This window comes from Plectropomus leopardus, chromosome 17 (assembly GCF_008729295.1).
Source record: "Plectropomus leopardus isolate mb chromosome 17, YSFRI_Pleo_2.0, whole genome shotgun sequence".
Lineage (NCBI taxonomy): Eukaryota > Metazoa > Chordata > Actinopteri > Perciformes > Serranidae > Plectropomus > Plectropomus leopardus.
In genome coordinates, this window is record NC_056479.1 from 20,870,343 (window position 1) to 21,014,521 (window position 144,179).

The window sequence follows — 144,179 nt, forward strand, 5'->3', positions numbered from 1 at the left end:
AGCTTGCAGGTCCACCCACAGCTGTCACTGTTGATGTTTATCTTTTAGATTGACATTGTGTAACTCATCAACAAGTTCTGTTTTCTTAGTTAATGAAGCTACTGACAAGCACTCTCTGAAAAACAGGTTTTTTTTCCCCACAGAGTGATTTCAAAGCGTAGTTTTAGTGAGATTGGACAATCCCAGAACTGCTATGGTGATTTCCCTTTTGTAAAACACAAATCAGCTCTTCTATGCACCAAATGAGTAATGCACTCATGAAGTTGGTAAGTGTGCAGGATTTAGTGGCTTCTAGTGGTAAGGTTGCAGACTGCAACCAACTGAAACTTGTGCCATTTGCCAAAGTGTGTGGTGACTGACACAAAAACAGGACCTATCTAGAGCGAGCAAGTGTTTGGTTTGGCCTTTCTAAGCTACTGTAGAAACAACATGGTGGAGTCTGTGAGGCATCACTACAGTCTGAGTAAGATCCAACCATCGCTCCTCTGCAGTTTCACACTCTTGATCACTTCCAGCTCAAAAAAAAAAAAAACAAAACAAGATAGTGAAGCTGAAATGTGAACACAAGGCTTCAAATCAGCAGTCTTTAAACCAATGGTTGATGTCACGATGTCGACATATAGAGTCCAAGATAAAAAGCTGCTTATTCTAAGGTAACAAAAACACAATAAATCTTAGTTCAAGGTGATTCTATGCCATTGAAAACATAGTTATGAATGTCATATTCCGTTTCTGATAATATACCCCCCTGAATCCTACACACTGGGCCTTTAAATTTGAATGCATGCATGGTTAAGTAAATCTATACCCATGGATAACACCCCAAAAAAAGTTGGGATGTTAGACACAACCTAACATGCTAGATAAGAAAGACATCTGCTGTGTCAAAGCTGTTGTTGAGCTGCTGAGCACAAACTGCTGCTGAGAGGCAGAGGACAGGACCAGGCAGCAGCCACAGGAGGTCTCCACTGTCTCCACTGCAGCTGTGTGTGGCAGGATGTGAATCCAGGTCTTATGAACAAGAAGCAGGTTACCACAGTTTGACGTGTGGAATCTAAAAGAGGTTAAAGGCCGTGGGCACAGCTGAATATTTGTATACATGTGGGCTATCGCTCAACACTTGGCTCCATCCAACCACAAAGTTTATACTACAAACACATTGCCCCACACACAAACACACACAAATGACCCACATTATACAACTGTGGTGGTGTGTGGGCGATGGCATGAGCTCCTTTAGAAATTATAAGCACACACATAATGAGAGGGGGGCATTTTTTTAATGTATCTATTTTTAAAACATGTTTTATAATCTGTTAGATGATATATATATCACTCACATGCCCGCTTAATTTAAGGATTACTGAGCTGTGCAATTTATTAATGTGCTTCAGACTTCTTCTCAAACCACAAACCCACAGCAGCTATTATTTAAACGCCTTTATTCCACCTCTGATTCATGCAAAGCCCCCACAGTTACAGTTAAACCACTCCCGCTCCTGGACTGGGCATGCGTCAGGAGCGCAGGTGTGATTGTATCCATTCCCAGCAGACTGTCTCCCAAGTGGCTCGCGGTGGGAATTAATACGGGATTAAGTCCAGGAAGTTCGATAAGAAGTAAATTTACCTGCACCCAGGTGCGTCTGGAAAAGCTGAGCGTGCAGGAGTGGCAGTGGGAAGAGAGGAGCGCGCGAAAAGAAACAACCTGGAAAAGTTACGGATGCAAACGTCCCGTTGACAAAAACTGAGAAACCGGAGCGAGTCATCAGCTGTTGAGATTTGCAAATTTAGACATCACCAAGCGGGGGAAACAGCTAAAATCATGAAGAAATATTCATATCCAGGTAAGTGTGTTGTTCAAACGTGTGTTTCTGAAGATATAAGAGTTGTGGTGTGCGCGTGCATGTGTGCCCGTGTGACAGAGGGGCGAGGAACAGAGAGGGAGAGAAATGATTGACGTAATTCTTGGTGAATGTTTAACAGCAATACTGCTTTCCACACGTGGACATTTCTAATTTCTCTTTTGTTTAATTTAACCTTTGTAACATAAAAAAGCTCCACTCCTGAATCTGTGGGTGTGGTTCTAAATCCTCCTCCAAGATCATCTCGGATTGTAGCCCTACACACACGACATCATGACGGATAGGTGGCACAGAGAGCTGAGCTGATTCTTCCAAAAGACTTCAGGCAAAATGTTTCTTTGGCCTGAAGGACATAACAAGGAAGTACAGTGCACCGCTTGACTTGTGTCCTGAGTGACACTAAAACATAGGAAACATGGAGTGCAGGATTCATTTGCAGAAAGAAAAAAGGTCAAATATTACAATGCCAGACTGTGTACTCAAATCGTGAGACAGTTAGGTTGTAAATCTGTTTTGACTGGCAGTTTTATGGTGCAGTTCATTCACTCCTCCCCACTAAACCCCTAAGAGTGACTTGATTTATGCAACAAATCTTTGCAAGCTTTATTCTGGGACTGTCTGGATCCGATTGTGGTTGTTAAGTCTCATAAGATGCGGAAGTTATCATAACTTGGTGTTAGCTTGTAGGTTTTCAAAGATCTCTATGTTATGATTTTACTGATTGTGCAGGGAATGTCAAATGCTGAAACCAGTGGTTGGAAAAAAATGTATTGTATGTTGCATGTATATGTTAGCTTTTTACATTATTATTTTGTAGCGGATACATTGAAAATGTTCTTTTTTCAGTAAGGTTGTGTTGATGATGTGGTTTGGTTTAGGCACAAAAGTTTCTTTATTATGGCGAGGAAAAGATCATGTTATGGCTTAAAACACCCAGGTTCAGAAGCTCAAATAATAGGGATTATGGGGATAATTTCATTTAATCACATTTAAAATGTTATTTGACCAAATGGATGCAATTCTTGGGGATTGTGATTCTCAAAAATGTATCCACTGATTTACAAACATCTTTGTCCATATGCAAGTCTATGGGAAAAAGTATTTTTGGGCCGCATAGCATCACACGACAGTGCTGGAAGTTGTAATTCAAATGTTTGGCCACAGTGAAAATTGACTTCAAACCTGGCGTGCTTCCTCGGGGCCTGCGTCTGCAGCTTGGCAGGCGTCTCGTCTCAGTGAAACACCATCCACAAACCCCTGACAAAAGTTAGTCTAGAACTGTGATATGATCTGTATGAACCTTGAAAATGTAACGTATTTGTGTTTTGCAGAAACGTATAACGTGAACATTTTCATCCAGCGACAGGGCTCTGCTCAAAGACCCCTCAGACACAATCAGTCCATCATTACTGTCTATGTCCTGACTGATACTTCTGACATAATTCTATCTCTTTTTTCGTTATTCTCTTCCAATTCTTCCTTTTTGTCCCCCTTTTTCTCCAGCACTGCTCAATATTACTTCCATTATCTTCTGCGCCTCCTTACCCTCCTCCCCCGTCCCTCACCCTGTAAGCTCTGACTCAGTCCAGTGTACACAACGCTTTCCCGCGGAATGCCGGCTTTCCCGGCTCCTCTTCCCAGAGTCTTTGTGCGATTGAGCGTCCGACGGTTTTCCATCGGAGCCAAGTGCATGTTGGGTCATGCCACCTCTCCTCCTCCTGTGTGTGTGTGTGTGTTCTCCCTCTGCGGTGCGCTGTGTGTGGAGCTGTCACATTCTTTGTCAGAGCTCTGCTCGGAGAATTGTCTAATAACAAAGTGTTTGTGCAGCCTGATGTGTTGTGAAAGGCCGTCCTCTCTAACGTGTAGGGGTGTTTAGACAAGCATCAGAGATGTGGAGGGGTGACTTTAAGCGAGGAAGGTCAGCCTGTGTGTGTCAGCATGTGTGTGTTTTGTACGCAAACACCCGTACACACACACACACAGAATGATTGCTGGCACATCTGAGTTTTAGTTTTAGAACTTATGTATAGAAATGTGTACATGCCGTTTTTTAGGGAGGTTGTATATGTGTGTGTGTCTGCATTCACTCATGCAGCTGCTCATGGAGTCGATCCCCGCCTTGTACACCACTCCCTTGAGTCGTCTGGATCAATGAGTAACCTGTATGAATAACAGCCCACTCCAACACACACACAGAGTCATTATTTTCCAAGTACACTCCTCCTGGTATGTGCTTTTATGTGCTACTCAAAACACACACATGCACACCTAATTCCACTACTCGTACCTGTGTGACAAATGCCTCACTCCGCGCTGCATTACGGCTTTTAGCCTGTTTATACTGGAGAGGCAGCGAGGCTTTGATTCAGAGCCTAAAGCTATTGTTAGATGGTAACATGAAAGTCAAGCTATAAACTGTGTTGAGACATATTTGCCCTGTCATCTAGCAGAGCATGCCGAGGATGGTCTAACCCTCAATTTGGCTTCCTAGAAGCTGGTGAATAATGGACTAATAAGGTATTTGAACACGTGGACATGCACATACAGTAATGTAGTGTGATCTGTAATGGTTGTGTCATGGAGCTACAGATTTGACTGTGGGACGTAACTTTGAAAATAGCATCAGAAACTAGACAGTGTGAGGATGCAGAATTAAGTGACTGATTGGAGATGCAATAAATTGATGATAAAGAAAACACCAAAATGTGTGTATGTTTTCTATTATATCAGTAAAAGTAGCTGTTACTTTTTCTCCTTTAGCATTAACCTGTAAAGACTGAATCACTTGTCCCTTTTACACTGCCTTCAAGGCGGGAATATTGCACCGTTATGCTGCCTCGCTGTTCAAAAAGTACAATCGCAGAATGGTGGGGTAGAGTTTTCTTGCCGTTGAGACGGCAAGGAAGGTCGTAAGAGCATCGAAACTGTGTTTATGTGAAAGGGACAAGACAGGATAATGGGCGGGACGGGTGTGACATTTTGATGGTGTGTTTAAAAAGAAACGCTGTTTTCAGTTAGCAGCTAACTCACAGATGAAGAACAGTCACAGTATATGTCTGCAAATTGGCAAAACCATGATGTCCGGAGGCTCCTTATACTTTCAAAGCAGAGGACGAGATCAGTCGTTATGTAACATGATGGTAAATTATTGTTCGTGTCTCGTTAATGCCATTGTTGTGTTTTATGTAGCGCTGCCGATGTGTGTGTTATATGTCATATAGACGCTGTTGTGTTGCATGTCAAGCCCATCAAGCCTTGTTAGCTTCCACGATCCTGGCATTATATCTAAAATCCCAAACTAGAACGGCTTAAAAAACGTGAAATTGCTCAGTGTTACATCGCACAGTTTTTTTCCCCCTGAAGTTATTGTAAACAATTGAGATTTGGTATGTATAAATTAACAGGTGTAAGAGGTAACTAAGGGGGTGTGGCTTAGTGAAGTTTGGTCATTTGTCTTACAAATATTTCAGCATTAATCACAAACCTATCTAGCTGTACAAGCTTAAATGCATTCATCCATTATTTCCACTTTGCACAACACTATACTCTGTAGTGTTTGCACCACATTGTCACTGATATACTCAGGAATGTGGAGTTCCCCTGATTGCAGGAGACCTACAGTCTATGTCTTGTCTCTGCTTTGTATGGTCCTCCCCTCTCAGCCGTGTGGAGCCTGCTCTGAAGTGTCCACTCTGCTGTGTGTTTATTATCTGCAGCCAAGAATGCAGCTCTGTGATGCTGGCTGCTGCTGCTGCTGCTGGGGGTGTCAACTGATACAACAGACTGCCTGTACTGTAGGCCTGAGGCCAGGAGAGAGCCTGTAAAAAGATAATGGCAGGCTCAGAGAGGTTCTGATGTGTGGTGGAACATGTGCACTGACAGATAGACATTGGTACTAGAATGATAAAGTGCATTTATTTTCCCATTTTTAGCTGTATTAATACAAATACCATAAACTTTTTAAATTACCTTAAATTTAGCTTCATTATACTGGCTTCTGATTCACTTCTAGACTTGATTACAGAGAGTTTACCACTAATCTTGAAGGAAAAAGTCCATAAGAAGATGTGGAAATTGCTTCACTTTAGTAGGCCAAAGAGCCAGAGCCCACACTAAAGATAGTAACTCCTCTATTTGGCAGGAGCAGCCTTGTCCTGTCATGACATGAATGGATATTTTATTGCAAACAGTTAAAGCGTTATTGATTTATATCTGTTCAGAGAGCGTTCTGGAGCAGAGAAGAAGCAAGATAATATGTGTATTAAGTGCGTGTGAGTTTTGTTGTTGGCAGCATACAAACTCCACACTGAAAGGAAAGTAGCGTCCAAGGTAATCACTCATCGTATCGAGGAGTGGGACGCATATTATTTGTTTTGGCTAGACTCAACTGATTATGCTTTATTTTCAGTTTCAGTTTGATCAACTTTATTAAAGCCAATAAACATACAATTCAGAAGATTCACTTATTGATCATCTGGTGACCAGAATCAGACAGTTTTCTGCTTGATGACCAGTGAGGGGCAGGCCAGTCTCAGATGTAATCGATCCTGTGCCGATCAAATATACATGCACAGCAACACAGACAGTAACTAGCAGACTTGGGCAAACCACCCAAATCTGGATAAATCAGGGTTGATAAGTGTCGCATGCAAGGCTAATGCTAACAGTTTCTTGTAAGTGAGTGGAAAATGAACAATTAGTGCCATATTCTAGGAAGTACAGTTAAATAAAAACACAGATTCGTGTGGTCTTTTTTAATTTATTTATTATTTATTTTTATTTTTGGGCTTTTGCCTTCATTTGAGACAGGACAGACATAGCAAGAAAGGTGGAGAGAAAGTGGGGATTACATGCAGGAAAGGGCCGAGGCTGGAATCGAACGCACGGCTGCTGCGGTGAGGACACAGCCTCATGGGGCGCCCGCCCTACCAGCTACTGGGCGAACCAGATTTGGGTGGTCTTATCTAGTTTACTAGTTAGCTCTCCCATCAAGTTGGATCCATTTAATGGATTTTATAGTTTCTTCTGAGGCAGAAAATATTTTGCAGATGTGATAGAAAGGAAAATAAAAATCAAAATTAAAAAATAAAATAAAAATAAAACTCTAGCTGAAAGAAGCTGTCAGAAATGGTTTTAGCAACCAAATGAGCTGTTTCAGAATGAGGTTTTCTAATATATCTGAACAATAATTTTCACGTAGATTTTGATAGATGCTTAATGAAACAATTGTCTTTGAGATCATATATGCATTTTTACTATTTCGAGCCAAGTGTCCAGTGGCTTTAAAGTTACAAAAATTTACAAAAGTTACAAAAATCCCACTCTGTGCTGTTAATTCAAGTAAAAGAAAGAAATCGGAATCTGCCAAAATTGGAATCAGTTGGACAGACTTGTAAAATATTGGAAATCAGCATTGGCCAAGAAAATTCGCAATTGGTGCATGTCTACAATTTAGATCATGACATGCACACGCACTATGTACAAACATATGCATCATACTGTGCTTGTTGCTTCAGTGTTAAGTAAAGAGTCAGCATGACATTTGTTTATCCTCTCTCACATTTCTCAACATGCACATACACACATCCGCTCACTCCCTCAGTCGCTCACCTATGACATACACTAACTACATGTTTCCTGGGGGAGTTTCGAGCCATAAAGCTCTATGGACTATTTAACTGACTCCGTAGGTTTTAACAGCCTCGCAAGAAGGAAGCCGATCCTTATCTTCCACACCAGTATTGTTTTATAGACTGCCGCGGTATCCTGTCTCAGCCGGGTTTAAAAACACTTTTATATTACATGATTTGGGCTTGTGTTTGCGTTGCGAGGAGTACAAAAAGGTGACTGTGTGTTTGTCAAAGCTGTGTTGGTTTTCAATGAGCGCGGTGAGTGAGGAATAGGTTCGTGTTGAAAGTGCAGAGGTAGGAAAAGGTGTTGTCAGTTCATACCTTTGGCGCCAGAACAACAGCTATTCATTTGGGAGGAGTGCAGTTCAGGGTCACGGCCAATGTCTTTCCTCCGCTATGTGTGACCGCATGTGAGTCGGTTTGTGTGTGTATGTGTGTGTGTTGGTTGCGGCCCTTACTCATTAAGTATGCATCCAGGTGAAGGTGTTATCTGGGCTGTGAAAACAATCTTGACAAATGTCTATCTAGCCATTCAGTCTGTCTTGCTTTCCTTCTTTTTTTTTTTACTCATTCTCTTTCTCTCTGCCCGTCCGTCCACTCCCGCCTCTTTCACAGGCAGAGTTGTGAAACGGTGCGTTTGCAGCGTACTCTTAACATGTGTAATGAGGGCCATAAAAACACAAATGAACAGATGGGTGAGCAGACAGATTGAGGAGGGAGGGAATTAAGCAGTGATATTTTCACATTGTGATTTTGACGAAACAAAAATTGAGATATTTGATTTTCATAGTTAGAGCACCCTTAGCTGTTGTTACATGAGTTATTTCTAAATGAAGCTAAATAGAAATACACATTTTTGAATGAAAAACCTGACGTTCTCCACTTTCTGTCAAATTGCACACCATAAGAATTTTGCAGTGTCGCACATGACTTCATATTTTGTTGCAGAATGTGACCTGTAGTGTTACTATCCTCGCCACGGAGATAGTTTTTTTAAATCCACACAGACTCTGACCTGCATTCAGCGTCTCAGTCTACAGATGCAGCTGTTTGTTAGCAGCAGCTCTAGGGAGCTGAGAGGAAAGCAGGCGGACGGACTGTCTTCACCAGACTGACTGACAGCAAACATTTAATAAACCAGAATATTTTCCATGTCAGCTCATTCTAGACCAATGCATCCACCTGAATTTAACGCCATTTTATGTGGAGGTAAAAGGGGGCGGAGATGCAAAGAAGGCAGGTAAAAGATCCTTCACCTCCTACTCAAATAAGACATGACGTGACCTCCTTTTGCAAACACAAAAATCTCAGGTAGTTGTGCACTATAGTGCATGTTTTGTAAGTCACTCCTCCCCTGAATGTGTGTGTGTTTGCAGGCCTTCAGTCATGCGTGTGTGTGATAGCTCTTGTGTTTCAAGTGTGTTAAAGTGCTGCACCCTCTGCCCTCTGTTTACCTTCTCTAGTCATCTGAGACCAATAACTAATCACTTGACATGTTTGTCCAAGCATAGCCGTGCACTTGACCGGTCATGTTTCACACACACAGACGTGCACACACACAAAGCAGTGCAACTGACATCAATCAGTTGAGCATTATAGTATATAACACAGGCAGCAATGCATTTACTTTGGTCCACAAAATGACTAACAGTACCGCTTAAAACAGGTTTTTTAAACACTAGTTTCATTCTTTTCATGTATCATGTGCGTGTAACAACCTCTATTGTACATAGCAGTGTCATACGGCAAATATGACCTCAGAAGATTACAAATCCGCTCGAGGGGAAAAAGACATGGATCATAGTGTCGGCTGATTTTTATGGAACTTGTTCAAGCAGCGATATGTACTCTCTGTGTTTGTGTGTGTCTGTGTGTGTGTTTGTGTGTGTGTGTGTGTTTGTAGGCCCAGACAAGACTGAGCAGGTGAGCTCAGCCACACACACATACACGCTTTAATGCCAACACACAGTTTAACTTTTCAGGTGTCACTCCTTCAGTTTGTGTTTAAGCTCGCTGCGATTGGCTAATGCATATTTGCTCGCTTTATGTCTGTCAGTACTTTGCCCTCGCTTTAAACCGCACAGCGACTGGCAGCGTTGGATTATATCACCTCAATGCCAAATATCACCTTATCAACACAACTTTGTGGTGTTTTTACGGCTTCTGTGGCGCAGTACTTTGTTTCAATAGTAAACGTTCTGTTTCAAGCACTGTGTTGTAAGTGTGTGTGTGTGTGTACGTTCACCTCACCTCTCTCAAGCTGTATTCCAAGCTAAAACAGTAAATAGGTATGGGCATGCTTTTTGGCTGCAAGGCTAAAAAAGATTTGGCTGGCTTTTATTTGTTTCCAAAGCTCTAAAACACATGCAGATGTGTACACACTCGCATTACAGACTGATGGTGTTATCACATGGCTCACGGCAGATTAAAGATTTGCACTGAAAGCAGAAAAAAGGGTCGACTGTTTGCACCTGCGACAGCCTGAACACCCAGTTAGTGAAAAGTACAAAAAAATGAATTAAATGCTTCCTCTCTGAATCCACAATGATGCCAGAAGCTGCTCTGTTACTGACATTTATGCCAATTATAGATTAATGCACTCTGTGAAACAGTTAAATTTGTAGTCATAGCTACTTTGCTTTGAGATATTTTATGATGCTCTACACATTACTTTAGAGTAAAAGGCATCTTTCATCTCTAAAAGTCTCAGTCAGAAGTTGTCAGATGCAGCCTGATACAGTTAAATATGTTTTATTTGCTGCAAAGTTGTTTGAAAACTAATCTCAACCTGTTTTACACAAGCTCAAACATTCTCACCATTTCCCATAACGGGCCATTATTATTATTATTATTTCTTGTCATCACAGCAGGCGGAGCTCTCCATGAGTTATTTTTTTCCTCTGCAGCAGTTTTTCACTTGTGGGGTGGATAATTGATCCTACAATCCATTCACAGCTGATCAGATCAGATCGATAGATGAGAGATGCAGCTGTTTGAATGGTTAAGTTTCACTTTAAACGCGCCTGACGTTCTGCTGCACCGTTTCTGCTCCAAGTACGCTACAAAAAAACAATGGCATATATGTTCCAGTATTGCTCCTGATTAACAGTCTAACTCTAAAAATGTATTTGTGGTGGCCTGCAACACATAAATGAATGTGTGGCAAATACTGGGATTTTTTTAACAGAAAAACCAACAAGAGCAGAGGAACATTTCATCATCTTTTACAGTAGTTTCCTTAATTTCCTTATCTCCCTCAAAAAGTTAACAACCTCAAGCTCTCTCACTCTCTAACTCTCTCTCTCACACACACACACGCACACATACATACACGCACTCAAAGAGACACGTTACAGAAGCTTTACTCATGTCTTCCAGTGAAACAGCAGCACATTCACTCCCTATCACTCGAACCAGCTGCCTTTGTGTTGAAACCAGTGACAGCACAGGCAGAAAACCACCGTGTTTGCTGGCATTATTGGCAGAAAATGAATGCCATGTCATACACTGATTTGCGGTAGGAAGTACTTCTAATAACTTAAAAACAGGACGGGATGACTGAGTCACCAGCCAGCCACCGGATGAATTTACCTCATTTAAACAGCACTGACTGGGTCGATGCAGGGGCGACAGGGGAAGTGGAGAGAAGAAAAGAGCGAATGTGTGGTTGATGTGAAAGAGACTCAGCATTGTTATCATGCCATCACCTGTCCCAGGAACACAAAACTGAATGTGAACCTCATGGTGGCGCTAGAGGAGAAGTCAAGGGGATCACCAAGGGGTTAAGTGTGAGTGGGCTACAAATGTCTGTACAAAATTTTATGAAATCCATCCAATAATTGCAGAAATATTTCAGTTAGCAGACAGAAACACCACACAATATGATGGAGCTGAATCACCCGTCTGAACATAAAACAACAGTTGTGTCCTTGTTTGGCTCATCCTCCCCTTATGCAGCGGCTGGTGATTCAGCAGAATTGAACACACACACACACACACACACACACACACACACACACACCAGAGTCAATCAATGAGAGATTACCCGCAACATTCCACCAAAGAGAGCAGACTGTGAGCCGAGAGGAAAAGGCATGCCTCTGAACACTAAATCTGTATCATATAGGACCTGACTGTTGGTGCTGATAGATGAGCATGAAAAAGAATGTAGACCATTTTGTGTTTGAAAAAAAATATTTAACTGGACCCGGACTTGTGTCGCTGTAACAGCAGCAGGTAGCTCAGTTCATCACGCTGCGTTTCTTCTGCATAGTGCGACATGGTTTGACTCAACTCCACTGGCTCTTTTTCATTTTTCCATTTGCAAAAGTTGTGGATAGTTCATGGTTCTTTTTTTGGGATCACCTCATTCAAGGTTCGAAGCGAGGTGAGCAGATACTAGAAGTTAAACGGGCACTTTTCGTACGATACCTAAGATCAGTATTGCCCTGTAAGTTGTAAATAACCCTAACCCTAACCCTAATTATGAGTTTTTATGTGATAATAACCACCTGACAAAGCCTTATTCTGATATTTAAGGGTTCTTCATCAGGGCGTTTTTTCTTTATTTATGTTCAAATGATGGCTCAGTGTTTGCAGTTCTGTTTCATGCATTTTGTCCCACTTGCATGTTTGGTCTGAGTTACTTCCACACCGCACAGTTTTAAAAATACAAACAGACCACAAATGAAACTTAGAAATATATCTGTCTTTCCTTAAGTGACCAAATGTCAGTTTCTGGGCAGTGAAGCAATAACAGCGATCTTTTAAATATTGTCTGACTTTGTTTTTCCACATGACAACTGTAGATTATTTGGCCTCAAGGAGAATCTGAAGTAACTGTTTTCCACTTGGTGCTACATGTTTTGTTGTACTGTGAAGTCCAGAGTGTTTGCTAAAACAATCTTGTTTATGGCACAGTCAAAAACCAAACCTGCCTCTCAGGCTGGTCCTCTGTAAGTCTTAATATCATTTAACAGTATAGAAATACTATATGTTCCCTGCGGTTATTCATTGCACCACAGTCTCAGAGCGCCAAGCATACTGTCGTCACCTTCAGAGCAAAGTTTGCTTTCACCTACTCTGCACTCTGCTTCTCCTCTCATCTGTCGATTGTGTCAGCCTTGACCAGATCAAATGATCAATTATCCACATCACGAGTCAAATAAATCAGAATGAGTTTTGTCTGCGCTGCTCTCACGGACCAGCAAAAACCAAAACATTTAGAGATGTGGCACAGAATGAAAGAAAAGGACACACACAGGATTAACAAAAACAAACAAAAAAAAGTGAAGTTTTCTGGGAATGAGAACACACTGTTTTGGGTTTTTTTTTTTGACTTTACAGGAGATTTTAGTCATTTGTCTCCCTGTCTTTGTCCCCCCTTACCAGCCAGATCAGCCAGTGCCCGGACAAGGAGAACGGAAAGAGAGGCGTCTGGCATCACCAGTCCCAGTAAGTAGACTGCATCCATCTATCTGTCCATTTATCCTTTCATCCACGCATTCAGCACCAGCAGTACAAACATACATCTGATGCATATCAGAAGGACTGTCCACTGATGGATCCACGTCCATGTATCTATCCTACATCCAGAACTAGTCCATTCAATCACTCTCTTAACCTGTCAAGTATTATGTAAGTCACTGTCATTGACCCTCAGCAGAAGAGTTTGTTAACACTGAGGGCAGAGCAGGTACTGTTTCCTGTTCAGATAACAGCTGATAACAGCAGGTAAACAGCAGATCACAGACGCAGTGATAAAGAGTTATAGAGGCAGAGGGATGTCAGAGTACCCTGCGAGGAACAGAAGGTATTTGTGTCTTGGTGCACGAATGCTGATGTCTGAGTGACTGTGTTCATGTCTGCATGTCTGTGCGTGCAGAAATGTGTGTTTCTTTCTTATCTTATCTATCTTTTCAGAGGAAATTTTAAATAAATTCCTTTGTATTGTTGGAAAATTGGAGAATTTGGGTTTTTTGTTTTTGTTTTTGTTGATGTTGCTGTCCACTAGAACATAAGACCTAACAGGATAACATGATTAACCATTGGAAACCTGGAGATCACCTTTTTTGTGCAGCTTTCAAATGCCTTTCACAATATTTAACTTTTGAACCCTGACAATTGGTGCAATATCTTACAAAAACATAGGATAAGAGGTAATGAGCAACTTGAAAAGAAATGTTCCACGAACTGCAAGTAATTAGCAGATTTAGTGTGTGTTTTTGCATGTAGTTCGTACACAGTGTTCGCATGCAGGCTAAAGTTGTGGCTGTGGCTCACCACTGAGGCATCTCCTACCAGTGGGAAGAGCAAACGCCTTCTGCAGCATCAGCACATACAGAGGAGGGACAGAGAAGAGAGCAGGCGGACTGAATCATGCACACACAGATTGTGGGCTGTATGTGAAGGCACACTCTCGCCATGTGAAGGGTCATGTGTCGTTCAGCGACCCATACTTTGCAACATGCAAGCTGCGACTTGCAACATGAGATCATTTCCTCTCTTTGACACGTTCAAGTAAAATTCATGAAGATCACCGTTTGTGATCTGTGTCTGCTCGCAAATTGCTTTTGTGAAACGGGGCCCCAGGATGTGTATTCTTCCCTCTGACAGCTGACAGACGATGAGACAGCAGACACATTCTGACCATGCGTGGTGGTTTTGTGTGTTTCTGAGTTTGTGTGTCCACACAAGATGAGTATCTGGAGGTCATTAAATATAAAAAAATAAGCAAGCACAAAAGGTTTTGGGAGCAAATGAGGACAGCACCACGAGGGTCATAAATGTTCTGAGAACACAAGAGGAATCTGATTGTTAAATTTGAGTGAGCATCCAAAAATAGTTTAAATGCCAGTCTGGACTGTAGAGACAGCTGTGAAATAAATTTGACCTCAAATACAAAAATTTGGGTGCGTGCATTTTGGGCAGGGACGTTTTTTGTTTTCGGAAACTGCTTAAAGTGTGAGGAAACATTATAATACTGACATTACACAACATCCATAAGTGTATTTTTTCAGCTTCTTGAGTTCTTGAGCTGCTTTCTTTTACTGTCTGTGAACCAAAGTGATGAAGCAAGCAGAGTCACACAAACGAAAGCCGACAGACAGGAACATAGATAAGTGTATGCATACGCAGATACACACACACACACACACACACACACACACACACACACACACACATACACACACACACACACACACACAGGTTGTTGGGAAGTGCTTAAGGGCGAGGATAAGGCCCTGCTTGTCAGCAGACCTCCCTGGCGTTGATGCAGTCACCACAGGGCATGTGTGTGTTTTTGTATTTCGTGTGTGTGTGTGTGTGTGTGTGTGTGTGTGTGTGTGCATTAGTATTTGGAGGGAGATGCCCCATGCAAAACATCTGCCAACAGGGCAGATTAACGAGCAGGAAGGCGGGTGTTTGGGAGGATGCTTTAATGTAACATCAACTCATGACACAACACACACAGGTCTATCTGTGTGTAGTTAATTCCCATCTGGCAGTCAGCAGATCCTGCTGTACTGGACACACACTATAAGTGCTGATCACAGTCAGAGGTGTGCATGTCCACAAGATGAAATAACATCCGCTTGTTTCAAGTTGTTTTTTTTTTTTTACACAATTTTTATTTATTTCTTCAAATGACAGCAAATAGATTCTAATTCTAATGGAAATATTAATGGGCTCAAAATCTGTCACAACATTGCAACTATTTTTGCAGTTTTCCCAAAAAAACCCCACCTAAAATATCATAGTATTCCCCCAAACAGCCTTGGACAGAGTGGATGTCCCTGAGACACAATTCATAAACGACTATAACATTAAGTCAAAACTGTTACTTCTTATTTTCTTTTATTATTTCAAACTACAATTCTGGCCATACAATGCACTTTAAATGAAAAAAAAGATATCACTAGATACAGACATATGAAAGAGAAAAACACACACTAAATGCTAACATGACAAGTACATTGTCCACACAGGTCAGCATGCAATACGCGAGGGCACTGCAGTGATGTCAGACGTCAAACTGACATGTCTGAGTGTGTTTGATCTCTCTATCAGCGCTCAGACGCTTGCCATGTGACCTCTGACCCCTGGCGTAGTCTGAGGGACATGCCAAAGGTTGGAGGTCATCTGAGTTTCCTGAACGCAGACATGGGTGTACACACCAAGCAAAATTTCAGAGCGAAAGCTAAGGTTTCACATATCTTCACAAAACACAAATACTTTCTTCTCTGTATTAAATATTTACTCTTGCCATCAGTTTTCCTCACTCTGCCTCTCCTGTATTAACCTTAACAGCCCCCCCCTCCCTCCACACACACACACACACTTTCCCTCCTGTATTGTTTTTGCATGTCAGTATTATTTCCACAGGCTGTCATCCTTGCACACATTTGCAAAAGCAGAGCTCTCATCATGAGAAAGTCTAGATCTAGATCAGTGAATGTCCATCACTTCAGCTCGACCAGATTTTTGCTCGTATCAAATGAATCAAGGCTATGTGCACCCCCTCCTCTCTCTCTCTCACACACACACACACACACACACACACACACACACACACAAGGAACATTATAAGCAAGCTGACGGATGAGTTTGCAAGTCCAGCGAGTTATTTTAGTCTGTAAGGAGCCTGTCCATGTCACATGGCGGAGCTAATGGTTTCTATTTTCAAGATACAATGCTGCTTCAGTCTTTTGGTCTCATCAGAAAAAAAGAGGGAAAGAGGGAGAGAGAATGCAACATATGATAAGCACATGGGGATGTCGTAATTCTGAATTCATTAGCAAGACACACTGAAGGAATCAAACTGGGAGAGAGGGAGGGAGAACAGAGAGCCCGAAAGGAAAGAGAGAGTAAGAAGAGGAGGAAGAGGAACAGAGGGAGGGAGGGAGAGAGAAAGGGAAGTCCAAAAAAAGACAGAGAGGGAGAGAGAGAGAGAGAGAGAGAGAGAGTGGAGTCAAAGAGCAGACACTACATGTGGCTGTGGAGGGAGTGATCTGGTTATGGAGGGGGACAAATTCTCAGGTAAGACAAACTCTCCGGAAACTCTCTGTTCTGAATGGAAAGTGAAGTTAATGGTTCTTCAATCAGTGTTTTTTTGCTGTGATCGGGTGTCTATTCTGTAAGAGCCTGCCTCTATTTTCCCCTCTATGGTATTTTCCACTCTCTCATTCTGTCCTGTTTGCTGACTGCATGTTTTCTTTGGGGTTTGGAGCTGGAAGCTGTGCAGCGGTTTGTGTAGCAGCAGCTCAGCGGACCTTGTTTTGGGTTTATCTGTCTTTATCTGTTGTGTTTGCAGGCTTTTTTTTCTGTCACTGTTTGTACCCAGCATGTCCACCCCCTCTCTGTCCCATTGTTTCCACTTAAATGTTTTTGTCTTAACAGGTTGTCGCTCAGTCGCCACTTCTTTTCCATTCCCGTCTGCTTGTCTCTTATTTACATTTTCACAAGACAAGAGAAGAAAAATGTTGTAAATGGCTGAATCTGTGCTGTAGTGACACAAAGACCACTTCGTTCTTAGACATTTCTTTTTTTGTTCTGCATCTGCATTCTCCCATTCTTCTTTGGTGTGAAAACAGGAAAGAGCTCTGTTTGAACAGTACTACTCTTGTCCCTTGTGGCTCTGATCCCGAGTCGGCCATCAGTCAGTCCCTCCTTTAGCCAACAGGAGAGAGAAAGCTTTGCTTCAGTCCACTATATTAGACTAAACTGGCACATAAAAATCCTTAAACTGTCCATCTGACAATGTTTTCCCAGTTGGATGCTGTAAACAAAATGCACATTGAACCAGTATGTGTGTGTGTTGTACATGATGCTTAAGTTATTTGCGAGGCAGAGCTGTCTGCTTCTTAATGGTATTTTTATGGCCGTTAGTGTGTTGTTAAAAAGCTCGTTGGCATGAAAAAAAAGGTGGAAATGGTGAAGTGGCTGCGGCAGCATGTGTGTGTATGGTTTGTGACCTAGCATAGCTTGTAGCACCTACACGGTGTGTGAAATCTGGATGTAGGTGAGGTCATTGACAAGAGTGTGATGGAGGTATCGCCCTCCCTTCTCGCTCGCTCTTTCTCGTTGCGGCCCCTTGTCTCCAGGTGCTTCCTCCAGGGAGCTGTAACAGCTTCAGCAGGACATACTTTGTGTATGTTTCTGTTTCTTAAGTGAATGTTCGCAGGAGTATTTATGCATTCTTATTCTCTAGTGTGCTTGTATATGCGTGTGTGTGTGTGTTTGTGTGTGTTTGTGTACTTTTGGGTCAGTGTGATGCTAGTGCGTGTATGTACACATATAGGGAGGTATCAGAGGTGGGACCAAGTTGTTGTTTTGCAAATTACAAGTAAGTCTTAAGTGTTTGCACTCAAGTCCTAAACTTTGCATTTCGAATCCAAAACAATTTATAATGCACTCTTGCCAAATATCATGCCATTTTTGCAATAGAGGAATAATATATCAAATTTACAAAAATCATGGATGGTTTTTAAGATTTGTATTTATTTGTTAAAACAAGTTTTTTAAAAAAAAAGTTTCTCAGCAGGTAAGCTATAACATTAGCCAACCATAGCCGTTTTTCCCCAGAAATTGTGCTATATGCTGCTACTAAGTTTCGTCTTTACGGTGCCTTTGCATTTTTAAATGATGTTAACATCATGCCACTCCAGTGTATGATTTTAGACAGCATGCCAGCATCGTGGAAGCAAAAGAGGCATTATGGGTGTGACATATAACACACAGCAACAGCTGCTAGTGTGACATATAACCTACATGTCAGCAGGGCTTTATAAATAATAACATGGCAATTACAATGATTTACCATCCCTGTTATATTGAAGCTGATTTCATTGTCTGCACGGAGGGTAAGGAGCTACTGAATCTCATTGTTTTCCCAATTTGTGGATATTTGCAGCTGCTGTTCTTCTCCTGTTAGTAAGCCACTAACTTCTGCTACCTGCTTTTTTAATCTAGTACTACCTCACTTGGCAGCTTAAAGGTGAGACAACTCTGCAACATACTTTTTAGTTTTGGGGCTTGTGGGTGAAAGGAATCAGATATTTTCAAGTTGAAAGACTCAAGTCCAAGTGAAGTCACAAGACATTTTCAGTTAAGGTCAAGTTGTAAATCTTTGGTTTTTTTTCAAGTCCACTCAAGTGTAAATACATCAATTGTGTGACTTAGAGTAGAGTCCATGTCATGTGACTTGGGTCCACACCTGTGGCTGTGTGCTCTATGTGTGAGTGTGTGAGGCATCAGCCACTTGTGGTGTCACTATCTGGTCATGTATCATGAGTCCCTCTCATCTCCCTCGACCAAATCAATTCACTTCACTTCTTGCTAATGTTCCTCCCACTCTGCTCTTGATGCTGATGTGCAAGGCCCCCTTTGTTTCCTGTGTTTTCTTCCCACATGAATCAACAGTGACGACGCTCTCAACGGAAACTGTCCATCAGCCACACAGAGGCTGAGAATGGAGCAGAAAGAGGCTGACGAGTCCCATTCATTCCAGTCACAGCGCGGTCATCTGATGATGTTTGAGGAAAGTCTGTGCGGCACAGCCACAGTCAGCTCATGACTTATAGAGCAGCCTTGAAGCTTTTAATGAATTCAGTGGAAGATGTCAACTTGAATCTATGCTGAAAAATCTGTTTGATATGTTTTATACGCCTCTGCCACCAGGTGGAGTTGCAGAGTTGAGTAAGTCAAGAATACTCTTTATGTCCCTATCTCAGCTGTGAACACTCACAAGACAACAAGTGTTGTTTTGAGTGTTTTCAGTGTTGCTTATTTTAAATGTATCACTCATCATGGGTTTACAGAGAAGTTTTATTAAAGGAAATTGTGGCCATCCTGTCTGACCGATTGGTGTTGTTAGGGGAGTTGCCATGGCAGCGTGTTGAGCAGAACAATATGTCAGTGCAGTGAGGATGGCGATCAACAATGCTGGCTTGTTGACGTACTAAACAGTGTTATTACCCGGTGGTGGAGAGATGGAGCAGAGGTGTGAGAGAGAGAGAGAGAGAGAGAGAGCGAGGAAGAGAGAGGGAGAGAGAGAGAGAGAGAGAGAGGCCTGTTGAGAGTCATCTGTGATGGAGGACAGCTGCTCTCTCTATTTACCAAGCCATCCCATGCGTGAGGGAACACACACACACACATGCAGGCAGCAGCACGTATGCAGACAGTCGATACACTCACACACACACACACACACGCACACACACACACACACACACACTCACACACACACACACAGGGGGTATGCCAGCGTGTGTGTGTGCGTGCGTTTGCACTGCAGTGCAATGGAGCCATGTTTCCAACAGGTGCTGTATTTGATTAAAGTTAGCAGTGCCTGGCCGGGTGCTGCTGTTTAACATTTGGTTAAGGGCAGCTGCTGTCACTACAGCTGTGCATATACTTTGGGCGAAGCTACTTCAACATGTGGGCTCTGGGGCCACACGAGGGGGTTTTCATATGCGAGTGTGTTGGTAATACTGACGTGTTAATGTATGGAACCATTGATCCTTTTTGCAGAATATGGTGTCATTTTCTTAGTGACACTTCGTTATAGTTCATGCATGTCAGACTTTTAGTGATGCCCACCCCACAAAACTTCTCTTCAGTGGATTTCCAGTCATCATGTATAATTAATAAAGATGAAATATTCATTTTAATGCATTTGATTCAGCATCCCACTAGTATGCAACTTGAGCGTAATACGATGTTACAGAAATGTCACTGAACAATGATCAGTGGAAAAAGTCATGGATTTATAAGCTCTCCGACATTTGACAGGTTGAACCGGACGCTAAAAAGAGTTCAAAAGATTCATTCCTTTTTGCCCATCACTAAACACTGTCTGACCCACTGCCCCAAATCTTTACGACATTTACAATACACCAAATAATGCAGACTCGTGCGTTGTGCTAGTAACCACAGTATTTATATGCATTGTTCAGCTTCAGCTTTGCAAATCCTTTCTTTTGTTTTCAAACATTTTTGAACATACTGGACAGTCAGCGATCCTCTCTGCAGCGCTCTCCCTTTCATTCCCACGTTTAGCTGAGAGTACAGTGCTGCACTGTACTGAAAGCCAGGCAGTCTTCTGGTTATGTTTACACTGCCAGTGCTGCTGATTCCATTAGTCATGCTAACGCTGCTCTCCTTCTGTATCCTTCTTTTTTCTCTCTTTCCTTCCTGAATCTTCCTGCTTTCTAGTTTCCATTAACGCCTTTGAGGTTCACTGTCACTTCTCTCCATCGTTCCCTCTCTGCCTGCAGAGAACTGGCACACCTTTCCCCTCCTTGTCTAGTCCATCTTCTCTCCCCTCTCCCTCCTGAAATCCCGAGCCAGGTAAAGCTGCATATTATGGGGGTTGCCATGTAAACAGAGCTGCCGTAACTAGCCAGTCACATCCAAAATATACACACGTACAAATGAACACATGCGATCAATGCAAGCAATACACGCACTCACCAACGCAGATTTTAGCTTTTTCCAGATGGCTGACATGCACAGCCTGACTCATGGGTGAGTCGTCTGCATCGAGGCCAACAAAGCATTTGTTGTTTTAGGATGAACTCAGCAGGAAGCTGAGGTTTCCTCTGTAGCTGATATTGGTCATGTTTAAAATAACACTGACTGTCTAAACCTGACACAACCTGAAATGAAACATGGATCGTTATTCACACTATAAGACCAGCATGTGCTGGTTATACTTAGATTTCCTGTAACAGATATAATGTCACTAAATTGTTTATTTTCTTCATGATAACATATATTTTTAATAAGACCTTTACATCAATTCAGGTTTTGAAATCACCTCCTTCCATTGTTTTCCATTCTCTGTAACCACTTGTCATTTATACAACAGCTTTCATGCTGACGCTGTCCTATACGATAAAGACAAAAGACAAAAAAATCCTAAATAAAGGGGGAGAACATGCAAACTCCACACAGAAGGGACCAAAGCCCGGTTTTAAGCCATAACCCTCTTGTGACAGCTCTAACCACTACTCCACCATGCCGCCTAAATCAACTCCTGAAAACCTGCTTTTATGACTCTGCATCAATGATAGTCATGGCCAGAGGCATTATGTTTTCGGGTTGTCTGTCCCTCCCATTATTGTGAACTCAAGAGAGCAAATTGCCACAAATGTCCACTTGAACTCATGGATGAACTGATTAGAGTTTGATACTCATAAAACATGTATTTGGTCATAACTCAAGAGCTCACATAACGATACTATGACAATATTTCACACAAATGTCTCTTAGGATTAAGTCATGAAGTGATGCCATTTTATATGCAAAGGGTCAAAGATCAACTTTAATGTGACATCATAATATTCTGCAAAAACAGTTTTCTGCTCAGCCCCGTAACTCAGGAACAGAAGGGGGGAATATTTGGTCAGATACTGAATTGGTGACACTAATCTTGGTTGCCCATCTTGAAACTGTCTGTAATATTTAGCTTCTATGCAGGAACATCTGTCTTTGAAGCTTTGTCTCCTGTCATGGCTATATGTGGACAGACATGGACGCAAACTGCAACTTCACTTTGACTGGTTTCAAGTTGAAATTTTTGAAGTTTTTCCTTGATGTTTCGCCCTTTTTAATCTGCTACATAACTTGTGAGTAAATCTGATTTATTAAATCAATTTAGGCAGATATAGGTAGATTTTGACAGTGAATCAGAATCTTGTTTTTCTAAAAGTTGGAAGTTGACTTTGCTGTAGTCATGAATAAAATAGTCCAGGTGTTTCCTTGCATCCCACTGCCCAGTTCAGATTTGGTTACCATGAAATCATCTCTTGGAGATCTCAGATTCCTGAGATCGGCAGGACGTCCGTCCACCAGCACAGGCCTGACCCTAGGAGAGGATGCACACCAGTACTGAGGTGTGTGGACCTGTTGGTGTCTTTGTCTCTGTGTGTTTGTGCATGCGCAGATCAATCTCCACAACCTGCTGTTGCCCTGGCATCGCCATAACAACTGCCTTGCCGACCCAGCATCTGTTTATAGAAGTTGTCCTCTCCTCCTCCCACTCTGCTCCTCTCATTTTTCAGCTCTTGGGAGGACCCACTTCAGCGTGGTGGTGGTCTGGGTGTCTTTAAGCAGCAGGCGGCTGTCCCTGTCTCTCTTCATGTGTATGCTGCAGTGCAACATAACACCAGCAGCTGCCTATTCAGTACATTACAATACACTAATGTACAGGACGCCTGGGGCCCTGAGAGAGTCATTATTTACTGACATTAGTTACCGTTTTTTAAACAACTGTTACACACTATTGTCAAAACCAAGCTGCAGACTCTCAAGCCCACAGTTCCAAACACTGCAGTTCTTTGTATGGCCACTAGAGGCTGACTGCAGCCAGTCAGTCCCCTCAACTCCTATGTTAAAATGTCCAATTTCAAAATAGAAACATGTTTACAGTCTAGTACAGGAAATAATTTTGGTCTCTATAGTTAATTTCCCCCTTTAGACAACTGTATGGAGTATTTTTTATATTTATTTCATTTTTTTCAATAACTCACCCGTTTATGTTTTATTAATACTTCAAGTTATGCATAATTAAGAGCTGGCCACTTTGATTTACAGGCTGTCTGCTGATAGTGTTCCCTGCTTCTTTGTCAAATCCGTCCCTCGCTCCTCCACAGCGTCGGCCTCTCAACCAAATATGGTCACTTCTGAACCCCCAAAAAACAAGACGGCGACATGCAGAACTCAAATCAGGAGCCCACAAACCAGTGGGTTATGTTACAGTAGCTACGTCGATTATTTTTACAGTCTGTGGTCAAACCTAATTTTAAAAACAGGTTCAAAAGAATCTCCCAATGATGAATTAATTATTGGCATAATAATGTGGTTACTGTTAAATCCACTGCGTTACCTTTTTATCTCACGGTTCATCATTAGTGATGACAAAGAAAACATCTAGACGCAGCAATTAAGTTTCCCGGAAAGAAGAGTCAGTGTGGTGGATTTCACACCATTAGAGGCTAAAGATATCAGCGCTGGCATATACCGGGAATCAACATGACCCTGCATAACCTTTCACAATCATGCAGACAATTAGGTTATAACATACTGTATCTATGGCAGATGGCAAATTAAAACTATATTAATAGCAGTGACAGTTGTTACAGCAGATTGGATTAGTGCTGTCTGGGCTTGCTGGGGCTTGCAAGGATATGCAGTGGAAGGAAGTGTGCTTTTTTGTGTGTGTGTGTTTCAGTGAAAGGGTTGGGTGTTGGGTGCATGCATGTTTGTATTTTTGCATGCAACAACTGCGCACAAATCTGTTGCTTGTGTGTGCATCTTAGTGTGTGTGTGAATATGAGTGTGTGCCAGGGAGCGGGGGAATCTGACACACATGTGTTGGGCCGGACACACACTGTGTGGGTCGAGGGTGTGTCTGGAACAGGATTCTCCTCGTGTCTCCATCTTTATCTGTTTCCAGATCACATTACTGTATACTGGCGACACTGCTGCTACTAACAATGTTGCCCATGGCGACAGGTTATATTTATAGGAGCAACGCTGACCCCTGCTGGAGAAGGTGACACAGTGTCAGATATTGTCGGGTAAATAACCAAGTATGCTCTTGTATAGATGTGCGTATACATCTGGATGGGGCAATTGGACGAGTAGAGAGACCACAAACACCAGCCAGCTACTTAAAAGGTTTTCACCTTTTCTGCCTTTTGAAAATTCTAGTCACAGCTCCAGTTTTCATGTCACCCTGAAACATTTAGTGACGATTAGAGAGCTTTCTCACACATATTTTTGGTTACATACTTTGCATGGTTGACTAGCGTATAAATACGGTGTAAGATTAGCTCAGATTGCAGTTTTTGGTACAGTAAATCCTCCTATTTGTTTTGAAAATCTGTGAGTTAGTGTGTGTTTGTGCACTCGGGCAAATCTGTGTTTATAATCGGTAAACATCCCTAAATCAACAGATTAAAGCAAACTTTGATTCCAGCGTAAGCAACAAATTGGCGCTGAGATTGCCAGACATGCAAGATTTCAGTTTCAAACACTTTATGATAGATCGCACAACCACTATTTTTTTTTTCTGTCGCATTATAGCCGTAACAATTTACTAAGCCTAAAATCCAAATTTTATACAATATCTCTCTGCTTTCATCTCTTCAAATACATTTTTCATTTCATGTTTCTTCTTATATCTTCCTTTTCATCTCTCATACCCTCATGTATTCTTGCCTGAGTTGTTGGGCCAACTTATTTTGGAATCAGTATCTTGCAGTTTGAAAAGGGAGCTTTGTTTAGAGGAGAGTCTCCTACACACATGTTACTGTTACTACTGTCAGAGTTTACTGTCCCATCACTGCTAAATTATTTAAGGGATACTTGTGTTTTTTCACTAAGCTTTTGATTATAACAATGTGAGTAGTATGAGAAAATGAACTGTGAACTCCATTTTACCTGTGCCCATTCTCCCTGCTCATTTGTCAGTAAAAACTCATATTGTATGCTCACCACCATGGAAACAAAGAGTAACAGCAGTTTGGGAGAGAGAGAGAGAGAGACGCCCTTCTCTCTTACCGCTTTTTCACCAAAATTATTCATTATAAAGGTTTTTTTAAATGTGGGTAAACCCACTAAATATGACCTTTCACATTAGCAATAGACCAGAGCTGTGTATACAGCTCTACAGTAGATAAGTATGCCCTTATGTGTATTTTTATTTATTCAGTCTCTCTTTGATACTTAGTGCAGACTAATTTGGATCGATGTTTGAGTGCTGCCTGGGCAGAGATGAACGGTATTTAGTGGTGGCGTGTCATTGCATCTGGCCAGCAAGGAGGCTAAAATTAGTGTGTTCACCTGGATGTGGTGTAAAATAAATACCTGCGACTACTGCAGATTTGAGCCAGGTGTGAATGCCAATTGTATCCTTTCCCATAACATTAAAAAGTCAGATGTTAGCATGTTCATCAGTGCTGATGAAATATAAACCAGGATTCTGTTGCTGTGTTGCTTTTTTCTCACCTCAGATATTCTCAGAAACATATTTTAGTGCACTGTTTGACTGTAATATGAGATTGTTTCTTACCAGCAGGCTGCTAAAATGTTTTTGGACAAGCCGTAACCAACTTGGACTACCCATCAGTGGGATTGTTTGTTGGTCTGATGTAGCGCAGTGCATTCTAGTATATGTAGGTTTTCTATAAGCGTCGACAGATTATTGGCCTGGCCGATTATTCGGGCCAATATTTGGCAATTTGCCTATTTTCTGTATCAGCGTTTTATTTTAATGATGAGAGATAAAATTAATTAATCAAAAAGTGCAAAGAAAATGTCAGCATTTAAGGGACTTTGTAAAACCTCAGGGAGCTATTTTTATTTATTTATTTTTTATTAAAATTTTCACTTGACTTTATAAAAAACTTGTATTTAACGTTGAAAGTCTCAGTTTTGATTAAACATTTACTGAAGGCATTTAAACAAAGTTTTGTGTTGGAGTTTGTTATATTCCAAGTTCTAAATATTGACAGAAAGATTTTAATTTTTATTGTAAATACATATAGATTCCAAATATCAATTATCAGTGTCATTAACTACTAATAATCGACTCTGAAAAAACAATATCGGTTGACCCCGATTTTCTACCTCTTATGCAAAAGCAAATTTTGCAGCCTTTTTTTCTGTTTTCTCTGGTCATGTAGCAACAGTTTTACAAGTATTTGCGACTCTACTGCATAGATGGCCTAGTTTTATGAAAAGACCCAGCAGTTAAATACTTATTGCATTTTTGAGCCCAGCAGCAGTGGTTTATCGCCGCTGGCCTGTAGCTGCTGAAGGTTGAATATGCGTCAGCCTCCTCTGGGCAACTTTTCACTTTCCGTCAGACTGCTGTGTGGCTCCATGTTTTGCAGAAGGTGAGACTAAAAGTGACTTTACACCAACAGCTGCTGTGAGACAGCAGTTATTATGTTTTTATTCTGTTTCAGAAGAAAGACGTCTTTGTGCGTCATCATTTTTACGAAGACAATCCAGAGGACAAATTAATCTTGCAATACTACATTACAAATACCCCGAGACATAAATACACACAAACAGATACAAACATCCCCCAAATGCCACATCCTTCTTTACTCTTTTTCCCAAGCACACTCACACACACTGACCAACGCCCCTGTCCTCCCTCTGCAGCCCCCGCCCCTCCTCGCCACACACACACACACACACGCACACACACAGAGGCTCATTCACATGGTCATTAAGTCATTAGGCTACTTATTTATTGATGTCTGCCTCCAGAGCGACTGAGCACGTCAGACGCTCTACTAACCGCCAGCGTGAGCCCGTCCTGACCATATTAGTCCAGAGTTTGATTCTGTCTCCACTCTGGATTTATTTATCTGTCTTCTGTGACTTTTCACTCCGTCCACTGTAAAATATGTTTAAACGGAGACTTAATTCTATGTGGTTTTAAGCGAGTGCGCTTATTCATGTGCTTATGGGATGCTGATGTTGAGCACTTAAAAAAACAAAACAAATCTCAATAAAATCTATCAGTGAGTTTCATCAGTTGAGTGTCATGTGATAGAGGCTACAGGAAGTGTGTTAGAATGTAGCACGCGTATAATTTGACCAGGCCGGTGAAAAAATGAGAGCTTTCACAGAGAGGAAGAGAGGACGGCTGCAGAAGGGGAGGGAGGGAAGGAGAAAGAGGGGTGCGGGGAAACGAGAGAGAGGGAGGGAGAGAGAGAGAGGGAGGGTGGGTGGGGGGTTGTCATCGCTGGCTCATTCCTCGCTCTGGAAGTTGAGAAGGAGGAGAAGAGAAAAATAAGTTGCTGCTTTAAGAAAGAGAGGAGAGATAGGGAGAGGGTTTGGATCAGTGAGCTGCTCAACTTTTTTTTTTTTTCCCTTCTTCCTCCCCTCCTCTCTCTCTCTTGCACGGGCTCCTAATTTGGGATTTGTTTAAAAGCGGGACTGCGCCTCAGGAAGACTTTTCCTTTGCTGGGGAAAGGGAACCCTCGCTCCCTCTCTCGTACACACCCGCACATACACAATTGCTCCCCAAAAATGTCTGACTCCACTGTCAACGCTCACTTGGAAGGGATCATATCAGACTTTGAAGGTTAGTTTCTGTCTCTCTCAAGCTCTGCTGCTCCAACGCTTTTTCTTCTTGTTGTCACTCTGTGGAGCTCTTTAACCCCGCCATGAGGACACTAAAGATGGTTTCCACATGTTTGATTGGAACTGAGCAGATCTGGGAAAAAAAAGGAGTGTAAACGTCTGCGGTGAGCTGTGTGGTTTTGAAAGGGAAATCGTGCTAAAAGTGTTGCTTTTTGCTGCTTGTTAACTTTTGTTGAGAAGCGTGAGAATGTGTCGGTGTCCGAGTCTGAGATGTAAACTGTGAAAGTGTGCGACTGATTTGGCGTCTTTGAAAAGCAACCTGCATGATAGAGAAGTCAAACTGTACGCTGAGCTCTCAGGAGACAGCAACTGACCATACGGCTGTGAGGGGAACACCTGGCACACCTCCCCCCTCTTCTCCCTCTTCCTTTTCATCTGTCTTCCCCCAGCCCACAGATTCTCCCTGTCATCCCTCTCCTCCCACTCTTTCTCCTCCTCCACCTCTTCTTCTGTGCTTCCCTGTTCCCTCTCTCAGCAGCTCGTCCATCCTCAACCCCTCTCCCCTCTGCTTGGCTGCTGGTGGATGGCGACGAGGTTGGGTGGATTGACATGCCGACACCTCTCCCCCCAACCTGTCTGTCTGTCTGACTATCTGTCTCCTGTCTCTGACAAACACATAGCCATTAGGGACGCATCCGCACTTGTCCAGAGCTTCTCCCCTGTCAACACCAGTTTTCTTGTGGTATGTATTGTGAATCTCTCTCCATGCTGTTAGGTCTTTACACTGCTGGCTTACACAGTGTAGCAGAGCAGAAAGATAAGTGGCATTCAGAAAAGAGAGGCATCAGGGGCGAAAAAGAGCGCTTTAACCATGTGGCTCCAAGTCATGCTTTTGGACGTCCCTCACTCATGTGTAACGCCAACATAATGGGTCACTGTTGTGATTGTCAGTGGTGTGTGTGGCTCTTGGATGGGCTGAGTGTGCGGTAATACCTTTGTGTCACCACCGTGCACCGTGATGTATGGCCCTGTGTGGCTCGGTGAGCACAGTGTGGCACAGATGCAGCAGTGTGTGAGTCGATAAGAGTCAGGGGTGGAAAGTTTTGCCTTGCATTAATAGAGTAGCTCAATCATGTGATTTTTTTATTCAGCCCCTTCTAAAATCAAAAACTCCACTTTCACAATATTAGACTTTTATAATAACTATTTAAAATTCAAAAATACATATTTTTCCTCTTACCTGTGGTGTTATTTATTAGTGTCTGGTGTGACTTGCAGAGTGTTGGAGATACGGGCCGTATCAAGGCTGCCTTCTGTATAATAACCAACAGTATCACAGCGCAGAAGGAGGCGTGCATCTTGTCCTTTTGTCCATGAGTTGATACACACTTCCATCTGCCCAGTTCAAAAAAAAAAGTTATGTTAAACTGCTCATAACAAGGTCTGTGGATTATCTCAAGTAACCGGGTCCTGGTTTCAGAAAAAAGACGTTGTTTTTGAGCTTTTCAAATTTATTCTTTTGGTGCTTCAAGCACCACAAGCCGAGTGCCATCTAGTTTGATTATATTACAGAGAGGGCAGACATCTCTACAGCAGATATCTCCAACACTCTGTATCTCACACAAAAGCAATTTAGATGAATATACAGCACTACAGGTAAAGATAAAAATATGTATTTGCAATTTGGGGATGAACCGTCACTTTAAACTACTTTTGAGAATCACGGGGTGGTATATTCAAAATGTGCTCTGAAACTCTTTCCCGATAAAAACAACCTATTAAAAAGAACGATGTAAATAAAACACGGACACCACCTTCACTCCTACAAAAACCGCAACTATTATAATGCCACAACAGCTTATTCACTGTGTCGATATCATAGTAAATGTCACTCAGAGGCATCCTCCAAAATAGACTTTGTTTGTAGTTTTAGTTTACTTTTTAGTCAGCTACCTTTCACGGCAGCTTATCTTAGGAGTTGAATTCAGGAGCAATAAAACACAGCCCTCTTCATGCAGTACACTGAGGGTTTTTTGCAGCTACAGCCTTACTTGGTCTGGTATGACTAGAAGCTTATGATGGCTAATGTTAGCAAATTTTTGACTGGTATTACTGAGTCAGTTCACTGATTTACTGATTCCTCTCTACGTGTGCTACTACTTTTTGCACTACTTGTGAAAGAGGAAGATTTGCAAAAAGCCCACAATATGCCTACAATATGCAGTATATGACTGAAAGTATTGTTGATAATTTTCCATAGCTGCTTTTTGTTATACTCTTTTACTTTGATAAACACAGGAAAGTTCTGTGTGCAAGCCATTTTCAGTACATTTTTAGAGTAGAGTGAGTAAATTCGGATTTAGATGAACAATGTAAAGTTTTATGCTATCATGTTATGTTATTTAACATTAAAATAATATATAGAATTATTGTTTGCACATAAAATGACGAATATATAACAAATCATTTTGCTTGTTTTTAATACACATTAAAAAAAAACATTTAGCTGAATTTATTACTCAATAAACAAAACGAACTGTGTTGAACTGACGTAAATATTCAGTCTGAAAAGAATCATGTGGCTCATTTATTTTGTGTCTGGTGTACTCTTAACTTTCATGTTACTGTGTTGTGCTAAACTTTAATTTTGAGTGTTTCCAATTAATTTTTAAGTAGAGTAAATGAAGTGCACAGTATAAATATTTGCTGTTTTTCAAAATAAAGGGTAATCAATATGCCAACAAACCTCACAAATGTGTGCATGTAAGCATGTTTATATGCGCAGTTAATTTTTAGAGCTCTTCAAAAGCACCACAGGAAACATGGATTATTTTAGTTAAAGCATGTGACACACATCTTTAACATCAATCTCTGTAGTCAGTTTGTGAATGAAAGAAGGAAGAGTGCGTTTTTCATGTAACAGTGCGTAGCCGTTTCAGTTTGCCGTGCCAGTGTGGTTCTCTCTGTCATACCGGCAGTTGATGACGTCAGTGAGAGGCTGGGGGAAACAGAGGACAGGATTTTCTTGCCCAGGAGGCTGATGACCTCAGCTGTGACTTCAGCCTCACAAACGGACTGGGATCATTGACCGGGTCACTGGGCCTTCCGCTCAGCAGAATGAACACAAACACATTCATACAGTGTCACTTTTTTAAAAAAAATGTTTACAGCTCTTTAACACAAGTCTGTTGTCTTGCAAACAGCCTCTTATGTTTTTCTCTAATATTGAAATATCTACATTAATGACCCACTAGAAGTGTGTGGTGGTGTATTTTTCTGCCAAAACTGCCCTCCACCGGTATTTTCTTGTTTTCTTCTTATTGTCTACGTTCGGGACATTTATGGGCATGTACCTCCACAGGGCTTAGGTAAGATCTGCAATTTATAAAAAACTAGAGACCAGGCCCGACAAAATGTAGCATAACATTTATTTAAACGAAATGGTGTGTGTTGAGCACCTTGTGTTTCGCAGGCACACTGTCTTTTAATATGGCAGGGATCAAAACAAAGATCTACTAGACATTAATTTATATACATATTGAGACAAAGGCTTTTTAACACTATTTTAAGAAATCCCCGGGTGCCACACTGTTGTCAGCAGGCATCAGAGGGACACAGCACCAGCAAAACGCACAGTAATCAACAAAACCTGCATACGTATTAGAGCAATAAGTGTGGCAGCAACCTGGCTGCAAACTGGAATGACACATTTTGTAAGTGTTTAACATTCATGTGGCCTTTTCAAATGATCATTTAAAAGCACCTCTGAGAAATAAAAATACATACAAATGCACACTCTATAAAAAAACCAACAGTAGCTCTAAACTGGGGTCATGAAGGTGTTCTGTCTGCAATCTTTTAAACTTTGTATTTTATTTATCTATCAACACCTCAGAGCGTCACCTGGTGATTAACTTTACCAGATCACTGTCAGAACTTGTGTTATACTGTGTTAGGTTGGTGAGTGCCATGCAGATCTGTGAAGAGAGGCCCAGCTGCGCTCAGATCCACTCCTCCACTGCCTACCCCGACATTTTCACCCACCACAGAAATCTACTCTGTGGAATTTCCTCTCACTGGACCAGTGAATGCTCTTACCATGCAGCTTAGAGATACAGAGAGAAAGAGAGGGAAAGCGATCAGCTAAAAGAAAAGAGACTGGTAGCAGATGTAGTAGTAGTCTAGATGTCGTCTAATAACAGATTCCAGTGCTAGAAATAGAAATCCATATAAGCTAGTTATCTGGTTTATGGGAAATAAACATAAAGGAGACATTCGCCACATTTCATGTGGATGTCAAATCAGTGTTAAGAGTAAATGTAGTTGACTGAAGCAGAAAAATCCTTAGTGCGTGCTATATTGACCGAGAAAGCTGAGTTTGCAGCTGCATAATCTGCTGTTCTTCCTGCATCCATCATGAGACGTGACAGTGACGTAGTTAGAGGCAAGGAAGAACAACGGGCTGGATTTTGCCTCTGGATAGCCAGGGGGCGGGCTCTAGATGCCACTCAAAAACAGAGTCTCCTTGTTCTCTTTGCTTGTAGATATGTTACGATATGTTTTTAACAACTAAAATGGCACTCCAAAATAAAAGTGCAGAGGATGTTCTGGACGAAGATTTAATATACAGTGTTTTTTTTTGTTTGTTTGTTTTTTTTACAATGTTCTGACTAACTCTGATATTCAGACAAGTTTATTCAAGCCAGCGTATATATTTCAAGAAATGCAGCAGACAGAGGCCAAGGTTTCATCTGGATTTGGGGTTTGGGCGTCAGAAGTTTGCATGCAATGCATCCTGGTACATGTAGGCACTGTCAGCATGGCTCTGCGATCAGGAGAATGAGGCTGTCTTGGTCAAAATGGCACGCACTGAGGAATCAACACGTTCTCATCCTGACTCCTCAAATAACGCCACTTTGTCGGTGGACATATGTGTCAAAGCTGGCACTGGGTACTCTCCTGCATTCATTTAGGATGTTCAGGGACGGCGTGTCTTCTATGTTGTTATTAAAATATCCTGATTGACTTTTGATTTCACACAGAAAATGAAAAGCAGACTTCCGGGTGAAAGTCTGGTATTTTTTTGGGCCAATCCACCTTCCCTCCCACCCACCGCATGCAGACATTCTCGCTCTTTCTACTACAATAGTTGTACGCAGCCTCATAAACAGCCGCCGTCCAGTGCATATCATACCGCCGCTAAGGGTGCCTCTCTGTAAACATCTGCCACTGAGTTGGGAGTGAGACTGGCCAGGAGGAATTTATTGCTTTAATCAACTGTATTGGCCATCGACACTGACTGGATAACCACATGAAAAGTGGGGATTTTTCCTTTTACTGTCTCATAAATGATGATTAAGAGAGATTACCTCTGTATGAGTCTATAAATTGTTTTCCATCTTAGATTATCTTTAACCATATGCAGGACAATTTTAACAATCTCCTCTAAAAAAGGGAACCCACTTTGTTTTGTAGGACATAATCCTCCATGGTGACAGTGAGAAATTTGAGGCAGGATCATCAACATCTTTCAAAATAAAAACTCATTATAAGCCAGCTACCACTTACTGCAGCTTGTTTTGTTTTGTTTTTTTTTTAGTAATTCTGTTAACTTGGTTGGTGCTCTGTGACCCATAATACACTGGAACTGGAGCATTAAATTATTTATTTTTGAAAAGGAACAGAGGGGTTACTGTTCTTCTGATCTTAAACCATTAAAGTTTGAGGTCAGTCTTGTGACAAAACGCCATGAGGAGCCTTATGTGTTAGGGGGAGGAAGTGTCCTCTGACAGAGGCTGATGATAGCCGTCCTCAGGGGTCTCCATCTTCATCTGCATTATCAGGGCACTCTAAACTCACCAGTTAGGACAGGTTTCCTGCTAATGACGCCAACAGCTTGGGGCTGCTGGGAAGCACCAAGGGTCAATCTGAGGTGGAGCGAACACAGCAGGTCTTTGTTAGGCTTTAAAGCAACTCCTTGCTGTTTTTTCCCCCGTTGGACACGTGGAGTGAAACCTGCACCGATGCCAACCCCAGGCAAGACCCCAGAGTTATCAACAGGCTCCATGCTACGGCTAAAAACAAATAGCCTGTGATGAAAGATTTTCTTTTGTACATTGAGTAGAAAGTGTTTTTTTCTGCAGGGAACGGAAAGTGTGTTTGACAACCGAAATAGACACCTCCAGGAAAGAGAATTGGACTATTCCAGCAGTCAAAAGTACATTTTGAGATTTTAGGCTACTGTGGTAAACTGCAGAACCTTTTTTCAGAGAAAAAAATGTAAACATTTTAACCTAGATCCTAGTTGTGGTTGATTTTGGAACATTTTTTGAAACACTGTACTGTAACAGAAAAGCTAGTGTATCTGTTTACAGTGCAGCCAAACAATCTAGTTTGTGGAATATTGTTTTGAAGCCTCAAGTCTGGTATTTTGGCTATTGCCATCGTATTTTTTGTGGAGCCATAAGTGACAATATTTGGACGAGATAGTGTATCTGTGGAGGGTATGAACTGTTATGCATTATCTTGACTGACTCGTCACCATGGTAGCAACTTGTCAATCACAAGGTTTCCATGCACTAAAGCAGAGGTTCCCAGCCTTTCTTCTTTTCTATCATGTACTAAACAGACAACCCCTGACTAAGTGAAATATTTTTTGATATTTTTGAGTTTTGTTCAATGCATGACAATAACAAAACAGAACAACTGATAAAATGTTCAATCAAATGGTGATTTAATAACTGCAGAAAAAATTTGAATGAAGTGAAAGACTGAATATATCTTGTGTTCAGGTCTTCACCATGCTCATGTTTATCTTGAATGCAAATCTCAAGTGCAATATACCCAAATATTGAGTATTTGTTGTTTTGTGGCTGCTTGTGACAGTAGTCAGTAAGTTTAGCTATAAGTGTGACAGAATCCCTGCTCGTACTGTCCTGATCCTCAGAGTTTCCTTCGACATCCAAAGACAAAAGGTGGTACTACGTCTCTTTGACCCGTCCAGCTCATCTACTGTCATGCTCAGGGAGGCATGGAGAATGTCCATGTGGTCCTCATCCAGTACATGCTACAGTGGAGAACAGAGTAGCATCATCATGTGATTTTCTGGCAGTTTAATCACGTTTCAGTGCGTGAAAAACATCATGCTCGGCCAACGTCTTCCTTATTTGGCAGTTCTTGCGAGTTTACAGTATATCGTTCAGAGTGGAGTCTGAGATTTTTAATGGGGCTTTCAAATCCAGGTTAAATGGGAGGTAAAGAAAGGGAAAATGGACTAATGTTGACGTTTGGTTCACATTGTTGCTCATTAGTATTATCTTAGCTTGGTTAGAAAGGCTGTGATCACTGCTATCGCCTCAGAGCAGCAGCAGTTTGGAGACATCAAATAGTTTTTATCCTTGATATCACTCACACACACACACACACACACACACACACATACAGCTATGACCCAGAGGGAAAAAAAGGCAAGTAAGAGTGCCGCCATGATCACATAAATACACAAAGATTTATGCGGGACATCCCCGTCTACCTTCATTGATACACAGATCTCAGGACAGTGCATAGTTTGGCTGTGTTTGATGTACTCTACAGCCGTGTTTAAACACACACACATACAGAGAGGGAGAGATGGAAACATAACTGACAGGGACTCTGTCTCCACTGTGTCTGTGAGGACCTCACTGTGTCGGCCTCTTCTGTCACCACAGAGCAGGCACACACCGCACAGTTAGAGGTCATTATATCAAAATCACAGTCAGTTTTAAGTGGTCTGTGGCACTTTAAATATGCTTTTGCGTATTATATTGGAGACTTTCGCTACTCAAGTTATTGCCCTTAAAAGCTGTCTTTGTTTAAGACTAAGGATATTATTAAAGGAGATCCTTGTTTTTCGTGTTGCTGAGCATGAGCAAAAACATTTAATACAATCAAAAATAGGGGTCGACCGATATTGATTCTTCAGGTTCTTCCCATACCGATTATTAGTACTTAATGAGACCAGTAATCGATATTTGGAACTGATATGCATTTACAATAAGAATGAAAATATTTCTGTCAAACTTTGTTTAAATGTCTTTTTGCAAATGTTTAATAAAAATTTAAACTTTCCCCATCATATACAGCAAGTACCTCTCCCATGCTGATGCTTTCTTTGCGTGTATTGCAGACGGCCTTCTCTGGTTTTGTTTGAGTGTTATACGCACACGAGTATAAAGATTATGTGAGTACAGAGTTAAAAGGGATGCATCGTAGGGTGGAAACATCTGTATCAAAGCTTTAAAAACGAATAAAAACCAATGCTAGTCCCGCCTCACGGCCAAATGTGGCCAGCTAACCTTTTAGTAAAGATGGCTGTGGTGGGTTTTCTAAATAATCTTCACTAAAAGCTGGACGGAAGAAGAGCTACGCTGAATAAGCTGCTGTATTTGCGGTTTATTTCCTGTTTATAGTGACGCTTTTTTTAAAAAATTCATGTCTTAAGATATTACAAGCTTTCAGCACTGCATCCAAATGAATTTTCCATATAATTTACTGTCAGAGCACACTGACAACCTTGTCTTCCGGGAAAATTTCAAGGCAAGTTTCCTCAAATGAAATGAGATTATACCATGTGAGCAACAAAAAGAGCTTATTGTCAGATAGATAAAGTGATGTTGGAGATGCATGTACGTACAACAGAGTTTGAATTGCAGTCACAATGTTTTTTTTGTCAGTGCCTCTCTTTCTGTTTCTTTTTTCCTGTCGTTCTTTGTGGTGTAATGAAGAAGTGCCTAAAATGCCACATGCAGTTAACGAACAGGAATTTACAACAACAAACATTTTAGGACACATTTCACTAGAGCTTAACATACAAAGTGCAAAAGTGCAATAGATGCCATATACAGCTCTGATTCTTCAGTATGCTGTTAAAGTTAAATGCATATTAAGGCACCGAGTATGGCTCCAGATATGGATGGAGTTATTGTGAGAGACTTATTATCTGCTCAGTCAGGGTACATACGAGTCAGAATTGGATTTTAGATGTCAAAAAAGGAATTTTCACCAGTCAGAAATGTCATTGTAGATATCTTCAATCACGCACACACACTTATCTAAAATGAACATGCTAATTTGGGCTTTATCCGAAGTGATTATAATGATTTAAAAGGTGACTAGTGGCTTTGTGTTACTTTAATGATTTGACACCCACATATCTGAAATGGTTTGTTGATATTGTCAGACAATGATCAAAAATTGCAATTGTCGATATCTGAAATGGGTTTTTTTATTACATTCCCTTTAGTTACAGACTTTTTTCAACATGTGTAAATTCAGCCATAGATATCTGTAATTGTTATCTTTACTGGTTAAAAAGGGAATTACTTATATCTGTAACTGAATTGAAGATATCTACAAATCAGTTTTGATTACTTGAAATGTAATTTCTACATGTGAAAATATATTTGTAACGTCAAAATTGTTTTACAGATATCTCAAATGAACATTTCAACATGATGAAATGTCATTTTGACATGTGGAAGTGTCATTTCCACCAGTAAAATCTAAATCGCTTCTTGTTATCCCAATTAATACATTTTTAAAAGGGCTTGCCATAGGTTCTGCACAAGCATTGGAGAGTGCACAGTTGTGTAGGTAATACTGATTAGGAGTTCAATTCTTGACCTGTCATTCAAAATTGTTATTAACTGCTGTCCTGTAATTGTCACAATGACACTAAAGGTGAGAATAGTCAACAGTAAGTAAAGTGGACAGGGACTGACTCAGTATTGTCTACATTTATAGTCAAAGTTTTACGAAGGGAAATTGGACAGGTTCACCTCACTGAGTCAGACACCCAGTTGAACCAGTGCCTTCTTCTCAGCAGACCCTCTGATACCAGACACACAAACCTGCTGAAACATATCAAGGATGTGAAAACAGTGAGTTCCAGGAAGAGGGTCTTCTCTCATGCTGATGCTTGGCCCGTCAGCCTTGAAGCAGGCCAGATGCCTGCGCAGCCTCGGGTGTTTATCTGGGACAGAGGCCGTGTTGCTGCAGGGTTTTTAGCTGCTCCGGTCTCTGGGCCGAACTGAGGTGAGCCTGGTGTCACCCTCACATCTGACATGGAGCTGAAGAGACAGAGCATTTATCAAACAAAGTGAAACAAAGGGCTGGTGGTGGAATAATGGCACGTTAAACTGATATGGAGATAGAAGGTGGGTAAATGTGGGAATAGTTTTGATAAAATGTTTGGTGTAGGCCCACATTTTTAGACACTTAATATGAAAAACATATTCACGTACACTAAATAAAGCACTTTCACATGACAAATCAATGTTTCTCCCACGCTGTTTGGCTTGTTGGAAATTGGCTGCAAGCCTACACCTGCTTATTTGTGCTCACCCTTTTTTCCCTGATAACTTAAGATCCAGACATTTAGAAGGTTTGAACCTGCATTATCTGGTTGTTCATTTACTGTATTTGTTTTAGGGTTGAGCAATATATTATTATATATCAATATCATGATATGAGACTAGATATTGAGCTAGACTTTGGATATTGTTATATCATTAGTTTTGTCTTCCTGGTTTTAAAATCTAGATTAGAGTAGAGTGTATTAGCTGTTCTATTATTGACCTTTAACCTGCTCAGTCATTTTATCCACATTACTGATGATTATCTATCAAATACTTTGTGAGAGCACCAATAGTCAACTCTACAATATATTCACAATATTGATAGGATATTTGGTCAAGAATATTGTGTCCATATTTCCCAACCCTAATGTGTTGCAGTTTAAATCGAATACTAAGAAAACACATCGCACATACTGTCTTAACAAGACGGTACATTTTGATAGAACATAACAGAACTTTCCCAAAATGTCATATTGGTAACTCAAAGGAATTATGATGAGTTGTTCCCTGGTTAGTCCATAAGCCAGACCCCCACAATTTGGTTGTCTTGCCAATTTTTGACTATAATGATTTTATCTGTGTCCTTTAGTGTTAAAAAATGCATGATATCATTGTAGCAATGATAGTGTTCTATTTGCTATTACAACTTTTTTCAGCCCTCCATCATAAATTTTCAGTTTTTTGCCATTTTAGATGCTAATTTATCTACTAGTCACATTTTCACAAAACCTTGGGATAACATAATTTGACCTTTGACCACTAATGCTGCTGCAAATGCCTATTTAACTAACTCCATATTTATCTGATGTGCCCATAGATAGTTGCATCATGAAGACCAAAAAAAGACGCTTTAAAATGATGACAAAATAACAGCATTTATTATCAGAATAAACTTAATGTTGTGCATTTGTTTCTAATAAACAGTTCTCTCTGGGTCACGTGATCAATTTGAACGCTCGCGAGACCTTGTCAGTCGCCATGTCAACAGGTGCGCGCGATACCGAAGCAAAGGGAAGTTAACTATCCAGAAAAGATGTCCGTGTAACGTCGTAAAACTTAAGCCAGAAGTTTAAAAAGGCTCTTTCTTTTTGCTCGGTGGAAGGCTAAATGTGTGTTCGTACCACGCATTGTAATTAAAAGCGACTCACTGAAACAGAGGAGTACTTTTCATCACGTGAAAGAGAAATGACACACGCTATGTTAACGAGCTACATAAAGCGTGTCAAATCCGGTAAGATTAGCATCATTAAATAAGTTTATTTCGGGTGGTTTATTGACTTCTGCAGTGTGTGAAATGATGATACTGTGTTTTCCCACTGACCTACCGTGCGTACTTATTGTGTTTTGTTCGATGTGGTAATGTTTGTAGATAGCACGTTGTTAACTTAGCTAACTGCAACCTTTCAGTAAACCAATTTTTCGGCATTAGCTAACATGCCATATGTTCATAGCCTGTTATTGATACTGGCTGTGGCGGTGATTGTTTCTCAGCTTTAGTTGTATTTTATGTTTGCTCCTACATGGCAAACCATCAGTAAAGTGATTATATTTTACTCTGTTTAATCAAGCAGGTTTGATCTCTAACGAAATGATTGCATCTACCTTATTAGAGTGAAATTCCTGGCCTGTAAATATACTGGTGCTACTTTGAGATGCTGTACTATTGTTTTTAGGGAATATCAATGACTTTCAGCCTTTGAAACCTGGAGCGACATCACTTTTCTTGTGCTGCTTTCATACGCTTTTCTCAAATATTTAAACCATGAAACGCTGAGCAAATTGTTGTGTACAGATTTAAAAACGAAAACGAAACGAAACGAAAAAAAAACGTAGCGAAAAGTCAATAAGTAACTTGGTAAGATGCAAGAAATTTGTAGATTTAGAAAATTATTTTCGAAAAACTAGAAAAAAAGATGTAGGTAGAAAAGAGAAAAAATAGAAAAATTCTTTCTCTCTCTCTCTCTCATATATATATATATATATATATATATATATATATATATATATATATATATATATATATATATATATAAACACAGTTTGTTGAAAAATATATCTTTTTAAGCATATTTTCCAGGTCTTTTTTAACTTTGCATTTTTTTAAATACAAATTTCAGGTAAATTTCTCATACTTTTTTTTACCTTGTTTTATTGTATTCCTTTTTAAGGTAGGGGGAAATTGTAGTAGTAGGGGTATAAGAAAGCTAGGATAAAACTACGTTTATTGCTAAATATTATAATACATACATACGTACGTATATATATATATATATATATATATATATATATAATAATGCAGAATGATTCGAATTTTTAAGTCGTTTTTTAACCATTTTATAAAATCAAGCCAATTTGCCCAGGTTTCAAACTGTTAAGTCCTAAACAAAGGATTTATGTTTCTGCAATGTGTTCCTAAAACCACCGAATGAAAAAGTTTTAACTGCGTTGTTTCACCAGAAATCATGAGAAAATCCACTGCTTCAAGCCCCCATTTTCTGTGATTTGTTGATATTTTTGTTTTGCATAATAAAATCGTGCAATGCTTTCATAATAAATACAGTAAAATATCATATAGATGCTGGTGTTGCAACTCAAGCCAGTACCAGAACCTGCCAGGGCTGAGAGATTCTTCTGTTTCTTGTCTAACCACAAATGCTCTGTGTTTTTCAGCGCTCAAACGGTCATTTGAGGTGGAGGAGACAGATTCATCTTCACCCCTGTCTCGTCGGAACACCAACCCCCTCCGCTCATCCACCTCCTCCACATCCAGCCAGCGGAGCTACGACCTGAGCTCCCGCAACTCTGACTACTCCTCTTCCAGATCCTCCCCCTCTGAATCCTCCAATCCACGTTCCCCAAAGTCCGGCATGAGACGCATTGAGTTATCAGGGGGTCGTAACCCTGACACAGCCTCATCCCGCCGCACAGAAATGTCCATTGAGGTTTCCTCAAAGCAGATTGACAACTCACCCAGTGCTGGCATCGCCCGCTTTGGCCTCAAACGACCCGAGGTCAGTCTGAGCAATCGAAGTACTCCCCTGGACAGCTCCTCCAACTCCACTTCCAGCTCCACAAACAGGCGGGCAGAGCTCAGCATTACACGGCCCCATGAGCCTCCCGCCCCTCCCAAGAGGATGGATGCCCAGCTGTCCTCAGCCCCAGTTTCAAGGATCCCCGAGCCCCCTCAGAGAAGAGCAGAGCCTGCATCCCCCGTCATAAGCCCAGTTGAGGGGGCCTCCAGGAGGCCAGAAATGCCTGTCTTCAGACAGCCGGATGGTTCGGTGCCAAGCAGTGCAGTGGAGAACAACAACCACCCGCCTCCTGCACCCAGTGCTCCCCTGCCTTCCCTGGCAGAGCCAAGGGTGGAGAGGGTGCAGTCACCGGTCACAGAGCCACCCACAGCCCGACCAACAGACAGTGAGTACCTGCTCAGTTCACTATGTTCTCTAAACTGACTCGTGTTTGAAATAGTTGCCAAGTGTAAGCTGTGTTTGTCAAAGTAAACTGCTCAAGGAGGCATTTTATCCTGTTGAATCAAGTGCCGTTTGACTGTCCTCATTTTGTTTGTAACCGGTTTCAGCATGACCTGTCTTTCTAAATCCAGTGACTTGCAGCAGTTTGGCAGCAACTAAGCTGTGATGAAATCATCCGATCATTGCTTTTCCATGATGCTGATCAATTTTCTGTTTACGACTGCTTCATTTGAATCTCATCTTGCAACGCACTCATGCGGTCTTGCTGAGGCACTTAATGATTCAGGCATATGTTTGCAAGCACACATACACAGAGTTGTACATCAAATTTAAATGTATTTCTGCCATGATTCGCATACACTTAATTTCCCCCTTTTCTAAAACAGTTTCATCACATCCACACTGTGAAATTTTCCAGTGCATGTTGAATTCGATTTTTTTAAACAGAGATCTGCAATTCAGTATTACTCAAACTTTTACTGACTTTATTTTGTATCTATTCAGGCTTTCTGCACTTTTTGTTCTGCTTAGGAGGCAGTTGCAGAGTAACAATATCAACCATAAAGAGCACAAGCCTGGGTCCTTGTGAGCTTGTCAGTGTAGACTAACTGTGAATGTAGGTCAGCGAGGGTGATGATGAGAATCCCAGGGCTGCTCCCAGGACGGCACTTAAAAAAAGATCTCATGCAGGCAAGAAACTGAACAGTGTAGCTCACTTGAACTTGAATCAGTCACTGGTTAAAATCACTGTAAATTCAGATTGCGTGAGGTAGACACTTGCAGCATGACGTTTTTTCCCTTGTGTTTTGATTATGTAGTTGGAGAGGTTTCATTTAGTTGATGTTTAGTTATTGAGATGCTAGTGATAGCAAGTTTGGTAGCTTGAGATCTTTTGACCTTTTACTTGTGTGTATTTCATGCATTTTGTCTCTTCATTGTTTGCTGGACATTTGTAACATAAAAAGCTGTAACTCATGTATATATTTATTTACATGGTCTAAATGAATGTATAATCTATACAAAATTTAAACAGTCCCGAGGTGGCAAGTTGGTCCATCCAGTGTGTTTGTCAAGACCAAACTCTGACCAAAATGCCATGACATTTAGTATGGATATATTTCCAAGAAAGTGATTTCTATTACAATTACTCACACCCTGCACTTTGTTCAGGGCAGCTTAAGGCTAGATGAATTTGAGATATTTTGAGACTTTTTAATGCCACTTTGGAGGAAATTTAAAAACATTTAACAATAATCAAAATGAAAAAAACAACAACATGAATTACTTGGGGTTAAGGACAATTTGCCTCGAAGAATGCTTGTACGTTTGTCATTTGATTGGTTGTGATAAATGTATGTGAGTGTTGTTGATTCCTCTATCCTGTGATAGAGGACGTGACGTTAATGCGAGAAACATTTATTAAATAAAAAATAAATAATTTTAAAAATAGATACTATATTACCATTTACTTTAAAATTTTTCAATGCAATATCAGAGAAAAGTTATTCATAATATGCTTTTTAAGACATTTGAAAGATTGATCTATGGTGTTTGAGTACCAAATTTCTTTAGATGAATGAATTAAAAGACTTTTTAAGATTTTAAAGGATCTGCAGGAACCCTATTTTCATAGTACCACTATCTGTGCAATCTTAGCTCTGGAGCAACACCATTGCACACTAAAAGGTATCTTGAAAACTGATAGCTGGATATCCATGAAATATGCGGTGGATATTCCTAAGCATGAAATCTAATACCCATGACTTCTTTTAGCGCCACTCTCAGGACAAACTTTGCGTTTTCATTTGAAAGACTGGCAAAGTTCCATAAAATTGTCTGTATGTTTATTTCATCTGTTTCTTTGTTACTGTGGGATGTAATGAACTGTAGTCTCTAGGGACCATTAACAGCCCTCTAAAGCGTTCAGGCTTGTTTTCATTTTTGGTTAATAGAACTACATGTGTAAGGCTGGGAGTCATGGAGCATTGGTTGTGTTTCAGTTTCTGTGGCATGCTTTATCTTTTCATTATGTCAATTCACAAGTAGGCTTCAATTGAGTGTGAGTTTGGAACTGGTTCTTGTTATGGTGGGAAAACATTTGTGTGTTTATTTGCTGCTGGTTTGTATGCCGTGGCTTCAAAACATCCACTCTCCTTGCAGGTTGTTTGTGCTATTTTCTTCCCTAACTTATAGTGTGTGTGTGTGTGTGTGTGTGTGTGTGTGTGTGTGTGTGTGTGTTGCACTGTTATCTGTAGACAGCTGTGCTCAAGGGTTGCTCTCACTGGTTGAGTAGTATCCAGGCGTAGGCGGCTGGGAGGTGATACATTCCAAATCTGGAGGTCATAAAACATTCAACATAAAAATAGAAAGCCTCCAATTTCCACTTTTTATGCTGCATGTTGCCTGTCTGTGTCTCTCTTTATTCACTCTGCTTCCTTTGCAGCCAGCCGGGGATTTAATTTTATTTCTGCCTCATGCTGAAGATATTTCTCTCATATAGTTTTTTTAGTTACTAGAGAATTGGTGAATCAGTCAGCAAATATGCGTGCTAACAATCTGAAATGTGGTCTTGTGTTAGTTGATGGTGAAATAAGCAAGGAAAAGTGAGAGGATTAAGTCTCAACTTCTGCCACATTTGGCTCAGGTTACCACCCTCCTGCTCAGCCATGCATTTGGAGGGAGGGAGGCGGTGCTAGGAAGAAGCTTGGAAAGAAAGGAGGAGTAGATATGAGGTGGAGACAGAGAGAAACAGATGAGGTTCAGTGGGCAGAAGGAAAGAGGGAGGAAAAATGTATAAAGACATAAAGCATATGAGAGAGAGTGTGATTTCCTGTTAAGTCCATCTGCAGGAAGAAAACAAAAGAGAGGAGTCAATTTCAACCTCCAGTCATTTTGGAGTCAAACTAAACCGACAGACCACAGTGCTTTGACAACATGCCCAAAACTACAATTTACTTTCCATTTTCTTCACAACTGCACACAATAGAGATTCTGTTAAATTCAAGAATATTTTCAGTTTATGTCTCTGTTGTTACCTTTGCTGCTTGTCTCAGCACAGCATCCAGAGAGATGCTGGAGGTGTGTTTTTGTGTGTCCCATCTGGCCTCTTGAACTGTTGCTTGAGGGCAACCTACCTAGTTACATGCCTCTGGGCTCCTAGTGTGTGTGTGTTTGTGCCCATGTACATACACAGATTCAATGTAGACAGTCATCCTGACAAAGATGACAAGGTTAAGTATGTCTTGTCCAGGGGAGAGTGCTTGATTAAATAAGCAGAAAAGCTGTAAGCTGGTTGTTTTTATGGCAGCTCTTGTGAAGTACAAGGTGCTTTTATGACATGCTCTGTTTCAGGTAATTTGTCGGCTATAATAATGAGCAGCTGTATCCCGCCTTGTTGTGCTTCAACAGGATGTGATCGCATGTTTACAGACGCACGCATGCATTCATTTTGTACACTGCTTTTCATAGTTTCCTGTCCCATGATTTGACCTTGGTTTACTTTGTGTCAGCCACTGCTGTTCATATTATGGAGCATCTAGCATTATGCAGATTCCACTGTAAACATTGCAACTGTGGAGCAAATTATGGCTGATGTTTTTTTAAGCAGTGTCTTTGCATTTAATAACCCTTAAAACTGATTTTTTTTTTCATGACATGTTGTAGACAACATACCAATGCAGCCCTGTGTAGTGCCTAAGGCCTGTGTCAGAATAAACATGGTAATAAACAACCTTAAGTGACCAAAACTACTCAAACATAAAGCAAAACACACACAATGTTTTAAATGGCTGGTTTATGGATAATGACCTTTTTTTTTAATATCAGATCTCTTTATACTTTTGGACTATTTTATTTGTTGAAGAAGGCCAGCATTTACATGCATATTGCACCAAATACTATAAAGTGGTTTTTAATACAGTTTTTTATTTGCTCTAATATTTGATTGCTGCAGAAAGTGATGTGGTGTTGAATAAGAAAAATGTAAAAAGAGAAACTTATGTCATGTCGTCAGAGTATTTAATAATAGATTAATGGTAGATTTTGTGTAAATAAGCCCAAATGCACATGAATAGCTTCTGGTTCTGAGTCAGACATAACAAGTTTAAAGATCTCAAAAACTTATTCAATTTGATTTGATTAGTATTTATTGACTTTATCATTGTTCAATTAGATATATATTTAAGACGTAATTATAAGATAAATCAGTTACAGATAAAATGGTTAGTTGCACTCATGTGTTATATTTGTAAATATCATGTACAAAGTTAAAGAGTTACCTTAGTAGCATTAAAGTTGGAGCTGGAGTAAGCATAACCAAATAAACCAATGTTTTTTTGGTTCAGTGCTTCTCCCAGAATACTCAGAGAATAAACTGGAAGTGAGAGAGTGAACAACACACATTTCACAAGTTTAATTCAGTGTTGAATAAGTAAATCCCCACAAAACCCATTTTATGGCAGCAATAAGATGTTTTCTGCAGACTGCCATTCTTCCTCATACAGACCTGGTAAGCAAACGAAACATGTATGGGAAATTTTATGAATAGATTATTAGATGTGTCAGTCTTTACACTTCCCCTTTTCCCTAACAAACAGCAGCGCCTGTTTGTCATTAACAGTTGGCTCTGGACTCTATCACTCTTGAGAGGAACCTTTGATTAGTATTTTCTTGAAAGCTGAGCCTACAACAGTTTTTAATAGTGAGTCATTATCTTATGATCTGTTGGGTCTTGTGCTGGCCTGCTGAGTGCTATCCTAGATTCACCACATCAAAACAGCATTCATCTCTTCCACGCAAACATAAGGGCTTTTTGATAGGCCTGCCTCGGACTTGGCTTGAAACAAGAACTTGTGCATGTCACAAGGGATGGAAATGGTCTTGCTGATAAAGCGTTAATCTGTTTTTGTGTGTGTGTTGTATTAGATGTTCACGCAGTCATTTAGCTCTAGGTTTTGATGTCTTGTGACATTTTGTTTTTTTGTATTTTTTTTTTCCGACCAGTGAAGTTAATTACAGTAAATGCCCAAATGGAGCTCAAAGTTTGCATGATTCCAGTCCAAGCAAATATCAAATCATCTTAATTAATTGAAAAGAACCTCATCTTTTGGTGAGGAAGATGTACTCGTTACTGAGTCTAGCGTGAAATAAAGTTGAATGAGGTAAGACTGAAACCCTAAAGACTCTCAGCCCTTCCTACCACACAGTTTAATATCTTCGACTTAAAGTTTTAGGCCTGTCATCACTACCATGTCATACAAAGCCTCTCTCAATCTTAAACACCATTTACAAAATACAGAACACAATGTAATCTAAAAATGGATGTAAATAAAGCATACAACTCAACAAAACAACAAGGTACCCCTGACCTCAGGGGTACAGAGGTGTCATTAAGGCTCGATTCTTTGTCCCCAGTCAAAATTGAGTCCTGCTGGCTTTGTGATCCTCATCATCCTTGAGAAGCACTACAACCTCACCGTGATTCAGCCAATATCTATCTACTTCTCTGTCATTTCCTGTCATCTACTTCCCAGATTGATTTAAAAATGCCAAAACAAATAGAAATAAAAGACCCAAAAGAATGCAGGCCATCAAATTATTATTCCGTTGATTTTGCCTGTTGTGTTGGTTAGAGGTGTACCTTTCTTGGATCACGATAAACAAAAGCAGTCCAAGGCCAGAAAGGTCTCCCCATGTGTTTCTGATGTGGGAAACATCAGCGTTACTTCCATAGCGGTTTCTGAGGTGCAGCAGTTGCTGTTGGTTTTGTCCCACAGAAAACTCTCTGATCTGTCTCAAGAGGTTAATAGTGATCTGGTAGGTGTGTTCTGGATCATAACTTCCCTGATGATGTTGATGCTGTGTGATATACACCCGGTCTATCCTCGCCATACGTCCTCTGTTCTGCTCCCTGACACGAATGATGATCCGGTCCCTGTTTCTTCCCACATACTCCCTCTGGGAACGGACAACATAAGGTGGAAGTTCCAGGGGTGCGTCTTGATAGAGATTGCCTACAGTGTAGTACCGGTATCTGTTTCCCTGAGGCAGTGGGTCCAGCAGCCCCTCAAAGTTGCCATAATGATGTGCACCATAATCTCCTCTGTTTGGGTCGAAGTTCAACCATATGTCATCATTACCGTCAATGTCCACTGTGTCGGCAAACCAGTAGAGCAGCAAAAGGATGTGCCTGGGGACAGCTTGGCCAAAGTTGATTTCCTTCAAGTCATTGATTGAATTGAGCCTTTGTACAGCGGACACAGAGGTCAGGGCGAAGAGCAGAGCTACACAGCAACTCTGGACTCCTCCTGTCATCTTCATCCTGTATACAAATTTAAAAAGTTATTTCTCACATTATTCATCTGTACTGTACATATTCAATATGTATGTATTTGTAACCAGAGATGCAGAAAGTAATTATTTTCATTTATTTGTTAGCCTCAACCGCTTATCATAAACAGGGTCGTGGAGGGGCCAGAGACTGTCCCAGCTGATATTTGGCGAGAAGCAGGGCACAGTGTGGACAAGTCACCAGACTATTACAGGACTGTCACATTAGCCGCCTGTTCAAGGCGGGAATATCACGCTGTTTTGGACAAAACCATTCACACTCACATTCACACCTACGGGCAACTAAGAGTCACCATTTAATCTGATCTGCATATCTTTGCTATGTGTGAGGGAGCTGGAGAACCCAGAGAAAACTTGTGCTGTAACAAGGACAAAATGCAAACTTCTCACAGAGGGGGCCCAGCCTGCCAGTGGGTTCAAACCCATAACCCTCTTACTGTAAGGTGACAGTGCCACCCTGAAAATTCATGATTTTACAAATCTTTTTTACATTAACTGTCTTTATCTTGATGACTAGCTCTATTGACTATTAATGTTTTTCTTAAAACAGTACTGAGCAGTAAGAGTTAGGCTATTAATACAGGAATCTATAGTCCTCATTCTGTGCAAAAATTGCATTTTTAAGTTCATCTGAAATTATTATGAGACTACAGCATGCTGAAGTCACCAAATGAAGTGAGTGTACTCACGAAGACGACTTGATTCAAAATGCTTCGCCAGTCATTTGGAATAGTAATACTAGTGATCTGAAAATAAGAGAGCTCACCTGTGTTGGTCTGCTGATATTGGGTATCTGATCTCTATGTTTGTGTGAGAGCAAGCACAACTCCTTTTAGGTTACTGTTTCGCTGTAAATGAAAGTAACAAAAAAGCTTTGCTTGTGGTGACAGGAAGTTGCATAATACAGCTGTGAGGAGGAAACGTCCTCCTGTATTAAAAAAGTGGAACAACCTTTCAGTGTTTTGTTTGGATTTGTGCCTGTAGAAATTCAAACAGCTCGTTATTTTTATTTGCAGTTTTTAAAGGATTGATTCTGTAAAGAGAGGAGTCATTCTGTGAGTAATGACAGTGAGTGTGTCTTTTGAACTGCAGGATGAGAAAAATGTGATGAATTTGGCATTTTGCCTTTTTTGGACAGTATGTGCCAAAAAATTCTGGATTGAGAGAGACGATTATGACCTATAACAAGACATCTCTAGCAGGATTAAAACCAATGATGTGGTGGTTTTGTTCAACTGAGTCAACAGGGCAGACAGTTTTTTGTCTCTCTGTCTTTCTTTCTCTCTCTACTTTAAAAAAAACAAAAACAAAACTCTTCATACTAACTCATCTATTAAGGGTGATATTGGTAGTACCAGTTCCGATTCAAAATGCTTCTTTGTTACACTCTTCTCAAGACAGTTAAGGTAATTACTACTCAATTTAATTAACAACAACTGCAGATTAACAGTTGAAATTTCGTGAATAAATGACTGAAATCCTAAAGGCTCTCAGCCCTTTATAGCATATAGTTATGAAGGAAAAAAAACTTGAGATGGCCATTAAAAAAACAACACATCAGACTCAAAAAACAACCAAAGTAAAAATAAAGTAGAGTAAATTAGTGAACAATGCATTATTTAATGATTTTTTATTATTGTATAGTGGGATGTTTATTTCAGTGCAAATACAGCTTTAAAAAGTGCAATGTTCTCTTATTTAGCGCTGGTTTTGTTTACAATGGAAAACTTGATTTTCAATGCCAAAAATATAAAAAGTCACAGTTCTAGCTCCACACACAATTGCCTGATTCACTGTTACCAATCAATTTTATCAGTCTGGCTTTGTGGGCCTCATAAAAAAAAAAGTCACATTGTTTATTGGGTTTTACAGTAACATACAATTGTATTGTCACAGCTTTAATCAGATGTGAAAAGGTGTACTATATATTCACGTTGTAAAAAAGACATTAGAGTAAAGATTGGCATATTTCAACTTACAAAAACTAACAAGTTTTTCAAGTCCGTAAAAATAAAAAAAAAAAGAAACACGCACACAAACAAACACACAAAACACACACACACACACACACACACACACAAAGTCCTATCAGTCAGCTAATAATTAACAGTGTCTGTCATAGACACTGATGATCAGTGCAGCAGCATATCACCAAAGTCACAACAAACACAATAATGAAGCCCCTCCGAACCACATAAGTTGCTTCAATCAAGAATGAGCAGGAAATTGATCCTAATTAATGATTGATCTATTTTTCTAGATTTATTGGAAGAGCAACACGATACAAGTCTGATTTTCTTTCTTTTTTTTTTTTTTTACAATCTACACACAAAAAAACATGTCTCTTATCCAGTGGGTATGAGACAGAGATACAACCAATTTCCAATTGGTCAGTATTTATTTTATAGCCAGTAGGGTGATAAAAGCTACAACGTCCTTTTTGGATTTCTTATCATCCTTGAGAAGCAATACCATCACAGCTTGGTTTAAAACAACATCAAGGAAAATTGCTCTCCCTTATTTCTTGTTATCTGCTTGCAACAAGAATGGAAAAAAAAATCAATATAGAAAATAAAATACATGTAAGAAGACAGCAGATTGCAAAAGCATCATCAGCCCAATGATTTTGTCTATGTTCTGGTCTGTCGGCGTTGGGTTCTGGACTGTTGTAGTTTTCTGGTCTGTCGGCATTGTATTCTGGTCTGTTGTAGTTTTCCGGTCTGTTGTTGTTTTCACGTCTGTAGTTGTGTTGGTTAACGAAGTACTTTTCCTCAATCACAATAAACAACAACAGTCCAAGGCAAGCAAGGACTCCCCATGTGTTTCTGATGTTCCTTAACTGGGAATCATCAGCGTTACTTCCATGGCGGTTTCTGAGACGCAGGAGTTGCTGTTGGTTTTGTCCCACAGAAAACTCTCTTATCTGTCTCAGCAGGTTAATACTGATCCTGTAGGTGTGTTCTGGATCATAAGGTGTCCCCTGATATTCAGAAATGTCATAATGCTGCGTGATATACACTTGGTCTATCCTCTGCAAAGTGTTCTGCTGCCTGACACGAATGATGATCCGGTCCCTGTTTGTTCCCACATACTCTGTTGGAGGATTAACAACGTAAGGTGGAAGCGGCACAGACGTTTCTTGATGGAGATTGCCTATAGTGTAGTACATATATCTGATATTTCCCCGCGGCAGTGGGTCCAGCAGCCCCTCATAGTTGCCATAATGATGTGAGCCATAATCTCCTCTGTTTGGGTCAAAGGTCAGCCAAATGATATTGTTATTGTTGATGTCAACTGTGTTGGCAAACCAGTAGAGTAGCACAAGACTGTGCTTGGGCACAGATCGGCCAAAGTCAATTTTCTTCAAATCATGGATTAAGTCAAGTCTTTGTACAGCGGATACAGAGGTCAGGGCAATGAACAGAGCTACGCAGAAACGCATAACTTTGCTCGACATCTTGATCATCCTGTAAAGATATTTAAAAAGTTATTATATGTCATAAATATTGAACTAAGCTTGTCTGTTAAACGATTAATCGGTTATAAGTTGACATCCCTAGTTAATATTCTACTGATAACAGAAAGTTTTGGGTTGGTATTAGAAAGGAGTCCACAGTCCTCAGTCTGTTCAAAAGACGTTTTCGTAAATTCATCTTAAGATAATATCATTCCTCAGCAGTGAGTTCATCCAATAAAGTGAAAATTTTCAGTGTTTAGCCCGAAATTCCCTCTCTCCGATAAACAGCATTTCCTTGTTAAGCTTAGGTGGAGTGATAGTAACACAAAGAGGAGCGATTGCTAACGAAGAAGGCTTGAGTTAAATGCTTCACCAATTGTGTGGAATAGTGCCACAGGAAATAATTAAAAACAAAACAGTCCGAAAATAAGAGTGCTCACCTGCGTTAGTCGGCCGCTGTCAGGTATCTGATCTCTGTGTTTGTGTGAAAGCAGGTAAAACTCTTTAGGTTTCCATTTAGCTGTAAATGAAACTGATAAAATGCAAGTGTTGCGAGTGGTTACAGGAAGTTGAAAGTGGAGTCATTATGTGAGTCATCTGGGGATTTGATAAGCAGGTTAAGGATGAAAACTAGCTTGTGCAGGTCCAAGTTTGGCAGTGGGTGTTTGCTTCGGACTGCAGAGATAAGTGCCTTAGTAGCCAGTATTCACTTATCAAACATTTCAGTGTGTGTTTTGCTGCTTTTCTTAATTCAAATTTTCACTGTTGTGCTGTCGTAATGCCCATCAATGGTCAAAGTTCAATTTTTACTCTTAAATTGTCTTCTTAAATTGTGAAGTGAGTTGTGACCTACACCACTACATATCCGTCATAACTTTTGTTGAATTTGATGGATGTTGCCTAAAATTTGAGTGAAATAATGGCAGGTATATTATTAACAGATTTTCATTTTTTGTTTTCTTTAATGCTGATATTAGCCTTAAATAGTATAATGAATCTGGCATTTTACCTTCATTGAAGAGTACACGCAGTGCCAGAAATTGAGAGAGATTTTTAAAAAAAAATGAGGTGCAACAAAACTTCCCAGCTGGTTGTTAACCAGTGATGTGGTGGTTTTAATTCACTAAATCATCAGGACGCCCATTTGTTGCCATTGTTTAATATTTTTAAGGTAATACTTATTTAACCAGTATTTACCATCCATAAAGGATGTCATTTTCATCCTTTGTAAAAAGAGTTTTAGCACAACTTCTGATACAAAATTATTGAAATGTTTTTTAACCTCCTTTTCCGGACATTAAAGAATATAACTAAATCACTAAATATTAATACATTCTGTAGTGTCCATTTATTTTTTATATTCTGTTTTAAAAAGGAAGTACATGTCATTAGAAAGAGTGTGGTGGATTAATAGAATTTTATCAGTTAAATGAGAAATTATTAAAATTTACAAATATAAATTAATCTGACGTAAATTAACATTGCAATATTTTATGTACTATTTTCAGTTATTTGTTTTGGTTCCTCAAAACATCAACATTATGCTGAACTGTATGCATGTCTCTTTTGTAATGGTCTGTAGAAGGAGAAATAGCAAAGATGTCTTCATGATTTGACACAACTAACTTGTGCTCATTTAGCTTCCTTGAACTTGAAGTAAATCACTGACATGGATCTGGCTGATAAATTAGACTTTAATAAACATAAACATTTTCAACACAACAGAAGGAATTCACAACCATAAATGAAATACACTGTATTTTTAAAACATAATCAGTGAAGGCTGTCCTTAACAGTCTAAAGAGCCTTTCTTTTATTATTTAATTACATTCTCTCAGACTTAGGATTTATTAACAAAGAGTCGTAACTATTAGATTGTTACGTGTTAGAAAATGACACAATTCTACAATTCTACAATTTCATTTAGCAGACGCTTTTATCCAAAGCGACGTACAACACAAGCAAGAATTTAGGCTTAAGGAAAAAACCCTTAGTAAGTGCAAAAAGTGCTTCAGGTGTGATTGGTCACAGGTATTGCCGTCTAGTGGCAGAAGGAATGCACCCCCCCCTTTTTTTAATTTTTTTTATTTTTTTGGAAACCAAAGTAATAACCAGTAGCGATCTCAGCATCTGAGATGACAATCAACATACAACATCACACAACTTTGGCAGTGCTTTGTCAGACACAAAGCCCAAAGTTTTATGACCATGGATCACCAAGTAATTTGGCTCAGTTCAAATAATTTTGTAATCACGGAGAATGTATGCTTTTATTAACAAACTGCAGTTTTGTAAATAAAGCTATAAAATTCAAAATGTCTCAAGACTCTCAGCCCTTAATAGCACACATTTTAAATCTGTAATTTAAAGTATTCGACCTTTCCCTACAAACATTTTATCCTGAGCCTGTATCTCAATCTTGACTGAACTGAAATAAAGTTGTATCTTGTCTTAGAGAAAAATATAATATAATAACCAATAAGATTAGACATATGGAGGTGATACCACAAATACAACAGATCCTCTTGATTTTGCTCCGGGGTACTGAGGTGTTTTCACTTTCTGATTCTCTGTGGTCATCGTAGTCGTTCAAGTCCACAACAACCACACCTTGGTTTCGATAATCTCTATGAATGTTTCTATCATTCTCCGAAGCATCATCAGCCCGCGGATTTCTTCTGTGATCGTGTCTGTTGTTGTTTTGTTGTCTGTAGTTGTTTGCTGGTCTGTTGTTGTGTTGGTTAGCAGAGTGTTTTTCCTGGATCACAATAAACAACAGCAGTCCAAGGCAAGCAATCTCACCCCATGTGTTTCTGATGTGGGAAACATCAGCGTTACTTCCATAGCGGTTTCTGAGTTGCAACAGTTGCTGTTGGTTTTGTCCCAAAGAAAACTCTCGGATCTGTGTCACGAGGTTAATACTGATCCTGTAGGTGTGTTCTGGATCATAAGGTGTCCCCTGACCCTCAGAGGTGTCATAATGCTGTGTGATATACACTTGGTCTATCCTCAGCAAAGCTCTCCGTCCTGTGTTCTGCTCGCTGACACGAATGATGATCCGGTCCCTGTTTCTTCCCGTGTAGTCCCTGTGGGGACGGACGACATAAGGTGGGAGTGGAATTGACGTTTCTTGATGAACATTGCCAATAGTGTAGTACCGGTATCCATTTCCCCGCGGCAGTGGGTCCAACAGCCCCTCAAAGTTGCCATAATGATGTGAGCCATAATCTCCTCTGTTTGGGTCAAAGGTCAGCTGTATGATATTGTTATTGTCGATGTCAACTGTGTTGGCAAACCAGTAGAGCAGAATAAGACTGTGCTTGGGGACAGCTTGGCCAAAGTTGATCTTCTTCAAATCATTGATTGAATTGAGCCTTTGAACAGCTGACACAGAGGTCAGGGCGAAGATTACAGCTACAAAGCAACTTGTGGCCCTTTCTGACATCTTCATCATCCTGTAAAGATATTTAAAAAGTAATATTTTATATTATTCATCCAGGCAGTACATTCCCAATCCAAACATGTATTTAAAACTAGAGAAACACCAACAGATTCACCAATTCACCAGAGTTTTTCTTAAATGTGTTCTTATTTATGTCATGTTCTTAACCTGCAGGATTGCAATCTCAATCTCTATAAAATGGCTGCATGGCTGTGTGCACACAGAAAATGAAACGAGAAAACAACAATTAAAACAAAAACAAAAAAACATACACCAAAAAACATACCCCCCCCCCAAAAAAAAAAAAAACTTTGATAACTCTGAAGTTGAGGTACCTTTGCATGCAATAATTGAGCTGACACTGTTGCATCATAAGCTGAAATAAAATAAAGCAAATAATGATGCATAGGCTGCTATTACTCATACAGTGGACGTTGTGTCTGGTAAAGGGTGCACAACTGGGAAGTTTAAAAAATACAATGTTTGGATTGAAAATAACATATTGACAAACACAGAAGAGATCTAATACCATGGATCTGTTTGTGTGTGTGTGCGTGTGTGTGTGTGTGTGCGTGTGTGTGTGTGTGTGTGTGTGTGTGTGTGTGTGTGTGTGTGTGTGTGTGTGTAATGATAAACATTATTTTAATTTAAATCCTGTAGAATTGTACTGTAGAACTGTAGAAAAAACACAAATATGTCAGCCCTCAAATGAAAGTTTGTGGGCTCTTGAGTTTGTGTAGATTCTGTTTTTACCTAAGAATAAATCCCAAGTAAGAATACACTGGTGGATGTCAAAATCATTATGAAAACTGCACAAGTGGGATTTCTTTTAAATAATTGTTGGTAAATGAGGCCCATAGAAGAGATAATGCTTGCAAAAAATACTTGAGAGAAATGCTTCTTCAATCACACTGCACAGTGCCACAGTAAATATTAAAAACAAAAATAAACAGAAAATAAGAGAGCTTACCTGAGAAAGTCCTCTCCCGTCAGGTATCTGATCTGTGTGTGTCTGTGTGTTCAAGAGCATGTGCAACTCCATGGCAAGATTACCATTTTGCTGAAAATGAAACTGACAAAATAAGCACTGATGGTCACTTCAGTGAGTTTGACTATACAGCAGTTTGGATGAAACCTCCTGGTGTATTCAAGAAAAGAAACCTACTCCTTGTAGGTTTTGTGTTGAGGTTTATAATTTCTATTTGCAGCTTTTGGAGGAATGATTCTGTGGAAAGAGTAGTCGTTCTGTAAGTCACTTGGAAATTTTATGATGCAATCTAATCTGTGCAGGTCCAAGTTTAACAATGAGTGTGTCCTTTGGACTGCAGAGTGAGGAACTAGATTGGTATAAGTGCCTGGCTTATTATTAGCCAGTATTCATCTATCACAGATTAATTTAAAACCACTGTTATGTTCATACATATTTTCTAAGCTGCATTTTTATGTGTTTTGCTTTTGTTTCTTATTTACAAAATTGTAGTTGTTATTGTTTCCATGAAAGTTTCCTTGAAATTAGAATAAAAACACTGACATTGGTCTTACTGAGAGTTTAATAAAAACACACACACAAAAAAAATACACAATTTCCAACACCACACAAGAATACAAAACCTTAAATGAAATACACTCCTGATTTTTTTTTTAAAGCTAATACATTATCAGTGGAGGCTTTTTTTATAAAGCACATTTTGTAAATACAGCTATGAAATCCCAGATGTTCTGGAGACAGCACATAGTTTGACATGTTACTATAGTATTTGCCTTTTTATTACCGCATGTTATCCCAAGCTTATATCCCAATCTTAACTAAACACCATTTACAATAAAGATAATATACTACATAATAAAATGACACCCATGAATGCAAAACTAAGCCATCACACCTTGGTTGAAACCATATCTTTTACTTTTCCTTAAAGGGCCCGGCAAAACATTGATATTATTTTGATGTTGTAGTATGAGACTAGTGGATTTTGAATATTATAGTATAACATAAATATGGTCTTTTCCAGGATTTAAAAGCTGCTTTACAGCATAGTGATGTAATTTTCTGAATTTAACAGATTGTTCTAGCCATTTAATTATTCACATTTACCCACTTAGCCATTATATCTACATTACTGATGATTATTTATCAAAAGTCTCATTGTGTAAATGCTTTGTGAAAGTGCACATACATGGTGAAAAGTCAACCCTACAGTATCGTCACAATATCAATATAGGTATGTGATCAAAATATCATTATGATTTTCTCCATTTTGCCCAGCAGTACTGCCTCATTTTTATCAGCTACTTTCTAATGGTAATAAAAAATCCAAAAATAAATAAACAAAATAAAAGAAAAAAAATAATACAGCAAGTCCCCATAGCATCTTCATCCCAACCACTGTGTCTGTTTTCTGGAGTGTAGTTGTATTGCGGTCTGTAGTAGTTTTCCTGTCTGTAGTAGTTTTCTTGTCTGTTGTAGTTTTCCTGTCTGTAGTTTTCTGTTCTCTTGCATTGTGGGGTAAATATGAACCTATCTTGGATCACAATAAACAACAGCAGTCCAAGGCAAGCAAGTTTACCCCATGCGTTTCTAATGTGGGAAATATCAGCGTTACTTCTATAGCGGTTTCTGAGATACTGCAGTTGCTGTTGGTTTTGTCCCAAAGAAAACTCTCTGATTTGTCTCAAGAGATTAATAGTGATCTGGTAGGTGTGTTCTGGATCATATGCCCCCTGATTGTGTTGATGCTGTGTGATATACACCTGGTCTATCCTTGGAAAACGTCTCCACCCTGTGTTCTGCTCTCTGACACGAATGATGATTCTGTCACTGTTTCTTCCCACGTACTCTGTGCTCGGAGGACGGACAACATAAGATGGAAGTTGTGTTGAGGGATCTTGATTGAGACTGCCAACAGTGTAGTACTGGTATCCATTTCCCCAAGGCAGTGGGTCCAACAGTTTCTCAAAGTTACTATAATAATGTGAGCCATAAGCTCTATTGTCTGGGTCAAAGGTCAGCCATATGTCATCATTATCGTCAATATCAACTGTGTTGGCAAACCAGTAGAGCAGAATAAGACTGTGCTTGGGCACATCTTGGCCAAAGTTGATTTTCTTCAAATCATTGATTGAATTGAGCCTTTGTACAGCTGACACAGAGGTCAGGGCGAAGATTACAGCTACACAGCAACTTGTGACTCTTCCTGACATCTTCATCATCCTGTGAAGATATTTAAAATGTAATTATTAGCATTATTGATCCATACTGCACACTCTCAATCCATGTATGTTTGATTAGATGCATCAAATGTTAATCTTTATGTTTTATCCTTTTTTTTATTTTTCTTTTATTTTTTGATGAATAGCTTATTAAACACACAAAGGATGACAGTTAAAATCTCTGATAAAACAGTAGTTAGAAGGCAATATGGAAACAGAAACAGGACTTACTTGTTATTGTTCTTGCTGTACTGAGCAATTAAAGGCAAGTTTCAGGAAGTCCACAGCCCTCGTTCTGTCCAAAATTGCATTTGAATGTTTGTTTTAAGTCAATATGAGGCCTCTGCTGTCGTGGCTAATCAAATAAAACAAGTATCTCTCACAGTCTGTTTGGTTCAAATGTCCTCTTTATGTTTAAGTGGAGCTACAGTGAAATGATAAGACAAACAAGAAAAAGCACACACAAAGATTTGATTCAAATGCTTCACCAATTGTGTGGAATACTAACAACAAATTGAATACTAATTAAAAAAATTCTAAATAAATACTAACAACAAAAATGAACAATTAGAATATAAGAGAGCTCACGTGCAATGATTTGCTGTTGTCTTGGATCTGACTTCTCAGTTTGTGTGACAGTAGGCGTATCTGCATTTAAGTTACTATTTCCTTGTTAATAAAACTGGCTGTACAAGTATTGTTGTACATTGGGGCAATACCTTGATACTTCCTCTTTATTTTATGTGGCCACTACTCTAAATTCAAATTTAATTTAAGTGTTATTGCAATTTCCTTTTGAAGGTCACTGTTCAATATTTACTCCTATCTTTACCACGTCTGTCTTCTCAAATAAAAAAGTGTCCTGTGACAGCCAAAGTGAAAAAATGTATAGTTGACGCAATCTCTTCTTCCTCCTCTCCACAGGCGGAGATCTGTGCTCCGCTGCAAAAGGACCGCACCCAAAGAAAATACTACAGCACACAATTCTCTAAAGTGAATTGCATGCCCTCAGCATTTTCTTTGGGTGTACTCCATGTAAAGTGGCCCATTGAATTGTTTGTTGCAAATATTTAAAGGTGGAATCTTTCCATGGTGAATTAACAGGATTTTTTGGGAGTAAAATGGGATTATGGGAATTATTTGCTCAGATTGACAGTGCGGGCTGAATGCAAACTTAGCATTCAAAGTGAAGTCTTTTTTTTGTTTTGTTTTGTTTTTTTTTCTTTTCACTTTTTTGGGGTTGGTGTAAAAACTTGAACATGAAATATTTTGCCATCCAAAAATGTTGATATTTTCATCATTTTTAAGTGTCAGTAGTGTAAGTAGTACAAATTCTGGTGCAAAACATAAAAATTCCATAAGACTCCCTACATTTTCAAGTCATTAAATAATAACTGGATAACAGAATGCTAGTTCAATTGGCAAAGTATAAGCAGTGAAAACAGTGTTCAAAGCGAATACCATCAGATATCAACAGCATACTAAACTGCAGCTGATATCTTGTGATTCTCTATAAAGCAAATAATGTAACTTGAGCTCATTGAGTTTGAACCTAAAATAAAAACACTGACATAGATCTGATTGGTTCATCAGAGTTTAATAAAAACACAGTGTTTTCAACACTACAGAAAGAATACAAAACAAAAAATTTAAAAAAAAAAAAAAATCCTGTTTTTATAAAAACTCCTGATACATTATGAGTGAATGCTGTCCTTAACAGACAATAGAGCCTTTCAGTTATCTGTTTAGTTTATCATGATGTTGTAACAATAATGCGTGAAGCTTTATGACAATGTTAGAGCAGTGCTGTATAATATATAATACCGTTGGTTAGTTTAAGCTACTTTTGTGAATATGAAAGAACTTAAGCTGTTATTTACAAACTGCAGTTTTGTAACTTTCCCTTTTCTTTCTCTTCAGATTCACTGTCTCTTTTGCACTACATCAGATTTTTTAGCATTACAACTCATCTTGTCACAACTGATTCACGGGACATAATGTACAATAATGGGACATTAGGCACAATATCATCGACATAATTATGAAAATTCTGCATTAACAATGTACTCTTACACTACCTGTACTTCAAATTTATACTGTATATGTATATCTGTGTGCAACAGCACCTAGACTGATCCATGACCTCTTCATTTTTTGTGATCCATACTGTTAAGATGATTTTGACATTGTATATATTTTAGATTTGCTTCTCATTTGCAGCTCATTGTCTTGTTATGTTGGACTTTTATATTTTCATTCTTTCTTCCCACTCGGTGTTCTAACTGCTATGTGGCAATTTAACTCAGGATAGATCAAGTTTTTCTTATTTTCTCAGATAAAAAAAATAAAATAAAGTGCACAATAAAATTAAACACATGGAGGCAATACAACAAATGCAGCAAATACAACAAGTACAACAGTGCGACCTTCCCTCATTGTTCCAAGGTACTACGGTGTTGTAACTTCCATCTCTGGTAAACCCAGTCATCCAGCGGGCTTCGTGGTCCTCATCGTTGTAGAAATCCACCACAACGTCACCATAGTTTTGAAAATCTCTAGAATCATTGCTCACAGTCTCCCAAGTGTCATCATCATCGTAGAAATCCACCACAACGTCACCTTGGTTTTGAAAATCTCCCGAATCATTGCTTATGGTCTCCCAAGAGCCATCATCCCAATGATGTCTTTTGTTTCCATGTCTGTTGTTGTGTTGGTTAGGAGAGTACTTTTCCTGGATCACAATAAGCAACAGCAGTCCGAGACCAGCAAGGTCACCCCATGTGTTTCTGATGTGCCTTAACAGGAAGTCATCAGCGTTACTTCTATAGAGGTTTCTGAGATACTGCAGTTGCTGTTGGTTTTGTCCCTCAGAAAACTCCCTGATCTGTCTCAACAGGTTAATAGTGACCCTGTAGGTGTGAGCTGGATCATAACGTGTCCCCTGACCCTCAGAGGTGTCATAATGCTGTGTGATATACACTTGGTCTATGCTCTGCAAAGCTCTCCGTCCTGTGTTCTGCTCGCTGACACGAATGATGATCCGATCCCTGTTTGTTCCCACATACTCTGTTGGAGGATTAACAACATAGTGTGGAAGCGGCACAGATGTTCCCCGATGGAGATTGCCAACAGTGTAGTATCTATTTCCCCGAGGCAGTGGGTCCAGCACCCTCTCGTAGTTGCCATACTGATGTGAGCCATAATCCCCACTGTTTGGGTTGAAGGTCAGCCTTATGACATTATTATTGTCGATGTCAACTGTGTTGGCAAACCAGTAAAGCAGCACAAGACTGTGCTTTGGCACAGATTGGTCAAAGTCAATTTTCTTCAACGCACAGATTGATTCAAGTCGTTGCACAGCCGACACAGAGGTCAGGGCGAGAAACAGAGCCACACAGCAACTCGTGACTCTTCCTGACATCTTCATCATCCTCTGTAGAAATTGAAAAGTTTTTGCTTGCATCATTAATTCATACTGTACACTCTGAATCCATTCATGTATTTGTAACTAGAGATACATCTGAGGATTATTTTCATGTTTTGATCAATCAGATTGTTATATGAACACTGACTATGTTTACGTGCACACTAATATCTTACTATTCTAAATATGACAGTATACCAAATTGTATACAGGTCATGTGAACAGTATATTCCTGGGATTTTCTGAATTAGGTCTTTTTCTCAATGAAGCATACAGTATATCTGTAGGACATGTGGGATATGCTCATGTTATTAAGGTTTTAGGAGCAGTCTTTGGGCAGGAATACAGTGCATTCAAAATATACATCTAAGTTGGTGTTTCACCCCAGTTTGCAACACATGACCTCTTGTAAGGTCAGCTCTGTGACTTTTCATGGATGAGTTGAACAAGAAGCGCAAATACTTTTTTTTCCTTTCTTTTTTTCCAAAAAAGGTGGCTGAAGCAATGAAAGAGGGAGGATGTGTCTGCATTGTCAAACAAGTTTGCCATCGGTGGAAAACTTTGTTGCAAAGAAGCAAAATCTCAAAAGTTTCTAAAGCCGCATTTCCATATTTGACGTGACACGTGAACAGCATATTAAGGCATGTTAATCGATGTATGCACGACTGCATGTTTACAGTAATATCAGTGGAATATTCATTTTCATTAGTGTAGGAGGAATATTGTCTTTTTTGGAATAATGGGAAAAAAATGAATATTTTGTTCATGTAAATGAATACTGTATAAAATAATAAGTAACCACCGTAACATTTTTACTGGCCTCCATGCTGCTCTATTGAACTAGCATTCTGTTATCCAGGTCTATTAACCTGTTTAAGTGCCTGTTTGGCCGCTGACGTCGAACACGGCACACAAGTTAAAAAAACTGCATGCTCGTCTGCTGCAGAGCTCTGTCTACTTGCAATGGGAGAGGAGTCTTTAGTCTATTTTTGCAAGTTTTCCTGTGTTTAAAAAACCTGCATACATGCACTGTTTTTGGTGGAGAAGGAGTATTACGGTGCAAAATACCCTCTTTGTGTTTCAGTAGACTGCATTTCCTTGTTGAGCTGAGATAGAGGGATAACACTCACAAAGGGCACCTAAGTCAAGTGCTTCATTAATTATGTGGATAAGTACCACGGTAATATAAATACTAAAAAACAATTTAGGGATCAGGAAATACAGAGAGCTCACCTGATTTATTCTGCTGCCATCGGGTATCTGCTCTTTGTTACCTTATTTGTTTCTTTTTTTATTTTTGGGGAAGGCGTATCTCCTTGTAGGTTTCTGTTTCACTGTAAAGGAAACCAGCCAAAACGTGCCCTGATGGTAGTAACAGGAACTGCAGTGATAGTTTGTCAACTTGTGTTTTTCTTTTTACTACTTTTATTATAAAATATTTTCAGCTATATTATTGTGAGATGTTGTTCTCGTTTATGTCGATATTGGACCTAAAAATATGGTGGATTAGGAATAATTATGAACTGAGAGACAAGAATGACCTAAAACAAAAGATTCCCAGATGGATTTGAACAAATAATGTTAGTAGTTTTAGACCACTCGGTCATCAGGATGCCTTTTTTCTTTTTTTTTATTTAATAAATACTGATGTATCCATTACTTTCCCATCTATAAAGGATGATATTTTCATCCTTTTAAAATATTTTTCAGTCCATATTCTGGTGCCAAATAGTGTAAACTTCAAGACCCCCTTTTCAAGACATTGCAGATCAGTACTACATCATTAAATACCAGTTAAACAGTTGGCAGAATATAAAGTGCTGGACAAAATGGTTCTTTAAAACTGATACCACCAGATATCAATAGTATGCTAAACTGTATCTGGGTCTCTTCTGTGATTGTCTTTAGAATAAGGACACATTTAAGTTGATTTTCACATCTTACTTGTGCTACTCAAGTTTCTTTGAACCTAAAATAAAAACAGTGACACAGGTATGACTGATAAATTATAGTTTAATAAGCACATAATTCCCAGTACCAAAGAGAGAATATAAACACATAATTAGAACACAACTCCTGTAATTTTTAAGCAAATGCATTTTCATCAAAGGCTGTCCTTAACACCATAGAGTCTTTTAGTTATGTTTCATTTGTCCATCAGAGCAATTTACAGTCCCCCTCAGACAGTGTGTAACCCCCTCCCCCTTTCTTTTTTCTCTCCAGTTTTTAGCATTATAACTCAACTAACAACTGAATCACTAAACATTCTGTGCAATAATGCAACATTAAGTGCTATATCATGGACATAATCATAAACATTACATATTAACAAAGTATTTTTACACTGCACACATTTCAGACATACTTATATTTCTGCAAACCATTTATTGTAGGCTTAACCTGTTTATTACCCATACCTGATTTTGGCATTGTATATATTTTGTATTTGCTACTCATTTGCGCCTTATTGTCTTGTTACCTTGGACTTTTATGTTTTCATGTTTTGTTTTTACACTCCTCTCATTTTGTATTCCAAGTGCTGCAAAGCAATTTACCTAAGAATAAATAAAGTTTTATCTTATCTTTTCATAAACACAAAAAGTAATATAATACCCAATAGAAATAAACATACAAAGATGATACAACAAATACAACACAACCACCTCTTGGTGTTGTTGCGGGGTTCTGGGCTGCTGTAACTGCCTGATCCTCTGTAACTAGTCATCCTGCTAAAATTGTGGTCCTCATCGTCGTAAAAATTCACCACAACCTCACCTGAGTTTGGAAAATCTCTATAATCATGGCTCCAGCCATCCGAAGCATCATCATCACCCCATTGATTTCCTCCATTTCCACGTCTGTTATTGTGTTGGTTAGAAGAGGACTGTTCCTGAATCACAATAAGCAGCAGCAGTCCAAGACCAGCAAGGTCACCCCATGTGGCTGTGATTTGCCTTAACTGTGAATCATCAGCGTTACTTTCATGGAGGTCTCTAAGACGCAACAGTTGCTGTTGGTTTTGTCCCTCAGAAAACTCTCTTATCTGTCTCAACAGGTTGAGACTGATCCTGTAGGTGTGAGCTGGATCATAAGAACTCCCCTGATGTCCATAATGCTGTGTTATATAAACTCGCTCTATCCTTTGCCATGCTCGCTCTCCTGTGTTCCTCCGGACACAGATAATGATCCTGTCCCGGTTTGTTCCCACAAACTCTGACATTGGGGGATTGAGAACATATTGTCGAAGTGGCCGTAGTGTAAATCGTTCAAGATTGCCAATAGTGTAGTACCCGTATTCGTGCCTGTATCTGTTATTTCCTCGAGGCAGTGGGTCCACTACACCCTCATTGTTGTAATAATAGTGTGAGCCATAATCCCCACTGTTTGGGTCAAAGGTCAGCCGTATGACATTATTGTTGTCAATGTCAACTTCGTTGGCAAACCAGTAGAGCAGCACAACACTGTGCTTTGGTACAGATTGTTCAAAGTTGATTTGCTTTAAAGCACTGATTGAGTGAAGCTTTTGTACAGCAGAAACAGACGTCAGAGCGAAGAACAGAGCTACACAGCAACTCGTGACTCCTCTTGACATCTTTATCATCCTGTAAAGACATTTTAAAAAGTTATTGGTTGCATTATTTGTCCATACTACAATGCATCTAAAAATTATTGTCATGTCTTCTTTAATCTGATTTATAATATTTGTCTTTTTTTGATGCATAGAGAAGAGATATAATTCAAATGCTTTACCAATTGTTTGTAGTAGTGGTACAGTTAATTTTAAAAATAAAACTAGCAATTAGAAAATAAGAGCGCTGACCTGCGTTCATCTGCTGCTGTCGCCTATCTGATCTTGGTGTTCATGTGAGTAAGAGTAGGTGTAACAAGTCCTAGGTTGCTGTTTCCCTGTAGATTAATCTGGCAAAACAAGTTTTGCTAGTGTTTACAGGAAGATTAAAAATAGTTTGACAACTTAAGTCTTCCTTTATGTATGTTTCTTATGAAATACTGGCACGCATATTGTCGACAGATTTTTGTTTTTCATGCATTTTATTGCCAGTATCCATCTTAAAAGCATGGTGGATCTGTTTGTTTTTTTTCTTTACTGGACAGTATGCAGTAGGGTACAGAAATTAGGGGTTGAGAGACATCATCTTTTGTTGCCTGCAACATCTTTTTTTAGGAGCCGTAATGCAAATTCAGGTGAAAAATAGCAGAAACTTCTTGACATGCCCCTTTCAACAATTGGCAAAATATTGTTGGACCAACACTTATTTGTTTTTTAAAAACTGATAGCACTTGATATCAATTGTATGCTGAAAGTCAGTGCATCCTCACTGATTTTTTTTTAAACACGGAATAGTTTAAGTTGTGTAACTGACATTAAATGGCCCTAGTCAGCTGCCTGCACTGCTGCAACTCTACCAGCCACCAGCAGGAGACGCTGTCACACAGGTAGTCGGTCTCACACACCTGGAAGGTATCAAACCTGGAGATAGTGAAATCTTTATGTCAGTGCTGCATTTAAAGCCCACTGTGGTTCACATTTAAAAAAAAAAAAATCAAACAGCAGATCAGCAGTCTCGCCGTGTATGCATACATACAGCATCTGGGTCAGTGTGGGGAGCCAGTGTGAGGCTGCTGAGGCTGTTTGTTTTTTTGTCTGCTGTAAGTCATCTACACAGAGGAAGTACTTCAGCTTTTCTCAGAGAAGTGGATTAATATGACACCTCCATAAACACACACACACACAGATGCATACATGGAGAGACACACTTTCTCCTGATATCTTGTTTGGAGCCTTTGGTATTCACGATGGGAAAGGCAGAAAGAGAGTCAAAAAACACACAAAGGAAACATTTAATTTCTCTGTGGTCACCACCCACATCTTTCACATGGGCAGCACAAGAGTATCACAGACACAATGATGTATCATGATGCTCTTGTTGCTATTTCGGTGTAGCTGCTGATGAAGATACTGATAATTCAGTGAAATTCATAGCCATAGTTTGTGGTAGAGAAATTGATTACATTTGTCTGTTGCAAATTACTACAACCCACTATGCTCCTTTAGCAAATGTGCAGGGCACAAGATGTCTTCCTGTTTTCCCTCTGATACAATTATACACATGTTCATAAATACCAACCCACCAGCCAGTGATGCATTTAATATAATGGACCCTGTGAGTCATGCTTTTCCAATCATTCATGTTTCTGTGTCATTAAAGACCTTGGACAGCTGCAAGGAATGCTGTCAGGGGTCAGCCAGGCAGCCCTGTACTACGCCTGCCAATACATGACACCATCTTGGCTCAGGGCGGCCCCGAAACATCAGCCCCTGCCATTGGCTTTCTGTCACTTCATCTCCCGTCTCCTCAAAATGAAGATGTTTTTATCTGAGATCGCCGAGTGCCCAGCAGGGCAGCAACTCTGTAATAAAGGAGCACGCCAAGTGATGTCGGATCAAACAAATGATAGCTGGCTCACTCTGCGTGCATGCAGGGTTCATTCAAGAGTCAGCATATTTAAGAATAATCTTTGAGGAGGAGGGAATGGAAATCTTTTACTTTTAATCTTACAAAAGTTCTTTTTAACCTATCAATAACATCTGTAAAGTTATGTGTCAGCTTTATAGTGAACAGACTGAGCTACAGTAAAACTTGCAGGGAAATGGGGCATGTAGGTGGGTGTCAGTGGCAACGGGGCAACATAGTTTTACCACTCTGGGGATCTCGGAGAAGCTTTGACTCAGGGTTTGTTGTAAGACAGTGAAAGTCTGAATTATTAGCAAGCAAAGATGGTAAAAGAGTTTGGCTCCAGAGAGGCGGCGATGAAGAAAAAAGGCAAGAGGACAAGTTTGTGTTTAGAGTAAGTGATTGTTTGCAGGAGGCTGTGTAGTCAATCAAATTGTCTTTTAAACAAGAGAGCAGCTTAAGCCTTTATGTAAATGACTCTTCTTCTTCACCCTCAGATGTTTGTTTTCCTGCGGTTACATGGGAGCCTTGTGATAGAAACTTCATTAACATGCCCACTTAACATGCAGGATACAGTCTGTATATCTGATCAAACTGAATCAGACATTTTCATTCTCAAAGCTCCTCAGGTTAATGTATTGATAATTTAAGTTATTGAATTTGGGTGTTAAATGTTTTGCATTTGTTTGCAAAGGCAAATAACCTGCTGCTTTTCTTTGCCTTTTATTATGTTGTGAAGAATGTCTTTCTTTTTGTCTGTTTGAGCTCACCGCGCTGTGGCTTGCTTTATCTATGTTTTGAGGCATGTTAGGAGTATGATGGTGCTTGTGTAATATCCTCCTATGGTGATGTTTGCATCATCCACAGGACTGCTTTGTAAAGAACGCACTGACAAGACCAAAGAAATTCAGTGAGATATACTGTTAAGTACACAAAAATGTATCTGAGGTGGCTATAAGCCAAACTTCCAGAGACCAGTAAACTTACTCTCATAGCTTCTTACTGCACTAGTAACTCCTGTCAGTTTTATCTGCATTTTAGTATCTCCAGTTTAAACACCGGGCTTTTATTGGGGCGATAAAGTTGAGTTTCAGAGAGAGGGAGATGAAAAGAAAGAAGGCAGAGACCGAACAGTTTTAAGACAGGGGCCATAGTTTGGGGAAAATGTACCGTTTCCCACATTGTAAAACTAAGTATAACGAGGGTTTATTTTAACTCCTTATTTGGTAAGACCTGGTTTTGTTCACACTTACAAGGCCATCTGTGCTTGTGTGTGTGTGTGTGTGTGTGTGTGTGTGTGTGTGTGTGTGTGTGTGTGTGTGTGTGTGTGTGTTGGCTTTTGCATCTTGTGTGTTAGTATGGCGCAGAATTTAAAGGCCCCTAATGAAGCTTTGGATCAGCTAGATGGACATGGCATATATTCTGCACTGGGTGTAAGCAGGCATTCAACACCAAGGTGCTTAGCATGTGCTGGGTGAAAGTTTATCTTGGCAGCTGAGTGTGTGTAATGAAATGAAACAAATCCATCTTTCCAGCCTGCTGTGCATGCTTTTTCAGAAACATGACTCTTCATCTCGAGGAATGCAGGTGCTGTGTGCCCTGTGTTCGCATGTGTGTCTGCTCATGTGGCTCTGAGGTTGCACTGAAGCCCTTGCACTGGTGTATAATTACACTTCCTGTTAGGCTGGAGACAGCTGTTTCCGCTCCTCTTTAATCACACAAATATACATACTCCATAATAACAGTAATCAGCCAAAGTAATTCATTCATTCTCAGATTTAAAAAAAAAAGGTTGCATTTATGACTATTCAACAGATAATCAAATGTTGAGACACTTTTAAGTTTCACTATCATTATTATATAATATAATTTTACATCATGCTAGCAGTTTTAGTTGTTGTTGTTGATTGATTTTGAGGATGTTATTGCAGGGTTATTTACTATAGAGTGCTGCAGCGATGACCTTTATTTTTAGGCCAGTACAGAAGTCCTGGTCCTCGGCAAAAAGACGATGGGTTTTTTTTGATTAGATGTTGGATTATTGCAGAAAAAAGGTCTGTGGCAGACAAGTTTTGACACTTACATGTTTTTTTCAACAAGATTATCTTCACAAATGAACACCACTTCAGATTTTTGAAGTGTAATGCAGTCGCCAGAGGTAAAAAGCTAACGTAAGGCGATAATCAAAGTGTGATGTGTGATGCCACTCTGTAGTCTCATGTAGCTGCTTGTTATCAACCGCCTTTTTAAGACATGTTAATGGTTCACAGTTGACGAGTGGGGTATACACTGGTGTTTTTTGTTCTTAAGCTTTTGTTACAGATATCTATCTATCTAGTTGCTGTGGGGTTATGCATTGCCTCAACCACCAGTCCTTTACAGCATTTTCTCCTTTTTTTTTTTGCTCATTCTGCATCATGCAAGAACTGCTGAATTAGATGGCCTTATCAAACACATTTCCTGCTGAAAAATATGTAATTTGGGGTTTGAGATGATTAAGTATTCTCCAAAAAGCCCTGATTCATGGATGATACAGATATCCCAAAGGTGGTGAGCACATGTTTTTTTAGGTTTTTTTTTTTTTAGTATCTTAAAAAATAGAAGTGCAGTTTATCAGAGCAGCAGCAAAGTTTATTACAAAGGTGATCCCAGTAGTTTGATGTGAGTGTCTCAGGTCTGTGTGAGAGGAATGAGTGGGATGTGATGAATGCAGAGCCCGAGGAGCAGATGAGAGGGTCAGGTCAGATAATTAGGGTTGTAAATTATCCAGGGAATTTAGGAGAGGGACATTCAGGTGGCCCAAAGCTTCAGTCAGCCTCAGCGTAGATGCACACAGAGTCTCTGTCCTTTCTCTGTAATTCCTAATCAACCAGCTTCCCTTTGTTAGGCTCGTTTATTTTACATTTTCGTAGTCCAACATGGTCTCTGCTTTTATGTGTATGCATGTGAGAAGGTTTTTTTTTTTTGCTTTGTTGGAAGGGGGGATTTGAAGGAAGTGGGCGTGTCTTGCTGCCTTTAGTGCTGAGTCACATGACAGGCATGGATGGGAGGGGCAGGCAGGGAGCTTCCAGAGCCACAGCAGAGTTTGGCCTCTCACTGGAGCGCTGCACTTTGGCAGGGGACAGCTCATACACACACAGTTCACACACGGTGAGTGTTTTGCATACCGGGAGAGTGAGTGTGTGTGTATGCATGCGTGGGCGTGTATGTGTGTAATGTGTGCTTTGTAAGAAGCAGTTGGAAGTAGAGGGAGTGAATTTTCCTTTGTTGTGTTCTTCTTTTTTTTTTTTTTGCATGTTCCTCCTCTTCCAGGGAAGAGGAGATCTGATCATTTGTTGTTTTCACATACTTCAGATGATTAATATCTCCGCATGCCTTCCATGCTCGTCTCGGGAACCCAGCTGTTTATATGCGTCTAAATGTTTCTGTTGTTTTCAGCAGTTAAGTGTTAGGTTTTATATGCTAAATATGTGTTGATATGCTGGCTTAGAAAAAGGGCTTTTTTGTAAAGGTTGGTTGTGAGGGATTTTTTTTTGCATCCATGTTTAGCACATTTTTTCATTTATGTGTGTGTGTGCATGCGTGTGTTCTTGTACGCAACGAGCATTGTTGAGGTTTTGCATTCCGTTGGTCTTTCATCCCCTGAAAGTTGTGTGTGTGTCTGCTCTGTGGCAAGCTTTGTAATCAATCTGGTTTTGCATAATACACACATATGTATATGTGTGTATATACTGTATACAGACAGATGTTCCCTCATGTTTCAACCTCTACTCTGTTTAAATTAACTTTTCTGTTTCTCCATGTTTCCTCCCTCTTGGTATGGTCCACACACTGGATGCAACCTGCTGTTTCTGACAGTGATCCATTACCAGATCACACAGTGAGCACTCAAAAGTGTGTGTGTGCATAGCGATGTGAAAGGTTAGCTCCAAACATGTGGTCAGTAGGCTCCACAGAGTGCGGCGGGAATCATGTAGTTTAGTTTCTACTTTGGAAAGTATGGTGGAGGAGTCATCTCAGCTAATGGTAATCGGTGGAAAGTAGTCCTTATTCCTTTCCAGTGGGAAACACCATGTCTCAAATTCTGACCAAAATCAAAGCATGTTCTCTTTTTTTTGTTCTGCTTGAGCTATTTCGTTCATCCCATATATCTCAAGTTTCCCTTTCAAGTTTGTTTTTGCTTTTCTGATTAGTCTTTCTGTCTGTGTTTAAGTCAGAAAGTGATTGTGTGATCTCTTGGCTAACTTGTTATGTGGCAGCAGTTGGAACAAAGCTGAGCCTCTGTATTGTATCATCCAGGCTTTGTTGTCTCGGGTCGACCCGAGGAATACAAGGCACTGCTTGCTGATGATATCAAACCGATGGAAAACGGCAACCACCCTTCACCTTTTTAGAGAGTCACCCGCCTCTGTTTTGCCTCACAAGTGCACACACTTTTACACGCACAGGCACAGAGCTGTTGAAAGGAGCTCTGTTGTGGCCCCTGAGCATTGCCAGGCGAGAACAGACAGTGGCCTTTCACCAGCGCTTGATGGGACGCTGAAAAGGTCATCGTTACCTTCTGTATCTTGAATGTCTTTTTGTGCGCGTATGTTTGAGTCAGCCAATAAGTCAGCACAGTAAGATTATGTATCTATTGTGGAATTCAGCATCATAACTTTGAAATGCAAAATATTTCATGAATGTAACCGGAGCTCTGTAATGTGTAATTGATAAGGTTGTAGCCCGTCGTGCAGTACGTTCTTAGTTTTCTTGTGTGTGGATGTACATGGACGTGTGCATTTTGTGTTCGTTATACGAAAGAGTTGTAAATTGCTTTAGTTGACGTTTTCCCTTTTAAATATTGCATATAGACTCAGGAAACTAAATGTTTTCATTCAGTTGACAGTCAGGAAAAAACAAACTTCACTGCCCGTTATATTTCAAGAGTAGATCAGCTGCAAATCAGGACATACTGTGATGTAGCAACAACAACAATCTGTAACTATTTTTAGTCTTGGACTTAATCCCTCGGGGATGTACACGTCAAAAATGATTTTTTTGTCATTTATAAATAGTGTGTCCTCTGAAAGACAACAAGGCCTGTAATACTGTACAAAGAGATAGCAGTACACCTACTTTATCAAGTGTGTGACATGCAGACATCAAAGACGTTTGTTACGATACTGTAAAGATTGTAAAGGTGAAGTGCCGACATCAGTGATTGATTAAAGAGCCAAAGAACAGAAAAGTAAAACAAAATAAAAATGACAGGTATAAAATAGAAAAAATAGTAACAGTGCAGTGTAAGGAATCAATAAATATTTTATTTAATAAAACGCAAACAGAACAAAACAATTCAATTATGTAACATGATTTTCAAATCTATTAAACTGTTACATTGAAGTGCATGTAGCACATCTGTTAAAACTGTATAAACACAAATTTGGCTAATCTTGATGACTCATCTTTTCCTTGAGTGTTAAGCAGTGTATCTTGGCCTAGGACATAATAGTTGACTAATGATTAACATGCATTGTATTAAGTCAAATAATTCAATTTTGATGAAGTTGAATCACACTTACTTGTCTTACGGGACCTAGCAAGTTATCATAGTGAGCGGTTTGTTCTTCTAAAATGTCTGCTATTGTGCTCTTGAGCTTTGTATGTGGGTCATTCACTGTCCATAAATACTGCCCTAGAGCAGTGAAGAGGGCAAGAGTGACAGGCTTTATATCACACATGCACACACGCACACAAACACACACATAGATTGTGGAGCGTGTCAAGGAGCCAAAGGATCCCTGCTGGTTGTGTTAGAATGAATGATAGACTTGCATTTGTGCACATTCACACACTTCATTAGTCACCTCGAAGAACTTGAGACCCAACAATCAACAGTGTAATGAAGTTGAACTCATAGATCGAGGGGATGCAATTTTTTTTTTTTTTTTTTTTGAAGTCAACCAGGCAATAGATATAGTATTGGTAAGAGCATAACTGATATTTTCACACTGATTTCAGTAACAACAATGAGCATTTTTACATGTGCCGTCTGTATAACTGGACATCTGCCATGAGTTGCTGCTTGTACTTAGTTGCTACCTTTTTATAAAGTCTCGAACTCACCTGTATGCTTATATTGGCTGGAGGCTACACACCCATAAATGTCCCAACCACAGCAAAATAAGAGGCAAATAAGGAAATACAGGCAGAGGGCAGGATCTCATATAAATATACTGTGACACTTCTAGTGGGTCATAATTGTTATTTGAGAGGGATTACTTTTGTATGAGTCTATAATTTAAAGTGGGAGAGAAAGGGGATGACATGCAGCAAAGGAATTGAACCTGCGGCTGCTGCATCGCATGGGGCGCCCGCTTTACCAGGTGAGCTATGGGCACCCAGAAACTGTAATTTAAAAAAAAAAAGAAAATTCAGCATAGTATACCTTTAAAATACTGATACTCATGAATAAAAAAAACTGGATTTTTGCAGATGTTAGTTTCATGTTCTGCTGCGTATCGACATACAGCTGCATGTAAAAATCTTGTTTGATACGAGTTTGACATCTGATGACTGATGTCCGTGATGTGAGGTATTTGTGAAGACAGAGGTCAGATTCCGGAGCCCCCTGGTCCCGTCGACCCACGCTCGCTGTCATTCAACCATTTCACTGATAAACTTTGACCCAAAGATAAAGTACGACACTGGTTAGCTACCACAGCTTAGTTAATGACTTTACCAACTCCTGCTAGTGAGCAGCTAGCAGGTTTTAGCCAGCTAACTTATTATTCAGCCTCTTTGCAGAGAACCTCAGAAAACTGTCAACTTCCTGATTAAGACAGCTTTTGATTTAACACACTTAGAGCTTAATGTTTAGCAGGTGCTTTTGGCTTGAATATTGTTTTGTAAGGCTAAAAAATTCAGGAATGTTGTGTTGCAGTGGAATTGCTTTCCTTAAATGTAGATGTTGAGTTAAAAATTAAATAAATGAGCATTTGATTGATGAGTTGGTCCTCAAGGTTAAGTGCTCTTATTTTCTATAATATATGGATTAAACCTTGCAAAATGCACTGTGTTGCAATTGAAGGAGCCTTTTTCTTGAGAGCTGCTCAATGTCAGGGGCAGTTAAAGAGCCCTAGAAAGACAACAGCTCTCTTGTGCACCACCGCAGTGTGGAGACTGAACACATTCCTCTGGCAGTCTAGACAAACCTGTGGGCTTCTACTGTCATTACTGCAATTTACAAACATTTCTCAACTGTCTGCAAGTAACACTAGCCGCTGAAGCTACATGCACGGACATGGATAAAACCTGCGGGTTGTAGACTAAAAGTACCAAGATCGTATTAAGACTGTTAGAGATCAAGTAGCGCTGGTTTGTAGAGGTGACAATCGTTATCATACAGTCCTTTACAAACATACAAAATACTGCATAGTGTGCACAAGAAATGCATGACGTGTGATTAACAGAAGAGAGTATATCTGACACACAGATACACGCACAGTGCCAGGTGACACAATGAGTGAGTTGGATCCTGCAGAGGTCAAAGGGCACATTTCTCCAGAGAGCTGAATGAGGAGGACTCTGGGAACTGGGTCTTGCTGCACAAACACTCTGACTTTAATAACACAACAGACCATGTTTGCACTGCCACCACTCCAATTTCCCCCTTTTATTAAGGGATTCACTGTCAGAGGGTGGGAAAAGTGTTTGGGTGTATTTACATGCATGTTTATATCCCTCCCCTGGGCCTGCCCCAAACCCATGTGGTCTGGGGTATCAAATTGATTCTGTGCTGGAGGGCTGATGGGGCCCCAGTTCAAAGTAATTTAATGGACACACGCACTTCTTTTTTTTTTATTTGTGAGTACAGTCTCTTCCTTTCATGAGAAATTGATGTTTAAAAAAAAAGGCAACTCGATATCTTTTGAAAGGCCCCACAGAAATCTTTTTTTGATTTTATAGAAGACATAGAATAAAATTTGCAGCTGCCCACGCACTTCTGAAGAAACATCTGGGTCACCATGAAAACAAATATAGCCATATTGAGATGAGACTAGCCTGCAAATCTCCTTTGTCCTGTCCGGGAATGTAAATAAAAGGACAAGAGGAGCAGATGTTTTCAGGGCCCATAAAAAGATTTTAGACCACAACAAAGATGCAAACGACCCATTTAGTGGATTAGTCCTCTAATGTGTGTTTGACATGGAGTAGTGGAATGACTTGACATGAAATGAGCTCAAGCCGCCTCCCCACTGAGTAGTGGAGGACCAGTGTTAGTCTCAGCAGTGAAATATCACTCTCATTATTCTGCGGGAAAAAAAGGACTTAAAATGCTGTGGAAAAAAAAGCAGGCCTGCTTTGAGATGTTATTATTTAGCACATGAGAACATTTATATCCTATATATAGTCATACTAGAGCTCACACACAGCTGTTACGATTTTTGGCCAGAAAACCTTCAACCTTCACAAACTGAATACATCATTTGGCTTATGTGCAAAAGTACATATCACAATAACAGGAATGTCCTTTTCCAATTTTCAATGTAAAGCACGCTGCCAGTTTAGATGTCCGTTTAGAACTTTTAGTAAATGTTTGTTAACATTTTCTTGTAATTCAGGACTTATTCTCGCTTTAGAAGACAAACAAGGCACGTTTATTTATGTAGCACATTTCAACAATAAAATAGCTAGAAGATGGAAAATAAAAAGCTAAAAATGACTAGGACAGTTATAGAATACAAAAATAAAAGTTACAGTTAAATGTAAGCGATTAGCAGCTGCGAGCAGTAAGCAACAACAATGCAATTGTGTAACTCGATTGCCACAAGTTTTTAAAAGGAATATAATGTTGGAAAATGAATGGAGCCCATCCCTTGAAAACCATATAATAAACAATAATTTGATCAATCTTAATTACTCATCCTGTCCTTAAGTGTTTATTTTAAGCAGAGTATCCGGCCCCATAAAGGGAAGATTTAGTAGAATCAGAGTTTTTTAGGATTCAGTGAGTGAATCACTCTCCTGATATGAACTTCTCACTGTCCAAGTTTCCAGTCCTTTTCTTTCTCTGGATTCCTCTCTTGTGATTCAAGTCAGTTTGCACAGAGGGTCAAACCGCTAGTTTTTCGTGAAGGGACTAACCTCAGCGCCACTCTTTTCCAACCTAAACTGGGAACACGACCTCTGACCTGCTCGCCACGCTGTCAAGATCAACACCCTTGACAGCTGAGGCATGGCTCAGTGGTTTTGACCACATCTCCACTAAACATAGACGACGCAGTCACTGCGTTCTTCATAGTTCCTCTGTTTTCTTCTTTTCTTTGAAAAAGCAACAAACTGGGACATGTTTAACTGGATTTAACTGTATTTACATCCCAGTTTGGAGGCCTGTGTGTAGTTAACAAGGAATGACCCAAATGTTGAATAAATCACAAATGCTTTTCTCCACACTGCTTCTTTTTCTTGTGTCCTCCCCTCCTCGTCCTCCTCCATTCTGCACTCCTTCCTCTGTCCTCTTTTCCTTGGCCTTATCTTTTTTTCCCCCCCCCCCCCCCCCCCCCCCCGCCTTAATAATCCTTCTTTACCTCATGCATATCCTCACACTCCTGCCTTCTTCTACCTCTTTTCAACAGCATCTTTTGTTGCGTATTTTCTTTCCTCCTCCTTGCTCTCATTTCTCCTCTTCTCTCCCCTCCAAAATGCTTTGTGGTATAGGAGACTGCCGGCCATATTTACAAAAAGCAAAGTAATCCGATACTGCTGGAAGCAAAAAAAAAAAAAAAGTATTCTTTAGTGCCAGTAATTGAAAACAGAATCGCAGCGAGCCCAATGAGTCACTCTCTGCTTTCCAATTTCTAAAATTAATTTTTCTTTCTTACAGAGTCAAAGTGAAGATATTATCTATGCTATCCCATAACTCGACCTGATACTGTTCAGAGGGGAAACTTTAGAAAGTAGAGCAGAGGAATGATTAACTTTGTGATGTGTCGCGGAAGTTACTAGGTAATTTGTAAGCCCCTGAGAACATGGTTTTGAAATTTTATGCGGAACGAAGACTTGCGACAAAATACGCAATATTTAAAATCTGAGTTCTGACATAAACAGAGTTAGCTGTTATTTCTGATTGATTGATTTGCACCATGCCAGACGACTTCCCCCTCTCCATTCCCCTACTGCAAAGCTTTCACATGAGAAACGTTGTTCCATACCCGAGTACACTTTTGTCATCATCTGTGTGACATTTTTGTTGTGCAGCAGTGCATATGACACCGTCATCAGATGGGACTGTCTGAGCAGCGAGGCAAAGCTTTGCCGAGGAGGAGCCGCTGCTGTCGGGTGCATAGCTTTACAACTTTCACCACTCGCCAGAGCTCCAACTGCAGGTTGAAGGCGGCATTGAAGCCGGATGTTTCATAATTAGTTCAAAGCTCTTTATAGTTGTGTTAAATAGCAGTCCACTTCTGCGTTTTGGTACAGTTGCTGTTCACTCCTGATGCGTACCTTATCGGAGTACACATGAATCGTACTGAAGACCACTTTGCGGTCAGTTGTACTCGGATCATGGCCTGGGTCACTGTGGTGTGAAAGCCCAGTCTGCTCCATCAGGGCTGCGTGGGTTAGGTTTGATCACATTTGACCGAGAATGATGGCAACAAAAAAATTTGAATCAAAATGTGATGACAGTTGTGGCATTTGGTGTGATCAGTACATAGAAAAAGCCCTCAGAGCCTCCTTCAAGCCATTGAAAAGGGCACAGGTAACACACAAAATACAGAATATTGCTCAGATAAATTACCATACTTGTAACTTTGACAGAAAATGTTGTGTTCATTGAAAACTCCTTCCTTTATAGTAGGCGGTGGGATGGTTTTATCCCAACTTATCCTTTCAAGCTGCGTAATGATCTATGTAGGTAGTATGTTTGGTGGAAAATAAAGACATCTACGTGTCAGGCTTTCACCACATATTTAGTCACTGCTCTGTGACATTCATTAACCCTGTCCTGACTCATGTTTCCTTTTCCTACAAGGGAAAACCTCGTGCCTGTTCCTCACTGAGACACTCATATCAAACACAAGGTATTTAAGCACAACATTTAATCAACAGCTCCAATTGTTTTGACAAATTGGAGCCACATTGGTTATCCTGAAGCTTAAAGCATTACTGTATGTTTACACCCAAACCAGTTTAGGTGAGAACATCTACCATACATATTCAGATAGATGATGTTTCCTGCAGTATGTGCTGTGTTCTCAATCCTATTTGACCTGGCATGACCCTGTATTTTTTCAGTCAGGCCAGTGTTTTGACTGGCCTGTGTAGGGTCAGGGTAATGTCCACCAGCTGGTAAGCCGCCAGGGCCAGACATTTTTCACGTGGAGGTCAAATGTCTTTTAACATTTATAGGGTCATGCTCCAACCGGCTGTCTCCTGACACCTGTGTCTGCTGGCTAAGAAGCATTACAGGTCTGCAGCAGTTTGGCAGGACATTATGGAGCTGAAGGTATGAATGCCTCTGTCTGATAAATGGTCAGTTTATCCAGATGTTTCACAGTATTCTACTTCTGAGGCCTTCACAAGTCTGGTTTTATTCGCCCTCTAAACAGAATTGACACAGTACACTCTACTTGTGGGATTTGCAGTTTATTGAAATGGACGACGCAGGACTGAATCGGTTTACTACCTGAAGTGAAAGTGATTGATTCCCATTGTTGTGTGGAGCTGGGTTTCCCACAGTTATGCTCAAGCACTTGTTCTTTTGTGTGTGTTGTGTGTTTGCCAAGTCTTTTACAGCATTGGACGCCGCTTTAACTCGGGCAAAACGGGCGGTGTGCTTTCATGAAGGACAGTTAACGATGCTCTGAAGAGTCTTGCTGCCTCTGTCTGGGAAACCAGCTAGTTAAGATGCAGCATGCACAGACATCTTTCTGTCTCTCTTCCATTCAGTCTGTCTTTTTGGTGGCTTTAGTGTTTTTCCACGCATACTAGGAGATTGATGCATGTTTACTATTTGTTAAACAGAACAGACAGCTTGTTAATACAATAGATGTGGGTGGTATTGTACCCTTTACTCAAAAAAGGAAATTATTTCAGGACAGGGCCTCGGATCAAACACAGGCTCTGTATTAGTGTGTGTCAGAATTCTGTTTCAGGTCAGGTGATATGCAGGTGGTATTTTGTACAAATTTTAGTTTGGTTCTGGGTGAAAAAAAGAAAAAAAAACGACGGGTGGTTTGGTTGTTGGATGATAAATATAACAAAATATAATTATAATTGTAGTTTCTTAATTTAAAGTTTTATCATTTCAGTTCTCTGACTGCTGACTTAGTTACTGTAGAGATGTAAACTGTGGAGATGCACTGCTCAATATTATAAAAATAAGCGAAAATAATTCATTTAAATTATTTGTCCCAAGTTAACTTTGTTTTCAATGTATTAGTTTAGTTTCACATGCAAGAAATGTCCCTAAATGGTTATTATTGGTAACTGGTTATTATTGGATTTCAGGCAGCAGATCTCGTGTTGTTGGGGTTGGGGTTGGGTTGCAGAACTAATTGGGCATATATGCGGATGGTGGGGTGGGTGCATTATTGCACGTCAGGGTTTGGGAGCAAGACTTGGAATATCCCACCAGTGCAGGCCTCTGGTGTGTACACATAATGTCTTAAACGTCTAAACTTGACCATGACAAATATAATATATAGCCCATCATTATTTTTTACAGGACTTACTACTTACTAACTTACCATGACTAATAATAATAATAATAATAATAAATTAATAATTAAATAAATTTACAGAGACTTTGGAAGTATTGATTGTGCAGGTGTTGCATCTTTATGTATCAAAAAGATGTAGGCACTGCAACAATTATTTTCATAATCAATTAATCAGGTGATAATGCTCACATGCAAGATGCCTGAAAAATAGCCAGCGATGTTCATCACAATTTCATTAAGGGTGATTACTTTAACTGCTGTTTAAAGATATTCAGTTCGCTGTCAAAAAGAAAACATTTTAATAGAAAAGAACGCCGAGCGTTATTTTATTTATCGTGTTTTTCAGGTGTAGCTGCTGTTGAATGTTATTTGAGTACTGAGGCTGATACTTTAATCTGAACTGTCATTCAACGCTGTTCATTTTATGTCCATCCCCTTTGATGCTTTGCTGGCGTCCTGCCTCAGGTGAGGTTTGGTTGTCGCAGCTTCGCCTGTGACAACGTTGTAGCCTCTGGCCAACATCTCTGTTTACAGCATGTTTCAAAAAAGGAAAGAAGGAGCAGAGAGAGAGAGAGAGAGAGATTGACATGGACACTGGTAAAAGAAACAAAGGTTGTGTGATGTAGAGATAAAAGTAATAAAAGTGGTGACTTCAGGAGAGTTTAGAAAAGGGAGAACAAATGAAAAAGATAAAAGCCAGATGAGCAGTGGGAGGAGGAGGAAGGAGGCTAAAGAGTAATGTCAGAGCTGAGAAGACAGTGGAGTCAAACGGGAAAGACAATAGAAAACTCGATGGAGTGGAGAGGGGAAACTGATGACAGCAGAAATAGGACAGAATCATGTGCGGAGAGAGGAAAGGGTGAGGTTGAGAGAGAAAAGACCCGAGCAGAGGTACGGGAATGTGGGAGGTGCGGAGGAGAGGTGGAGGGCAGTAAGTTGCAGTAAGTTGCTGACTGACTGCTGGAACAGGATGGGGAAGTGGTGAAGGAGGCCAGGAGAGCTGCTTCCATAGGTGGGTCTCTATGACACACACACACACACACACACAATTACAAACACACACACAAAGGAGCACATTATAAAAGTAAGACTAAATGTTGAATTTGAACCAGTGTCGAGTTTCCACAGCGGTGTTATTCTTCACTGAAGTTCTTCCATTAATCAACGCAGTGCCAGTTTGGAGTGTGTGGACTTTCTGCTTGTCATTCCCTGTTGATTTAATTCCCATAGTGATACAGGCGAGCCGGCTAGTTGTCTGGACTCCTTCTCCTCGTGGCAGGCCAACTGTTGTGGAGTAAAACTTGTGCCTTAGCTGGAATCCAATATCCGTTTAATCCTTGGCAGCCAGTTTAGGCTGACAGTTAATGTGTGTGTGATCATGTTTTTATGTGCTTGTGCATGTGTACAGGTCAGCTATGTGATCAAAAGGAGGAAAGGCTGAGTGAATACGGGGTCATGGAGTCCACTGTGTTAAAATGCACAAGCATGTTCGCTCCGTGTGTGTGTGTGTGTGTGTGTGTGTGTGTGTGTGTGTGTGTGTGTGTGTGTGTGTGTGTGTGTGTGTGTGTGTGTGTGTGTGTGTGTGTGTGTGACCCAGGCTAGCTGGGTGAGCAGATCAGGTTTCAGCTTCAGCAGTCTCCCTCTTTTCCACTCTGACGCTGACAGGACAGTAACACTGCACCGTGCAGAGCGAGGCCTTGAGAGGGGGAAGCAGCTACATAAAACTGTTATACATACAGACACAAACATACACACTGTAAGTCAGGAATACTCAAAAAAAGTGCTTAGGGGCAACTTTCTGCAAAACAACAGGAGGCCAGGGGCTAGTCACATGTTTCCAGGATTTTAGGACTGTGGAGGAAAGTCTTGTGCTCTCAGTGAATTGATGAATGATGAAGTAAACTTGATGAATAATGAAACAAACTATATGAGTAATGAAATAAACCCAGAAAGCCTCAGTTATCCTTACTTGTATATATGTTTATTACATAAAACTGATCAGAGAAGCTTTTGGCGTGATGTGCATATTTCTATTATTAAGGAAGTTTCTCAGATTTTCTGACATTTCTAGGATTTTACAACTTTTCTAGGATTTGAGATCATTTTTTTAGGACGGCAGATGTATGTTTTATGCGCTCTGCCACCTTACTACTAAAAGTACGAAAATAATTCCCGATGTGAATCACTTTTTTTTTTTTTTTGTGAATTAGAAAATGGTTGGGTATCTCTACATTCTTCACCTATGCTGACTAAACACAGTGTTAAACAAAGCTTCAGCCACTCCCTGCATGCATATTGGAGACTGTTAATAGACTGTAGCAAACATATTAAAGTTGAATATTTATCTTGCAGTTGGACACACATTCGAAGGCATTCCACGGGAGGACATTAAGCTAATCATTATCAAAACAAACTGCAGGGATAACCTCCTGCCAGTTGCTAAGTACTTTAATGCTGTAGAGTATATTTTTCTAATAGTTTTCTGTTGAGTCAAAAGTGTTTTGGCATGAAACCAGCCACCTCTGTTTGAAAGTCAGGAGGTGTTTTTAAAGGCGTGTGTGTGTGTGTGTTTTTTCAACTAAAAAGCTAAAACAACGATCCAGATTTATCAGACACTTCCAGTCCTCTGGGAGGTACTTACAGTGTCCGAAATAAACTTTTTGACTCACCTGCCAAAGGGGGTTGGTAGATTGTTTCACTTCACTTACACATTGGTTTCAGTACATTTCATTGATGCAGTGTTATATTATATTGAATACAAGCATAAAAAAGAAGCCAGAGCACAATCTTAAGCAAAATTATTTAGATATATTGAACAGCTCATTGCCACAGCCTCTATAAGTTTCCTCTGGTAAGCAGGGATGCAGTGTATATGTTTAGGGCTTTTATTGTGAAAGCTAATGCACTGCGGCTGACATTGTGGGAGGTAATAAAGACTTCAGTGACTTAGTTCAAACTTCGGGGCCTCCGTGTTATTTTATCAGCTTCATCAGTATGAGCAAAATAGTACATAATTTTTGGAAATACAAATATTTTCAAGAATTAGATGAAAAAAAATTTATTTTTATCATTCTTTTATCTAGCAGTTAATTATAAGGATACGCCGAGAAGCCAGTTAGCGTACTTTTTTACTCTTAAGCCTGGAAACGTGAAGGAACTGTAATTTCTAACTTCGATACTGTACCTGGAAGAATATGAATATTCAATACCATTTTTTATATCACAGGGAAAAATTGGCATTGAGGGCATACAAGTTATAATTCTTATTAAAACAAAATGAGCCAATAACATAACAGCAGCTTCTTTTCTTGTTTAGTGGCAGCGAACAGCAGAAAGAGTGAGAAAGTGCAGCTGGTGCTGATGTATTAATACTACAAAATATTGAAATCACCTTTTTAGAATCTATGCATCTATAAATTAAATTTTTTTACATTAGTCTAAAGGCATCAAAATCCAAGTACCAAAACTTCCAGCGTTCACATATTGACACGGTATTTCTTATTTGTTTAAAACGTTCCTTTGTCTTTATGCTAAAATAAAATAATCTTGACTGTCTGTCTTAATATTTAACATTCAGATATGAAGTGCTATTTATGCTCTCATTTAACTCCCTGCAAATATTTTTTGTTTGTTTGTTTTTTCCAAAAAATATAATACTTTTGCTTTCAAACTTTGTGCAAATTAGCCTTTAAGTTCAGTAAGCTGTTCCTTGTTTATCAGGTGTTTTTCTATGATCTCTGATTCTTGGAGTTCTTCTTGAAATGTAGACGTTCTTGTCTTTACCAAGTTGTGCTATGCGCCTCTTTCACCTACTTTCTTGTCTACATTACTGGTTTTTCATATTCTCAAAGTTGCTAATCAGAGATGTATCTGCCACTTCTATCCACCCACAATCACTTCATATAACTGACTTTACTTTTAATTTATTCAGATACTGTTCCGCACTTTACACATGTATATATGTATATATGTACGGTCTCTAAGTTTTTTTTTAGGTTTTTTTAAAGTGCATTCCTTTATATTCTATTAATAATGTGTGCTCTTTATTCTCTGTTCTTACTGCATGGTGCTGCTACATCCCAATTTCTCAGTTTTGAGATCAATAAAGTATATCTATCTATCTATAACATCTCATCTAACACTCTCTAACCTTCTCTCTCTCTTCCTCTGTCACTTCAGGGCCGGAGGTGATTCCCAGCTACAGCAGCAGTGCCATGTCTGAGGCGGTGGTGCCTGACTCCATGGTGTCCCCGGCAGTGGGTGGCTGTGGTCCTGTGGTGGACTTCAGTTATGTGGGCATTGACGCCATTCTGGAGCAGATGAGGAGGAAGGCTATGAAGCAAGGTTTTGAGCTCAACATTATGGTTGTGGGTAAGGAGCACACGAGTACACCAGCTAAAGTTTCTGTCATGTTGTTTCCTCGCAGCAAGAAAGTTTTACATACTGTACACTGAAGAGGTGGAATTTTTTTTTCTACCCTTTCATTCTGAGCCTTGTCATCAAGTGCAGACTCCAAAAATCTGTTTAACATGTAGCACCAACTCGGTATAATAATGCTTAAATATGTGTCTCTAAACATCTTGAGTCTGCTGTTATAAAATGCGTCCTGTTATTCAGGTATGATACAAGATTCTCTCTAATCATTGAAAATGGAGGCCTGAAACTTATTTTAATAAGCAGCCACACACAAAGTAGAACTCTCATATTCACTGAGGCCGCGTCACTGTTATCATACGTCTTTAAAACAATTACACACACACAGACGCACACGCACACACACTAACCGAAGACAGGTCACCATAAAACCCAGACCACCTCCCTTCTGTATCCTGTCTCCTCTGGATGATGTCGCGCCGGTTGGTCTTGTATTTCATCTTCAAATAAAAAAGGCTTGTTTAAGAAGCAGCCTCAGGGTTGACACTGAGTTATGAAAAGTTGTGGAGGCAAAAGTAAACAAGACTAATAAAATTTGGTTTCCAAAAAGAGGAGAGCGGTTTCAGAAGGAAAGATGCTTTTTAAAGTTGAATAATTAGGTTGGTATCTTAATGAATTTAATTCTGAAAAAAAAAGGTGTTAAACTGGTCAGTGATTCACTTTGGTTGATCTTCATTTATTTTTTTCCTTTTCAGCAATATTATGTTGGTATTAATTTTGCCTTGCCTTTATTAAGAAAAAAGATTACCACCAGATTTATTTTATCATATCATTAAACTACATGTGCACTCTTATGGCGTGGGACTTTGGCTCCGTGTTACTGTTGTGATAGTTGTTAGTGAGAGAATCTTGGACCAAAACACTTTGGGGAATACAGCTGTTACAGAAAGGATGGGAGCTGTGGCATCAATGTTGCCAAAGTTTTTACAGATGAGAAAATGTGCATTTTATATCCAACATTTCCAGCTGAATTTGAATTTTCTCCATTAAAAGCTGCAGCTGCTTGCTGCCACACTGGATAGACCGATGTTTGCATGTATCGTGTGCTGCCGAGTGCCCGTACGTGTGGCTGTGTTTGAGTGTGCGTCTTCATAAATCAGTGAAGGTCTCGATGTTGACTTAACCTGAAGTTGAACTTTGAATGTTCGCTGCCTAGTGGGCCTCTCCAAACTCCTCGTCATTAACCCATGGTGATGTTAGCATTATGCGCAGGGGTCAGAGAGGCTCCCATCCATATAAACAGACAGTTAATGATGACTCACAGATAGGGAGTCTCGCTCGTTCATCGCTCTCAGTGCATCTTATCCAGATGTAGAACAGTTTATCAGCCAAGTGCAGCTTGAACTTTAAGATTCACTGTATTTATATGTCCCTGCAAGAAAGCAGCAACCACTCATGTATTTGTGTAGATTAAAAATGTGTGCAAATGATATAAGTAAAGTTTAAGAATTCCCTTTCCTGATGCAGTGTCGGGGTTAACGGGATCATTTGGGATTTTTGAAGTTGGGCTGTATGAGATACAGCTTACTGGGCTGTACTAAGTTCTTCTCTATACTCCCATTTGTTAAAGTATCCCTTTACCATTTTGTTGTTGCTGTAATACTCACTAAAGTTTTTAAAATTTTCTTGTATTAGTCGCCTCATCCTTAAACTGCTGAATGTCTGACCGAATCAGCTGACTGGCAGTGTAATACAGTGCACGTTTGAGAAAATATAGCGCCAGAGGAATGGGCTGTGTGACGGCGCGGTAAAGTGGTGAAAACATTTTAAATATAGCTCCCACTTAGACTGATTTTTTTCTTAAGTGGCAAAAATCCATTATGATGTCAACCCCTCTCCACAGCGGCCTAATTCTGAGCTTTAGAGTTTGAATCCCGTCTTTTTCTGCAAACAGGCAGCGCGTTGACCGCCATCTACTGTACACTGACCAAGTATCTCATACAGCCCCACTTAAAAAATCCCAAAATATCCCTTTGAAAACTGAAGGTAGCTTTTGTTACAGGACTGTTGGGTTGTACTGCTTCACAATGTTGAGAGGATTCTTTATTTCCAGTCACTCAGTTCACATTAATCCAGGCCTTCTGGGTGTTTTAGAAAAAGAACGGTTTATCTTGGATCCAATCCATCTTATTGATGGTGTGTTTTGGTTGTAGTCGTGTACTGATGGCTCCGCCGCCGGTGTTTGTGCAGACAGACACCTGCAGCTTGTCACTGCTTCAGACCAATAAACTGACAGCGTGGAGCCGTCCAAACTGTCATGGAAGTAATGGATCTTGTTTGGGTTTATTATGGCACCAATGTAACAGTGTGTAGACTGTTGGGTACCTCTAGTGCAAGCAGTGGGGGAAAAGAAATGTCATTCTGAAATGTGCTTTTCTTTTTGTCTGACTTTTTGCTTACAGGACAGAGCGGCCTGGGAAAGTCGACTCTGATGAACACGCTGTTCAAGTCTAAAGTCAGCCGTAAGTCAGTGCTGGCTACAGCTCAGGAGAAGATCCCCAAAACAATCGAAATAAAGTCCATCAGTCATGGTATGGCCCCCTTAAATTCCTCGACTCTTCTGTGTCCCTTCTTCTTGGCTGTCTCTGTCCATCTGTGTCTGTAGGTCTGTCAGCCAAAACACGCCCGTCTCATACTCTGCTACTTTGTTTTTCTTTTCTTTCCTTCTGTATCTACTCCTTTGTCAGGCCTGACAAAGTCTTACATTCTGGTTGTGTAGTCTCGCCAAACATTTAGTTCTTTCTCTCTACTTTTCTTAAATTCTCTTTAATTACTGTAATCATGGCTGAAACAATCTCAGAATATGTCATATTCTTAGACTTATAAAATGTTCCAGTTTTAGGTTTGGCAGCAGTTTTGAAAATGTTCTCATATTTATGACCAATTATTCCCTCAAATCTGTTTCTGAATAGATTGCAGGCTATATATAAGCAATGCGTCTGCAGAGTTGTGCTACTTTTTGTCACATCTACAACGCCGGCTTCCCTAGTTTATAAAATACACTGGATGTATTTGTGATAATTGTATACAACGTGTGTTTCTTTATGTGCAGACATCGAGGAGAAGGGAGTGAGAATGAAGCTGACAGTCATTGACACACCAGGATTTGGAGACCAGATCAACAATGAGAACTGGTAAGCTTCAATTCTGCCATTGACTATAAAAACAATGAGACTTTTAAATTGCGTCAACCAGATGCCCGTCTTCCTCCCTACTTATCCTGTCAACTTACTTTTCCTGTTCTTGTTTTCTGTCACTCTCTATCCTTATCTTCCTCCTCTCACTCTCTGCTCCCCCGGCTTCCCGTGTCCTCCTTTTACCCATCTGCTCCTTCTCTTCTTTATCTGCCTCTGTGTTGCATTCTCCTTTCCTCACACATCTGTCCGACTCTTTCCTTTTCCACTCCTCCCTTGTCATTCTAGCTGGCAGCCCATTATGAAGTTCATTAATGACCAGTACGAGGCGTACCTGCAGGAGGAGATCAACATCAACAGGAAGAAAAGGATTCCAGACTCGAGAGTCCACTGCTGCATATACTTCATCCCCCCGACCGGACACTGGTGAGGATCCATTCAAACATGGTTAAATATAGACATGTGAGCACATATGCACTCATATTGAACACACACAGCTAGAGCTGAAGCCTGAATGTTGTTATTCTTCATTGTCTGCGCCAAATACAGCACTGAAATGATATCAGCGCTGCCATCAGATGCACTGAAATGAGAAAGAATACAAGGTGTTGGAAACTTTGACTTTGGAAACTTTACTGTTTGCTATCTTAGCTTAAAAGGGTTCTGTAAAGTAAACAAACAAAAGTTACAAGACACAAGGTAGATTAATTAGTCATCTTTAAACATAGTTTAAAAAATGAAATTTAAACTATATTAACATTGAGCTCTTTGGCCAAAATATGTGGGGCACAGACACAGCATGACATGTCTGCTGCAGCAGAGCGCATCCTTAAAATCAGCTAAAGCAGGATTTACCTGAGATTTTTTTTTTTTTTTGGATGGCCAATGAGGCCTTTAATATTATTATTTAATATTTCAGCATTCTGGCCACATAGAGCAACAACTGGACATATGTTTTGAACAGCTAAATGTAAATGGCAATAAAATGGTGACTAATTGAATGATGAGGGTTATAAAAATAATAATTCTTCTTATTCTTATTGTTATAGGCCTAATAACCTGATTTATGTAGCACCTTTAAAAACAGAGTTTACAGAGTGCTTTGACAAACAAGGCAAAGCAGGAGCAAGAGTAGGTTTTTGCAGAGGCAGCACAACTATAAGAGCCAAAAAATAATGCTGAACTAAGACCAGGCAAAAATAAATAGAATTAAACAGAGAGAATTAATTACGAAACAAAAATCACAGCAACAACCCACACCAATAAGAGTAAATACAGTTCGAAGAGCAGTAGCAGTAAATAAAAATAATGGTACTAATAATGGATTGACTCGACCTGACTACTCCTCAGGTGACCATAGAATCACATCAACCGAAACTTTAACAACCGTCATTGTTACTGGCAGTTACAGTGTGTCGAGCATGTGCTAACAGATCACATACAGATGCAGTTTTTTTCGTTTGTTCTTAAGCTCTTCAGCGTGAAGCAGTGTGAAACATTTCTCTGCTTTCTTACCCCTAATATTGAACACACACACGCCCACATACATTTCCGCTCAGCACGATGCAACATATCCCAGAACACCAGTTAACACACACACACACACACACACACACACACACACACACACACACACACACACACACACACACACACACACACACACACACACACACACACACACACACACACACACACACACACACACACACACACACACACACACACACACTGGAAAGATGGGCTTCTCTCGCCAGGCCCTGAAGCAGCACAATGTCCCAAGTCTCTTTCCCTGGATCTCATACAGACACACACATCTGGCTCTGATCGAACTGCGTAAACTGCCGTCCCTCTCCACACTGTGCTGGTTCAGCCCCTCTCTGTTCGGAGCTCAGGGGGTTGGCGCATACTAGCAGAAGAAATTAGGGGCAGAGTGCACACAGTCTCATGTGTCCATCAAGTGATAGATTCACCGTGCATTTTATAGCTTTTGCATTTGTGTAACTCCAGTCGAGTGCAGCGGCCAGTCCTTGGGAAAATGTATGAAAGCAGCTTTGGATCGTCAGCCTTGTTCGAGCACACACACAAACAACACACAGTTGATCCTGGAGCACCATTCAAGTGTTTGCACCGCTATTGAATTTTTTGTGTCATGGGGTTGGAGTGAAATTGCCCCCTGTGTGTGTGAGTGCCCCATCCAGCAACGTTTTCAAGTTGATCCAACACCGCAGATGTCACATGGGCCTGGCCAGCAGCTTGCTCAAGCGATTGCCTTAAAAAGTCTAATGCGAGAGAGGAAGGAAGGAGGGAGAGAGACGGAGAGTCTGGTGTGGGAGCAATGCAATCAATTATGTCACTTTTGTCGCTTTGTGCGTGCTCTTGACAGTGGTGGAAAAAAAAAATAATAAGATAAAAAAAATAAATAAAAGAAAAAAAAAAAAAAAAAAAAAAAAAGAAAAAAGTAAAAAAAAAAAAAAAAAAAAAAATAAAATAAGGTGAAAAAAAAAAAAAAAAAAAAAAAAAAAAAAAAAAAAAAAAAAAAAAAAAAAAAAAAATAAAAAAAAAAAAAAAAAAAAAAAAAAAAAAAAAAATAAAAAAAAAAAAAAAAAAAAAAAAAAAAAAAAAAAAAAAAAAAAAAAAAAAAAATAAAAAACACACACTGGAAAGATGGGCTTCTCTCGCCAGGCCCTGAAGCAGCACAATGTCCCAAGTCTCTTTCCCTGGATCTCATACAGACACACACATCTGGCTCTGATCGAACTGCGTAAACTGCCGTCCCTCTCCACACTGTGCTGGTTCAGCCCCTCTCTGTTCGGAGCTCAGGGGGTTGGCGCATACTAGCAGAAGAAATTAGGGGCAGAGTGCACACAGTCTCATGTGTCCATCAAGTGATAGATTCACCGTGCATTTTATAGCTTTTGCATTTGTGTAACTCCAGTCGAGTGCAGCGGCCAGTCTTGGGAAAATGTTGAAAGCAGCTGTGGATCGTCAGCCTTGTTCGAGCACACACACAAAGACACACAGTTGATCCTGGAGCACCATTCAAGTGTTGCACCGCTATTAATTTTTGTGTCATGGGGTTGGAGTGAAATGGCCCCCTGTGTGTGTGAGTGCCCCATCCAGCAACGTTTCATGTTGATCCAACACCGCAGATGTCACATGGGCTGGCCAGCAGCTGCTCAGCGATTGCCTTAAAAAGTCTAATGCGAGAGAGGAAGGAAGGACGAGAGAGACGGAGAGTCTGTGTGGGAGCATGCAATCAATTATGCACTTTTGTCGCTTTGAGTGTGCTCTTGTACAGTGGTGGAATGTAACTAAGTACATTTATTCAAGTACTGTACTAAAGTGCTGTCCCTCTATATTTTAGAGGGAAATACTGTACTTTTTTACTTCACTACATTTATGTGAATGCTTTAGTTACTTTACAGATGAAGATTTTTATTTAAAAAACACAAGAAGAGTTTATAAAAAATGTTTTGTTTTAAATGAAGTTACCTAAGAGTTTATACAAGTACAGCTGCAATGATAAGTTGATTGATCAATCAGTTGATTGACATAAAATTAATTGCCAGCTATTTTGATATTTTTTTTCTTTCTGTCTTTTTTCTTTAAAGAAATTATCTTGATATATTTTAAAGATTTTTTTGTGGTGTTTCTATTTTATTTTATTGTAACATTTTGAGTTTTGTGCTTTTTCCTTTTGTTAATTTTTTTTTAGTTTGGGGGTGTTTCTTGTATTATTTTGTATAATTTTATAGTTTTTTGGGGTGTTTAAATTTTTTTAAATAATTTTTAGGTTTGGTGGGTTTTTTCTATATTTCTTAAATAATGGATTTATATGTACTGGATAGTTTTACTTTTAATACCTTAACTACGTTTTTGTGATTATAGTTACTTTAACTTATGTGAAATTTTCATCACAGTTCTTTTACTCATAACAGAGTATTTTTACAGGGTGGTATTAGTAAGTTTACTCAAGTAAGGGATCTGAAAACTTCCTTCACCACTTCCTTCACTCTTGCATCGGTGCACAAGGCTCTCTATTGACAATGGCCAGTCTTTGTCGAAGTATTGTTGGTCAGGCCAGCATCCACAATCGTAAACATGTGCAGATGCTTCTGTCGAGCTTTTGAAACTGATGACAAAACCGTTGAAGCTCATCACCTCAAACACAGTGGACAGTGTGAATAGTTTCTTGGGTGCAACATATGGAAGTCCTAACACTGTCTGTTACAGTACTTCCTCCGTCTCGGAGAATAGTGAGGAACATCTGCCCCCTGCTGGAGGAGTTCTGTGTTACAGATCATTTCATCTGTCTTATGTCGTCTCTGTCCCTCTCAGTCTGCGGCCTCTTGATGTAGAATTCATGAGACGTCTCAGTAAGGTGGTCAACATTGTCCCAGTCATTGCCAAGGCGGATACGCTCACCCTGGAGGAGAGGGACTTCTTCAAAAAGAAGGTAACGTTTTTCTATCGCCATTTCCTCTTTTGTTTATTCTTTAAAAGATTTCTGTGTTCTCTTACCTAATAACGTCAAGATCAGGACAGAAATCAGATAATAATTTTTATTACCGCCACACGTGCCCTTCTTTAGCGTGTAGATTGGTGTGTTACGAAGAAAGCCCACAGGTGGGGTTAATTTTAAGTCATCACATCAGAATTTAACCAATGCATCCCAACGGGGGGAGCCAAAACCTTTTCAAGACACAGAATCACAGAATTTATCAGTGCACATGTATTTACATCATAAAAATCAATGAACAAAAATACAATTTATAAAAAGCAAGCAAATGAAATCTCGTCATTCAGCCCGTTAGGAATGAGGGCGTCAGGGTAAAGTATGATTTCTCATCATGCGTACGAACAGTTATGTTCACAGATCCTGGTTTTTAACTCTCGTTTTGTTTTACCAACATAATACACATTACGTGCACATTTTAAAAGATAAACAGCAACTTCTGTATGACGTGTGATTCTGCCTCTAATCCTGATGTCGACACCAGACTTGGAATGAGTGAAACGACTCTCTTTGATCATATAATAACAATGTATATAGTTTTGTACAGTTTTATTATTCTATTTAAAATTCTTCTTTTTCTGCCATAAAATACACATTTTGAATCCAGAAGCATTCTTTTTTTGTCTCTCTTCATGCTTTCCATGTTGCATGTTTGTGGAGCAGTAACCAGAGATAGGATAAGTTCCTGTGGTTTCCGTTGGTGGATCTCTCTTGTGTTTTTCCCTCGCTCTCTGGACGGTCACAAAACAAAACAACATTCTTGCCAAAGCTCAAGAGCATATCTCTCTCTTTCTTTACACTTTACTTTCCACACTCCCTCTACACGGTTAATCAGGCTGCAGTCGTCTATTTGCATGTTTTTATTGGCAGTCATCAAAGATCTCAGGATTTCCTCTCCTTTCATTAGCAATGAGGAGGCTAAACTCCCCCTGGTTTATGTTGTACACGTGTGTGTGTGTGTGTGTGTGTGTGTGTGTGTGTGTGTGTGTGTGTGTGTGTGTGTGTGTGTGTGTGTGTGTGTGTTTATGTGTTTATGTGCATGGCAGACTTGGTGTGTGCACAGGTTTATACATAGGCATCAATCTTGTGTTGTTTTTTTTTTTTGTTTTTTTTTGTATACAGACAGCAATTAACAACTAAGCCCAACCTTTTGGAGTAGATTAGAAGGAAGATTATTGTTAATGCCACCTTAATCTGTACACTGTGCAGATTTAGGTAAATTTGTTTGATGTCTCTTTAGCTCATCTGTCTAATTACTCCTGCAACTAAAGGCCTTAATTTATATCCTGTGAAAACTGTAGCGGGTTAAAAGTTTATTGTGTTTCTCTTAATGTTTGAACCTGGCCTCTCCAGATCAGGGAAGAGCTGCGAGCCAACGGGATTGATGTGTACCCGCAGAAAGAATTTGACGAGGATGCCGAGGACAGAATGATCAATGAGAAGATCAGGGTGAGGGGATCATTGCACGCAAATAAACAGAGAGCAGCCGCAGCGTTTAAACCACTGACCGGTGAAGTGAATAACATTGATGATCCAGTTACAGTGCGGTGTTCTGCAGGGAAACTTTGGGTCCTGACATTTATGTGGATACCACTTGATGGACTCCACTCAAACACTCTTGCAACTTAAGTACACCCTCTCATGCCAGGACCAAAGGTTTCCCAGCAGAACAATGCATTATTACAAGATGATTTATGTTATTCACTTCACCTCTCAGGGGTTTTTTAATTTTGCAGCTGATCGGTGTATGTGGAAGGACATGCCTCTCCACAGAGCACTGTCATCCTGAATCCAGTCAGTTATTGTTAATGTACCTAAGCTGAGTAATTTCTGACTCCATTGTCTATTGACCTTTAACCTGTGAGCAGGAGATGATCCCATTTGCTGTGGTGGGCAGCGACCAGGAGTACCAGGTCAACGGCAGGAGGCTGCTGGGGAGGAAGACTAAGTGGGGAACCATTGAAGGTAAAACTGACACCCCCAATCTGTCAGATTTCAGACCATATGTTTCCTAAATTGTTCTTTTATTTAAACTTGTTTTGAGAAACACTGTAGGGACAGAATCTGTCAGTGTGCACATAACTAAGTCGCAAGTGGTTTTATCGAGAAGTAAAGACAAAAGGGAGACGGGTAAAGACCTCACTGAGTCAGTCAGTCAATAAGACAATGCTCCATTCAGTCCTCAGACTGGTGTCGTGTGCCATGCAGCTGTCTCAGGCCTCCAGCAGACAGAGCCTGTCTGAGGAGGCCTGATTTGTTTGCTTGGTTTCCACACGCCGCACGTCCCCTAATGTCTCACAAAGGATGCACTGTGGTCGCTCACATATGACATTAAATATGCTGAAGAGGCGAAAATTGTTGTTTTTTGTTCAAATCTTAACCCTGGAGGAAAAAAAACTTCAAGATTAATAGATGTTTGTGTGTAGTTTTTCCCTTTTGTTATGTCTTACAGTCAAACGTATTCAGCTTCATCAGCTGGCCTGTAGTGTACCAGTACAGTGATGTGTTATGTTAACACCCATTCTTACTGCAGGATTCATCTTTCAATATTTAATTATGTTATCCACTCCAGACAGGAGGCACCGCCCCGCTATCAAGTGTCTTATTAAGTTTAATTTCCTGCAGAGCGTGCTGTGCAGAAACACACACACACACACACACACACACACACACACACATACAGGGATTTTCAAGCATTTAGTCTTATCTCTTCAGGGCGACTTTAAGTAGATAAAATTAGCGGCAGAGATCTGTATTGGTCGAGGGGTTTTTGAGTGTTGAGAGGACACGCCGTGTCTTTGTGTGTACAGGGACGTCACTGAGATCTCTGACTCCATCTAGTGGACTGCTCAGGAAACATAACACAAACAAAGCAGAGCTCACAGCTGTCACACTGTCTGACTTTTTGTTTGCTTTTGTGCACTTTCAGTTATTTCTGATAACTCAAATCTCCTCTCTCCTTTAGTCGAGAACATCGCCCACTGTGAGTTTGCCTATTTACGGGATCTCCTCATCAGGTGAGAGAATTTTGTCTCCATATAATTTTCTGTCTGTTTACATGCATCCTTGTGTTGCTATGTTGGTGTGTGTTGTTTTTTTTACTTACAAAAATGCTGTGCTGTTACATCACATAGTAATGCTTTCCATTTAGTGGATTAATGTTAAAAAAAAAAAAAAAGAAATTCAAAACTCCTTAAAGATTCTGCACAGTGGAAGTCAAACATCCGTCAGAAAAACACAGTTTTGAGTGTGAAGTTTGTCCGTCTCTTCCACAGCTTTCTAATGGGCAGAGCTGTAATGTAATGAAGTAAAAATATTTTTTGGGATGTGTATTTTACCTAAAATGTCTGTCAAGTTTCACTTTTACTCCACCAGATTTTGTAAATAAAATGTATATTTTACTCATATGATACTTTTACTTTAAACCCTTTCAGTTGTGAAAACAAAACAAAACTTATTTTTCATCAAGTGTAATGTACTCTCAATTTTTATGGTGATGTACACGCTAGGAAAAAACTATTATATATAGAATTCTGACCCTTTCTTTTGTAAACAGCATTTACTTGTACTTTTATTTGTAATACTTAACTAAAATTTAATGTAATAATATTACTTACTTTTTTTACAGAAATACAGTAAATAACAGATACTTAAAGATTTTTACTCATGTTATATTCAAGTAGGTGACTTAAACCTCTACCAAAGTCATTTTCTGGTAAAATATCTGTACTTTTACTCAAATACTGCTTTCAGATACTTCATGTGTGTGTGTGTATGTACATTTTTTCCAGGACCCATATGCAGAACATTAAGGACATCACCAGCAGCATCCATTATGAAATGTATCGCGTGAGACGTCTCAATGAAAACAACACGGTGGTGGCTCACGCCAACGGTATCCCAGAACATCATCTTGCCGCCCACGAGATGTAGACGCCACCTGCCCCTCTGCGCCCGGGCGTAATTCATTTGCTATGAGACTTTGATCTTCATTGACAGTCTTCTCACAACTCCAGCCCTCCACGCCATCCAGCCTCCATCTCACAGGTGGGATAGAAACTCAAAAGCCTTCCAGAGGGATTTTATTTTCAATGACTTTCGGCGGCTGAATGGACTGTTCATGTCAGTTTATTGCCTCATTAACAAACACTATCCTCTCACTGCCGCTGACGAAGAGAGTGAAGAGAAGTGTGATTCTTCATAATGTGCCGCAGCTTTGATTTTTACCTGCTTCCAGATCTTACAGTTAACCTTTATGGTTTTTCCTCGTGGTGCCACACAGTAAGGCATCCGCCAAGCAGAACAGACTCAATATCTCTTAGTGTCAGAATTGCCTTAACCAGTAACCATGTTTATCTCATCCACTTTTACTTTTTAAGTTTGTTGTTTTAGCAGTGCTTTTAAGAATTCATGCCATAACAGAAGCACACTTTTCTGTCTTTATGCACACAGCTGTATCAAAATATGTGGGAAGTGATGATATTCATTATTGCACTTGATCACATGGTAGTCTGTCGATGACAAGCGTGTTGGAAAAGGGGCCGGGCAGCGCTTTGCCAACATGTGACACACACGCAGTCACACACCAATCTGTCAGTCAGTCTGTGTGATGCAGCGTCAGTCAACACTCTCCCCGTCGTTAAACAAAGTAAGGTTATTAAATAGCACACCGTAGTTTTTTTTTTTTTGTCACAAGCTGTTTTGCTTAAACTTTTAAATATTCTTGTCGTGTTAAACATGGACATCCGTTACTCAGCGTCTTTTTGAATTCCCCCGCAATAAATGTCATTGTTTATTAATAGAAATATCTTAAGAGTGATTTAAGATGAGTATTTATGCACGATATAAAATGTGAACGTTTGTCATCAGTTGTGGTCCACTTATTCAGATTATACTCTCACACACACACACACACACACACACACACACACACACACACGTGCAAACACACACTCACACATATACGTTTCCTGCTTTTGGGCCCATCGTAGTGCCTTATTTATTGGAGAATGTTTGCTAGCATTTTGGCTGAAACTGGAAAGAGAGCAGGTTTGTTGGTGCCAAGTTGATAACATTTAGACATTTTTTCAGTATTTCTCTCATTTATTGGGGAAAATAATCCAGTCTCTCATTGATCAGCCCACTTTTTGTTCTTTTTTTTTTCCCATAATATACCAAGGATCGTTATCTGTTTGAACCATATATAATTCCCTAAGCTGTCACTGTCATGCTCTGTCCTGTATATTCTTCTGTGTTCTGATACATTTTTGTACTTGTATTATTGATAACAACAAATTTTCCTTTATCTTATTTTAAAGAAATAAAGAAGTTGTAAATATATCATTTCTTTCATTACTTTTTTTAATTACTGTTGCAATTTTACTTATTAAATCTACTGTATACACTGTTTTTTTTTTCTCCATCATTACATTTCACAGGCCCCGCCTGCAGAGGAGCTGCAGATGAAAACAACCAGACTGCATGAATTCATCAGCTCACATCCTCTGACTGCAGAAGGCAATACTTCAGATAATTTTCTCCCACACTGGATCCTCGTAGCATTTAATCGCAGGTGTAATTCACATTCTGGAGCATTTTAATTGCCATGTCATTAAGCTTTTCCTTGATTAGCCTCTGAAATCAATATGACCGCCTGCTAGGTCAGTGCATGACTGATTAGCACTAATTACTTGATGCATAAGTGCATGTTGTCTTCCTTAGTGAGAGAGATGAGCGAGTCCTGAGCTCCAGACAAGACCTCGGATCAGAGTGAGGATGTGCAGACGTCAGCGTCCTGAGGTACCGGAGCAGCAGCAGAATTTAGACAGAGCAGATAAACTGATATCTAATAGAAACAGCTGCTACTGTTGCGATTCTCATGTCATGTTTCATTTAAAACCCTAAAATCAAAAATACAGTTTCCTCTTAACTCTCGTGTTATTTATCAGTTTAGATAGTTTTTGTGTGATTTGCAGAGTGTTAGCGATATCGGCCCTCTTTCTAATATAATATAACTATATGGTACTCAGCTTTTGGTGCTCAAAGCCCCAAAAACAATAATAATTTGAAAAACTTAACAGCAATGTATCTTTCCTCAAATCAAAACCTGATTGGATGAGAGGCTTGTACTCGTGACAGCTTAAGATGCAAACGTAGGTCTTTTTTTACCACAGAAAAAGCACAGGTGAAAATACTGACATTAAAGACGGCATCAGTCTTACAGAGCACCGAATGAAACAGCCACCGTTGGTGTTATTACTAACACCTGTGCTTTTCCCACAATGACAAGTCAAAATGCCGTGAGAGGCCTGTTGATGACGTCCTCCTCGGTTTAGCTGTAACGTTAGCGAGCTCAGTGGTGCTACGTGAGCTAGCAGTAGATGCACGCTTCCTTCTGCGCTGTGATACGGTTAACAAGTTTAATTTGGTAGAAAGAAAATAGATCCTACATGAAACTGCTCACAACAGGTTCTGTGGATTATCCTGAGCAACCGGATCAAGATTTCTGGAAAGAGAAACTGCTGATGACTTTTTCGGCGCTTTGAGCACCACAAGCCGAGTGCCGTCTAGGTCCATTATATTCAACAGAAGACAGACATCTCTGTTCTACTCCCACACTCTGCATCTCACATGTAGATTGATAAACAACACAACAGGTAAGAAAAAAAATACATTTTTGCAAACAGTCCTTTTAAATAACCTCATGGTCAATGGGATTAATCCAAGAGTAATTTAATAGAAATGGGAAATTGTACCAAATAGAATAAAGGCTCTTTGTAGGTGTGAATGTGAGAGAAATCGGGCTGTTGGGGAAATTAAGAATATCAGCTATTGATCTGTGAACAAATTGTTGCAGCAAACTTTATGCAGTCATGTAACCTGAAAAGTTATCAGTCAGCTTCTCTATGTGTCGAAATGAAACTCTGGCTTCAATCTGAGGTTTGAAAGGTTTTTCAGGCCAGGGTGCCATCGGCTGAAAGCGAGCTGGAGCAGGGGCCCTCTACCACATCTATAAAATGATGTTGAATTTAGACGGGGCCCACAATGACATGTAGGGGCTTGAGGGCCATTTATAAATATACCTTTATCTGAGTTGGTATTAAAATGACTTAATCTTTCAAAAGTCTTAAAAATGCTCAGACATCAGAAGTAGGGTTTTATGAATGTTTTTTTTTTGTCTGACATTGCATTATAAAATCTCAAAATAAGTGATCTACTTTTGTGAAAAGATTTAATTAATTCCTCTCCTTAAACTCCTCATGATGAGAATCTAAAAAGTCAAATCTCACATGTTGAGTAAGAAATTTAAAATCACCAAGAATACCAGCTGGAAATTTGAGATATTTCCTACTTTTGTTGGTAAACCAAATAGATACTCTGATGATGATGTGTTCATCGCTTCATGTGTTGCAGTCTCAAAGGGCTTTTTTTATTATTTGATGTAGATAATTAACTTTTTCATCAAAGAAAAAAGTCATGGTTTACATTATAATAAACATTTTGACAAAAAATAGAGAAACTTTCCTTCAAATCTGGCTATTGGTAATTTGGTCTTAAACTTCAGTCTAAGCGGCATTAAAAGGTCTTAAAAGCCTTAAATATTATTTTCCCTAAGCTGCAGGAACCCTGCATTCAATGCTAAGCTGTTCAAATAATATAATAACTATAAACAGATTCATATGTTTACATCATAGATGTTGACAAGGATTCATGGGAAACAGCTTTTCATTGTTTATTTTTGTTTTTCTTTTGCAAATAGGCCAATTTATCATTGCTAATAATATTTGAATTTTTCTGGGGGAAAAAAACTTCAAAAAATGAACTATTAATAATTTGGCAGCCTCCCCTGCAGAAACCCAGAGGACCCCCTGGGGATCATGGACCCCCTATTGAACTCCCATGGCTTAGATGCATTTTCTGAGTTTCACTTTTTATCAATTCCCATTTTCCCCACGCAAAGCCCTTCAAAATGGCGACTCGCTGCGTCGGTGCTCAAAATGGCGTCTGCCGTGCCCCATCTTCTCCCGCGGTATTAAGATGGCACACGCCTGCAACGCCCACCTGCCCCCCAACCCTCTAGCAAAACCCCGTACCCCCAACTCCTAAGTTAAAGACCCCCACATTCTCATACTCCTCTTCTCCAACTCTCTCTGCATCTCCCCTGGGAACAGCCGGCAGAGAAGCAGCTGCATCTCTCTGGCCGCCGCTCGTCCCCTCCCTACATGCCACCCAGCAGTCGTCCTGTTGGCAGCCACCCAGCGCTTCACCGCCTGCCTTAATGACATTCATTAATGAGCCGCATTCTTTCTGGATACTAATGAAGTCGGGCGACTCAGGCAGAGACAGGACCTGTGTTGGTTAGAGTTTGTTTACAGGCTGTGTGTCTGTGTACGAGCACATGTAGAGTTGTGTTTCGGATTTTAATGTTATGCAGATCGCGGCGATGCTTTTGCTTGACTGCACTTTGCACTTTGAGTTTTACACACTGAGTATATAAACTTGTGTACGGGCTCCAGATTGCACCGTGACAGCTGTTTTTTAATGCTTTGTGACACCTTAACAGCTTTGCTACTCTGCTGCCAGATTGCACTGCAGATTCAGGTGTGTCACACAGTATTGCTAGATTGACGGACGGACCACTCTGCAAGGCATTATTGGACGGGTATTAATAGAGAGGGGCGTGCTTATTGGGCAAACTTGGCACAGTGTGATGGATGGGACCTATCAGAGCACAGCGAGCTCTCTGGACAAGAAGCATTTTTGACAAATACTCAACCTAACGTGTGACTGCATGAATATGCATAAGGTGGTTACAGTGGTGTGTCACTGTATTTGGAGGAGAGTGCTTGGAAGTTAAAGGGATATTTCGCAGATTTTCATCCAGCTTTGTATCATAACAATGTAGATAGTGTGTGTAAATAAACTGTGATGAACTTAATCTTCCCAGCGACCAGATCTTTGCTCAAATCCCCAAAGGATTTTTGCTGACTGTAGAGCTGTTGCTGGAACTGCAGATCATACTTTCGCATTTTCGTACGCCCGCCACCACAGACACAGTGACTGTTGGCAAATCTGATACTCTGCACAAAAATGAGGGCGCTGTTGTTTGAAGAAACAGAGCGTTCTGTTTCTACATGAGTTAATGAACCATTATGTTAGTCACACGTTCACTCTGATTGGCGTCTGCTGCTCTAACATTGTGGTGTTTTAATGTCCGAATGGGACATTCCTGAAGCACTCTGAATTTTCAAGTGGTCCAGTTTGTGTCAGAGAGTGCTCCGTCACTCGGATTGATAATTTCAGAAGACACCCAAAGAGTAAGTGGATTGATAGAGAGAGCCGCCCCGTTCTCTGTCTCTCTCACAAACTCAGACCAAACGCAGATCAATCTGTAAAACTAGGCAGTGTTGATCAAACTTAACTATACTCTGTTACTGTGTTGCCTATTTCTCACCTAAAATGTCTTCAGAAACATGTTTTAGTGCACTGTTTAGATGTAATACAAGAATTTGTGAACAGGAAGTGGGCGCATTACTGTTTACTGCATAGTGAAAACAGGCTGAAAAAACAGATCAAACGCTAAAACTAAGCAGCGCTGATGAAATAAAAAACTAAGATTCTGTGACAGCATCGCATATTTCTCGCCTTAAATGTTCTCAGGAACAAATTTTAGCTTTCCGTTTAACTGTAATTCGAAATAGTTTGCTACCAGCTGGTCGCTGTATTCTTTTGTGCGAGGCTATTTGAGACTGGGACGTACTGTTCGATCCCAGCTGTTACAGCAGACAGTACTCGAAAAAAAGAGATGTTGTCCGCTCAGGGGCTCTTCAGGTGCGTTATTTTTAGCCCTTTTAGGTGTGCTCACCCAAACTTTTGCAGTAAATTCAAATGAATGGTGGCTGACTGACAATACAGTTTTCATATTGAAATAATTTGTTTATTATCTTTTATTTCTAATTCTCATCCATATCTTTTTTGTGTATATAATATATTCTGACTTAAGGCTGACTGCCGACGCCTTTTGTCAACTGCAAACCAGATTTTACTACATCGTTTGTACTCAGATCATATGACATGATATGTTTGTTTGACTTTTACTCTTTTTTCACCTCTCTGGCATTATGCCACCCACCGGATGAAGCATTTATAGGTCTGGTGCGGCGCAGTGCATTCTGGTAGTTGTAGGTTTTCTGCCTCTTGAGCAAAAGCAAATATTCTTTTCCTGTTTTTTTCTGACCATGTAGCATCGATGTCAAAAGTATTTTCCTCTTTTGATGGCACATACAGGCTAGTTTTATGAAAAGAACATCTTTCCAGCTGGGGGTGTCATATTTGGGGAAAAGTGGGACTAATAACTAAATAACTAATAATAAAGTTTTTTTTGTTTTTTTTTGCAATTTCTGATTTCTAAGTAATCGTGCCATAACTAAATTCACCCTTTGAAACCTGTATTGACATCAGTTTACTTGTGCTGCGTTCAGACACCTTTCACAAACTTTGACCCTTTGAAACCTGAGCAATTTGGTGCGATTTCTTTTGAAAACATGGAGAAAAAAGGCAATAACCAACTTAGCTAGAAATGAACCACAGATTGCAGAAGATATTAGTAACAAGTAGTTTGTACACTGATGTACACTGTCATGTTTTTCCCCAAAAGACAGTAAGGAGAGATAAAGAAAGCAAACTGACTTTGTAAAAGAAAGATTCAAAAGATGCATGAGAGAGAGACATGGATCAAGAGAGGAAGGACATGGGGTCCCACAGAGACTAGTCATGCATAGGATCCAGAATTTAGCGCTACGCCCCTGTTTCTAGCAGTGAAAACTTCTTTCCCATATCTGATTCTAAACTAAAACTGACTTATGCACGTCTGAAAATATGTGAACCTGGCTGTTTTTGACAGAGAGTCACTAATATAAATGTGTATGCTCCCCTTGAGTTGCAGTGAGTGTTCCTCCATATGAAGCTGCCTTGGTGTTAGTTGACAAATGCATTGCATTGCACCTCATATCTTGTTATCGCGTCCGCACAGCTCATCTGCATAGCGCTGTCGTGCCACCAATTAACACCTGTTTGTAAAACGAGCATAACTATTTAGCATGCATTGCGTTAATTATTTATTTATTTTTGATCCCTTTGATTTTTTAATTAGCCAACGTGATTGCAAAATCTGCGGAGATATCTGTGCCAGTGTGACACCTTGCGTGCACGCATACATTTGTTTTTAGTGTATGTTCATGTGTGTAACTGTATGTTGTACTCCCACCATCTCATGGCATGAGTTGTTGTTTGCCCCCATTTGTCTCCTCCTTCCCCCATCTGCTGTTTCTCTTCTCCTTTGTTGGCAGACGACTCACCTTCTCCTCCTCCATGCATCCCTGCCTCCCTCCTTATTTCTCTCACTGATGTCAGTTTCCACCCCTTCTCTTGGCTCTGTGCCAGGCACTCAGACACGTGGGGGGGGGGGGGGGGGGCTGCCGTCCATATGCAAATGATCCGACTTTATGCAAATCAGCCCTGCTGTTAATTAAAAGTCAGATGCAAATTCAATTAGCTGACTGAACAGAGAGGGAGGTAGTGGGTTTGCTTGGATTGATGTGACGCGGTTTTGGAAGAAAAAAAAAATTCCCAAAACATTCTGCGGCTAAAGGACGGATAAACAAAGAAATCCCCACTCGGGGGCGTTTGGGGGAGAATGGTTTCCATAAAAGGGTAGATACGGTATTCAGAGGGTCACTTTATTGTGGGAATAAACTCTTGAAGCCGCCTGTTAGATGAAAGTCACTGGTCATGATGTAAGAATGCAGGAGTGTGCTGCTCTTTACACCACTGCTATGCTGGTTGACATACACGCTGCTACTGTAGAAAGCATTTGAGACACAGAGAGACAGAGAAACATCCAGACAGAGGAAGAGAGAGAAGAGCGTCGTTGGTAGCTCCTGCCTCTGGCTAATTACTGTGAGTAATTAAACTAGTCGCAGATGTATGTCAGCGATTGTGCTGCTGTAATGGAAATGAATGTTAGCGAACGCGTGGTCGGTGTGTGTGCGAACTTGTAATCGTGCATGCTTACATGTAGTATGAATATGTTTGGCGGTCTGGAATCTGTAAGCTTTGTGAATTTTAGTCTTCGTCTCCTCTGCTGCCCTTAACTTGGCATGTGGTGGACGCCTTTTATCCAAAGCAAAGTGTTTTGGTCATTTTAGTGTTGTTGAGTCATTAAGGGCACTTATGTAAGGGGTTAATTATCATGAGTTAGTTTGGTGTTGTGATGGCATGCCAAACACTCTTTAGATAGATACGTTATGTTTAGGCGGAAGACTGAGACAACTACTGGGATATAAGGGAAGCAAAATTTGCTGTTTCTAGGATAGAAAAGGAATGACCTGCTTTACTCCCACATTGACTGGCCAGTACTTGTTGCCTTCGATGGTTGGGGTATTTAGGTTTAGGCAAGAGGTTAGGGTTAGGGTAAGAACATATCTCAGCTTTGTCAGTGGACTTCCGCGTCTACGAATTACGCTCTGGGTATCCTCCTGTGTCTGCCATTGACGTTCTGGGATGTCGCAAACAACGCCAAGATGTCAACAAAAGCACATGGTTAGGATTAGGCTGCAAAGGCACTGGTGGTTAGGTATAGGCAACAGAAGCACGTGGTTAGATTTAAGAAAAAATACCTTGGTGTGGCACTACATTCATACAGGAAGCGAACAGCAGGCTCCTGGGTGGAAGTCCATGGTTTGTTGGACCCATCCACTGCCCTTCCCACCTGTCCTAAAGGGACCCTTGTGCTCCTTATATTACGTCTTCACCGGCAGAGTTTCAACCAGAGTCCTTCCAGTGGCATATCACACTGGCGGGCAAGGTGCCATCCGGCCAACCAAAAGTTTCCGTCCAACGGTGTTACAAACTGACACTGTCCAACGGTTTATCATACTTCCGCAAAAAGGGGGCTTTTGGTGTCAGTATCTTTAGCGAAACTACTGTCAGGGTAAGCCAATCAGAAGCAGAGTTAGGCGGGCCATTGCTTTGCTATCCTTGGAAACGCAAATCCGCACACGGTTAGCAGTGTTGCGCGCAATCACACTTCTCAAGAGCTCTCTCAGAGTTCAGTTCATGTGGATTAAAAGGAACTAGTTCACAGTTCACGATGTGAATTTAGTGCATTGTGGGGGGGCTGTGGCCACCCTGGGGGCATCACTGTAAAATGCTGCCCACCTAAAATCCACTTTTCAGTATTCAAGTACTCTAACCACCCCATGTGGACTTGAAAGTTGGGAAACTTTTATAGTTTAAAAAAATGAATGAGGGAAATGAGTCAGGTTGGACACCACAAAAAATATTTCAGTGTTGAAAAGAAAAGTGTTTAGGAATTTGGAAGATTGAATGCAGCGAGGCCTGGTCTGTCTTTGGTGAGCTCCTCTGTGGTGTGTGTGTGTGTGTCTGTGTGTGTCATCTGCATGCAGGGCATAGCACACACCAAAAGATCCAATCAGTGTGTGTGTGTGCCTGGGGAAAAATCCTAAATGTGCTCCTGTAGCAAGGACACGCTTGCCAGATTGGTGTTTGACTTTCGCTGCTCAACTCTCCCGACAGCCCGCAAATTTCATCAGAGATAGGGCGAATAAAAGCCAGTCGGCTCTCTGGAAAAGAGGGTTTTAAAGTCAGTTTGATGTATGCAGCTAGGTGAGACCACAGGTGAATAGTAATGGAGGTTAAGGGTAGAAATGATTCAAGGCGAAGCAGAAAACAGAGAGGTTGCTGATAAAACACAGTGTTTTCTGTGTACACGCTGTTACAGGACACAGGTAGAAAGCAGGTTGGAGATGAGATTCATGTCATAAGATATTCATTTTCCTCATGGTTGCACATCACTTTCAGTGGCGATACATAAGCAGGGAGTTGTGGATGCTTGGATGGACAAACATAAATATACGTAGTAGTAATACGTAAAAAGTTTAAAAGTAAAGAGGTACTTGTATTTTAATTGAGCATTTTCTTTTTGTGCAACTGTATATTTTTACAACAATTCAGAGGGAAATACTGTACTTTTTATTCCACTCTGAACAATTTAGTCATTTAATAAATTAAGACTTTTGCATAAGAGGAGTTTCCTAAAATTTGATGTTTTGTTAGGAGTTAAATTATGCAAAAGTTTATACATATGCAACTACAATGAAAAGTCAATTAATTAATCAGTCAACTGACAGATAATTATTTGACAACTATTATGATATCAAATTTAAGTCTTTTCTAGTTTTTTTTCTGTAATGTAATTTTGAGGTTTGGGGATATTTTTACCTCTCCTGTTTTTCTCCATTTTTTTTTTTTTTTTTTTTGGGGTGGTGTTTTATGTGTATTATTAATATTAATTTAATAGAATTTTGGGGTGTAGTAGCAGTTTTTGTTGGGTTTATTTCTCAGTTTGTAACCATTGTGATTTTGGGGGTGTACTTCTGAGGTTAAGGAGATAATTTTGAGGTATTAATTGTTTAATTTTGTTCTTGTTTTGAGATTTTCTGTGTTGTTTTTTTTTGTTTTTAATACTTTAAGTACATTTTCTTGATTATACTTTGTACATTTTCAATGCAGGACCTTTACTTGTAAGAGAGTATTTTTTTACAGTGTAGTATTAGTGTCTTTACTAAAGTAAAGGATCTGAATATTACTTCCACCACTGCAGCCAAACTAGTCTGAAAACTCGGCTGCAGGAAAGAAGAGACGCAGAAAACAAACCATCAGAGTGAAGCTGTGCACCGAGGAGCACCTTCATTTAATTTCCTTCTTCTGACCTCAAAGCTGACAGCTATCTGAAGGTGCTGCCCTCCAGTTTGAACATCAAGTCCTGGCTGACTGTCTGTCCTGTCTCTTTGTCACACAGGTTATGGAACTGCCATCAGGCGTCCACAGAGACACGGAGGACAAACACATCACAAACAGCACAGCGCAGGTCAGTGTTTCCTTTTATTTCCCCATCGGTTGTCAGTCATAACAGCCAACTTTGACAAACTCCTCACAAAGCCTCCGGTGCCGACTTAATTAAACCAATCTCACAGCAGGAGTCCGCTGGAAATATTAAAAGAGATATCCATAAGTCCAAACCTTAAAGGTCCAGTGTGAAGTATTTAGGGGGACTTATTGGCAGAAATATAAAATAATTATGTTTTCTTTCATGTTAAATCACCTGAGAATATGAATGATCATATTTCACATGGATGTTGCACCTCGATGTGTGTACAGAAGCCCAGAACAGACAATCCAAACACTGGCTCTAGACAGGGATATTTGCATTTTGTGTTGGGCGCTGTAGCTTGCAGGCTGTCCAATAAGCAGCATTGGAAAAACACGTTTTTTTTTTTTACGTTTTTCACCTCCCTGGTTCTTATTTATTATGTCAAATACGCCATAAGATTTACTGAAAAAGTAAACTCTTTTATTGCCATGTGCACATGTGCCCTCAGGGCTTTTGCTGCCTCTCCATCAACTTGTCTCTCTTCTCTTCTCTGTGTATGAAAGGTTTGATATAGAGAGCGTTTAATATTGTATGTATGCTGACCGCCCACAATACACACACACACACATGCACAAACACACACGCTCCCCCTGTGGCTGCAGCAGTCAGTCAGTCAGATATGAACCAATAAAGGCGTCGTCTCTAAGCCTGCAGTGAGAGGCAGAGGGAGAATGTGCTCTTTATTAGAGGAGAAATGTTGGCACAGAGTCCCTCTGTAAATTCACTCTGCGCTGCTCCACTGATCCTCCGCCTTCACTTCATCTCCGCAGCACCTCAGTCTACACCTTGTTTCTGTCTTTGCTCTTTTATATTCAATATTGTTAGGCCTGGTGTCTGACATGTATTTTGTTTTTTTATTTTTTTATTTTTCCATATTCAGCTGTGAGATTTGAGCAGTTTCCGCCCATTTTACGGTTGACAAAAGCATTTCTGTGTTGGCTTACATTCTTCTGTGAGAGGTGGGTGGTGAGCTTGCTACTGAGTGATGACTGTCGTATCAGGAGTGATATATTTAGATGCAATGTTCTGCAGACAGTAAGACGCAAGGGAGTTAATCTGCATAATGTGACAGAAACATCAGGGGCATAGTTAGAAGTTGTGCAGTGACACCGTGTACCACTAACTCCCTGGAACACAACTGACCATTTTCAACCCCCAATTACTGATACTATTATTATGTTATAATACAAGTAGTAATTTTTGCATCACTAGTTCCTTGACTTTCAGACAGGCTTCTCAGGAAACATCCATTTTGCCAGCTGAAATGACGTCGTTGAGCTTTTTCTCAGCTGTGGCTAGCTCATTACGTTCATGTTCGATAGTTGTGTAAAATGTGTTTTCAATATGCGCTTTTGGTTGCATACATGATGTAAAGCTAAAAGACTGAGCCTGCAGCTTTGTGCCCCAAGCAAAAGGACAGCATCTTCACCCGCTGATGCTTTAAGAAGCAGACAGGGCAATAACTAAACAGCGTTGTCTGTCACTCCTCACACACACACATCACACACACACACGCACACACGCATTCATCCGTGTGCAGCACACCTGCATGGCAGCTTGTAGATTATGCACCATGGAGATGACATGTCTGTCTGTACATGATTTCAACACTCTCTCTATCTCTCTGCTGTTTTTCACGTTTTATCTCCCTCCACTGATTTGATTGTTGTGTCTCTTTGTTTTGTCGTTGTTTGTGTGTTGTCTGTTTCCTTCAAGGTGTCTCTCTTTATAAAACTACATCCTTTATTGGACCTTGATTGTCTCATTGGTGTTGCACAAAACAAAGTCTGTTATGTGTGTGTGTGTGTGTGTGTGTGTGTGTGTGTGTGTGTGTGTGTGTGTGTGTGTGTGTGTGTGTGTGTGTTTGCATGGCCCACATTGGCAGCCGATCCATTAACCTGGTGCTAATCTACACACTGCAGAAACAAGTGGATTAGAGCCTGCCAGCCTCGGCAGCCAATAGCATTTGACGGATAGTATTCTTCACTCAGCCACAAACACATGCAAAGGCGCACACACACACACACACACACACGCACACACATATTCACACCAGTACGCAAGCAGTCTAGTTTCGTGCTATAATGATATTATAGAGTACACCCCCTCACATGAAATGAGATTTATCTATTATGACTGGAAGCTGTGTGTGTGGGAGTGTGTGTATGTGGGTTGCGCTTATTTACGCATCTCAACAGTGTCAGCTACTGAAAACATCCAACTGCTTTCCATCACTCGTATCATGGCTAAAAACCACACCTTGTTTTTTGTTTTTTCTCCTCAACATGGCTTTTTACAGCCGTGCTAATGACAGAAAGCACAGGCAGAGGGGGAAACGCCGTCCCTGTAATCCCTGTTAGACTCCAAATGAGGTCGCTTTATTAAAGGAAGTGTGCGGTTTTATAATTTTGACTATTTACAGCTCACCTGTTCAGCTTCCATTCATTACAGAAGACCCCTGTGTGCAAAGAGACACACGAGGAGGTCACATTATGCTTTAAAGATTGTTGTAAAGGATGTGGAAATACTATGATACAGAGAGTAGAAGCAAGAGTGTCATTTATTGTAAATCTACATCCTGCTCCCTGCAGCTGGAAACATGCGGCTTAGACTTTTTTCATGAGAAGCTGATTATTTTCTCCTACTTTTACTTGACTTTAGCCCTTTTTTTAATATTCCTTACTTCCTTACTATATGGAGGACTGGATTCATGTTTGTTCGTTTTGACGTTTTATTCTTGCATATTGACGTCAATGGATGTGTGTTGTAGCCTGCGAGATATATGCAGATTTGCATATAATCGGCCATGTCTGTAATTTGTAAAAATTCAAGGGTAAATTAAGTGCCACACATCAGCAAACACAGAGGTCCTGGGATAATATTAGTCCTGTATGAATTAGCATCTCTGTGATTTACTGGTAGTTTTGAGGGTTTTGTTGTTGTTGTTGTTATTTGTTTGTTTTTTTTCCTCCTTCATGAAAGCACTTCAGTCAGACTTTAAGTGGCGTTCTGAGCGTGGTCCTAGTCGCTGCGCCGGCCTCCATAGGGAGTATTCGCTATTTATGAGGGGAGAAGGGGTGCTGCAAAGAGGGTCTAAATTACATGAGGTCCCCAGGTAATACTAGTCCATTGTAAATAGGGCCTTTTCAATAATATTTTATTGAACTTTTTTCCACATAAATTGTCACCTATGGTCATCAAATCAAATACCTCATATACATATACATATATAACAAACAATCTATGAATAAAATCATGATAATAATAATAATTATAAATTAAATCAATAAAAATACAGAAGTAATTCAAATGAAAACCATACACACAAACAGAACAAAACAAGATTCACTTCTCAAATACGCCTTTTAACGTCATAATATGCTTTGGAAAATCAGCACCTGTAATGTTAAGTATGAATGATTTGTAATTGAGGATAAAATATGCAAAGGAAACCCACTTTGGTGTTAAGTACATGTGTCATTTCTGATGCACAGATACTGCAGGGCAGCTCTGCCTCTGTCTACGAGGACCACATGAAAGCAGTCGGGCTCTGAGAGCTTTGAAGAATGCAAATCTCTGTAAAGTCGGAGAGGGGTTTTCTGTGCGCTGATGTCTTGCTGTGGATTTATCCAGGATTTGGGAATCTTGTAAAGAATGAAAGAGGATTTTAGGGCTGAGATTACGAGAATCAGAACAGCGGAGAGAAAAGTTACCTGTCCTTTCTCTTCTTCTCCTTCTCTCCTTCTCTTCCTCTGTCTCCTATAGATCTCTGCGTCTAACACCACAGAGTAAAGAACACACACACAGCAAATATTTGTACAAAATAAACACACAGTACGCACGTGTAACGCTGCAGAGATTTAAGCTTCGCTTTTCTCTCATCTGAACAGTACAGTAAACTCAACTGTAGGAGTCCTCAGCATGTGTGCGTGTGTGTGTGTTTGTGTGTGTGTGTGTGTGTGTGTGTGTGTGTGTGTGTGTGTGTCAGGGATCATTCAACCTAATATGACTAAATGGGGGGCTGCTGGTTGAATGGTGTGTCTAAGCTGTGCTGTGTGGGGAGCAGACTGAGGCCTGGGGGAGGTGTTTATCCTGTTGTGGAACGAACAAAATTGAGGCTTTCTTTTCAGCTTTAATGGCCATGTTGGACCGTGCCGCAGGGATACACGCATGTAAACCCTAATTCACCAAATTAATGCATTCACACAGGCACAGAGGACTGAAGACAGAATAAGAGAAGCACAAAAAACTGCTGTTTTTTTCACAGCTGTGTATTATAGACAGCTGATCAATCAACACTTTGATTGTGTCCGAGGACCTTGAAGAAATACAGAGTGTGAAACAAAAAAAACTACAAAAATGGAAGTGTAACTATGACAATGAGTTGTTTTACTGGAGGCTATTTTATGCAGCAGTTGGCAGGCAACTAGCCAAGTTACATAAAACTTAAACATAAACTGTGAAAAGCTGAATTGCCGTTTTTAGGAGTCAAACAAACAAGAGATGATGAGTCGTAGAGGTGCTGCCAGGTAGTGATGTTCCCGTCAGAGTCAGACTCGCTGCCTCATTGTTAATGGACACATACGAGAGTATCGATTTTTTCACCTAACTCTGCAGGAGAGTGGATAAGCAGATTTCCCAAAATGTCAAACATTTGATATAACCTTACTTACCATGCTTATCGCACTGACATATTTCTTTACAATAATGATGTCTGATCACTGTTAGCGCAGCAGCAGAGATTTAGCTTTAGAGATTCACCAAAAAAAAGAAAAATATTGAGAATTGGCCCCTGGTGGCCAAATTTAGCAGTGATAACTAAAAAAACCCAATTTTTTTGTGCTTTCAAATCCTGCATTTCCAATGTAGACACATGGTAGGTACACTCAAAAGCGACAGCGACGCTGGTGCACACCTCCATGTGAGCGTTCCCAGTCGCCTATTTTGGTTTTTTTTACAGCTGCGCCATTAGACGAACAAAGTTAAACTTTTGGAATACAGCAACTCGCTCAACATGTCGCAAAGAGGAACAACTAATATCAACATATCTCTTTCCTTCCTCCATATATATTAGTCTATGATATATATGGAGAAGTAGCCGATCATTTTAGCACTACCCAGAGCTTTTCATCGTAACATTTTAGGCTAATACACACATGGAGCAAGATCAGCTCTGAACTCAGGATTTCAAGAAAATAGGCAATGATCAGGTGCTTACTGCAGTTCTTCAGACGCATCCTGCCTAAGCACCCTAGTACAAGTGATCAAATGCATTTTTTAACTGAATGCATTTTTATGATGGCGTAGAGGGGCTCAATGAATGTCTTTGCCTGGGGGCCCTCCAGACTGAGACACAAGTCTAGTTAAGAAAAATAAATTCCCCCTGTTAACTTTAGGTTTATACTTTAGGTTAATTTTAAGACATCAGCAGTGAGATAGGAAGACTTTTAATCCCATTTTATAACTAACTTTTCATTTTGCATCAAAAAGATGCTGTTAGGGCAAAATATATAAATAGATGCAAAAGTTTCCCACAGTTTGTAACATAACACCACTTAAGCTGTGCAGGATAGTTTATAACACCTTGATAATTAGCCGGAGGAAAAAACAGGACTGGAGACAGTATGGAACAACACAGGCGCTGCATGGTGTACAGGCAGCATTAAACGACCTTTACCCTCTGCCTCCCTCCGCTGAGACAGGGGTCAGCTTCTTAGAAAATGTCAGGGCACTACACAAGATGAATATGGCTCAGATGCTAACACACACACACACACACACACACACAAACACAATGTACATACAGACACACACCTCCGCACTAAGGTGTAACTCAAATTCTCCTACTTAATTAAGAGCAGCCCACTCTGGAGCTGCCATCTCATTTAGCTAATTAGTCATGAATATGAAATGCCAGGATTTTAATTAGCTTGCCGATGTCAGAGAACGAGAGAGAGCGAAATCACAGACTAATTTTCTCGCCTTGCTTGGTCACACTTTATGTCATAAAGGCCTGGTAGGAGTGTGATTTGATCCCTTTGTAATGATCAGTAAGTTGTAACTGAGTACATGCAAGTTCATTTTCACTCTTTACTTCACGAGGACTGTGTGTTTTAATTTTAATTCATGTTAAATTCATATTTGTTAATTGGTAACATTTAATTGGAATAATTGTTTTTTTTTAAACATAAGCTATTTTTTTGTTATATATATACATAGTCTACAGACAGGACCTTCAAAAGCACTTTACAGAAAAAAAAAAATCTGGTATGTAAGGAGTATGTATGGTACATAGCTATCAACCCAACTGAGCAGCTAAATGGAAAATTATTACCAGCAAAGTAACTAAGACAATGTGAAACACGACTTCTTGAAATGTTGCACAACAAAACTGTGCAATTCAAATAAAAAAACACATAAATGTTAATTTCCTTTTCTCATGTGGCCTTTATAATGACCCCCGCTCTTATTTGTGAATCTCCCATCTATTTTCTCTCCTCTGCGCATCAAATAATCAAGCACTCTTTAATCACGCTCTGCTGGGGAGGGGTGGGGGGTTTGAGCAAAGGTCTGGGAGGTTTAGCAGACAGGTAGATGGGTCTGGGGTCCATTCAGCGGTTGGTAATTAGATTGATTAAGGCTGAGCTGCTGTTGCAGACGCGACGACAGGGAGTGGGAAATGGAGATGGATGAGCCTGCGGAGCTGCGGCTACGAGATAGGAATGGTGAATAGAGCTCATCTCGGCTAGCCGGCTGCTGTGGACCAGGATGGGCTGTAATCCTGTTCTCCAACGCAGTCTGTGCCTGGACTCAGTCGGGCACAGAATCATTCAAGATGTCACTGGACAGCGAGAAGTGAGTTTGTCCTTATTGTTTTTCAGTGGTGGAGGATGTGTTCACATCCTTTATTTAAGTTAAAGTACTAACACCACTCTGTGAAACTACTTTGTCACAAGTAAATGTCCTGCATTGAAAATGGTACTTAAGTAAAAGTAATTACTTGTGATCGCGGAAAAATGTACTTACTATACTAACTATACTAATGCAGGAAAATCTTCAAAAAATAAAACAAAAAAGAATATACCCCTCTAAAAGATCAAAAATATTTTTAAAAAATCCAAATTATTAAAAAAAGAAGGAAAAAAAACACCCAAAACCTCAAAATTGTAAAAGAAAAAAGAACCAGCAAAACTCAAAATTATAAATTATAAAAAAAAAAAACACCTTACAACTCAAAATGATTGATGAATGCATAAAAAACATTAAAAAAAAAAAAATATTAAAAAACACCCAAAACTTCAAATTATTTAAAAAAATTAAAAAAAATAAATACTTTAAAGCATTTGGCAATTAATGTTCTGTGAATCGACTGATTAATCAACTAATTGTTGCAGCTGTACTCTATAAACTGTTTGGTACTTAAATTTATAACAATATTCATATTTTCTGAACTCTTTTTAATGTTTTTTTTAATTCAAAAATATCAATCTGTTAAGAAACTAAAGCATTCAGATAAATGTAGTGAAGTAAAAAGTGTAATATTTCCCTCTGAAATGTAAAAGTGGTGTAAAAGTATGAAGTGGAGTGACAAGAGAATACTCAAGTTAAGTACAAGTACCTCGATTCATACTTAAGCACAGTACTTGAGTGAATGTACTTATACATATTCCACCACTGGTGTTTGTATGTTTGCGCTCCATCCCTGGATCCTGTTACGTCTGCATTTCTCTCTTGATTGCAGAAGCAAGCTGGAGTTACAGGCACACACACTCACACACACACACACACACACACACACACACACACACACACACACACACTGCTGTGACAGTGTGTTTAGGAGAACAGGTGGGCTCAGTGTGTGTCCATCTCTCCCAGTGGAGTTAATGTTTGATCAGGGAGAGAATGAAAGAGAGAGCGGGAGATGAAGTATAACTCACTGTGATTACTTTCTGTCTACAGGCCGAGCTGCGGCCAAACCGCAGCTTCCTCCGTCACTATCAGGTTCCAGAGCTGCGACTGCTCGGTGTTTTCCAGACACCTCAGAGCTCACTGGGGAAATTGACATCCCGCCCAGCGACATTTCACCCAGCTAACACAATAATCCGTCAAACATTTGTTACCTGTCAGGCAGAGCTCGCGTCAAAGCCTTGAAATAAACTACTTTGTGTTTAATGTGGGTTACCAGGGAAACGGCACTATTTAGCATGCAGTCTCCGTTCTGGTGCCAAACAAAATGGCAATTAACCGTCCGCCCGCCCAGGCCTCAGTACATTAGGGGTTAGGCAGAGCACTGAGGATCATGGCAGGACTGATTGGAGGCTGAGTGGTGCAGCATACGCTCGGTAAATAGGTTTTGTTGATGAAGGCTGATACGTGCGGCAGGGAGGTGAGAGGGCGGGCGAGTCTTACATCCAACAGGAGTCAGTCTGAGATGACCTCTGGAAGTAGATTATCTATGGCAGTCAATAAACTTTCTGTTCTTTCTATTTGTGAGACATGATCATAGTACCTAACAAGATTAAAGGGTCGTCCGCACGGAGAACGATAACAATGACTATGAAATGTAAAGTGTATAGAGTCCACATCACAACTGCAACGACAATGACAGTGACTGTAATTGGATGTAAAACTCAAAAATCCCGGCAATCACGTAAGTTATTTGTAGTTTGCTTTTTTTGTTACCAATAACAGCCACCACCCTTCATAGAAATCACAGATTGTTTATATATATATATATATATATATATATATATATATATATATATATCTATGACTCGGTCAAGTCTAGTTCTCAGTTAGTATGGTCTTGACTACAAAACTACCAAATATAATCCTCTAACAGGCGGAAAGAAAACAGAAATGACGAGAATCCGGATACAGAGGCGCTTTGAAAGATGATATGTAAAGTGAGAAGAAGTAGAAGGATTGATCGTGAGCTGTCCCGAGTGTTTTTGCTGCTGCCTCTCTAACAGAAGAGGCGTGATATCAATCTAAATCTCTCTGAGGAACTCTCATTCAATCACCTGAGAGAGCTGATTTAATAGAAAGACCTCAGCTTTCCATTCATCACCAGAATGAAGAGCTGCGCAGAGCTGGGATTAAAAACGGGCTTATGTGTTTGTGTGTGGTGTGTGTGTGTGTGTGTGTGTGTGTGTGTGTGTGTGTGTGTATGCGTGTGCTTGCAAATATTGTCTAAAGGGGATAATTGTCCAAATGTTCTCGCTCTCTCCCTCCCCTCCCCTCTCCCTTGCCACACACATGCGCTGACCTCTGTTGCAGCGAAATTAAAATTGTAATGGTTATTGATCTGCGGTTTATAAAACATACCCTTGTTCATCATCCTCTCCTCACCCTTCCTAATTTTTCACACTCTGTAATAATGAAAGCACTCTCTATTCCTGCACAAACACAATCAGCAACGCTTCTGGGCTACAAAGTGCACATTTATAATTTATATCTTTGCTAAAAAGCCACTTTTTAAAGGAAAGAGTATTATCAGACAACCGTTTTCTTCTTCTTGAGTCCAGGGCTTAAAACAGTACAAACAGTTGTGAATACAATTAAAGATATATTTTTTAAAATCACAATCTATCCTCTCCCAGTATCAGCGTTATTGTAATGGTATAGGTGATACATTTCAGGAATGAACCTTGCTTTTTTAAGGGCTCAAAGGTCGGCTGGGACCGTTTTGGTTATCGATCAGCTGTTTTGAGGGTTATAATGTCAGGGGTCGTGTCTGGGCTGGTCTGTCTGAAGCCATGACCTCTGACCTCTCCAGGGACTCTCATGGGAGTCTGGCATTGATTCAATAAAAAGTGCCTCGTTCTGGCTCGTAAACTTCTACTGTTTGAAAAAAATTTACTCCTTCAAGGAATAATCTGAGATTGTGGAAAATCTGCTTATTTGCGTTCATACCAAGAATCAGATGAGAATATCGATACCACTCTCATATTTGTCCATTAAATATAATTGCAGCTAGCAGGCGGATAGATTAGTTTTGTATATTGACTTAAACACTTAAAATCCATCGATCAGCACCTGTAAAGCTCACTGACTAACTTGCCCGTATTTTTTGTATTTAACAGTACCTTTGCCTAACAAATTTGATCGCTAATTCATTGTTTTTAAAATATTTGGTACTACCAGATATCTTACGAAAATGCAGATACAAGGGTTTATACAATATCTGACGAATTAGAGCCCGACAAATAATTTTGTGTCTCTCTAGGATCATTTTGAGTCTCTTTAGGGTATTTGTTTTGTCTTTCTTAGGTCATGTTGTGTCTCCTTGGGGTAATTGCATTTTGAGACTTTTTCATCAGTCTGAGGTCATTTTGTGTCCTTTTGGTCATTTAATGTTGTTTTTAAGATCATTTGTGTCTCTCTGAGGTCATTCATGTGTTTTTTGGTAATTTTGTGAATTTTTAAGGCAGTTTTATATCCGTCTGAGGTCATCATGTGTCTCTTTGATGTTATTTTGTGTCTATTTAGGGTATAATTTGATATCTCTCTGGAGTAATTTTGTGTGTCTTTGTGGTAATTTTGTGCCTGATGTCATTTTGTGAATTTTTGATAATTTTGTTTCTCTTTGTGGTTGTTTTGCCCCTTTTTGTAGTCATTTTATGTCTCTTTGTACCTCTTCATACTTATTTTGAGTCTCGTCCTGGTTGCTGTATTAATTAGAGCAACATTTTGCAAGTGAAGGCCAGAAGGGCCCCCTGACAGTTTGGGTCCCTTGACCTGTCCCAGAAGGCCCACTCAGTAATCCATCAAGGGTAGAAAGAAAATAAGGGTTTCCCAAAATATCAAACTATTTCTAAAAACATGATTGCTTTTATTATCTTCCTGAAAGTGATTGAGGTGACTTAGTGTGTGTTTTTGCCAGTTGGACACTTGTTTTAATTTAGCGGAAGACCAAGTGTAGTTTAGACACAACCATTTGTGAACAGAGTGTATTTATTTATTTGACACATTAAAACTCTTCCCTCTCTCACACACACACACACACACACCTTTATTTATCCTTTTTCTACATGAGGGGATGTGATAAGAGAGCATCCTAGTAGGAGATGAAACACAAATCAATGTACCTTTGGAAACTTGTGCTCATTGTCAATTCATGTTCCTGCAACTTAAAGGTCATGTCATCAAATAAAGCTCCCCGGAGCAGATAACAGTGAAATGAGTAAAGGCTGAGGAACAAAGAGCGGAGCCGTCTCCCGCGCCCCTCTCTTTCTTCTCCTCTGTCTCCTCCACTCTTTATCTGTTAATGAAGCACAATCCTCTCAAGAGCACAAGCTCTGGGATTTGTCAAGTTATCACAGGCTTGGTTCGTCTGCCCGACTCAACACTCTGCTACTCTTTAATATTACAGTTTCAGTGCCTCAGTCTGTCTGCCCATCTGTCTGAATTTTGAGTTAAGTTTTGTATATTTCCCTCTCCTTCAGTCTGTCTTTTAGTTGTCATCCTGTGTCCTCTCGTCCGTCTTTTTGATCACCTTCCTCTCCCTCTCTTTGTTTCTCTCTTCCTCTCTCTGCTGAAGTTACTACTGCTGAAATCGGCCATGAGCCCACTATCAGGTCATATTTAATTTATCTGCTTACAGTCAGCAAGTTAGAGTGCAGTGCAACATTTTATCCTCAGAATGTGTTTACTGCAAAAATCTATCCCCAGAAAAACTCTCTGCATAGTACTCCACATAAAAAACGATGCACGTTATTTGCTGCTAATAGTATTAACTACGGCCTCGGAAGATGTCTAATCACAGAAATGTGATTTTCATGGGCTGATTTCCATAAATATAAAACACTCTGCCATTGCACCTCACACACCTCATGAATTTGATTGAAGCTGGAGCGGTGTAATTTCCACAGATATTAAAAGATGCAAAATTGCATAATTGTGTTGCCTGTAACAATAGTTTTGCCCCACAATGACAATATTATGAGCGTCGCAATCCACCTCGGGTCTCCCCTCACCCACTGCAATACAGTATGCTAATGACGCTACGCTAACAGCCACAATAAAAGTAATGATGATTACCGAGGCGGTGGGTGTAGTAACAATAACAAACTCTGTGACGTATAGTGAATTATAAGCATCCTCCCTGCTGTAATTTCATAGTTAATTCATATTTTTATTTAGGGTCAGGAAAATTGTCTCTCCGTGCTCTGTGTGTGTGTGTGTGTGTGTGTGTGACTGCACATAAGTCTAATGTATATTGCGCAGATTGAGGATATATTTTTTTAATATTGCTACATGCATGACTTCATCTGTTTATTTTCAGTACACAAACGCAAATGATCTCTGTGTATTAGCCTACCGTCTCTGTCAAATATTATGGGAGTATTAATATTTTCTGCGAGTAGAACTGCGCAATATAAAATGATGGGGAATATGTTTTTGGCCTAACATCAGAGGGAAATTGTACTGGATGTTGTAGTTTATATACTTACAGTATATTATAGTATCGTTGTTACTGGTCAGTGTATGACTCACCTGCGGGTGGCAGCGCATCTAGCTGTGTGTGTGCCTTTACATGTCTGTATGCATGGATAGGTTACTCTGAATGGGCCTAGCGGGCACAGGTACAGCAGTGTCAGGAGACCCCCTGGTCATCATCCAAAAAATGTTACTTAAATTAATTTTAGCACTTACAGACCAGGAAGAGACTCAAAATGACCCTAAGGAGGCACAAAAAGTTGCAAAGTACCTGCAAAGAGAAATAAAGTAACTTCAAAAATGGTGAAAACAATGACAAAAAAAAGAAAAAATACAGCAGTGACACACAACATGAGAAACCCAAATGCATACAAAATACACAAAACAACCACAAAGAGAGGCAAAACCACAAAAAAGACAAAAAATTATGTCAAAGAGACATACAATTGGGTAATTAAAACACAAAATGACCAAAAAACACACACAATTACCTAATTGAGACCAAACAAATTTATCAAAGAGGACCTAACAACTACAAAAACACACAAAATGATCACTGAGACACACATAATGACAGAGAAAGACACAAAATAACGGCAAAGAGACACAAAACAACCTCATTAAATGATTGCCAAACTAAAAAACATACAAAAATACCTCTATCTCTGTTACACAAAATTACCTCACAGAGACCCAAACAATGACAAAAAGACACAAATTGACTATAAAATGACAAAACTATCAAAAAGACACAAAAAACTTCAGTAAGACAGAAAATTACCTCAAAGCAACATAAAATAACCAAAATAAACTCAAGAATATCTAAAACAGAGAAATAATTACCTCAGACGGACATAAAACAACCACAAAGAGACATAAAACCTCCACAAAGTCTGTGTGTCTGGCTCCTGTGTATTAGAGGTGGTTGGGCCCTTGCATATCTGCGCACAGGGGCCCAATGCCTGACACACTCGGAGTGCAAATACATCCGCAACTGTGCAATCACACATTCATACTCAATGTGTGTGTGCATGTGCATGAGCGGTGACAGCATATGCTGTGATACACCTTCTCTGTGGTCAGATCCTCGGCGGCTGTCTGATCATTTATGCAGCACACTGACTGTTTTGTCATGTTGAATGTCCCGAGTGTCCCGGGAGGGAAGCGCGCATGACAAGCCACCGAGGGCTGTCCAGTTGACTGATTTGTGTTGGGACACACACAAAACTACACACCTCACACACCACACTGCTGACACACAGAGAGATGTATGCACACATATCTCGCTCGAGGGTCTTTCATAGTTCCCCCGAGAGGCTGCTGGGTTTGGTTTTATTGCCTCTATTGATCGTGGCTCAGGCAGAGTAGAAGGATCAATATGTGGATTATAGAGGGGAGTTAACTCCTCGGCGCTACCCCAGAAACCCCCTCTGTTCTCTGACACCTCTCACATTCACACTCAGCACCTGATCTCCACCGTGTAACGGGGAGAAGAAGGTGCACTAGTGGACTGACAGTTGTGTGGTGCGTCCAGAATGATATTTAAATAGGCAGGTGGGCTCACCAGTGCCTACTCGGCTTCTCCCTTTCCTGCCAGACGCTCGCCCAGATACCCAACGCTCCCCGCCTATATCTAGTACATATCAGTAATTGACATTTTCCATCTGGCAGGTTCTGTATTTTCTTCCCGTTATTTCTATGGCAACCAGCGGTGGGGGCCTGAGCTGAGTGAGGTAGCTGCGCCCCTTGGGCCAGGGTGTCTAGCCGGCTGCCTGCTACTAAAAGCTGTCAGGAGAGCACAGAGGGTTTTCTTACTGCCCATTTAATAAGGTACAGTAAATAGAAACACTTTAATAATACCTAATTCTATTAAGACTTGTAATTATGAACCAGCAAGATACTTGGTGGAAAAAATAGACATTTTTAACTATATCTACACTACTGTGTTTTAGAAAATCCCTTACATTTAAAGCTACCGTCGGTAACTTTTATGAAAATAACTCGTAGTCAACTCGAGTCACGTAAGCTGAAACTGTCACTGTATTCTGCAATAAGTCCATGAGACAGGTAGTCCCTCCTCCTCTTACTACTGTCTCTAATGGCATTTACAAGAATCAAACTATGGTGAGGTAAGCAACAACCAATCAGAGCCAAGGAGTCTCTCATGCAGCCGCCAATCATGACAATCGCTCCATGAACCGCAGTCAAACTAGTAAGAGTTGATCAAATATGACACACAATTCTGTCACTGCATTGTGTATTTCTCACCTCAAATGTTTTCACAAGCATATTTTAGTGTACCGTTTAGCTGTAATATGAGAAAGTTGGTTCTTCTGTGGGCAGTGATCGGTACTCCTGTTTAACTGTATACAACAATGCGACCGACTCACAAACTTTCTCATTTTACAGCTAAACGGTATACTTTTTTTATCCTCTCACATTTTTCTTGTTCTTCCCCAGATTCTTTCACATACATGATCCCCATTAGTGTCTCTTTTATTGCGTCTGTCTCTTCATTCTCTCTCTCTACCTCCCTCTCTTTTCATCTTTCCAACGCTGTCTCCGCCTCTCTTTCGCCCTCTTCATTGAAAAGAGTAAAAACAGGGTGAGAGTTTAGAGGGTCTATCCCGGGGGTGCCATGAGTAGTGCAGCAATTAGGAGTTTGAGAGCTTGTCAAGGTTACAGGGGAACTAATACACACGTACAAAATATATGAAAACACTCAGTGCCCTCAGACTCCCGATGACATTAATGGCATTTGTATGTGAGAGAGGAGAGGTCTTGGTGAGTGCATGCATTAACAGGAAAACACTCGAAATCCTTGAGATGGAAAAATACGTTTTTGTAGGCTGCAGTGGTTGGTGGATAATGTTGTTTCTTTTCTCTTGTAAACCAGGCTTGTCATTTTGTGATGGCTGTCAGAGTGGATTTCACTGTTCTGTCATTCTCACAGCAGGATACAATATACCAAGGCATCTTTCTTTCTGTGTTTGTGTATTTTCTCTGTGGCGTGCCGCAAAAACAAGTTGGTAATCGGTGTAAACATGTGCCTAAAGGAATACTTGTATATCATTTACTTTCTCATTGTTAGGTTGAGTCTGAGAAGAAAGCTTTGTTTTTTTTACATGCCTTTGCCATCAATTAAGAATCCAAAAATAAAAGAATATTCTTGCCTGTCACTCCCAACTCATCAAATACTGATGCTTGATCAGCGTCTGATACCGATACACAGAGGCACTCTTAGCGGCTGTATGAGAAGCAGTGGGTGGCAACATTTTTTGGCGAATGGGTCAAACAAACTCCAGACTTTCACCTGGGAGCCTGCTTTTTGTGTCCCTTGTGAAACCATATGTCAAAGGAGTTCTTTTATTGACAGCATAGTGTGCCAGTGTCATGCTTTGTCATGTGAAGTTACATGACATTAGAAACAAAAGTGCTTACGTTTTGCAAAACTGCACTTTGTTTTCTACACCTAACTACATACTTCTGTTGTTTGTCTAAGTTTATTTTTTAAAAAAGACTATGCATTTCACTAGTGGATTCTGTGCATTTCTTGTAAAAATGGAAGTTTATTTTGAAAAGACACAATGCATTTAATGGGGGATAATGGACACACTATCCCTGTACAATTGTGGAAAGGGGGGACAGAGTTTTCTTGCCTTTGAGCCAATAGGGAGGTAGTGATAGCACCAAAACGGTGTCTGTGTAAACAATAATAATAATAATAAACTTATTTGTATAGCACCTTTCATACAAGAAATGCAGCCAAACATGCTTTACAAGAAAGAAATTACATGCACCAAGTGTTTCACATCAAACAAACAGAAGACAAAACGACATCCCTAACAAGACCTAACCCTAACCCCCCCAAAAAATTCCAATTAAACAACAATTTTCCTAGTTTGGGGATTCTTTGTTCACTGTGGAGGCAGTTTTCTTCACAAATTCAACATGAGAGGGGGTGAGTAACTGATTTACAAATTCTCATTTTGTGGTTGAAGTATTCCTTTGACATATAAAGGCCCATGGCAGAAGTAATTGCAAATCTTGATGCGTGATTGCTGTGTATTATGCACACGTGGCTGTCATCATAAAATCTCACATGCTGTGCTTTTCTGTATTGAACACGCAGACAAACAAGCACTAGTGTGCACACCGCTGCCTGTACAGACAGACAAACAACCCCTTGCTTTTCCCTTGTAACTCTGGTACTTTCCAGTACTCATCTGACCATAGCTGTCATACAGGCTGCTGGGTTTCTTCATGACAAAACACCGAGTCTGCAGAAGTCTCTCTCAACCACAGCAGACAGATAAATAAATACAGTGCTTTCAAAAACATGGGAAAATAGGCAAAGAGCTACTTGGCAGGAAATGTCCCACAAATTGCAAGAAATTAATATTTTTCAAATGTATTTATAAAAAAATAGGGAAAAAATGCTGACAGAAAAATATATATTTAGAACTGTTATTTAAAATTATTTTTACATAATTACTGTAAATTTCAAGCAGTTCATGGTCATTATTCAGTTAATTTCCTTTTTTAAAATATTCTTATTTTCAGGTAAGCTTGTAATTTAACTCATGGTCATTTCTTCTTAAGTCTCTTTCTGTTTTCCCACATTTTAGAAAGAAATCAAGCTAATTTGCCCAGGTTTCAAAGGGTTAATATGATGGCTCATATGAAATGCAGCATGTTTGTGGGGTGAATATTTGTGTTTTCCCCACTGTGACATAACCATTAGTCAGGCTAATGTAGTAAGAGACCATAAAGAAATGTATGAGGTGCTGGGAAGCTGCCGGAGCAGTTCTTAAAAGGCACTTTTAATTTTGCAGATTTGGAGCATTTTGTGTTTACCTAAATGGATCTTTAGTGTTTTTTTGCAGTGTCCCATCACGACCCGCAAGTGTTTTTTTTTTTTCACTGCAACTAAACACTGCAGCAGCTGATTTCACTGATTCATTTCTCTCAGGGGAAATGAGCTGGCATAGCATTAATGTAATAGTGCGAGCCGAACAGGCCATTTTATTTTTTTACAGTTTTGGTAGGTAAGTAGGGGATGCCCTTGCTTAGCCTGTCTGCCTCTTCGCCTTCGTGCTCAACTCTCTCGCTGCTGATAATAACACAAACACAAGGACAGTTTTGCTCTCAAAAATAGATCAAGACCCTCCCTCGGACCATCTGTGGTCACGTCACTAAGGGTGTTGTTTCAGTCCCGCTGCTGCACCACACGGGGCGTTCTCAGGGGACGATAAGTGTATTACTATGATTTAGAGGCCTGCTGACGAGAGTTAGAGGAGTAGATATCCCCAGTCTGCACTTGCAGCAGATGCTGTACACACAGAGCTGTTGCATGCCAGAAAGGATTTCGAAGCTCTCTTGGTGGCTCAAGACCAATATTGGCATCTTCACAGTCAGTGCTAGGTATCATTTTTGGAAAATGATCATGTTTTTTTTGTTTTGTTTTGGTTTTTTTTAAATTATTTTTAGATATCATTTTACTCTCACCTTTTATTTTGTTTAGTAACAATTCCGTAGATCTCAAAATCCCTCGGCTGGAACTTTAGTTTGCATCCTGGTCGGAGCTACCTCACTGTTTTACAACTTTCTGTATCAGTGTGTCAGTGAAGCATTATCACTCCTAAAATAAGTTTCACATCTTGGAAATGTACATTTTTGGTAAGTTCTCTGTGTTTGAGCAAAGGTTGTCTGTACAAAATGAATATTTTTTTTCATGAATTAATTGATGATTAGCTCAGTAAGGATGGGAAATGATAGGTTTATACTTCCTCTTACTCTTTTTCGAACATTTAAGATCATATTTTTGTTGTTGATTAGAATCTATTCATTGAGTTTTGTATGGATTATTATTTGTTTCAGTTAGTTATTTTGTTTTATCTTCTAAATAAATACTAATCAAACAATCAAAACTATTGCCAAAACCTGCATGTAACACTTTGGTGTCCGTTATTAAAATAGTAGTTTTTTTCCCAATCCTGATTATTCAAGCTCCTAAAGGTGTTGCTTATAAAAAGTGAATGCATAGTGCACGTGCGTGTTTGTGCACATGACTAAAATGGTACCAACTCTGCTACCCTTTGTGCCCGGAAAAATCATGATCTTTTGGCTTTTTTTTGCGTCCAGTTTCGACCCAGACATGACAGCAGCTCAGTGTCTGATATTATGCATGTATGTATGCAAGCATATAGATGTCATTTCACAAAAAGATTATTAAACACATAAAATAAAATGATGTCAGTCTTATCTATGAAAACTGTGCATATCAGCAAGTCAGACCTTATTAAATTGTTAAACATCTCACCAGGCTCCCTATAACATGCTTTATATCTATTTAATCTGTTGCACACTGTATTGTCTTGCATCTTAACCAGTTTCATTTCCAGCTTCTCTATTACGACCCTTTTCTGTCTGTGCTTGTCTGTCTGTGTGTCTGTCTCTCTCTCTCTCTGGGGAGAGGGCCGAGGGCATTATGTGCTGCTATGAATGATTCATCACCCTCTATGTGGTGTATGTGCTTGGACTAGAAAACAAGGAGGGAAAGGCAGGGTGAGGTAGATGGTTGCAGGAAGGGGAGATGAGGTGACAGGAGACAGAACATAGCCAGAGGTGGAGGATAGCAGCAGGGGCTATGAAAAAGAAATTATGAGGTTTTTGGGGCAAAACAGCACAAAGAGGATGTTACTTTTAGCTTTCTTCCTATAGTAATCTACCTGAGTGTGAGTGCAACAGCGTGCACGCTACAACCATTATGCTGTTTCATTAACACTGTGTTTATCTTGTTTTTTTGCCTTCAGCACAGTCTTTACCTTCATTGACAGAAGATTTCTAAAATTAATGCTCTCATTACTACTTCAGGGTGCACAGTCCTCAGGGTGCTGATTGTAATTCATCATCCTTGTAAAAATCGCTTCTTATTGTCCCTTTAATCTATATACATCACAGGCTTGTTTAATTCTTTGTTTCAACCCCTTTCTTACCATTTTTCTTCCAATATTGGAAACAGTTCTCCCAAAACACCTTTCCTATACACTCTTAACCTCTCATTACTTCATAACCCACACAAGCAGAAAACACTCCACACGTTCGCCTCAGACCCTTGAAACAACGTTATCTTTCCTTATCTAATTTCCCACGACCTGTAAGAGATTATCTGCCGGATGATTAAGACCTTCTGAATAATTAAGTGGACAATAATGCTAATTCATGAATAATATATCTGTTTATGATGGTGGGGCGTAGATAGAGGTTGCTGCGGCGCCGACAGGAAGATTGATGCCATGGCCTAGATAGGATCTCTCCAGTGAGGGGATGCTGTTGACTGCGACGCTGCCCATATTCATTAGGCCACTGTCGTTGGCTTCTGTGCGTAATGACATACTTATGTATAATTTACAGGCACATCCCAAGGCAGAGGTGGCATACGTGATGAAGCAGAACAAATGGGTGTTTGGCACGAGGCATACGGACTTATACTTTACAGTCCTGCAGTATGTTCCCGTAGGTTGTGACTTTTTGATTTCTCACTCGGTTTGTGTCTGTTGGTGCCTGATCAAAATGTGCTTGTTGGGAACGAGCAGGTTGCATGGCCTATGGTACATGATCTCATCTCATATTGTCAACTACTGCCGCTTTGTTGGTGGACCTACACATCACAAAATGATGCGCTAGGTAGACTTCTGCGTCCACTTTGGACGTTCAGAGACAGCGTGTCAAATTAGACTCATTTCATGTATTGTGTCTTAAGGTTTTAGGTAAAAAGCTTCGTTTTTAGGTCTATTTCCTTGAATTTAGACAACAACAGTCTCTGATTAGGTCTGCTCTCCCACTGAAATCCACTGATTTTGTGATGTATCAGATCAGTCAGACAGTGCTGCGCTGTCCAATCAATAACTGATATCCAACAGGGGGCCATGATGGTCAGTAAAACACTTCCGCAAAGGCTAATATTGTGTAGCCTCTCTTCCCTCTCCTCTGAAAGCCTCTGCTCTCCTCGACTGCTTGACTCCTCTGAGGGCATTAAGCAATTGGGATGTCCTTCCAGAGGTTGGTCTCGATCCATAACCATTTCAAGTGATCAAAAATGTAGGAGTCCAGGAGGGATATTGGGATGAACTTCTGGTATAAAACTAAGGCAAAGCCGACCCTCTGGTGTTCACAACTCCATCAGGAAAAGATCTTAGATGTGAACAGTCAGCAAAACATGTCGTATGCATTTATATGTTAATATATAGAGCTATCTATTTGGGACCAGACTATTTCCAGGAACCAAAAAGTTCAGTTACAATAGATGATGCTTAAAATGTTGAAGTTTGATGATCTCTTTCTTTATCTGTTCTTGAGTGTATTGTGGCGAATGATGGAGAGTGTGCTGTACCTAGCAGGCATTTCAGAATTGTAACAGTTAATAGGAGTCCCCTCTTAATACACTACTGATAGATATGTCCCATAGTTCTTAAAAGTGCTCGCTCAGCAATACAGCTTCGAAGTGTGAAGTTGATCAGATGAACGGCTGTTTAGAAAAATATACAGACTGACAGACAGAGACTCCATTTAGCGAGATCCTCTCTTTCCCTCTGAAGTGTAACTGAGTGTGTGGTGGAGCACGCATTAGGTCCAGTATGTTTTCATATACATGCATGCCAGCAGTCTGCTAAAGTGCAGTCTGTCACACAGACAGATGGTGGACTTGACAGTAATGTAAGCACAGTGCTGTGTATGCATCATGATGCGGTGTGATAAAGGCTTTAGACCTTGTGTAGGAATGTGTGTCGACATGTGTGTGAGGCATCCTTGGGCAAATATGGATGCAGATTAACATGAACATGTTTCATCTGACACTCTTGCATATGTATACAGACTGCATGCTCCAGCTTCCAAATCAATGAAACAAATCCTCCCTTCAGCCCACCCCAACCTGATCTAGTCCAGCCCAGCGCTGCAGAGCCTGTAGCACCCCGGCCAGTTTGATTACATTTGCGATTAGAGCGGTGGCCAAGCGATGGAGAATTATGCCCGCGCTGTTACCTAGCGGTAGCTGCTGGGGAAATGAGGCAGCTAGGCTGCATTTGCCCCGCTACCGCTGACCTTGGAGGTCACTCACAGGAAGAAGACATTCATCACTCTGACATATGGATGCTGTGGGGAGAGGAGGATGGTGTGTGTGTGTGTGTGTGTGTGTGTGTGTGTGTGTGTGTGTGGCAGCTATTACTATTACAGTATTATTCCAGCCAATGCTTCTGTGCTCCCACTGGTATTAAAGCAGCATCTGAAGATATGCAGCGTATATGTCATTGTTTTCTTACCGTATTGAGCCACAGTTTCGATGTTTAAGTCTTTGTGATGCTGTTGTTAATTGAAATCAGGGCAAGATACAAAGGTTTTACCAGCACATACATATTTTTTGTTTCTGGTGAAAGACTTGTCTCACCTTCTATCTCTCGCCTAAGTCTGTGCCCAGTTTCTCTTCTGTGCATATAATCATGAGTGGCAGACAAATATCGACCGTGGCCATTGTTGGCCCAAGTGTCTATTTGCTCGCTAGAAAAGACTCATTATGTTACAACAGATTGATATCTCTGCCCCCAAGGACTTTAATCTCGTCTCAAATGAAAATAGAAACAATCATGGCTGTTGGTGGGGTGACGCTTTCAGTGCTGTAGCACGTTCGTCTCTCTCCACCCCCACCAACAGCAGACTGACCTTGGCAGGTGTGGTCTTTGCTGACTTTGAAGGATGACAAACTGACAAGTTTTCATAGCATATTACTGTGTCTGTCATCTCTTCCTCCCAGTGTCTTCCGTCTCTGGGAGAGATGTGTCTGTGTTTGTGCTTTACTGAGTGCACATAAAAAGATGTAAGGGGAAAGGGAGAGGGAAAGAAATCTTGTATATGACACAAAGAATTAGAAAGAGAGGGGACAATGTGCTTTAAAATAAAAGCACTGATAAGGCAAATTAATGTTTGCGGAAGCTTAATTGTTCAACTGAATCATTTGAATCAATAAAGGCACACAATTACGTTTACGCATGCCATAAATCTGATTAGCGCCGAGTGCCGCTCTGCAAACGCAACACAGTCTGTATGGGGGGCTAATGCCCACCCACACAGCTCACGTCTGATTAGCTGCAAAGCACCGTCACTTATCTCTCTTTCTATTACTGCACAATCCGTTAAGTGAAGTACGATGATGTATCAGTCAAACTTAATTGCACATTATTTTCTTATTTGGATCTCAAACATTAGTGACAGGAGTGTTGAAATGACACTAAGAGAGAGGCATTTCTTGTGTTTGTCAGTTTAAGGTTTAATGGAGCCGCAGCTTATCATAAATGTTTGTTTTTGTTCCTGATTTATGGTTACAGATGAAATACATTAATGGTTCTCTGTCTTTTGTGTGTGAAAAAGATACATTTCCATACTTGTAATGTCTGGCCATGGATGTATTTTTGAAAGGGCTTAGAGAGCACAGGTCCAGGGGCCCAATGTGTCATAGCCTTCACTTGCAAAAGGTCACTCAAATCAACACGTACTGATCAGAAAACATACTCAAAATGATCCCAAAGATACACAAAATTGCCTAATAGACATGAAAAGGAACTGCAAAGACACGCAAAATAACTACAAATTGGGCAAAATGATCACAAGGAGACACAAAACAACCTCAAGGAGGCGCAAAATGACCACAAAGCAAAACGACCAAAAGGGACACAAAATTATCTCAAAGAGAAACAAAATTACCTCAGTAACACACAAAATTAAAAGCCTGGTAAGACCATCCTGAACACTGTGTTTCTCTCCCTGTCACAGTCTGCACTCGCTCCCAACCCAAATGATTTCAATCCACCACAGTGTAGTCGGGCCAATCAGGGATCCGCTCTGTAGCTAAACATGTAGGCAGCCAATCAGGGTCTGTGTTATAGTGAATGACGTAGCATGCAGGCCGCTGCTTTCAAAACAGTAATGGGTGCTCATGCAGCAACAAGCCAAACTTAAGCATTAGTAGAGCAAACACAGCAATAAGTTGAGTTAAATCAGTGAGTACAAGATGATGCACTTACAGAGTTTCTCTGAGGAAAATATGTTTTTTTGCCGTTTTTCTGACTGTATTTGGTAAAAGCTTTATTTACTAACTGGCTGTGTTGGTGATAAAGAAACTGATCCCCGGTACAAAAATAATGTTTACTGTTGTTTCGCCACTGATTGCTCTAAACGGAGGAGCAGATATGAGGTGCTTCAGAGGATCACAGCCATGCAGATCAGTGTTCACAATGCTGCGGACAGACAACAAGGACGCTGCCAGCTGGTGTTCAGCAGTCCAGAGACAGCTGGCTGCTGAATGAGAAATGCCGAAATATGATGGGGAACACCAGAGTGTCACAAAAATCTCATCTCGTTTGGATTGGCAGAAAGTCCAGACCAACACAAGGAGAGAAACACAATGTCGAGCTCATGTGATCAGGATGGTTTTACCAGGCAACAAAATTAGATCAGAGTGACCCAAACGACTTCAAAAAGACACAAAACAACCACAAGGAGACACAAACGACGAGCAAGGGACTCAACCCCTTTCTGAACATTGTCGATATGCACTCTTAGAAATAAAAGAGTTCGTCCTGAAGGGCTGAGATTCTACCAAGAACTGTTTGCTTCTGAAAAACCTTTTTTTTTAAATAAAGGTTCTGGATAGAAAACCCAAACAGGGTTCTGGGTGGAACCATCACACCATAGAAGGGTTTTCTGTGGAATCTCTCATAGCGGTATTTCCAGGTATTACCTTTATTTTGGGTCCTAGGTCGATCTCTCTGAAAATGTTCCAGTTAAAATCCTAACAAAAGGTTATACGGGGAACCAAAAAGGGTTCTTCTGTGGAAACAAGCCAAAGAACCCTATGTGGTTCTAGTTAGTACCTTCATTGTCACGATTGTAAGTCATGTAAGATAAGTTAGGACAACAACATTGCTGAATGAATCTTTTAATCATTGTGATTATAAAACAGTGAGAAGATGGTATCACACATCACACAAACACTCAAAGACTGAAAAGGTTTAAGGTGATCTATCTACTGACCCAACCCACAGAGGATCCATCACCACGGTGTGTGATTAGTTCCTCCCCTCCTCTCCTCTCCACACTCCTCTTCTTGCACTCCCGTCATCTCGTGGGCTGAATAATTGGGTTCTGCATCCGTCACTGTAATGCATATCCCTCCGATTATCCAGATGTGGGTGACACCATAATCCATATGCCTGCGACACTCACTACAGATGGTTGTGTAATTGCGAGCACACGGTGGTGATCACCCCGCTTTGTAATCAGATTCATAGTCATTTCTTGTGGGTGTTCACCACTTGATGTTTCCTGATTCATTTCCCTATCAGATGCCACTGGAGCCTCATTTAGAGTGGACTTCACTGTCTGCTAATGAGATTCAGACACGGGTATTTATTCAGCACCAGATCTGGCTCATTGAGTGTTGACATATTGGCCTGGCACGCACGCACTCCAATCCTATTTGTTTCTCTTCAGTTGGATAGTGGAGATAAGGTTTTCAGTGAGCCATGTGCACAGGGACCTTCTCATTATCAAGTGACCAGGATAATGAGTTGTGGAAGTGACTGGTTTCACCACCAGTGTATTGGAAAAAATATCTGAACTTGGTGGTTTGAAGCTCATTACTGCCACTTTTTAATGCCTCATGCATGAACCTATAGATGGCTGTACTTTGATGCAGCGGAAACCTGTGAGATCTATTGCAGTGCTATCACTGTGTTGGTTTGTGTTACAAACCTAAAAATGATGGGTCTAATGAAGTTGACACTGTGAAATCTGACAAGCTGATCTTACTCAAAATAATCTTGACAACCGATTACCTTGAAAAAGAAAAGCTAATATAACTTCTAATCTTAATTTATGTTTACTTTATATCTAATTGTTAGATTTACTCAAAATTTAACTGTACTTGTTTAATTTTGTGAAGTTGCTGCAACTTAAAATGACAAGTGGAATTACCTTGCTCTTTTTAAGTGTTAGCAACTTAACCAGACTAAGTTAGTCTGACTTCACTTGATCATCCAAAAGAGTTTTTTTTTTTTTTTTGTGGCAATGATGAAGTCTGGAGAGCTGCAAGTGAAATTAAGTAAATACAACAAAATTGTAAACTTAACAATGAGTGAACATAAATTAAGACTAATAGTACTACTAATACTAAAAATACTTAAATTTGTCGAGGCAATAGGTTCCCTAGAATTTTTTTAAAAGTGAAATTAACTTGTCAGATTTTTTTATCACCTGAAATACCATGAGGGTAAACACTTTTTTTGTGATAAATCTGAGGTTGTTGTTTTAAAAAAAAATAAAATAAATAAAATACAATGTTAGTTAAAAAGAGTTCCAAATTATGTGAATAAAATGGGTGCAATAACATGACTTCCAGATGAATTCAAACATTGGTAAGACCTGAGCCAATGACTCCTCTCTGCCACCACGTCCTCTTTATCACGGGGATTTCCACCGCTTGTTTCATTCGCACACACATAGGCTATGAGTGCAGGTTTAGCTGGAGAGACTCTAAATTGTGTCTAAGCCCTGTGATTGCACTACTGAGGTGTCTTCGTGCCTGCTGGCTGGGATAAACCCCAGTCAACCGTGACCCTAAAAGGATTAAGCGAGTTAAGAGAATAAATAGTCAGAACATTATTACGGAGGCCTTCTCAACCTGCCAGTGGCACGGCTCAGGGTGTAAAAAGCTTGCATCAACATAAAGTTTCACAAAACTAAAAAGAAGCAGTCCAATCTTTGACTTAAAGCAGAAAAACAACTTTTCAATTTGGAAAGACCACCAGATTGCTTTCCAAGGTCCTCAGAGCCAACTTCCACAGTTTGTGCAATTTTTTTCAGTTGTTTTGTAGAAACTGCAAAGTACTTGCATCGATCTCTTTTGTTACTTTAGATAGCTGCCAACAAAAACAAAAGCTCTATTCTCTTCCTGTTTTAGTTGCATGTTTGTTGATGCTCTGTTTTTCACGTAGATTGTACCTGCTGGCAGAAAGAATTGAATACTAAAACTGAGGCTATCAGTCAATCAATCATAATTTAATTGTCACATGAAAATAATAAATGGTACAATTCCAGTGAAATGAAATCCCATCAGCTCTCTTAACCTTTTGAAACCTGAGCAAATTGGTTTGATTCCTTTCAAAAACATGGGGAGGAGACAATGAGAAACTTAACAAAACATCATCCAAAAATTAGCAAGAAATTAGTGAAAAGTTAAAAAGTTACAAGTAAAAATAAAACCCAAAAAAAAGTTAAAATATATATATAAAATAAACAAACTCCCAACCAACAAAGTAAAGTTAAACTGTAAAACATAAAAATATATAAACAAATAGTCAAAAGATAAATAAAGTTGAATTAAAAGCCAGACTAAAAAGGTAGGTCTTGAGTTTGCTTGAGGTACTATTCGGAGTTTTCGGTGGTTTTCTCCTCGGTAATCTACCAAAAAGTGTCCTAAATTACCTGACTTCACCCTGTATAAAAATAAAAACGTCACCACAGCAGCAGCACAGTGTGGAGCAAAGCATCATACAGTAGAAATTGTGCCCTCTGTTGGCATAAAAACACATCACAGGCTCCATGTTGCACAAACTGCAGGCTGAAACGCTGTTATATTTGTCCTCATAGGACAATTCACTTTTCACACGCAGTTTGTTTACTTGTAAACACTCTCTTCTTTAACTGTACATCGTAAAGGACGGGAGGAGGCACGAGGCGACACAGCTGCAACCCCGCGCGCATCAGTGCAGATACAGGGGAGTGATGGAGGGGCTGCAGTTGTCATGGAAACGCCGGGGGGCGGCGCACGGGGGAAGTGGGACCAGTTTGTTTTGTTATTGAAGGTCACGTGGCAAGGTGAAGCTCCGCCCCCCTCCCCCCGTTACCACCGATTCAACCGTCTCGAGCTCCTGCTCCGGTCAGTTACTACAAAATGGCTGCAGAGGCTCCGCCGCCAACGAGAACCTCCTGAACGCTTCATGGTAGGATTTATTAACCCTTTTGGACGCTTTTGCACGACGTATTTGCACCTTGTCGCTCCCCACTTTTGAAAATATGCGGTATTTTGAAGTTTTGTCATGGAAGCTGGATCAGTCGCGAGATTATTTTCAGCTCAGCCCACTTTGACATCAATGTTTTCTTCGCTGCGAGTGCTCTTTATCGCAGTTTGTCGGTGGCTTAAGGGTGCTTATGTTTAGTTTTGCATGCTACCACCTTAGCGCGGATTTAGTTTTCTTTCTAGCGGCTCTGTAGTAACGTGGACTAGTTGGCCTAGCAAGAACAGCGGTTCAAAATGATTCAAGGGCACCCTGTGTTGTTGCTCGTTGAGTTGCCGTCTCTGTAGTAGCTCGGCAGACGTTGCTTGCTGTTGCATTGGTGTGTAGGAGTAGAGTTGACATGGATATTGTTGCAGCTCCTTCTCACTGAGCATGCTGCTGCAGGGAGAGCTGCCTGGATCTAACATGCATCACCTGACAGGGCTGTGGACGCGTTAGCAAGCTGACTTTACCTACCTTCAGGGTTCCCGCGGATCCTTAGCAAGTCTTATAAGGAATTGAATTAGCTAATCTAAAAATACGGCCTTGACGTGGTATTAAAATGTCTTAAGTAGATGTTTCAAAAATCTAAAAAGTGATGAGACGTGGGAAATAAGATTTTTTTCTGAATTTATTTTCCGTCGTTACGTTGTAAAATCTCAAAATGATTTCAAATTAAAAGTCATACTTTATGTTGCAATCGATATTTCTCCCTTGTGTGATGAAGCTGATGTAGGTTCATGTTTTTTCCCTTCAGTTTCAGGGTGCTTACAGCTGTAGGAATCCTGTGCTTTACTCATATCCACGCATGGTTTGCATTTTCAGTTTCATTAACTAAGAATAAATGTTTCCCATGCATCCTCAGCCAGTCTGCTATTCACTTATGGAGTAGCTAGTAGTCTGCTGGCCTTCACTTGAATAGAAATGTTAGAGTGGCCACTTTTTATGCGGAAAATGCTGAGATTAGAGACCTCTCTCGACATAACCTTAAAATGTAAAAATAAATATTCACAGTACTGTGAAAAAGCCTTAGGCCACCATAGATTTGTTGTTTTAGAAAAGTTGTAATGAGGATATGTACATGAAATCAGAGACATCTTGACCCAGAAGTCACTCTGTACTCTGTGTTGTGCTCTCATACTTCTATATGTTACCTGCTGTTTGGAGGTTTGGGCAAACACATGCAAAACCAACACACCAACCAAAAGAGCTATTAGAGTTGTCAGTCAAATTGAACCAATCAATGCTCTATTTATCAACTTATAGACTTGCTCTCTAAATGTATTCAGAGAGAGCAAATATGAATTTAGGGGAACAGATGTATTTAAAAAAATAATCTGGGGTAAGGAGAAACATAAAGAGCAGATGTATATCCACCAGAGGGGTTAACTTGTGGAATGGCTGTGATAACAATAAAAATATGGTGGTAAACAAACACAAAACAAGGGTATAATTTTTAGTTAGTATGAAATGTTTTTGGATCTTTTTATTGTTTTTTCTCTTTTTTTTGTCCATCTGTTGTTGTTTTATACTGGTTTTTATAAAAGTAGTAGAGAAGTAAAATAGTAGTAAATTAGTTACTCATGCAAATATAGGTGTAATAAGTTTTATCTATTTATCTATCTATCTACGTACCTAGCTATCAATTTGTTTTTGTTTTGTTATTATTTTTTACTTGATGCCTTGATGTTGTTATGTACATTTGTCTTGGAAAATTGTTGACAAGGACCGAAATAAACTACCATTAACATTACCATTATATATTTAGAAAAAAGAAGAATTCAGAGAACATGAACAATGCATTAAAACACCAAAAAAGCCAGAACAAAATGGCTTTTTCGGACTGAATATTTTGTGTGAAACATGGAACCGTACAACCATTACAAAAGGCAGCTCAACAATCAATGTTGAGCTCTGGACATGTCTTGAATGCATCTTCGCTTAAATACGCCAGAAGATTAATATTGTAAATCTCATATTGTCAGCCCAAGAGAGATCAACACGTCAAGTGGAAAGGGAGGTCACACCAAATACTAGTAACTTTAGTCCATTTAAGTTGTTTTATTGTAAAATATGGGCATTTTTTTTTACACTGTATACACATTTCCTGAATATTATGGTTCTATTTTAGTAGAGAGACTGAGAAATAACTATGCATGATCACTATAACCTTGCTAAAATAGCAACGTTTACACTGTAATGTAGTTCAATTCATGCAAAACTGTTGCCCATAGTGCTAACCAAGACAACATCAGATAAATTAAACAGTAAAAAGGAAGTAAAATAGCAATTTAGCAATAGTAGCTCCAGTAAAAAGTGGAGAAAAAAAACCTTGGGATGGTTGATGTTGACATTGTTGCAGGGCTGCTCAATATTTTATAAACTGTATGCATTGTTAATCTTGAGCATGACAGTGTTGTGCAAACCTTGACGCATGGATTGCTTCCTGTATTCCCTTCACCATAGAGACGAACATCGCTGCCCGCCTCCTGCTGTTGCTCCTGCAGGATCACACAGTCCAAAAGTAGAAACTGGTGTGCACAGACTGGGAATGCCAGCACCCCTGATGCATGTGGAGGGCAGGCTGACGTAAGCTTCGAGGCCCCGCTGGTTTTACTAATGTGTTTGAGCCCCTAATTTGGGTTTGGGCCTGGCAAGGGATGAAGAGATGGTGGCGGTAAAGGGAAGGGGGTGGGGGGTCTTTTCTGTCCCTGCCGGGTCAGGGGCCCCCAGTCAGCACCTAGGCCTCTGAAAGAGGCAGTGTGTATTCACAGAGAGGCGCCAAAGGGGGCTTGATAACAAAAACAGGCCACTAAATACAATGATTACTATAAGGCTTAGGTCATAGCCTCACTTTCAGTTCAAAACTCTCGATGGCTTTTTGCTCAGAGCTGGACTACAGGGCCGAGGGGCATTTTGCCAGATTGTGTCATTTGGTTTGGCGGGTTGTTTGGTGTCGGTGATCGGATGCTTTGCTGGAATCCTCAGTGGAAATGATGAGCTTGCACTCTGCGAAAAACAGTTGATCGCTGTCAAAGAAAAATGTTTTCTATCTTGAAGTTTACGTTTATTGTTTGCTTGCTTTACTTCATCCTGTGGTGGTGTTTGAATGCTGGACGGATAGGTGCTGCATTTTTGTACAGATCTCTTGTTTAAGGCAATGAGCTGGTGTTACTTTAAAGGGGAACACCACCTAAAATTAAAATTCCAATGTTATTTCCGTTGCCAAGGAAAGTTCAATTAATATGTGTGAACATGAGCTTCTTTCTCTCAAAGCCAGAAAACAGAGAAATGAGTCTCAAACTTTTGATAACATCAAGAAAAAGTTGAGAGTTGCTCCATGGACAGTGAACAGGAGCCTAATTTTGTGGTAGGGTTGCAGCAATATACCAGTTTTAAGGTATACTGTGGTATGAAAACTGACAGTTATCATTCAGTACACATTTGCTCATCTACAGTATTGAAAAAAAAAATGCAACTGAACGAGAGAATCTGATCTCTATTTTAGTTATTTTGTTGTGTTTCAACCCAAAAAAAACCTGTTTTCATTCATTTAAGGGCCATTGTAACTGATAATAATAATAATAATAATAATAATGTAGTGCCGTGTATCACCATACCGTGAAACTGATTTTTTCAGAGATGGTAATCGTACCCTGAAAACGTTGTACCGTTGCAACTTACTGAATCTTTGTTTAATTTTTTATACCCAATTGAGCCTGATTTTATTGTCGTGTTCACAATTCTGAAACATAAAAATGTCCTCATATAGGCCTCAAACAGACAGCACGTTTTGTAATCTGCAAAACGTGAGGCGCATGGCACTGCTTTTTCTTGGTTAAGCCTGCTCCAAACATACAGAGCACTTTTCTTTAATTGTCAGAAGGCAACCACCAAATCACCAGTCCTTAGCTTAACTGCTATTTTGCTGTGAAGTAAACTCACAGATCTGTGCTTTAAATTCTGCATAGAAAATGAACGGGCGGAGGGCATCTGTACTGGCTCTAATAGAAGGTGAAAGGCTGATCCAAACAGTGTGTTGATCATAAGGAAACGGATATCCAAGTGGATATATGAAAGAGGAGAAATCACAGGGATCACCGCCAGTTTGTTCAGGGGCTTTGCAATTCAAGCCTTATTTTAGGGTGAATTTGGGACAGTTTGGCAATTTGCAATCGATAGTCCCGCCTTATTTTGATTGGTAAAACGTTAGAGAGCTGTTGAGGCAACAGGTAGCCTAGATATGTCTCGCAGCTTGCCTAGTCAGGCGATGGTCAAAGTGAGCTAGCTTCACCAAATCATACATACTACCACTTGGTGTCATCGCCACCACGTAAGACCCTCCGTTCAATTCATCTGATCGGTCAAAGGGGGAACAAAAAGTTGATGACGTCTAGCGATTTTTCATCAAAATTTAATTTTTTTTCTTAGTTTCCTACCAGTGTCTGACTTGTTGAAATCTCTCTTTCCTTCCTTGACCTTTTTGAAAAGGTCAGCGTTGCAATATTTGTGCATATTCAAAAACCTGTTGATAGCCACGTCTTTCACATAGTTTCCCCTTCTGACCAGAAATGTAGGATTTTCTTTAGCAAGCATCTCTACACCACAGCTTTGCAAACTGTTGGCGATTTGGTTTGTGTACAGCGTATCCATGACAATGCTCACCGCCAACCATAAACAAATGAAATGTATGTCACAAACTGCGGTTAAAAACCCCACTTGAGACAAATACTCCAAATTGGCAGTATACATGCCAAGCTAATCCTCCTAAAACCTGAAAACACCGGCATATTTCACCTCTTAATTGGAAAATGTTAAATTCAGATAACGGCCTGATTCAGAATATTTAAATGTAATATGCTGTTTATATGACCTTATCAAATTCAGAATATTGTCATAGTCAGAATAATAGGGGAATACTGGTGTGCATGTAACTGTAGCTAGCGTCATCTGAAACATATTTCCCAATTCATTGTCTGTGGGGCGGCTCCAGATTTTCAAAAATTTGAGTTTCAGCACACTAGTTTTTGGATTTGGGAGGGAGTTGTTTATGTTGACTAATATTTTTGGACCATCTTTGACCATAGGAATAACATGTATGAATTTTGAAAATGGGCTAGATCCCCTAAATCATTTTCTTGTCGTTCTTTACAGAAATAAAAATCTGTTGCACACGATCGGTCGAGTTATGTGAGATCTCAGTAACTTCACACAGAGGCATGATTTTTTTTTCTTTTTTCGATTTATGACGACAAATGTGGAAACAGTGAGAAAGCTACGTGATTAGAGTTTAAAAAGACATTTGTTAGGGACGTCCTTTGATCTCCCGGAGCAATAAATCGTCATCTGTGCTTGTGAAAGACTTCCCATTACTTTTGGAGCCGACAACTGACATTGGGACTGGAGGCAGGGCTTTTGGAGTGTGTCCATACAAGTTATTTTAGGGCCTGTTTCAGAGTGCCAGGAGTGCAGCATAAGTTTCTCTTTTCCTCGTCGTTAGCTCAGGTCAGAAAGCATTAACATGGCCACACTGAGAATAGCTTCAAGTACTTTAGAGAGAGCAATCCGCTTTGCAGAGCACAAGGACGTTGTTCGTGCTTACCCAGCAGTTTTTAAACCTTCACACGATTTGAGAGGTTGCACTGACTAATTTGGCCTTTTGCCTTTTTTCTGTGTTTTTTTTTTTTTCGTTAAATCGTGGTACATTTTAAAACCTGCTGTGGCATATCGGATATTTTTCAGAGCAAGTTGAAAAAGCTGCCCTAAAGTGCGATTGCGCAGACGGGGCTGCACACTCTGCCATGGCTGTGGCGGCCGCTGCTGTGGTTGCTAGCGAGCGTTCTCCCAAGGGCTCGCCGTGCTCTTGTTTGGCTTGCAGCGATGGCATTCCTGGCTCCGTGCCCAGTGACTGCCGTCTAGCACCCCTTCCCCCATCTCTCCCTCTCTCTCTCCTCTCTCTCACACACACACACACACACACGCACACACACACACACACCCAGCCTCATCAGTCGGAGCCCCCTCATCTTCATTTGCTTCAATGTGGAGCAGCTCGGCATTTGCATGTCCACATTTCACCTTGCACACATCGACTCTCCCTCCTCTACATCACTCAATTCTCTACAAATTTTACACCTGCTTTTATTTTTTAGACTGTCCTTGGTCTCTCCTACGTCTGGCTCCGTTATTTTTCTACCTTTTGCCTATTCTTTGTCAGCAGAGTGAGTGTCTGGTTTTAAGAGGGACACCAAGCTGTAATCCTGTTGTTCTGACAGGAGGGTGTAATTCCACAACAGAGCTGAGCTCATTGACCTACGTCCTTCGTATCCACACAAGCTGTGCTTCCCCGCCACAGACGGCTGCTCATGATGTAGCTCGGCCCGCTACTACGAGTAAACATGAAATGAAAACTGCAGTCTTGCAGCCTCCTCTGTGTGATTTATTTATTCATTTTTAATGTCCTTATCTACACTTAATAAATGGGCTCCTAGGAATTGGATTTATTTTTATTTTTTTAAATCATAAGTAATGTAGTCTGCATCTTTCCAAATTATGATTTAACCCTTTGAAACCTCAGCAAATTAGCATGATTTAAGTGAAAAGGTATTCTTTTTTTTTTAAAGTATGGAAGCACTGATATAACAGCTCATTTGGCTAATAACCAATACTTAATCACATATCTTTTTATAAAGAAAATATCTATTTTTATATGTATTTTCTTTTATTTACTTATTTCTTTTATTTCTTTTATCATCTATTTATCTGTCTGTTCAATTTTGCCATTTATATTCATGTTCACTTTGTCAATTTAAAAAAAAAAAAAAAAAAAGATTTGTCCAATCGGCAGAAATCAGCCAGAATCGGCCAATAAAGATGATATGCCGATATTACCGTGCACCCCTAACAAAAAAGGTAAAATAAAAACACATCAAAGAACAACTAATATAAAAAATAAAATAGTTAATAATAAATATATATATCTCCTATAATAATCATAAATATAGTTTTATGACATTTTCCCCTATCTTTGTTATTATAATTAACTTCAATAATATTCCCCTCTCTTTTTAAAAAAAGCTATTTTCAGGTCATTTCTTTTCATTTTTACCTAATTTCCTGCTCGTTTCCTTTTTAGCCATGTTTATCAAGAAAAAACCCCAAAACAATTAGGTTTCAAAGGATTAAATGCAAATGAAATGCCTCTGAATGCAGCACAAGAAAACTGATGTTGTTCCAGGTTTCAGAGGGTTAATTAAAGCTTACTCTCATAGTGCCGTTATATTTCCAGAGATCCCGTAGCATCAAATGGGCAGGAGGTAACATTTCTGCATCCCCCCCCCATCTCACCATCAGTGAGCACAGTCCAAGGGACGCACATCTGTCCAAGCCAGGCAGATGTTTGGAAACGACACGGCAGCTCTCACTGAGAGAGACTCCCTCTGTCCTGCTCAGGGACCCAGTGTTTCTTAAACTGGAATCATTTTGACGCTTTGCTCGGCACTCACTCCCCTCGTCCGGGTTGGAGGCCGACAGCAGCTCACATTAACCGGAGCATCTCTCTTATCCTCTGATCCTACATGACACAAGCCCCACTGATGCCTTTGAAAGGAGCAGCACCAGCTATATTTAGCATGGCAGCTGCACCAGCAGGTTCCATATCCAGCCTCTCAAGGGTAAAAATAAGCGTTTATGGTGTGGATTGGTAGATAGGTGCATGCAGGCGGTGTGGTTTTGTGTTGAAGTAAATTCCAGCAACCTAATCTCATGCACACAGTCTGGACTACAGTCCATTACAAAGACACTCTGTTTATCACGCAGCTTCTTTTCATTGCTGCTCTTTTGAGCCATCGGGCCTGGAGCGCTGCAGGATTGTCTGAATTCAGTTTTCAGCTCCTGCAAACATTGAAGGCATGTGCTGCTGAGCTGGCCAGGAGGCCCAGCGTGCGAGTGAGTGATATTGTCTAAAAATAATACAGCTAATTTGTTGCAGGCGATTCTTGCTGATGGTATTTTCTATTTTTAAAGAGTCTAGATAAAAGAAAAAATAAATCAGACATTAAAGTGAAACCATTAAAAACTGGGCAAAACATTGAGTTCAACTCATTAAACCTGGCTGAAACAACTAATTCCAGGCTGTTTTTATTTGCTTAAAAGTTCGGTTGATAGTTTTTTTCCTATTTGGATTTGGTAGCAATAGTCGATGACTTTCTCAGTGAACTGAGTGGATGTGCAGCTAATTCAGAACTGCCTTGGTTGTTGCTGTTATGATACCAAATTCTCATCTTAAAATGTAAGTATATATTGAAACATTTGCTGCAGCTGGGTACAGTGGATCTTCAAACTTGTCATTTAGAGATGCAGTTTTTAGGTTTCTGGATTGATTTCAGTTGACAGACAAGACAGATTTTTTCCTAGCAAATTGAACTCGTAATTCAGAATCACTGGTTTTCCTCAAATAAATTAACAATTCAGCTCCTTACTTACTGGAGGACTGTGTAACAGTCTTTCCACATGTGGCAGCAGTGTTAAAGAGGATATAAAGAGAGTAAGAAATACTGTGGGGTCTGATCTTTGCAGTGAACAAGAGGCTTCCTCGTGGTGACCCTTTGTCACCTGTTTGCTCACCGCTCAGTCTGAGAGACGAGGTGACCGTGGCCCCTGAGAGACGGCGGCACGGCAACAGCTGTTGTTCACAAAGCATTGCTGCACACTTTGCAAGGCCAGATTGGAAAAACTAGTCTGCACAGTCCACACCAAAGGTGCAAGACTGACATTTTAATGTGTTGTGAACATGCACCATTTCAATCATAAACATCATCATTAGAGTATGCCCTATCATTACTAACATAACAAATTTAGAACAATATATTATTGTCATCTGGCATACTCACATGTTCACATGGACAGAGGACTGCACTTATGCACATTTTTATATTTTAAATCAGTTGCAATCCTGTGGCGTTTATCCCTCATGCTCAACCTTTTCACAGTAGCTATAGTAGTGTTGTGTATTGGCAATGATCTGGTGATATGATATTTATCATGATGCAAAGATTGAACACGGTGCTTAATGCAAAATAAATTTTAGTTAGTTTGAGAAGTAGCTGTGTGCCTTTTATGACTATTCTTTGCGTCTATGTTAGTGATATGTTGTTGAATTGTAGTGGAAGTCCGATGGCTGAAGATAGATCACTGCATAGTAGATCGAGATAGATCGATCTAGCAGTAGGAGGTTTAAACATGACACAAAACAAACCACTGCCATCAGTCTTTGCATGGAAAATATAAAATGTTGATACAGTGTTTTTGCGAATCAAAACAGTATCACAAAACAGGGCAATACCAACATTTATCAGCCTTGTGACCTCTTAAAGGCTTGAGGGGTGTTTCTGCTTTCCTCGTACTGAAAAAATGTCTATATGAAATAAAGAAAATGTCATCTTACAATATTTAAAAGACAGCAAACAGTTGTGGTGGTGATAAACAATGTTGCATCATTACGTAGCTAAATGAAAGCTCAGTTGAATTCTGTTATAACTGTCATAGTTTTCCAACTTTTTCGTTTTCTTGGTTGAATGTATTACCAGGCATGGGACGATATAAAAATTTCATGTCACGATTTTTCGTTCCATTTTACAATTTTATCCCGATATTCATCAAAATGAGCTTAAACCAAGTATTTTTATTGCATCACAAATAGGACACACATCTTTTTAAAAAAAAATTTTTAAAGATGATTTTTTTTGCTTGTGTTTGCGTGAATGGGGAAGAGAGGGGATGACATGCAGCAAAGGGCTGTGGGTTGGAATTGAACCCGCGGTCGCTGCAGCGAGGAGATAGCCTTTGTACATGGGACGCCTGCTCTACCAGGTGAGCTACTGGGCGCCGCAGTCTTTTTTATTTTTAGCAAACAATTTTTGTAAATAACAAACAATCTTAAATTAGGTGATCAGAAACAGAGGAAATAAATTTTAAAAAATAGCAACATTTAT

At 40.0% G+C, this 144,179-nt stretch overlaps 8 protein-coding genes across 12 annotated transcripts in view; 2 read left to right on the forward strand and 6 right to left on the reverse strand.

The window, feature by feature from the left end:
• Positions 1–1,535: 1,535 nt before the first annotated feature.
• Positions 1,536–96,960, forward strand: LOC121956290 (neuronal-specific septin-3-like). 4 transcript variants are annotated; one of them, XM_042504429.1, is made up of 12 exons: positions 1,536–1,844; positions 12,884–12,946; positions 40,669–41,415; positions 83,713–83,904; positions 86,370–86,498; positions 87,020–87,101; positions 87,390–87,527; positions 91,443–91,560; positions 92,974–93,069; positions 93,489–93,585; positions 94,586–94,637; positions 95,412–96,960. In XM_042504429.1, the coding sequence occupies exons 1-12, from the start codon at positions 1,823–1,825 to the stop codon at positions 95,551–95,553; spliced, it is 1,878 nt and encodes a 625-aa protein (XP_042360363.1). In that variant the 5' UTR covers positions 1,536–1,822; the 3' UTR covers positions 95,554–96,960. The 4 variants fall into 4 exon arrangements, with proteins under 4 accessions (XP_042360363.1, XP_042360367.1, XP_042360364.1 ...); XM_042504433.1 differs by lacking the exons at positions 1,536–1,844; positions 12,884–12,946 and adding an exon at positions 16,439–16,531; XM_042504430.1 differs by lacking the exons at positions 1,536–1,844; positions 12,884–12,946 and adding an exon at positions 27,308–27,602.
• LOC121956296 lies at positions 45,868–48,668 on the reverse strand. Its single transcript, XM_042504439.1, has 2 exons — positions 48,586–48,668; positions 45,868–47,790 (listed from the first exon to the last, which is right to left on the reverse strand). Exon 2 carries the CDS (start codon positions 47,787–47,789, stop codon positions 46,992–46,994), a length of 798 nt encoding a protein of 265 aa, XP_042360373.1. The 5' UTR covers position 47,790; positions 48,586–48,668; the 3' UTR covers positions 45,868–46,991.
• LOC121956294 lies at positions 49,433–51,797 on the reverse strand. The gene is made up of 2 exons (XM_042504437.1): positions 51,717–51,797; positions 49,433–51,286 (listed from the first exon to the last, which is right to left on the reverse strand). Exon 2 carries the CDS (start codon positions 51,283–51,285, stop codon positions 50,347–50,349), a length of 939 nt encoding a protein of 312 aa, XP_042360371.1. The 5' UTR covers position 51,286; positions 51,717–51,797; the 3' UTR covers positions 49,433–50,346.
• On the reverse strand, positions 53,385–55,957 carry LOC121956292. Its single transcript, XM_042504435.1, has 2 exons — positions 55,689–55,957; positions 53,385–54,731 (listed from the first exon to the last, which is right to left on the reverse strand). The coding sequence occupies exon 2, from the start codon at positions 54,728–54,730 to the stop codon at positions 53,690–53,692; it is 1,041 nt and encodes a 346-aa protein (XP_042360369.1). The 5' UTR covers position 54,731; positions 55,689–55,957; the 3' UTR covers positions 53,385–53,689.
• LOC121956295 lies at positions 56,259–58,956 on the reverse strand. The gene is made up of 3 exons (XM_042504438.1): positions 58,517–58,956; positions 58,160–58,352; positions 56,259–57,929 (listed from the first exon to the last, which is right to left on the reverse strand). Exon 3 carries the CDS (start codon positions 57,926–57,928, stop codon positions 57,008–57,010), a length of 921 nt encoding a protein of 306 aa, XP_042360372.1. The 5' UTR covers position 57,929; positions 58,160–58,352; positions 58,517–58,956; the 3' UTR covers positions 56,259–57,007.
• Positions 59,800–62,668, reverse strand: LOC121956291. Its single transcript, XM_042504434.1, has 2 exons — positions 62,586–62,668; positions 59,800–61,361 (listed from the first exon to the last, which is right to left on the reverse strand). The coding sequence occupies exon 2, from the start codon at positions 61,356–61,358 to the stop codon at positions 60,252–60,254; it is 1,107 nt and encodes a 368-aa protein (XP_042360368.1). The 5' UTR covers positions 61,359–61,361; positions 62,586–62,668; the 3' UTR covers positions 59,800–60,251.
• On the reverse strand, positions 63,452–65,214 carry LOC121956293. The gene is made up of 2 exons (XM_042504436.1): positions 65,173–65,214; positions 63,452–64,954 (listed from the first exon to the last, which is right to left on the reverse strand). The coding sequence occupies exon 2, from the start codon at positions 64,951–64,953 to the stop codon at positions 63,931–63,933; it is 1,023 nt and encodes a 340-aa protein (XP_042360370.1). The 5' UTR covers position 64,954; positions 65,173–65,214; the 3' UTR covers positions 63,452–63,930.
• A 37,113-nt stretch (positions 96,961–134,073) lies between the features above and the next one.
• Positions 134,074–144,179, forward strand: part of tnrc6c1 (trinucleotide repeat containing adaptor 6C1) — a 61,452-nt gene continuing 51,346 nt past the window's right edge. For both annotated transcript variants that reach the window (XM_042505433.1, XM_042505434.1), the window contains exon 1: positions 134,074–134,133. The gene's annotated coding sequence lies outside the window, so the exon portion shown is untranslated. The remainder of the gene's footprint in view (positions 134,134–144,179) is intronic.

What these genes read in the sequence shown, in the direction of transcription:
- LOC121956290 (XM_042504429.1), top strand. Translation starts at nt 1,823, where the DNA reads ATGAAGAAATATTCATATCCAG. An exon ending in GCTCAACATTATGGTTGTGG is followed by an intron (nt 83,905 to 86,369) that starts GTAAGGAGCACA and finishes TTTTGCTTACAG; the next exon opens with GACAGAGCGGCCTGGGAAAG. An exon ending in TTACGGGATCTCCTCATCAG is followed by an intron (nt 94,638 to 95,411) that starts GTGAGAGAATTT and finishes CATTTTTTCCAG; the next exon opens with GACCCATATGCAGAACATTA.
- LOC121956291 (XM_042504434.1), bottom strand. Translation starts at nt 61,358, where the DNA reads ATGATGAAGATGTCAGGAAGAGTCACGAGTTGCTGTGTGGCTCTGTTT.
- LOC121956293 (XM_042504436.1), bottom strand. Translation starts at nt 64,953, where the DNA reads ATGATAAAGATGTCAAGAGGAGTCACGAGTTGCTGTGTAGCTCTGTTC.
- LOC121956292 (XM_042504435.1), bottom strand. Translation starts at nt 54,730, where the DNA reads ATGATGAAGATGTCAGAAAGGGCCACAAGTTGCTTTGTAGCTGTAATC.
- LOC121956294 (XM_042504437.1), bottom strand. Translation starts at nt 51,285, where the DNA reads ATGATCAAGATGTCGAGCAAAGTTATGCGTTTCTGCGTAGCTCTGTTC.
- LOC121956296 (XM_042504439.1), bottom strand. Translation starts at nt 47,789, where the DNA reads ATGAAGATGACAGGAGGAGTCCAGAGTTGCTGTGTAGCTCTGCTCTTC.
- LOC121956295 (XM_042504438.1), bottom strand. Translation starts at nt 57,928, where the DNA reads ATGATGAAGATGTCAGGAAGAGTCACAAGTTGCTGTGTAGCTGTAATC.